The sequence below is a fragment of the Chenopodium album genome, chromosome 18 (assembly GCF_948465745.1).
Source record: "Chenopodium album chromosome 18, dcCheAlbu1.1, whole genome shotgun sequence".
Taxonomy (NCBI): Eukaryota; Viridiplantae; Streptophyta; class Magnoliopsida; order Caryophyllales; family Amaranthaceae; genus Chenopodium; species Chenopodium album.
In genome coordinates, this window is record NC_137851.1 from 5,196,938 (window position 1) to 5,319,214 (window position 122,277).

Here is a 122,277-nt window from a genome sequence, read left to right on the forward strand (position 1 = left end):
ACACATGCAACTGAAAGAATTTCATATCAAAGGATCATAAGAATTAGATAAAGAAAAAAAATGTTTGAAAGATGGTAGGTTAAGTAAGCTGAGGAATGATGTATAAATGATTGATCATTAATTACTTATGAAGGAGGGAAATTATTTCAAAGGAAAAAATGGTTTTGGTGATTGTTTTTTGACCAACAAGCGCCAGAACAGTATTTTTTGTTGTCTTGCGTGTGTAACACTAGCCAGCAGTATAAATGGGCAGAAATATCAAATGTAACAAGAAAATATACATATTAGGTGAAGTGGAATCTTTATTAGTTCCAGCTACCAAACAAACATCATAGAAATATACGTAGTATATAATTTACAATTGACAATTTAAAAAAGTAGGCTTAATCTATATAGTTAAAAGATCTTGCAGATTCAAAATGTGGAAGATTGGACCAATGCAGGTTAGGATAGTAATCCTATTCCGGGTGATACAAACACATCGATGGCTTTTACACGCTTTTTCATTGCATTATTATAATATTGAAGAAAACAAAATCTTTCTTTAAAGATTAGAAAAAGTAGATAAAGAACCTCATGGAAACTAGCGCCTCCACCAGACAAGATACAACCGTGGGTAATTGGTATACATGCATGGCGTACGACTAGCGTAAGAGTGTGTGTTGTGCACGTGCTGCTTAGAAGCTTGTTGAAACTATTTAGATTCTAAATTTTCACATACACCTTATACACACAATGATATACTCGTATACGATTCTTATACACACATGATATAACCAATTACATTCGCTAAAAGGTGGGGATAAATTCACAATTACAATTGTAAACATTAGATAACTTCAACAAAACATTCAAATTGGTAAATTGTATCACTTGAGTAATTAAGAATAATGGTGGCACGTAATATTTTGTGCCTCTTAACAAGGTTAAAAAATTTACTTATAAGTATAATATAATTCTTTGCAATTTGAAGATTTCTTTCACCAAGTATAAGATGGTGTTTGCATTGAAATTTTACAAGCTTTTGTATTAATCATCAAGGATTTGAGCAACTAGCGACTAGCGTACTCCAAGTAGGTTATTACTCCACAGAACATAAGAGCAGGCTTCAGCAACACGGTACTAATACAGTGGCTAGAGTAAGTCAAAGACATAGCAGCCACACATCACAAAAAACTAATTTGTGGACAGTATCCTCCATTACTAAATGTCAAATCTTTTCTTATTAGACAAATTCCCTTCACAAGAATTTCTTTTTTGCTTTTCAAATTGAAAGAGCCCACCAGAGTATAACTATCATTTAGGACGGAGGTAGCGATATGCTACCAATTAAACATGTTAATAAACGAGTATTAGAACTATTTAAAATGTAAACACCAAGAGGTTTTCCATTCATGAGACAAATTAAGACGATATAAGGGAGAGCTAAAGAGTGTAAGCTTACCAAGTGTGCAAGCAAAACAAGCAATAAAATTGAACATTAGCTCTTGGAAGTTGAAGCTAGGGAAGAGGAGATCAACCATATCCTGCATGATATATTGTAAGACTGATTAAAAACCCTCATGGAAAGCACCATACAAATCCTACACGAAAATTTTGAATAAATCAATTCAATATAACACACAATAGTATCAAATTTTGTAGAATATTGAAGTTCAAATAATTGGGAGAATCAGGTATAGAGTTGGTAACTGCTCGTACCCGGTCTGCACACCTGCAACCCAACGGGCGGGCTTTGATTCTCTTGGGTGGTTGGGCCGTAGGGGAAGGGCCTGAACCAGTGAACCTTATATATATCAGGCCCAGCACAGTCCATGTGTATAACTATCTAGAAAAATCTATGACTGGGAAATATTAAAGCTTCACTTTGGGCCTTCAGAGCTCTTGTTACAATTTGTGCTGAGAAAATATGGAAACTTAATAGGTGACAGACAAAAGTCGTCCATTAAGGTAAAAATAGAGCCTTGTCAAAAAAAAAAAAAAAAAAAAAAAACACTACAGAGTATTCCTGTAAGTGTTGGGCAAATTAGTAAGCCCCCAAGGCTAGATGGTACTGGGAATTTTTATGTTACTAGAAATCTGAAATATTTCTGTGTCAATGCACAGGTGTATGGTGTATCATTTGAGAAGAAATAAAATCTCAGTTAAAAGGAAAGTTAGTGGGGTAGATAATTTTTAAATATAAAATCACATTGGTTGCAATTACATCAAGGTGATGAGCTCCTCAATTTCGTCATCTTTATCACTTAGTCCACTTTTGATAATCAGCTACTGTAAAGAGATTAGAGAATAATGATAAGCCTGCACGAGGCCACTGTGGTGTGCACCTGTGGTCATATTTGCTAATTAATACTTTTATGTGGGGTGTGAAGATCACTTTCCCTGTCACCTGGACTTGCCTCCCTATGACTAACAACAACTAAACCTGCAAGCCCACAAGTGAACCTGGTTTCAAGAAGCATCAGTAGCATGAAAGGGTAACCCATGTTTACACCTCCACAAACAAACGGCTTTCTGCAATCTTCAAATCATTAGTTTCGATAAACTTATGGAGTAGGATCAAGAGGAAAATGATGGTCATGAAGAAGAAAGAAGAATTAGCACTTTAGCAGAAAGCTTCATATTTCAGAGGTTTGGAAAAGGTTTATGGGAAGAGGCCAAGAAGGGGAGAGTTTTGTACTGTTTCAAGGAAGAGGAAAAAAAAAAAAAAAAATTAAGAAGGGGGGGAGGGGGTTGTCGGTTGTATACTCCCTGCTGTCTTATCTTTAGGCGAGTCACTGAACTGCAAATCTTCCATCCCAATGTGAAGCTTCCTCCCTAATGAACTAAGGATTTTTCAAACTTTTTTCTTCTTTATTTTCTCCAGTCACTTCAGAAATTCCAATACGTCAAATTCAAGAATTTTTCACTATATTGGTACCCCAGCAGTAGTCAACTATATATAATATTCTACACAAACCTACCCAGAGTATTGTGGCTATCCTGGCTTTAAGCTCGACTGCAATGATGAATACGGTGGTTTTCCAGAGATTCAGTGACAGTCATTGAAAATATTCCTTCTTCAACGGATGGATTCGAGTTCACATACTATCTCAGTTGCTTGAAAGACTTCTGGAGTACTTACTGCCCGGATAATTTGTTCAATACCACATTAAACTAAACCTATTTAAGTACACAGATAAAGTGGCAAATTTTACCTTCTACTATGGTTGTCCTGTTGCAAATCCTGCAGTACCATCCACAAGTTCAGCAATATCTTATACTAATGATGTAAACATAGTGACACTCTTAGGGTTTTGTTTAGATGATCAGAAAAGTGCTCCTGTTTATGAGTTCATGCCTAGTGGATCTCTAGAGAAATTTATATATGGGAGGAATAATTGTCAACCACTAATCTGGGAAATTCTATTCCAGATCGCAGTTGGGATAAGAAGTTTTAGAGTATTTGCACCAAGGTTGCAACACAAGAATAATGCATTTTGACATTAAGCCACATAACACTCTATTAGATGGAAATTCCGGCCCAAAATATCGGACTTTAGCCTTGCTAAGTTGTGTGAGCGGAAAGAAAGTACTGAATCAATGTCAGTAGCAAGAGGAACAATAGGGTTAATTGCTCCTGACGTATTTCTCAAGAGTTTTGGGAGTGTATCACACAAATCAGATATTTATAGCTATGGAATGTTAGTTCTAGAAATGGTTGATTGTAGAAACAACACATTTACTGAAGCTGAACATAACTAACAGTATTTTCAACTTTGATATACTAGCAACCAATACAAATGCAAGAGCATGATCACAAAGGGAGATTGGTAGGAGAAGAAAAAGATATACAAAGGAAGATGCTAGTGGTGATGGTGCATTCAAGCTAATCCTTTAAGCCGTCCGGCTATGAATAAGAATATAAGATGGTGGAAATGCTAGAAGGGGCTATTGAGTTTTTACAAATTCCTCCAATGCCAAACTGGCCCAACTCTGTCTTCTCCTTCATTGCCACCTTGCCGGGTCCATATTCTTCAACAATGCCTGTAATTTCATCACTTGGGAATGGTATACTAGCTGTCTCCAAAATGATGATAACCATCAGCTGCACTGATAGACTTCGGACATTAAATACAAGCAGCTAATCCGATTGTTGCTCTACATCTCTCTGTATACAGCAATTTTCCTCTATTTTGGCCAAACTCACTATGCTAGTTCATTTCTATCCCATAAACCCAGGGAAAATCGAGGAATGTCCAATCTAAAGCTATCACGTAGCTGATCTTCCGAAATGCAGTCATGCAATGAGCACTAGAAACAAACGTGTTCATACATTGACATGGTCACTTAGAGGATTCTCAAAAGGTAAAGCATTCTACGGTTTTTTACGATTCTAAAACATAGTAATAGATTATCGCGACCACAGCAAGGGAAATGAGCTAGCATATGCCTACAAAACAACTGCTACTTTGATTTCAATAGTAGTACGCCATCAATTAAACACTTAGATAAACAGACTACTTGAATTCCATACAATCAAAGATCAAAAGGTTTCAATACTTGAGATAGAATAAAAAGATGGAAGAGAGGGCAAAAGAACGTAAACTAACCGAGTGTGCGGCGAAACAAGCAGGGAAACCGAACGCCAACTCATCAACATCGAAGCAACGGAAGAAGGAACAAACAAATCCTGCAATAGGAAAATAAATAAGACATTGAAACCTCCATTAACAACTCTGAAAGTACACCGATGATCCAAAGACAAAGAACAAAATCAATGACAAACTAAACAAAATATGAACAAAGTAAAGGATTTATGATCAAATTGACAGCTTCAAAATGTTAAAACCCAGAATTCAAATATATACAACTATACAACTATTTTCATTGAGGCAAATCATCAAACATTTGGTGTGCGTTACTCAGAAATGGAAATTATTCCAGAAACTTACATTTGACAACATTGCAGCATTAGAATGAAACATCAAGAGCATATTTGGAGTTTTGATTTTTGAAGGGGAGGAGTAACTACACTGGAATTGGTATGAGAGATATGGCGGGAAAAGTTTTACGAGTTGGGTAATTCAGATGACAACGACTGGGTAGCACCGTATTTTTTTTTAAGGAGTACTACACTACTACGTAGGCTTTTTTTTTTTTTTTTTTTTTTTTTTAATGGTGAGGAGAAAGATCTTATTAGGTCAGAATCTCTCACATGTCTAACCCAATCCGGGTTAGCGAGCAAGACAATTTAAAAGTGGGGATAAGGGAATTTCCATTCCCAAAGCCCCAAATTACCTCTAGAGGGGTGGCAATTCGGGTGAGCATATCGAGTTCGGGTCAGATTTCAGGTCGATTTCAAATTATGCTTGAAAACTATAAAAAAAATAGTGTAAAACTTAATATTATTACGAAATATGAAACTTGGGTCGAATTCGGGTTGTTCAGGTTCGGATTGGGTTGGGTTTGGGTTTCCCTCATTAACTTCAGGCCGTGTTATCAAATCAAGTTAGAGATTGACAGCCCTCTTTAGTAGAGTTTGAATCCACAACCTTCTGGTTGTAAGGTGACAAACTTAACTGCTAGTTTCCTTAGTATGTTTTTTTTTTTTTGAGGGTGGGGGGGATTTAGGGCTTGTTTCGATTTACTGAAAACAACTAAATTGAATTGAACTGAATTGAAATGAATTGTTTATGAAATAAGAAAATTAGGAACTAAACTGAAATGATTGGAGCTAAACTAGACTGAACCTGAACTAAAATTAAGCTAAACAAAACATGCCCTTAGATTGGAAATGTTAGGGAAGGCAACGATAGGATATTATACGAGTAGATTATCTAAGTGTTCAATAAAAAGCCAACGCTAATCAAGTGAATCCCTACCTTATAAAATGTAGGAGATTGCGCTTATGAATAGTGCACGGACCTACATACCCTTCAAAATGTTTGTTTACGTTCTTACCCTCATATGTAATTTCTTACATTTATGTCATTCCACGTGTATAGATGTAATGAGTATTGAGCTTTCTCCCTCTTTACATTTATGTACTTTTATATTATTATTATTATTATAGGTAAATTTAAAGTTCGCCTCTCATGATCAAAATTAATAAGGCGACTCCATTAGATGGATGAATTTGAAAGATCTTTCTACTCAATTAATTAAATTAAATGGAAAATGAAATAATAAAATTTAAAATGTTTGATATTTAATGGGGGATATAGTTTAATGGCTTGACAAGTTTATCAACTGGACAAGCAAAAAGTTGTTTCTTTGTGAAGGTCAAAATTAACGACAGGTCAAAATTAACGACTTACACATAATTGTGTTTAAATGACATTAAGACCAATGAAATGAATTTGATGATTGTGCCGAAGTAAATGTACTAGGAAGAAAGGAAACCAAAACTCACTACATTGAAAAGGGAAAAAAAAAAGCAAGAAGGAAGCCAAGGGAATTATCAAGGGTTTAAAGGCTACAATTAAGGCTGCATAAAGCTTTTTATATTGCATAACCAAATCCACGTTTTTAGAAGAAAGTTGTCAATGCAAGCTGATATTTTCTCTAATTGCCTAAATGTTAATGTGTTATGCGAGTCAACTGTAACTGTTTCTCTTTTTTAGTTTCATACATAGTTATTCCCATATAATATATTTAGAGTAATTACTTGGTTGGGTGAGAGTATACACTTGCAAATATTAAATGTTTCGGAAAACTTGTAACACCCCAAAATCTCCCTCTACGAAAATACCAGTATAATACGTATAATTATACCGTAAAGATAGACTTGAGCGTGTTACTGCCGCGTGATTACGCAAGGCTACCAAACTTACTAAATAAACCAATACTTTGCAGCGGAAACTTCAATACTCTTTTATAAAACATAATAATAACCATTGTCATGAGTACCCAAAATAAAACATAAAGACCAACATTTCCTAATCTAGGAGAAAAACCATTCCCGGGACTTCATATGCTCAATTATTGACTCCACCTGAAAATAGTCAACACTGCTTACCATTACGGTAAACAGGGCGAACTAAAACAAATAAGAAATACGGATTAACAAATTATGCTAAGTACGATAAGTGCAAGATAATGTAAACTCAATTTATTTGCAAACATGCTTTAAAAATCAATTCCAATAATTAATCCAATAAATTCCAAACTCATTATTCCAAAACCGATTCCAATGATTCAATATTCAAAATAATAGTTAATAAAACCAATTCCTTTATTAAGAACCAATTTCTTTTAATCCAATTCCTCACCCAAGTGAGCACACCCCCCAAGCTCGTCTCCTTATATTACAAGGCTATTCTTGAGGAAAGACCCGGTCATACAAAGTCCAAGGTCTTATCAATAAACCAAATCCGCATAGTGGGATTATCAACATGCTTATAAAGCATTAATAATAATAATTCAATGGTTCAATAAATCCTTTTAATATCCAATAAATTCCAATATAATTCAAACTCCTTTTGAATAATTCCACATACTTTCAAAATCAAAACCTTTTAAATGGATACTTGAGAATAAAATCTCATATTAAAAACTTTTCAAAATTAATAACTCTTTCTTGAAAAACCTTTTATTTAATTCAACAAACCTTTTAAAATCAATTCCTTTATTTAAACATGATAAGTAATTCAAACCATTCAAAACATGATTTAAAAATCAATCTTCAAAATACTTTTATTAAAAACAATACCTTCAAACATAATTTATTTCAAAATCATAATTCAAATCAATTTAATTCAATTACCAATCAAATCATGTAAAACATGTTATTCAAATTAAACCAATCACTTTCAAAGGTATCTAGCCACTTAAACGTACCTTGATCCTTGCTAGAAAAACCACACAAAAAGAACCTCAAGAACCTTGATTCCGAATATCAATCAACACTTCGCACTTTCAAAGTTCAATCATGAATACACCTTGCAAATAACATAACCATAAGGTTATCACAACATAAACTCAAATCTAATGTGCATGGACTATAAAACTCTTTTAAAATAATACTTTAATATTATAACTTTGAAATAGGTATTTGTATTTTAGAAAACTAACCATGAAAAAGATAAAGGAATAAGATTAAAGAGAATTGAATTTTCGTAGGAAAGAATAGGCAGAACTTGCAGAGGTCATAACTCCTTCAATATAACTCCGAATTGGGTGATTTTTGAGCCTAACCTCAAGGATTTTTTGAGAGGAACAATCTTTTGTGAAACATCAATACCCCAAAAACTGACCAGAAGTGCCCGAAAACTGACTTCAAAGGTATACGGGATAATATTTTTATGAAAAGAGGAGAAGAAAAGTATGAAAAGGTTTAGAGAAAAGAAGAATAAGAGAGGAGAAGAAAATTGGATTTTGGTGTGAAGAATATGAGAGGTATGAAGGGGTATTTATAGGTTCATGAATGAGGGAATTATGGTAGGAGAATGTAGGAAGAATTATGGTAAAAAGAATTTAGGAATTACTTGGAGAAGTGAATAAAGAAATATGGAAACTTTTGATATTAAGGTGATTGTGTATAACAAAAATATGGAAGGTATGTTGTCATGAAAAATAATATGGCAAGGAAGATTACTTGGGGAATAATCAAGAGAAATAAAAGGTAGGAAAATAAGATGATCAAATGTTTGTGAGATGGAAAATAGGAATTAAGGAAATAAAGTTTTGAGGAAGATAATTAAAATACAAAACTAACAAAATAATTAACCTAAAATTAGCATATGGTGGCCGAAAATATTGAGCATATCTATGCTCATATTTTTGGACCTCCACTTATAGTTTTAGGGAAATATTTGCTAGATTTTAAGGATTAAAAAATGATTGCGTAAATAATATATTTTGTATAAAATAATTAATTAGGAAAATACCAATTACTCACTAAATAAAATAACTAAGAAAATCAGATTTTCTATACATAGATAATCCAAAAATCATAGTCATTAAATTAGGAATTTTTGGCCATCTAAAATAAATAATAAAATATAATTTTGTTTAATTAAAATATCCGAAATATATATATAAATAATCCGGTTTTTAAAATAAAATGAATGGATAATAAATCTTATCTAAAATCCAAAAATAATAATTAAGTTTTAAAATACTTTAGGCGCTGAAATTCAAATATCATTTTGGCTCCAAAATTCAAATAGTAAAATAAATTACTAAAATACCCTTTTAAGAAAATACTAATTAGAAAATACGTTTAAAAAATACGGGGTATTATAAAACTTTTCCATTATTATATGCATATGTAATGTGAAATTACTTCTATTAGTATATAATATGTGCTCTATGATTTTTGATTTATATTTAATCTATTCCTAATTAAGTTTGTAGATGTTTTTGCAATATTGCACTATTGAATGATGTTTCCTGAGGAAAAGTTGTAAACAATTAGAAAAGTTGTGCAGGAAAAAACGAAAAGTTTAAAAGCAACCCAATATACACATTCCATTAATTTATCAAACTAAAAACCCAATGTCGTGAAGAGTTTAAACATAACCCAGGCCAATAGAAAAATCAAGAAAGGGTAAGCCATTCCGCGCGTATCGCGCGCGTTGACTGCCCTAGTAATGTAAAAATTAACATGGTGTAATATTTAAATAATGGAGAAAGTATTATTACATACATAGATACTAATCGAGCAACAGATAAGTTAGCTAATAAATTTTGTCAAAAAATAATCACTAATAAAATAATGGTAAAGTGAAGATATAATTTTTTATTTTTATTTTTATTAAATTTTAAAGGCATGTGTTAGTTCATCTTATTTTTGCTTATCTGATTTGATTGTTTAATCTGACCACACTTTAACCTTATGTGTACAATAATTTATAACGAAAAAATAAACTCCCTTCGTTTTTAAATACTTGCTCCACTTTTAATTTTCGGCTGTTTTCAAATACTTGTTCCATTTTTTTATTTAGAAAACTTTTACAATATTTAATTCATTTATCTCAACTAATAGACCCAACATAAATTACACTCCATATGTCCCATGAATCCATGATACATGACACAGTCAAACATTGCACATATGCTAATGCACTAGTTTGACTTTATTTTTATATAATATAATTAAATATTAATAAAAATTATTTTAAAAATTATATTATGAAACTTGTATTAAAACCTATCTAATAACATATAAAATATATTATTATTATGTTAATAAATTTTTTTGGCAAACCTAATGCATAAATAGTGAAAAAAAAGTACAACGTCTCATGTATTATAGAATGGAGGGAGTATTTAATTACTTTTATATTTTCTCTCCTCCAATTCTCTTAACTATTTTTGTTTTTTTACAACTTCTAATTCTTCCACCTACCTTACTACCCTTATATTTTATTACTTTCTCTAATTTCTCCTAAACCTCCATGCATGGGGAAATTGAGCAAGTATTTAAAAATAGAGGAGTATCAAATACTCTGTATGATTAAGGCAATTTCGCACATCATTGTATAATTAAAGGTATTTAGTGATTAAAACCGCACATAAAACAATTACATGATTTAAACTTGTTTTCAAATAAGGGTTTGTTCACATTTACTTAATTTCATTTCAGTTCAGTTCAATTTCAGTTCCAATCAGTTCAATTCAGTTCAGTTCAGCTCCTAATTTCCCTCTCTCATAAAATATTCATTTCAGCTCACTTCAGTTCAATTCATCTCCAATCAGTTCAGTTCAGTTCAACTCAGTTTAGTAAATGTGAACAGATTCTAAGTAAAAATAAGTTGAATAAACGAGGACTAAACTATGTCTCGCATTCGTAATCTCTCTAAACTGTATAAAGCGTCTAAGGGCCTCTTCTTTTCAGCTTATTTTCAATTCAGTTCAGTTTTTATTTTAATGTCTTAAGTCTTTAAATACTCGTAGTAATCGTATAGCCTCTTTATAGCGAACAAATCCTCGCTCCTTCCGTCCGTTAAAACATTTTACTGTTCGTCAATCATCATGCCTTCCGACTCTTCCCTTTCCTCACTCAAACCAAACCCTAACAATAACCCAAAATTCTTTGAACAAGACAAATTCAATCCCAACAAGAGAATTTTTCAGAACAAAGATATGAACATCCCTAATTGGTTGGATCTTCCAGAAGAAATTTGGTTCATAATTCTCTCAAAAGTTAACACAATTGACATAATCAAAAGTGTTGAGATTGTCTGCAAATTATTTCGCAAAATCTGCAAACAATCTTCATTGTTTAATGTCATTGACATGACTATTCCAAATGGATACATTGATGATTATTATACTGATTATGTTAATTCCATGACTCTATTTGCTGTTGATCGAAGTTCTGGGAATTTGGTTGATATTTATTTGGAAATTTTATGCGACGATGAAACTTTAATAGATATCGTTGAAAGGTAATTCCATTTTTATTTTATTTTATTTTATTTATTTATGATGAAGCATTAGGAATCTAATTAAGGGACGGAGGGAGTACTGTCTAAGATTTGTGTGAAATTATTAGATTTGATTTGACTAATTTTCATATTTTTTGGATTTATTTGCTAGTTGGAACTTGGAAGGTACCGAAGTAGTCGAATATTCAAATTTAATGCATTATTTGGACTAATTCCCTGTTTTTATCTATTTGTTATGAGTGTATTTACTTAATAAATCTTATGTTTACTAATCAAAATTGATTTTAGTAGTTTTAGGTGGTTGTTATTAGTACTATTTGTTAGTATTGATAGTAATATTGGACTAATGCAGTAATGCCCTGTTTTCGAGTATTAGTTCATCACTTATAATAGTATTGTATTTTTGGTATGTAATGTAATTGATTTGTGTTTCAATATAATGATGACGGAAATTTCTTTACCTTTTAATGGCTAGTGAAAATGACAATCTGAAACGCATAACGTTTTATTTGTCATAATGTATATCTTTTGTGGTTCCAATGTTAGTGACATATAGTGTTTTCTAGACGACTAGACCCTCTTTGTTGATAATTTGCAACCTGTTATTAATTGTTAATGAACATTTTTGTTACAGATCAAGGAATCTTAAGCATCTCCGACTTGGCCACCATGTTCACAGGGAACTGGTTGAAGCTGTCAAAAGGCTTCCAATGCTTGAGGAAGTGGAGCTTAATTTCTCTTGTTTCTATGACAAAACTATTGAAATTGTTGGTCGTGCCTGCCCTTCATTGAAATCGTTTAGCGTAAATAATGTTTGGCCTAAAAATAATAAATGCAATTATCAGGGGCGGGGCAAACAAATCCGAGGCCCGGTACGAGGTCTTAAAATTGGGCCCTTACCCTATTATTGAAAGAAATACGGAGTAGTTTTTTAAATACTAAACTAGTTAGTGACCCGGGCGATGCCCCGGGTTTCTTTCTTTTTTTTTTTTTTTTTTTATTTTTTTTTTTGGTATGGAAGATTGTGGATATTACTTAATTATTCTTTTTATGTTGGTATAATACATTTTTGCAACTGAAAAATATTTAAACTTTGATAGGAAAACTTTCAATAAATAAATCACATTAATACATACCGTTACAAATTAAGTGGGTCAAAGCAATTTAAATACATTGTAATTATTGTAATTATTCATCGTTTTAATTGAGCTCAAAATAAATACACCGGTTACAAAACTTATTTTGGGTGATGAAAATCAATTTAATTGTTTTTTTGTAACAACTGATTAATTGATTATTATACAATCAATACTATAATACAATTAATTAATTTATCATACAATTTATTGACACATATTTAACATGTACATGTAATTGATTATGTGGCAATTTGATTGATGACGTGGCTAAATAAGAAGGAAAAAAGTGACACATGGCGATATGACACTCCTTGCCTTTGAGTTTTAATAATAATATTGATTTTTTTTTTTTTGATAAAAGAATACTAAAATTTTGTTTTAAGGTAGCTAATTACTTATTTACTCTGTAAAATTTTGTTTTAAGGTATATAATTAGTTATTTGGAAGAAAATGGATTCAGCTCAAATAAAGAGAGAAAGTTAAGATGAGGAGAGAGAGTGAATGTATTATCTTGAAAACTGAAAACCAATTTTTTTTTAAAAAAAAAAGAAAGTTACAGGCTTACAGCTGGCAACTGTACCAAGCAGTTACAAAAATTGACGAAATAGAGATTCGAATCCGAAAATTGCAACTATGATAGTTAATTCATTACCGTTGAGCCGCACAACGTTTTCATGACAATTAGTATCAAGTTAAAAATATATAATTAATTTTGGGGTCCCATTTAATCCCGGGCCCGGTGCCGTCGCTCAACTTGCACCCCCTCTCCGCCGCCTAATTATGAAGTCAAGGCTATTGCTAGAAGCATGCCTAACTTACGCAATCTTCAACTAATTGGGAATTCCATGACAAATGAAGGCTTAGAAGCGATTCTTGACGGGTGTCCTCTTCTTGAATCCCTTGATATACGCGCATGTTTTCACATTGATTTATCAGGGGATCTGAGTAAAAGGTGTGAACAGATGAAGCACTTTCGACCACCTAGTGCCTCTCTTGAACATTACAGGCACCAAGCTTGCAAGTGTAATTCTGATAAAACTCATACTCCCTCTGTCGCGGCAGGGCATTTGATATGTAACAGGGGGAGTTCAAGGATTAGTGACTATCCAGATTGGGATGATGACCTTGAATACATTGACCATGACGAGGAACTCGAATATGATTATTACTATGAAAATGATTATGATTTTGCTTATGCCCAACCCATACCTCCGGATCTGATCAACGGTAACTGGAATGATGTCCAAGATTTCATTGACAACAGTGTTTACAGTTTGTCTTAACCTTTTACTAAGATTTTCAGCTCCTTTGTGGCCTTGTTGGTTCAACAACAGTGTTTACAGTTTGTCTTGGAATGATTTTCCCTAGTTATAGTTATTAGCCTTGATGGATGTAAGATCACGTTCGCCTTTTTATCTGATTTTCTAATTTTGGCTTGGTTGCATTGAATGTTATCTTGGTCCTTCTAATGTTGGTAGGGTGCCGGCCTGCCGGGTGCAGTCTGTTGCATGTCCTAGCTTATGCTAGACATATTGTATGGCCTTTTCTTGCCTTTCTAGAAATTTCATAGTAGCCTGTTAATGCCTATCTTGTGCACATACTACTCGTATAATAAATATATTAAAGGATTTAAAGATTTTATGCAGTTCTTTTTTTTCATTTTGAGAATATGTCATATATCCAATTCTGAGTTCTGACATTTTCTAGTACTTTGTGATAAGCTCTCCAATTACTATCGTTTGTACTTCAATCTTCACTTACCCCTTGTAGAGTACAGCCTCCTTTTTTTGTAAGAATTTGGGACGGGCTCAAGTACTGTCATTAAAGTTTTAACTTGTAAGTTGTAATGCTAGATTTTTCACTTTTATAAAAAGCCACACGGACCGAGAATAAGAAACAAATTAACAAAGTACTATCATCATTATAAATTATTTATAACGATTAGATACAGAGTAATTTCTACTCATACTTTATATTAAATCATTACAAATAATTTGAATGTGAGATTTGCATGCTGTTAAGCTAAAGGCATTGACCAAAGTTGGTCTAATTACATGAGTATGACCAGAGGACCCTTTTCTTTTTTATTAGTGCTTTAACTGTAGTGCAGGTTCTCTTATTAATCTGATGAGGTTTGTGACTGTAACCTTAAAGATCCAGTGAGCGTGGAGGAAGAGGGAGCAAGTGAAGAGATGCGAGGAACTTGCAGTGAATCAACGGTCCCTTCTAACATTTCCACCACTTTACTCATCTCTGGCCGACTCGATGGGTTGGTTTTCACACACCATAAACTCACTAAAATCAACTTCTTCTGGATCTCCATCTCATCAGAACTCAACATCTGTTGCTCATCAACTGCTTCCCCTGCTTCGAGTTGTTCGTATATCCATTGAGGAAAATATTGTTCGCTACTATGTTCATCACTTTCAGTCTCGGCTTTTCTTCTACACCCAACCATTTCAAGAACCAACATCCCATAGCTATAAACATCTGACTTGTAGGAAACACCGCCAAAACTTCTGAGGTATACCTCAGGAGCAATGTATCCCACAGTTCCTCTAGCAGCAGATATTGACATAATGCTCTCCTTTTGTGGGCATAACTTAGCAAGGCTGAAGTCAGAAATCTTTGGACAAAAATTTTCGTCTAGGAGAATATTATGGGGCTTAATGTCAAAGTGAAGGATTCTTGTGTTACAACCGCGGTGCAAGTACTCAAGCCCTCTTGCAATCCCAACTGCGATTTGAAATAATTTATCCCATGGTAACGAATACTGGTTATTTCTTCCATACATGTACTTCTCAAGTGACCCATTAGGCATGAAGTCATAGACAAGAGCTCTTCTTCGACCCTCATAGCAAAAACCCAATAGTGTGACAACGTTAACATGGTTTGTCTTTCCGATACTTGCAACCTCATTGATGAAATCCTCTGCACTTAGTGAATTTTTCAATATCTTTACTGCAACGAGGCACTCGGTGTTTGGAACCTTTCCTTTGTAGACAACGCCATAACCTCCTTCGCCTAGTTTATCTCTGAAGGTATTGGTTATTTTCTTCAGATCAGAGTACGAGTGTCTTTGTAAGCCGACAGTCCCATGATTCCTCAAGAAAGCCTCAACATCTGGCTTCCTTCTCTGCTGAGAATCTTCCTCCTTTAATGCACATCTTCTTAGATAGATGACTAAAACAATTAAAAATCCAATTCCAATAGCTGAAAAAGAACCTGCAAGGCATTCAACCAGAACATTTTATTATGCAGATGTGCCTGAATTGCTGCCAATTTAATAGGGTAGAAAATGGAAACAGTCAAGTAGTAAATGAAGACGTTATAAACTGCTAAACAAGAATTGTGTATAAGACCGTCCCATAATTAACACAACTAGAGTGTACCCATGCTAATGCGTAGGATATACGTAATAGGTATGTTTACCAAAAAAAACTAAATAATTATGGAAAAGTTTTTTTTTCCCCTAATTTGGAAAAATGGAAGTTATTTGAAAGTCATTCTCAAAACAGGGAAAAAAATTTAGTACAGGAAATTGAAGGATTGAAGTTTTGAAATGATGTGGTGAGAAGTTAAAAAAATAAAATAAAAATGAAACTCTAGTTATGATTAATATATAGATGTGAGATTGAGATAGATGAATAAGATGATGTTATATGGAATAAATTTCAGTGACTTGCTCAGATGATCAGATCACGGAACAAACACATAAGGATCGGAGTATGTAATTTAATTTGTAAGCTCAAAATCTGTCATGTAGATATGTCAAAATAAATGTTGTAATATGGAACAAGGGGAATTAATCATAGAGGTAAATCACCTAGTAGCACAATCTTTGCCTTTGTTAGAGTGACCTTGTGTAGAGGGTCTCCTGTTTTATTACATTAAGTCAAAGAAGTCGAATTATTAAGTGTATTTAAGAATATGTGTATATATATATATATTAGCAACATACGAAGTATATATTACCTGGGAAAGGGCACTTGGATTCATCAGTGCAGAAGCAGAAGAACTTATTTGAATGTGGCTCATGCCCACACTGCCCTCCTGATCTAAGACATGCTTCACACAAACCATTATTCGCGCTCCATTTGAGCTCCGTACCATTCCAAGCAGCTTGAGGTATGTAATCTCCCACCCTATCCATGATCAAATTGTCCGACAAGTGAGTTGGTAGGAAAAGATGGTTTGGACATGAAGCTACTGAGATATTACTTTTCAACATGGCCTTTTTAGTCAAGAGACAAATTGGTAAAGTCTCTGAAGGACTCATAGGACAAGAAGGGAATACTTTGAACGTCGTAAGATTACACAGTGTGGAACAATTACCGTAAAACAAGGTGAGGTTTGTATCAAGAGGTGTATATTGAAATATGGAGAAATCAATTGTGATGTTTACTAGGGAGGCAGGGCACCCGGACCGGGTTCGAAAATCTTCCCTAGCAACATTCATGGTGGAAGACGTCGAGTTTATGCCCAAAACCATAAAAGTTTGTGACAACATTGTCATGGTAATTGGCTGGGAGTTTTGATTGCAACCAAAAAGCTCAAACTTAGGGTGTCCACAATGTTGTGGTCTATCTAAACCATAAAAAGGATAGCTTAAATTCGTTATGTTTCCACAGTTAAATGGCTTACTGCAAGTCTTGAACTCTTTGCTTAGCCGGCTAAAAGATGTTGGGAAGCTGGTCATTAATACAAGGGTAATTATATATGAAGATGACACTAAGACATCCATTTATGAAGGTAGAAGGAAAAGGGAAGAAATCAAGAAATGATACAAGTGATATTTAATGGGAGATTTGATGTATGCAAGCAATGGCAACGTTTTGGGAAGTAATATAACGGGAGTTTATGGTCAATGTCAAGAGGTGGGGCTCGGGTTCATATATATTATTGACTTCCGTAGCCTCCTGTAGCTACCTGGCTGGTAGGTGGTAGCCATACTTCTTCATTTGTAACGATCAGGATAACATAATGACATAACCAATATCAAAAGATGATAAAATAAGTGTGAGTGAATACACTAAGGGCCGGTTCTGATTGACTGAATTGAGCTGAATTTATTGGAGATGAACTGAATATTTTATGGGAGAAGGAAATTAAGAACTGAACTGAAATAAACTAAACTTATTAGAGCTGAATTGAACTAAACTGAAATGAACTGAAAATAATCTGAAGAGAACAGACCCTAAGTAACTAATTTAAATTTTCAAATGTTATTAAATTAAACATAAGAAGTATATGTCGTAAATATGTCGTAACTCTAGTTACAAAAATGTGGATTAAATTGTCTACATTATTGTCTTTTATGGTAGAATTATACATCATCTTAAAATGTTCTTTTAAATAATAATTATATTTACAAAGAATTACAAAAAGACTTAAAACTCAATACCAACAAAAATTACATTACACGCCTTATCAACTTATTTATCCATTTATTTTGTTTTTTACCCGTACTACTATACACAATAGTTAATTACTTCTTACATCTCTTTTAATTAGTTAAGTTCCTTATACATTGGATCATGTGCAATTAGACAAAATTCTTTATGGTGTTCTTCTTGGGCTAGTCGTCGGAGCCCGCACTTGTTTATAAATTTAGATTTATTAGTTATTAAACCAAAATTACTCTAATTTTACTTATAAAATATTGTGTCCCATAGATTAGTTTTGAGCATGAATTGCTAAATGGGCTTTAGCTTAGTATCATATCTATACTTATTACTCCGTATTTAAAAACTATAATCAAGAAACTAAGAAAGACACATGTGACATATCTCCATCCATTTTATTACACTTCTCTTTCTTCTTCTTTAACCAAAGTGTCACACGTCTTCTTACAGTATTAATTTTGTATTACACCATTTTTTTAATTCTTTCATTAAACTTATACTTTATCTTCCATACACACTTTATCTCTCCTCTTCAATTCAACCTTTTCTTATTCTCTCTTTAATTTTAGCCCCCCCTTCCCCCCCCCCCCCCCCCCTCTCCTCACCTTCTATTTAAGCCTCTTTTTTGATAAAAGTTACAAAATATTAATTTTTATTCATGTTTCCGATTACATATTATACCCCATAATGACTTATTGATATTTCCTCACTTATCTCACAATACAATTTTATATGAATAACTCGTGCATTACACGGGCTAGAAGGCTAGATGAAAAATACTCCCAAATATGTGAAACTGTCAAACTGGTAACTTGGTAAGCACTAATTAAGAAGGAAAGAAGTAGGATTTAAGGATTAGCATTATGTGAACTTAGCAAAGAGTCAACGCAATAATGGGGTTTGAATGTTATTTTTTTTTTTTTTTTGACAGAAATGAGGTTTGAACGTTTGATTAAATGTTTTTACTATTCCTATTATCGCTGTATCGCACAGTGCCGAAGACTATAATTACAGTACACGTTACGGAGTAATAATCTTAATACTTCGTATGTTGGAATGATAAAGTCCTTCAAAGAAAAATAAATAAAGTTGCAGTGATGAAGTTATAAATCAGCTTACTCTTAATACGTAGTGCTTGGTACGTTATTTGTCTAATTGCCTGTATTTTCTCTACCAGCTTTTAAATTGGGTGTGACCTTTGAAAGGAAAAAAATACAAGAATTATGTGTGGACAAGATATGTTTGCACCGACAAAATAATAATAATAATAATAATAATTGAGATAATAATAATAGTACTAGAGGAGTGAGGCTCAGATTGTATCTCGACTTCTCACTAATTTATTGTAGGTTGTATGACTTTTATTTTTGAGATATAATAATAATAATAATAATAATAAATAAATAAATAAATAATAATCAAAGATTTTGGTGAAAAAATAATAATAATAATAGTAAAATGACAAGATGTTAATTTTTCCCTTGAATTTTTTCTACGTTAATTACAAAACGAAGAATTTAATCACTAATGAAAAATACACATCTCTTAATTTAATTTTGTAGACTTTTAGGATTAGGATTTAGGAAGGTAACCAAAGTGGATGTGGACAGTGATCCTTCAAAGTTCCAACTTGCCGGTTGATGAATATTATTGGGTTTAATATTCAAAAAATCAAAAGGCTTTCTATTTCATCTCACATTAGATTTATCGAAGAGTGATGCTTGAAGCTGATTCAGAAGTAATCCTTCGTCTTTTGACCAACCCTACACCAACCAACTCACAAGTGCAAAGCTCGAACTAGGACATGTTCATATTTACTAAACTGAACTGAAGTGAAATGAATATTTTATGAAAGAAGGAAATTAGGAGCAGAATTGATCGGAGCTTAACTGAATTGAAATGAAATGAAATAAAGCTGAAGTGAACAGGTCCTTGGTCGTCAAGGTTGGGACTTGGGAGATTAGGTTGGGTCATTGCTATAGAAAAGCCAATGTGGCAGCAGATTGGCTTGCTAACTATGGTGTCTGTTTGGAGCAGCGGATGATTATGATTGAGGCGATCTTGAAGGATCTTCTTGTTGTTTTATTGGAGGATTTAAGCGGTGTCTCTCAGGCTCGGATGATTACAACGATGAGAGTTTAGCTAGCTAGTTTTATTTAAGTTTTGTTTTCGCTTTTGTTTTAGCTAGTTTTATTTAAGTTTTTTCTTTCGTTGTTGTTGTGTGTTTGTTCTTTTTAGGGGCTTGACCCTCTCTAGCACAAAAAAAAAAAAAAAACAATTATTTTGGCTAAATTTTATTCTCAAAATGTTAATTCCTTTTGCAATAAAATACCCTCCAATTTGCAATTATATTTTTATAAAATTAGTTTTTTCATGTAAATTTTGGTTTTATCATGTACTTTTATTACTTTATTTTTCTATGTTTTTTTTCAAATTTTATGTAAATTTACCTTTTCAATCAATAACTTAATACTAAAACAGATACCAGGAGTAACACATATCACATCTTGATGCTGTTTTTTCCCTCTAAAACTTCCTTCTTTTTTTAAACATTTTTTTTGTGTGTGTGTGAATATTTGTTACAATTATAATTATATCATTCCAAATCTTCTGTATTAACTTTTTGACATAAATATTACTTTAATTTTCCCATACACATTCACCTAAAATGTCATTCCAACTTCTTAATTATTTGATAAACGGAGTAATATTAGATTTTGTCAAAAAAGTAATTCCATAATAAATTGATTCATATTATTGATTTTAAAGAAATTATTTTAAAGCATTACTTTTATTTGTTACATATAAATAATTTTTTTTAAAAAAATAAATTTACCGTGCATGGCATGGGGCCTAAGTTAATTTACTTTTATTAGCTTCTCCATACCCTTGTACTTTCTAAAGATGTCAATTCGTATGATCGGATCAGGTTTGACATGGTCGGGTTGGGTCGGATCAATTTTTAAAGTTAAGCCATGTTAAATTGTTATGTTCACGTGAGTCCAAATCTAAATCGGATATTTTTCGAATCGATTTCGGATCGGATCGGGTTAGATCGAACGTGTTTTTGAAACCTCTAGTACTACTACTTCCCATTTAAGTTTCAAGATTGCCACTGTATTAACTGGGCATTGCTCCCGTCCGTCAGTTAAACCATTTCATTGTTCATCATGTCTTCCAACTCTTCACTTCCCTCACCCAAACCAAACCCTAACCCCCAAATCTCTGATCCAGACAAATTCAATCCCATCAAGAAAATTACTCACAACAAAGAGATGAATATCCCTAATTGGTCCGAGCTTCTAGAAGAAATTTGGTCTATTATTCTCTCAAAAGTTAGCACAGTTGACATAATCGAAAGTGTTGAGGTTGTTTGCAAATTATTTCGCAAAATCTGCAAACAACCTTCAATGTATAATGTCATTGACATGACTCTTCCAGATGAATACATTGATGACGATGATTCTGATTATGTTAATTCCATGACTCTATTTGCTGTTGATCGAAGTTCTGGGAATTTGGTCGATATTTATTTGGAAACTTTTTGCGATGATGATACTTTAATGGCCATTGTTGAAAGGTATTCCAATTTTAAATTTTGTTTTTTTTTTTTTTTTTTTTTTTATTATACTGTTTCTGTTATTATCTCTATAATAATATCCATGTTATATCTAGTTATTACTATGAGAACTAGTCGATTTAATGTTATTATTATTCAGAAATTTTGTGAAATTATTGTACTTATCTTGAATAATTTTCATAATTTTTTGGATTTATTTGCTGGTTGGAAGTAGTCTAATCTCCAAATTGAATGTAATACTTGGACTAGTGCCTTGTTTTAATATATTTTTTATTTGAGTTTTCTTTATAAAACTAATTGTTACTAATTAAACCGTTTGTAGTAGTTTTGGATTGTTGCTATAAAATTGATTTGTAATGTCTGATTAATTGCAAACTTGCAATAAAGGTGATATTTGGACTAATGTCTTGTTTCATCTATGTAATGACGTATGTTGGTGTGTAACTGATTAGTGTGTTAATTTTAATATCTGACCCTGATGAAAAATTTGGCCTTTTCCTAGTTTATCCTAATTATATTGTTTGATTAATTGCAAACTTTTCATGACATGTTTTATTTTGGGTTTAGAGTTCTCTTGTCGAATCATCTGAAATGTTATCAAGTGTGGCAATGTGTATCTTGCTTGTTTTGTTGGGAGTTTCTTTACTTGAATTCTACTGTTTTTTCTGCCTGATTTTTGTATATTGTTTGTAAGATCCATTGTAGGGCGTGTTAAATTCATCGTAAAAATTCAAAGGAAAAATTGGCCAGGTGAAAATCTATATCCAATTAATTATTCAATGATGACGGAAATATCTTCACCTTCTAATGATTCGTGAAAATGACAATCTGAACTGCATAACGTTTAATTATTTGTCATAATGTATGTCTTTCGTGGTTCCAATGTCGCTGACATATGGCCCGGAGTGTTTTCCAGACCCTCTTTGTTGATAGTAATATAGTATGCAACCTGAATTATTGTTAATGAACCTTTTTTATTTACAGATCAAGGAATCTTAAGCATCTCCGACTTGGCCACCATGTTGACATATCTGACAGGGAACTGGTTGAAGCTGTCAAAAGGCTTCCAATGCTTGAGGAAGTGGAGCTTAATTTCTCTTGTTTCCATGAAAAAGCTATTGAAACTGTTGGTCATGCCTGCCCTTCATTGAAATCGTTTAGCATGAATAATGTTTGGCCTGAAAATCATAAATGCAATAGAGAAGTCATGGCTATTGCTAAAAGCATGCCTAACTTACACAATCTTCAACTAATTGGGAGCTACATGACAAATGAAGGCTTGAAAGCGATTCTCGACGGATGTCCTCTTCTTGAATCCCTTGATATACGTGAATGTTTTCACATTGATTTATTGGGAGATCTAGGTAAAAGATGTGAACAGATCAAACACTTTCGACCACCTAGTGCCTCTCTAGAACATTTTAGCCACCAAGCTTGCAAGTGTGATGCTGGTAATACTCATACTCCTTCTTTGATAGCGGGGTATTTGTTATGTAACAGGGGTTGTTCAAGGTTTAGTACTGACAATCCAGATTGGGATGATGACCTTGAATTCATTGACCATGACAATCCTGATTATTATTATGGCTATGATAATGTTTGTGATTATGCCCATGCTGATGATTTGCAGCCCCAAAATATGCCTCCGCATGTGATCAACGAGTTCCCCGGTCAGATGGATCTCCAAGAATTCATTGACAATGATGATGTTGACGAGGAGTACCCTGACTGGTACTGTGATTGCTGTTCTGGTATTTCGTCGCCCAGTTACTCTCCTCCTCCTCCAGATATGGACTATGATGAATGGATTGATTCAATGATGCCTTGACCTTTTACTGAGATTTTCAGCTCCTTGTGGCCTTGGTATAAAAACCATGTTTACTCTGTCTTGGAATGATTTTGCCTTGTTACAGTTGGGAAGTTACGGAAGAAAGACCGTGTTTGCCCTAATTTGCAATCGGTTTTTCTAATTTCGGCTTGGTTGCATACAATGTTATATATCCTTCTTTTGTTGGTGGGGTGCAGTCTGTTGCACGTCCTTGTTTATGCTAGGCCTAGTTCTTGTAAGATATCATATGTGCGATATGGCCACTCCTTGCCCTTTTTAGAAACTTTGTAGTTGCTGTTACTGCCTCTCTTTTGCTGTTGTGCACATATGGATGGGATTTAAGGTTACAAGCTCTATTTAAATATGTCCAGTTCTGAATTCTAACATTTTCTTCTGTTGTAGTTTTTGACAATTTCTCCAATTACTCTTGTATTATGATATACTCCGCACTTCAACCTTCACTACCCAGTACCTGAGCAGAATTGCAACTTTTTCTGGAAATTGTACGGATCTGAGTACTGTCATCAAGTCGTAACGGTGGATTTGTCACTTTTATATTAAGCCATACAATATTCACCTATATTACACTTCTGCTTTAATAAGGGTGCTAATCTAAGAGGCCCGAGACCAAGCTTGGCTCATGACGCTTGCAATCGAACTCATACCGAATTATAAACTTTTTGCTCTTAAATTTTTCAAGTTCAAATTGTCATCAAACTCAACTTGAGTTGAATATTATTCCTTCTATTTAGGTACATTATAGTTTATAGATACTACTATGATTATGCCTTGTTTTTAACCTTCTTGTCAATACTCCATATAATTTAAATCTTCGTTAAAAAATATTATTGTCAAGTTGATAAAAAAGTGAGACTTTTATTTGAGGATAGATGAGTAGAATAAAATATTTGAAAAAAAAAAATTAAACTTGTTCACGTTTTTCGATGTACAATTCATGAAAATTTTAAGTTAGGATCGACTGATTCATAGTAAACCATTATACTCATTAGCATCCATAGGATCACACCCATACTTCGTTATTTCGACTTTGTTACACTATGCTCACAAACGACAAAAGGACATCAAACTAATATCTCAAGTTTTATAAGTGTCAATTAGTTTTAGAATGATTGAATGACACCTAAAATTTGAGATCGAATTCCGCTTAAGATATCCATCATCATTTATCCATATACGGAAGTACATATAGTTAATATAGGGCCCAAAATGGCCCGAACATAGTACTCGGTAAACAAAACTTCTCCTTTGTTAATTTCCCCCGCTTTCTCACTCTAATGAACAACTAACCCTCTCTTCCTCAACTCAGCTCCTCCACTGTTCACCATGTCTTCAATCTCCTCTCCTCATCCAAACCCTAACCCTAACCCTAACCCTAACCCTAATCCCCAATTCCCCCAACTTTCAAATTCAATCAAATCAGCCAACTTCAAATGCAAGAAGTTTCAATCCCAGAACACCCCTAATTGGTTAGAGCTTCCTGAAGAAGTTTGGTTCTTAATCCTCTCCAAATTAAGCACCATTGATATAATCGAAAATGTTCAGAAAGTTTGCTTGTTATTCCGTAATCTCTGCAAAAAACCTTCCATGTTCAAATTCATTGACATGACTTTGGAAGATGCTTATATGGACTTGCCTTATGACCCGAATGTCATGACCCGATTCGCTGTTGATCGTAGTGGTGGTTGTTTGGTTGATATTTACTTGGAGTATGTTTGTGATGATGATACGCTCATGTATATCGTTGAAAGGTACAACATTTTGAAATTTTTTTGAATTTTTGTCCTGCAAATTTTGTTGTTTGATTTTGTTAATTTTTGCAGTTTTCTTGGGATTTTTATATTGTGGATGATCTAAATGATGTTGGTGAAAGAAATGTGAGAAAAATTGGATATATTTACCTGATTATCTTTAGGTTTTGGGAATAGTCTTTCTCTGTCAAATATGCTCTTTACTTGTTGTTTCATGTTATGCTGCAGGATTTATAAGGGTGCGTTCTATTCAATTGATTTCGACTTTAAATTATTGCAACTTATTGGAACTTATGGAGTATTAGAATTTGATTCTTTGGAAACAAATTATTATATGTTGTGCTAAACACACCCTGAAAGTATTGTGGCGGCTGTTCTGTTTCAGTTAATTGTAGCTTCTATGTTGAATTATTGAATTACTCTATCTTGGATGTAGGGATATTGCTCAAAATTGAATCGACAAATAACAATTCCTCTAGAAATGACAACTTTAGTGTTAAAATCTCAACTTTATACTTCCTACAACTAGTTTAGAACAGGCTTCTATGTATAAATTGGTTTTTTGGGGTTTGGCTTTTGACAATTGAGCATAAGAGAGCTCTTCTAGATTCCACTTGTTGATGGTTTTGCATTTTATATCTTTTAACTGATATAATTTTTGAATAGGTCGAAGAATCTTAAGCATCTACGACTTGGGCACTATTTAGATGTTTCAGATGCTGGACTGATTGAAGCTGTTAAAAAGCTCCCGGTGCTTGAGGAATTGGAGCTTATTATCTGTAATTATTCTGTGGATACTATTGAAGCTATTGGCTGCGCCTGCCCTTCACTGAAATCATTCAGCCTAAATGCAGTTGGGTCTAATAATTGTACGTTAGCTCGCAATGAGGAAGCACTAGCTATTGCTAAAACCATGCCTAATTTGCACAATCTTCAACTGATTGGGAACTATATGACAAATGAAGGCTTGAAAGCAATTCTTGATGGATGTCCTCTTCTGGAATCCCTTGATCTACGTGCATGTTTCCTCATTGATTTATCGGGAGATTTAGGTAAAAGATGTGCTCGGATCAAGTGCTTGCGATTACCATTTGACTCTACTGCAGACTATAGCCATGAAGCTTGTGAAGAATTCCTTGCTGACAAATGGAACAGCCTACAGAATGATGATGACTTTGGTGGTAGCGGCTTCTTTGGTTTCTAGCCAAGTAGCCAACATATATTTTTTGGGGGGTGTTGAGGATAAAATAAAAAAAATATCTTACTATTTGATGGTCTCGTGGACTCCTCACTCTTTTGCTTTGCTGGTGAAGAGACCGAAGACCCCTTATTTTTCAGTCTTGCTGGATCTGCAATCATGTATGTACTTCTGTATCAGGTTGATTTTGCCTTGGTTGCTTCCAATGTTTACTTAGCTCTTTTTTCGGCCTTAACTTGCTGGATTTACAATCATGTTTCCAGCGAATTAATTTTTCCTTGGTTGCATCCAATGTAATAGATCTTTTTGTTTCTTTTTTTGGTGAGTGGCAGTTGATTCCATATGGCAACATTTTTACTAGCCTAGTTCATGTACTATGTAATTTATCATATGTACTGTCAGCCCTGACATTTAGAAACTTATTACTTGTAGTCCCTGATAAGAATCTATCTTGTACACACATTGATTATAGTACGAAGAATCAATACTTTCAGAAGCATTTCCTCTTGCTACTCAAACAATACAAAAACAAAAAGAAGATTAACAGAGTTCAGAACTTGCAGTCAGCTCTTTCAAAATGGAACAAAACATATGCAGCTTATCTTTATACAGTATGATTTAGATAAGTGACTTGATTGAGCTCTTTGGCTGCAATCTCCTTGGCGAACTGAATGGGATAATGATGCTGTCTCACGAGTTTTACGTTTTAGGCTTCAACTTCACAGCTTCTACAAATTAAGCTTCCCAGGGAAGATTATTACTACTGGATACCACTTGGGATTGTAAAAAACAATACCACAAAAAGGAGATTCAGATTTCAGACTTGAGAATCAACAATTAATGAATTAAGGAAGTACATTAAATTTAAGATTCAATACTTTTTTTTTTTTTTTTAATGTTTTGAGACAAAGATCAAGTACAATTAATTGATTAAAGTAACTTTTTGTCAAAGTTTACCTTACAAGAGAGTACAGGAATGTGGATGCTACTTACAAAATACTTCTTACCCATAAGTTTTGACTTTTTTTTAGAGTTTACCCTCGTTCAGCATATGGGCTTGTATATGGTTGTGACAATGTATTTTTTCAATTATTTGATGAAGTATTTTTTTCTAGCTTCTCATGAGTTTACTAGTTATGTTTAGATTTATTCAGTTCGCCAACATCTCAATTATCAATTATTTTCTACTCGAGCCAAAGTTTGACCGACAAACAGTATTAACCCCATTGAATCTAGATAACTCGTGACTTCGTGAGTGACATCTCATATTCACTCTTTCTCATCACAAAAATTAACAAGATAATGTACTCCAAACACTTACCAAGTACAGTAGTCCAAACACTTTGACAAGCAACTAAAATCCACAAAAATACGGATTATAATAGTGTGACAATGTGGGACCATCTTTAAAAATAAGGCCCAATCCACTACGAAAGTATAAAACCTTCAGTCCTCTTATTTCCCTCCATTTCCCAAGTCCCGTCAACAAAAATTCCGTCATTCATTTCAATTTCACTTCAACAATGTCTTTAATTTCCCCTTCTCATCCAAACCCTAACCCTAACCCTAACCCTAAATTATCTGAACCTTCATCTTCGACCAAATCCAATCGCAAAAAAAGAAACAATCGAAACAGGAAGAAGAAGAACAAGAACAAGAAAATTCCGAATTGGCTAGAGCTTCCAGAAGATGTTTGGTCCTTAATTTTCTCGAAATTGTACACAATTCGTCTAATCGAAAATGTCCAGAAAGTTTGCATGTTATTCCGCAAGCTCTGCAAACAACCTTCACTGTTCAAGGTCGTTGATATGACACTTCTAGATAATTTTGATGTTAATGTTTTGACTCGATTAATTGTTGATCGAAGTTGTGGCTGTTTGCTTGATATCTACTTGGAGTTTGTTTGTGATGATGATACTTTGATGTACATTGTTGACAGATATATCATTCTTAGGCTCTCTAATTTTGATTTTGTGTTGTTTAATTTTTGCAATTTTTGGAGTTTTATAGTGTTGAATTATCTGAATTTTGTTCATTTTTCTGGAAAAAAAAATTGAATATTTTGTTTGAGTAGCTTAGAAATTAAAAAAAAAAAAAAAAAAAAAAAAAAAAATGAGATTATGTGAAGTTTAATTTTGCAATTTTATTTTAGTATTATGGTATTAATTTGTCCGAATCTGAGTCAATATGCACATGCTGGTAAATTAAAGAAGTCAGAACATATGGAAATATTTTGGCCGAATTTATGTCGTGACCTCATTTCTGATATTAGGTGAACATTGGTCTCAATATTGGTATAGTGTAAATGTGTAATGGTACAAAACTAAACATAAAAATTGAGTTTGATGGAGTTACCCTGTTCTGGAATCATTGCATTAATGTTTCCATTCAAAATTTGGACACATTTGACTAATTGGCAATGGTGTTTGATGAATTTGCTTCGAAGTTGTTTAAATTAGTAAAAGAAATTGAACTTTTATCATCTATCCATCTTAGAGATTTAGAGAATATTGGCATTGAAAGTCATTTGGGTGTATATTTCTGTGGTCGCAAGATGTCTATATGCTTTCCAATATTGATATAGTAATTTGCAAATTAATGCTTCCAGCTTTTAGTGCATTGACTGCTATCAATTATTCAATATGTCAAATAAATCGTGTTTTATCACTTTCATGTAGCAGCTATGAGTTGTGCATCAGGGAACTATCCAAGAAATTACCTTTGTGATTTTACTCTTGTAGACTAATTGTTGTACTTTTCCTGACAATTGAAGTGATAAAATTGTAGTTTTTGCCAAGTGTACTCCTATTTTCTTTTAAGGTTGTAGATTGAAAAATGAATTGGGTAGTGACCTAAAGAAGAGCATCGGTATCTAGTTTTTTCATTGTATTTTCCGACCATTGTTGCAGCTATAGCTGGACGGGGTAACTCTGCCAGAATAGGATTGACCTGATATGATGTACATAGTAGTAGCACTTTGCTTTAATAATGACTGATCTGTCATGTACTTTGGGCTATTAGGGGGATTGTGCTTGAAAGTTCTCAAGGAGAGTTTTGTTTTGGTTTGGTTTGAGCTCAATGAAAATGTTTGAAACAGGTCAAGGAATCTTAAGCATCTGCGAATAGGGAACTACATTTGTATTTCTGGTGAAGGACTGATTGAAGCTGTAAAAAAGCTCCCAGCACTCGAGGAATTGGAGATTATTATATGTAATGATTACTCTGCAGATGATATTGAAGCTATTGGCCATGCCTGCCCTTCACTGAAAGCATTCAGCTTCAATGAAGTTGGATCTAAGACTGGAATTTTACAATGAGAAAGCACTTGCCATTGCTAAAAGCATGCATAATTTGCGCAATCTTCAACTGATTGGAAGTGGTATGACAAATGAAGGCTTAAAAGCAATTCTTGATGGATGTCCTCTTCTTGAATCCCTTGATTTACGTGCATGTTTCCACATTGATTTATCGGGAGATCTGGGGAAAAGATGTGAGCAGATCAAGCGCTTGCGGCGATTGTATGACTCTACTGCAGATTATAGCCACCAAGCATGTGCTGATGATCCAGAACATTACGGAGCCTACAAGTTGGGCAGTCCATACAGTGAGTATGATTCTGATGATAGTGGCTTCTATGGATATCCAGGGTACCTTGATTTCGAGGATGAATACCTTGACTACTTTGATGATTATGATGATCTCCCACTCCACTTCTTTGCTCAGTTTGCTGGTGCTGGCCTCGTAGACTATGAATCCTCTGACTGATTTTTCAGCTCTTTTCCTCAATGCTGAATTGTCATTCATGTTTTCCCGTCTGTCTTCTGCTAAATATTCCGTGGTTGCATGACTTGCATCTAAGTGACTTCAGCTCCTATTTGACCCTTAGATTAACAGCTTGTTGCATCTGCAAAGGCTACAATGGTGTTTTCCGTAATGTCTCAGGGGCAATTTGTTGCATAGCCACGTTTTTGCTAGATCCAGTTTTGTTTGATATCTTATTTTCAGTCTTAACCTATTCGAAAATTTTGTTTAATATTAGTATCTGGTACATGTATAAATATTTAAATTAGTTTTAGAGTGATCTGTAATTCTGTGCCCTAGTCAATTCATGTTTGCCCCACTTTTGGGCTAGATTAAGATCGTGTTTTTGAATTGGATACAAGTCATCGGATCTCCAAGTTCGGCCATTTAAGTTGGGATTTATTGGGTCAAATCATTTTTTAAAAGTCTACCCATCACACCCTTGCGAGGCTTTAATCCTCTCTTCCCTATAACAACTGGTTTGTTTGGCAACCGACCATAAACAATAATAATGAGAATGGATTTGTAGGTAAATTTAAAATGAAGAATGATGTTCATCCCTATGATTGTTCAAGAAGAATTTTAAAATGTCTATTTTTCTTCCTAAATTTTCACTAGACCTACTTTGTAATATCACATTCTAAGCGGTAATAGATGGTAACATACTAACAGCTATATATAGAGAGGCAAACCGGGTGCCTAACTGGCTTGCTAACTATGGGGTAAACTTAGATCGTAAGTGGGTCTTATTGGATGCGGTCCCGAAGGACCTTCGTGCTTTTTTTATTGGAGGACTTGGGGGGGGAGTGGCTTGGCCTCGTAGTGTGCCGGAGAGGGCAAGAAGCGTAGTTTGATGCTGTTGGGATGCCTACTTCTTTGCTTAGAGGTTCTGTTTAATTTGCTTTTAGGGCCTGTTCTGATTGACTGAACTGAATGAACTTAACTTAATTTATTGGAGCTGAACTGAAGTGAACTGAACTGGATATTTTATGAGAGAAGGAAATTAAGAACTGAACTGAACTTATTGGAGCTAAACTGAACTTATTGAAGCTAAACTGAACTGAAAATAAGCTGAAGAGAACAGGCCTTAGTTTGTGTTCTGCTTTTCTTTTGTTTTGGTGTTGCTTTATTTTTTCGTTTGTAGTGTGTGATTGTATCTTGGGACTTGCCCCTCTCTTTCACCAAAAAAAAAAAAAAATACTAATAGCTTTCAAAAAAAAAAAAAAAAAAAAAAAGATGGTAACATACTAACAAAGATGAGATTATAGATGTGTTTGACATTAGCTTTTGAGTAAAAAGTACAGCAGCTTTTAGAGGTAAGTAAAACCAAACAAATAATTTATTTATTTATTTATAATTATTTTTTTTTACGACAGTGGTAGATTGGTAAGAGTAATATTTGGTGAGTGTTTGGTAAGGCAGTGGTGGACTAGAAAAGGTGCAATATTAGTGTTTAGTAAGTTTTTGATAAAGTAGTAGTAGACTCTGAATTAGTAGTAGTAGTTTTTAATGGTGGAGGTAATTTTTATTTTATCAAAAAAAATAAAATCTTTACTCCAAAAGTAAATCTTTACTCCAAAAGGTTACTCACAAAAGTAAATGTTGATAATTTTTTTAGTTAATATCATTAGTTTACTCACAAAAGCTTTTTTTTTATTATTTTTTTTATTTTTAGGGAATTACTAATGTAAGTCTAAATACACCCACCCGAATATAGGTTGATGGATTCAAACTTTTTAAAACGGGTTACTCTCAAATTACACTAGAATACTCACAAAACGGGATAGACAACCAAAACTCAAGAACACACTCAAAGTTTTGGGATCTTAGGCAAGAACTCAAGACACACTCAAAGTTCACCTTAATCTTGTAACTCAAGAACAAACTCACAGCTATAAGGAAACACTTTAACTCGAGACAAACTCAAAGCAAAATGCTAAAACACTCGGTTTTTATCAATAATCAAAAGCTGTAATTCTCTTTTTATTAGCTCCCAATTTATTAGAGGTGATCAATGGGCAGGCCGGGCGGGGTCGAGGTTAAAAAAAATTTGCCCATTTCTCAGGCCGCGGCAAAGTTTCGAGCCGGAAAACGTGTGCCCAAACCCGCCCAAACTAGTCGGGCTGTGTGGGCTTTTTGGGCCGGGCAAAAAAAATCAACTAAAAATGCATAAAATCCATTTCCCAAACCCGTCCAATTTTCAAAATTGGGCCGGAAAATTTTGCCCAATACCCGCCCAAAATCGGGCCGGGCTCAATGTGATCAGCTCTACTATTTATAGGAAATATGGACAACAAGGTAACTGAATAAGTTGCCACTTAACATCTTCTAGCATCGTGATATTAATTCAACGATTACAAAAACTAAATGAACCTCTAACTCTTAATTCACTTCTTTGTAACACCTATTTGAATGGGTAGTTACAAAACAGCAATTAAAAATTACAACAACTCCTAATCACACATTAACTTACGGCTTAATAAGAGAGGAAATTAGTAACTCCTCTAAGCCTTATTACAACTTATATAAAAGATTTTGTCAAAAAAAAACTTATATAAAAGATAAATCAAACTTAATTATATAGCCCAAAATAGTAAATGGGCCATGTACACTTTATTGTGGGCTTCAAGTGATCTCCCAAGTGAACAAAGTGACAGATTCAGGCTTGAGAGCAAATGGACTAAATCCAAGAGTTTCTAATATAAGGGCAACCGGTTCTTGATCCATGGAGCTTCTAAGTGGATTACTTGATCTTGGATCAATAACTCACAAAAGCTTAATTTTACCAATATAGCTAAGTAAGCTAACAATTATCTATATTGTTACATTTTTCTGAAACATCTATTATATAATTTAAGAGTCAGTTTAACGAGAAACCTCCAAAACTCAAATGCTAAACCCTCATGTATTTAGTTTTCTCAATTTTTTTTTTTTTTTTAAAAAAATCTACCCATCCCACTACTATATTCATTTATTTTTTAGCTCATCTTCTATTTTTTTTTCTTTTTTTTCCCTCTATATATCCCGTGCATTTTACAATACACTCTAGTGACCTATAATCCCACAGAAACTATAGACTATTTATATGGTACTAAATTGCATTTACAAATTCACTCTCATTATCGCAATTTATTTCCGACCACCAGACGATTTTCAAAATGTAGGTTATGGACCTTAATACCTTATGGACTTATGGGCTATGGCCCATTTATTGATATATGAGTGTGTTACAGAATACAGGGGCACTTTATTTGCCCAATAGGGAAAAAAAAAAAAAGTACTCGTAGAATTATTCATTCTCTCATTGAGTCATTTCCCTCCAGTTCACATTCCTTCAATTCACTTCAACAATGTCTTCGATTTCCCCTTCCCATCCAAACCCTAACCCTAATTTATTTGAACCTTCAACTTCAACCAAATTCAATCGCAAAAAAAGAAACAATCGAAACAGGAAGAGGAACAAGAAGAAGAAATTTCCGAATTGAGTAGAGCTTCCAGAAGATATTTGTTCCTTAATTTTGTCGAAATTAAACACAATTCACCTAACTGAAAATGTTCAGAAAGTTTGCATGTTATTCCGTAAACTCTGCAAACAACCCTCATTGTTCAAGGTCGTTGATATGTTCATTCCTAATGCTTATATGGACTTGGAATTTAGTGCTAATGTTTTAACTCGATTCATTGTTGATCGAAGTTGTGGGCCTTGTGGCTGTATCATTGACATCTTTTTGGAGCATCTTTGCGATGATGATACTTTGATGTACATCGTTGATAGGTATTACACAATTACATCATTTCTTTCGTGCGTTATTATTATTTTTAATTATGTCTTGTTTATTTTTTGAGTTTATAGTGTTTAATTTGAGTGTTTTCCCCTGTTTTCTGGGTTAATTTTCTCAGATATACCCTAATTTAGTTCAAGAAATTTGATGTACTCTTTTTTTTCATGGAGAATGGATATACATCGAATTTTGATTCTGCAATGTCTGTTTTTTTTTTTTTTTTTTTTAATCTATGTTTTAGGTTGAGTTTTTTTTGGATATGGGGTGAATGGTGGTATTACTCTGTTCTGAAATTGTTGCAATCAGCATTCCATATGCTTTAATCGACGTCGATAAAGATGGTAAAAGAATGTGCAAAGGTCTGGACTAGTTTCCTTGAGGATCCCCCCCCCCCCCCCTATTTTTTATTTATTTATTTATTTTTATGATGAATTTTCTTTGAAATAGTTTAAATAGGATGAATTACCAGTATATTGATTATTTGATATTACCTCATTTCTTGGTTAACATGATTTATGGAGTATGTGGCAAATTACTGTGTTTAGTTTGGTGTATTGACTTCTATCAAGCATTCAGTGCTGCAAAATAATCATGTTTCAATGTTTCATGTAGTAGCAATTAGATGCATGTACATCAGGGAATGATTCAAGATTAGAACTTTGGTGATTTTTCTCAACAGACTATTGGCCATGTTTTCCCTTGACAATTGTAGATTTGTAGCGGCAAGTTATTGTTATTCCCTCTGATATATATTGTTCTTCTTATTTGGAATCTTTTTTTGAGATATAATTGGTCAAAGTAAGAAGATCAATATAAAATGGAGTATAATTTTGGCTAGGTGCTCTTTAATCTTACAAAAGGTTTACATTGAAAGCTGAAATTGGGTTGTGACTGAAAGGAGTACATTGATTCCTACTTCCTAGTTTTCTTCTCGTAGTGTTGTCTGACCTTAGTTGCCAGCCTGCCTTTAGAGTAGGACATGTAAATGTTTAGAATGATATAAATTGGTTTTAGATCTGATATAAATCATATGATGTAGCATGTAGCACTTCAACATTTATAATGATTGAATTGGACATTCTTGATCACATTATGTCATGTAATTATGGGTTTTTTGATGATTTGATCAATTGAGCATTAGGGAGCTTTCTCAGGCCCCTCATGCCCATAACCAGTTATTCTAACTCTATGTTTTGAACAGGTCAAAGAATCTTAAGCATTTGCGATTATGGCACTATATTCGTATCTCTGATGAGGTACTGGTTGAAGCTGTAAAAAAGCTCCCAGCACTCGAGGAAGTGGAGATTATTATGTGTAAATTTTGTGAGGATACTATTGAAGCTATTGGCCATGCCTGCCCTTCACTGAAAGCATTCAGCTTAAATAGTGTTGGGTCTAAAACTTTAAACTTTACTTGCAATGAAGAAGCACTAGCCATTGCTAAAACCATGCCTAATTTGCGTAATCTTCAACTGATTGGAAACTGTATGACAAATGAAGGCTTAAAAGCAATCCTTGATGGATGTCCTCTTCTTGAATCCCTTGATTTACGTACATGTTTCTACATTGATTTATCTGGAGACTTGGGTAAAAGATGTTTCTACAAGATGTACAAGGCTTAAAAGCGATTGTGGTTACCATATGACTCCACTGCAGATTATAGCTACCAAGCTTGTACTGATTCAGAAAAGTATTCTGGCTACTAGTTGCGCAGTCCATACAGTGAGTATGATTCTGATGATAGTGGCCTCTTTGGTTTTGATGCAGAGTACCTTAAGAATAATTACCCTTACTATATTGATTGTGATGGTAAATATCCCTAGTTTGCTGATACTGGTCTCATAGACTGAATCCTCTGACTGATTTTCCGGTTCTTTTTCCGCCTTGATGAATCAACAATCATGTTTTTACATTAATCTCAGGGTAATAATGTAGCTTGTTGCATCTACAATTTTGTTTGTCCTTTTTGCTTTGGTTTATTTTCCCTCGGTTGCATCTTAAGGATTATATCCTTACTGTAATTTATGGCAGTTTGTTGCACAGCCGTGTCGTTAATGCAGGTTTGTATTTTGCTAGATATAATTGGTTCAGTCCTCACCGTTACATTAATAAATTTCTTATATTCACTTAAATAAAAATTACTTGTAAATTCTATTGCTTCGTATACAATTTTCTTCGTAGGAACGAAGTGCGGTTATTGGAGCACTTTTTATCAGCAGCGTACATGAACAGTTGCGTAGAGTCTTCTAAAGATGGCCATTAGAGCGTTTTTATTCTCTTCACTCACATATATTATATTATATGTTTGAACTAATAATGTGACAATTATTTTCGAATTTAAAATAGTATTTGAATTGTAAAACAATAAAGCTATAGGAGGAGGTCTGAGAAATGGGAGTACTACCCTCTGGCCTCTACTCTGTGACTGTGACTTCACTTAGTGGATAGAGGAGGAAGCATTAGTAACAAAGTTAGATTACCCTAACGAAAGGAGCGAGTTCGCAGTGATATTTTAACAAAAGTAATCCGTATGAAGTTCACTTTTTCTAAGTAAGAAATACATTTTTAGTGGAATCTCGACCTAAAGCATTTTTTTGGATGATAAGAGAAAACAATACATTAAACAAGTTGAACCAATATGTCATACACGGGATGATAGTTTCTATTTAATCTGTTATTTTAATCCAATCACTTGTAATTTACTTTTTAAGTAATCGTCATCTATCACAAAATGTACATGTGATCTGCTAGAAGCTTAGAAAGACATTGAAAATTCACTCATATCTTATTTCTGACTTCCTGTTGATCATTTTTGTCAAATATTCGTAGGTAGAAGTACATCTTATATAATTAATGTTTAGATTTGGAGCTATCTGAAATGGTCATAGATATTTCACATAACAGACCAAAACATGATTACTCAATATAAATTATAAAAGCAGTCAACTTTGACCAGCTAATTAAATACATGATGCAAGAGCAAAAATTATTGATGCAAAAAGATGATGTCTAATGCACCAGAATTACGGTCTAAACACTCAAAAGTCTACATTTCGCGGAAAATCTTCATCAGAATCTGCTAACGATTGTTACAGCAACGTTTGATTATAGAAATGACATACGAAATACAAGTACAATGGTTAAAGTATTTTGACAACCCTATGACGCCGTTACACATTATTTCACCAACCATGCTTTGATGAAGAACATTTCAATAATCTATGCTTAATAATGTTGATTAGTCAACTTAACAACACTTACAACAGTGAGTATGATTCTAATGACAGCAGCTTAATTCTGACTATTCTGGAGGTTGCCTTTTGGACTATGAATATTCTAACTTTTCAGCTCTTTTTGGCCTCTTTGGATCTTAGTTTGCTTGCCTTGATTGCATGCAGACATATCAAATCATACATTGTTCAAATGTCACATTCTTGCAGGGCCAAGTACATGTAAGATTCTTCCTCGATATTCATATTATCTGTCTATGACCATTTAACTAACTATTACGTACTCTCCATATGAGCATTTATCTGTCTGAGAACATGAATACTCGCCTGGGAAGATGAAGTATCTAATTTAAACCCGTACTGTTTGATATATTTAGTTTTTTCGGAATCAAAACTAATATTTTTATAATTACTAGAATTATGTAGTCAAATTATTGAATGGCTATGATTTAATATTGCATATCAATGGTTCATACTTAAAGATTATAATGGCTACAAGATTATTGTAGCCATTGGAAAACTGTCCTGTAATTAGTTTCAGAAATTTTCTTCTACCTGCATCATGTTATTACACTGAAGGCACATACATTAGATGGTCTGAGAACATGAATATGGCAGCATATCTCCATACAATTTTGCATATTTTGGAGAGCATATTATATTTATCTACTGACTACTACAAACTATTAAAGTGTAGGTGTCATGTCATACTGAAACTGTAGGACGAGGTTTGTGACTGTGACCTCGGCGAGCCAGCATAAGATGAGGTGGGAGCGAGTGAAGAGATGCGAGGAATTTGTAGTGATTCAACCGTTCCCTCTAGCATGTCGACCACTTGGCTCATCTCTGGCCGGCTTGATGGGTTAGTCTTAACACAACATAAGCTCACCAAAATCATCTTCTTCTGAATATCCTTCTCATCAGAACTCAACATCTCTTGGTCATCCAATGCTTCCCCTAATTCGAGTTTCTGATATATCCATTGAGGGAAATATTGTTCGCTGTTGCATTCAATGCCTTCAATATCAGTTTTTCTTCGACATCCAACCATTTCTAGAACCAACATTCCGTAGCTATAAACATCTGATTTGTAGGAAACACCACCAAAACTCCTTAAAAATACCTCAGGAGCAATATATCCCACAGTTCCTCTGGCTTCAGATATCGATATTAGGCTCTCCTTCTGAGGGCACAGTTTAGCAAGGCCGAAATCAGAAATCTTTGGACACAAATTTTCATCTAGGAGAATATTGTGTGGCTTAATGTCAAAATGAAGTATTCTTGTGTTACAACCTCTATGCAAGTACTCTAGCCCTCTTGCAGTTCCAACCGCGATTTGAAATAATTCTTCCCATGTCAGAGTATGGTGGCTGTTTTTTCCATAAAGGTACTTCTCAAGTGATCCATTAGGCATGAAGTCATACACAAGAGCTCGATGTCGACCTTCATAGCAAAAACCCAAGAGACTGACAATGTTTATATGGTTGGTCTTTCCTATACTTGCAACCTCATTTATAAAATCCTCTGCATTTCCTTCTGATTTTTTCAATATCTTTACTGCAACAAGACTCTCAGTATTCGGAATCTTTCCTTTGTAGACAATACCAAAGCCTCCTTCACCTAACTTATCTCTGAAAGAATTGGTTATTTTCTTCAGATCAGAATATGTGTGTCTTTGTAGACCAACAGTTCCATGAATCTTGAGAAAAGCCTCAACATCTGGCTTCTTTTTTCGCTGAGGATCCTCTTCCTTTGATGAACATCTTTTTCTTAGACAGAAGACTAATAAAATGATAATTCCTATCCCAACAGCTGAGAAAGAAGCTGCAAGGCCATCAAGTAAAACATGTAATTAAATTATGAGATCGTCTTACCCAAGACTTGTTCAATCAGCAATCTTCATATGTAAGAAAAAATTGAAATATGAGGAACAAAAAAACATTCAGGTACATCAGTAACATTACCTATTAGCGCAATCTTGGACTTGGTTAGAATGACCTTGTATGGAGTGGATCCTGTTTTCAAGATTCAGTTATAGAGATATAAATTAGATTTCAGATAAATAAGTCTAATTATTAGGTGCATTTACGAGTATTATTTCACGAATATACCTGGGAAAGGGCACTTGGATTCATCTCTGCAGAAGCAAAAGAACTTGTTTGAAAGCGGCTCATGTCCACACTGCCCTCCGGATTTGAGACATGCTTCACACGAACCATTATTCGCGTTCCATTTAAGCTCAAAACCATTCCAAGCAGCATTAGGTATGTAAGTATGTAACCACCTATCTGATCCATAGCCAAATTGTCATCCATATGAATTGGAAGAAAAAGACTGTTAGGACATGAAGATACCGAGATACTATTATTCATCATGGCATTCTTAGTCAACCAACAAACCGGTACATTCGTGGGATTCATAGGACACGAAAACTCTTTCCAAGTCTTAGTAGAATTACACAACGTCGAACAATTACCATAAAACAAGGTAAGGTTGGCATCGCGAGGAGTATATTGAAAAATCGAGAAGTCTATTGTAATGTTTTGTAAGGAGTCAGGGCACCCTGACTTTGCTTTAAAATCTTGCCTAGCAACTGTTACGGTTGATGTTGTGTAATTAACGTTCATAACATCAAAAGTTTGGGACATCATGCTCATGGTAACCGGTGTAGCGATTTGGTTGCACCCTAAGAGCTCAAACCCGGGGTGGCCACAATATGAAGGTCGGTCCAAACCATAGAAAGGGTAGCTTAAATTTGTTATGTTACCACAATTGAATGACTGACTACATGCTTTGAACTCTTTGCTAACGCGACAAAGAGATGTTGGAAGGTTTGTTAATAATAATGCTAAAATGAAGAAGATACATGAAGATAGGATTAAGTAATTCATACTGTATGTATGGTATGAAGATAGAAAGAAAGGGAAAAGATAGAATTTGAGGGAAGATTTTATTCAAATGTGATATTTGTAAGCAATGACATCAAATGTAGAGGAATATAGTGATTATATGGTCAACGTCAAGAAGTGGGAATATATTAACTTTATTATTAGGGGCCTTGAGGCTGGCAGTAGGGTCGAGGCACTAGGAAAAAGTTTGGCAACTAGCCAACTACCCAAAAATCCAAAATAACCTTAGTTCTAAATGGTGGCGGATCCATGATAGGGGTAGCACTTAATCTAATAATAATAAAAAATAAATAAATTAATTAAACAGAACAGGCATTTGTACAAATTGAGTTAATTCTTTATATAATGGGTTTTGATGTCGCAACTCGCAAGTATATTCCTTTCGTTTCGTTAAGTGTCCCATTTAAAAAAAAAAAAAAAAAAAAAAAAAAAAAAAAGTGTCCCATTTTAACATTTTTACTATTCACATATATCATTTTGACTAATATTGGTGTTTTTCACGTACGATTAGAATTGGATATCGTGCCGTGCCGGGCCACCAAATGGCACACCCCATCCCACGGCACGACACAGCCCACGTGCCTGGCAGGTCGGGTTGTGCCAGGCTGTGGGCCAGCTTTGTATTTTTATTATTAATTACGGAGTAGATAAATTTATTATTAATTACTCCTTTCGTTTCGCGTTAGTTGCAACAGTAGTCTTGACTCATAGTTTAAGAAAATTATACACTAGGCTTATAGGCTTATAATATAAAGTATTATTTGTAAGAGATAGAAATAGTAATAAATAAATAAAATAAAAAAGTAGTGTGGGTGGAGTTAATAGGAAAGAGAAATAATACTACGTAAAATATTTGTGAAAGTGTGAGAGAGAAATTATAAAATAATAGTGGCTCATTTCCAAATATAATATTGTTGCAATTAATATGAAACGGTCGAATATGGAAAGTGTTGCAACTAATGCATAACAGGAGGGAGTAGTTAATTTTAATTATTTTTATTTTTATCATTTAGAGAAAATACAAGTTTATCTCCTTTAATAGTTCTTTATATTATTATGGTTCTTTTTAATATTTTTTATAATGTTCCTTTTTATTGTTTTTATTTTTATTACTTATAGTTTTCTAAATTATTTTTATTATTATGGGCCGTGCTGGCGGGCAAAAAGTTCGTGCCGCCTGCGGGCCAGCACGACCCATTCCCAGCTCTACGTACGATTCACACATATATATGGATATTTAGCTTGTTATAATTGTCTCAACGTACTTCCTACATTACCTTTGAATTTTATACATACCTTGTACTTTTTTCTACTTTATCTCTCTAATTTTTTACTATAATGATACTTTTCACTTTTATTAATGTACTTTTTTTTTTCGAAATATTTTTTAATCAATGTATCTCATGCACCTACTCCTCATATTTTTAAATATCATTAAAAAAAACATAAATAGAAACTATATATACAGGGACGAAGGAAGTATTACTATATGTGTGTTTTGTACTTTTTTGCCCTTTGTAGTTTTGTACAAATTAAAATAAAAAATAAAAGTACTGTGTTTTCCTTAACTCAAACAAAAAAAAAAAAGTAGAATATGTGGTAAATTTTGTTTGGTGGTAGGTAGTGACGTAGTGTGGGTGAATTGATTTTTTTTTTTAGTAATAACGGTAAAAAACGGCAGTGTCCAATCCGGCAATCCCCATTAGATAATGTGTACAGTAGATGTGAAGTGAAAAAAATTGTCATGTCAAATAAGAAAAAAATTGTCAAGTTAAAAACTAGAGTTCTGTCTCTTGCTTTTCCACCCCTAAAAAAAAAAGTAGAATATGTGGTAAATTTTGTTTGGTGGTAGGTAGTGACGTAGTGTGGGTGAATTGATTTTTTTTTTTTAGTAATAATGGTAAAAAACGGCAGTGCCTAATCCGGCAATCCCCATTAGATTATGTGTACAGTAGATGTGAAGTGAAAAAAATTGTCATGTCAAAAAAAAAAAAATTGTCAGGTTAAAACTAGAGTTCTGTCTCTTGCTTTTCCGCCCCTAAAAAAAAAAAAAAAAAGTAGAATATGTGGTAAATTTTGTTTGGTGGTAGGTAGTGACGTAGTGTGGGTGAATTGATTTTTTTTTTTTTTAGTAATAACGGTAAAAAACGGCAGTGCCCAATCCGACAATCCCCACTAGATAATGTGTACAGTAGATGTGAAGTGAAAAAAATTGTCATGTCAACAAAGAAAAAAATTATAGGTTAAAACTAGAGTTCTGTCTCTTGCTTTTCCGTTCCTAAAAAAAATAAAAAAATGGAGATGAATTAAAGAAAATTTTCGCAGATCCATCTGCTGCTCAAATGGAAAACATCATTTTTAATTTTATGGCTACACATGATTACCAGGTTCGTATTATTTTTTTGACAATTATTTTATGGTTTTATCTCTGTTTAATTTGATAGATGCAGAATACAAGATATGTTTTGTAATGTTTTCAATTTATGTTATATATTTAGATTTGTTTGATGTTATGATTGTTATACCTGAATAAAAGAAGGGTGTTTGCGTTTGGATTTCATCATATAATATCAATTCCCTGATGTGGATTAATGATTTGATACACTTTTTATTTCGATTTCCCTGCTATAAAACATATAAATGAGCTTAATTCATTTTGCATCCCAGCTCAATGAAGGGGAAGATGCTGAAATGATTACAACGAAGATGGTGAAGTTGAAGGAAAAATAATGAGGTGGGATTTATTGACTTGGACTGAATATCATGTGAAAGAGAGAAGAATTTTGTTTTTTTGTTCTTTCTGTTGCTCCTAAATCTGAAAGTGCTTGTTCATGTTTCTCTTTCTAATCAATCTCAGTTGGAATAAACCCTCTTTTTTGTATAACTGTGATTGTGCTGCAAATTAATTGGCAAAATTTTAATCTTTCAAGGGTTCTTGTCACTTATGACATGGAATAGTGGTTGTTTGACCTGTTCAATCTAGGGCTAACATTTTGGATTCAAGTGCTGAGGCGATAAGTTTTATGCTTTGTCAATTTTGTCAGGGAGGCAATTTCATGTTTATGCTTTTACTGAAAATTGGTGTTTGTCTGCTACTCTTTTTATCACCGTATTATTTATGTGGTTTTGGTGTTTTCTGACCTCCGTAACTGCACTTCTTGATAGGAGGTGAGTTATCAAGAGAATTGCTGAAAGATGGCAAAAGAATCTGAGCTTGTTCACAAAATAGCAGAGGTTTAATTTCAGTTGCTGAACTGAGTATCGTAAAGGTTTATTTCCTATTCATTGTTTGTGTGGCTTCATAGCAAATTGCTGGTTTCATGTTCATCTTCTTTTCTTACTTTTGGGCGGTGAATTTTTTTTCTCCAACTTCTCATTGAAAAGGAAGTGTACTTGTACTTACCATGAAAATGTGCTAAGTGTATTTTAAATAAAAATTGAATGGGACAAGTAATTAACTTTTTTTTTTCCTAGAGAAGGATATTAATTCTGTATTTTCTCTGTAGAAGTCAAAGATGAACTACCACCGTGCTTGGAGACACAGATGCTGGTTAATTTCGTATATGACAGGTGAACAGTTGAGGTCTGAACTGGAATGGCATGTTATGTGTAATTCCATCCTTTGTCTATTAGATTTTTCCATTACTATTCGTGGTGGAAATTATGCAAGATTTTGGAAATGACTTCCTAGTGGATATACTGAATATTACTTTGCTGGTCTCATTATTCAATAAACTGGTTTATGACATAAAATTCAAGGGAACATAATAATAGTTATGATTTCATGAATCATCCTGCGTAATTTAGATAGAATTGAGTTGTTTCAAAAGGATTTGATGTCTCACAGACCTAACAAAAATTGGAAGATCCTTAAACAATGTTTATACAAACATCTCTCAGTGGAAAATAATTACGAAAAGGCTTACTACAGAGGCTAACTTATTTTGGGATTAGTTCACTCTCAAGTAACATCTATGTCTGGGCTCAGAAAGCAATAATTTAGTATGCTCAAAGATTTTTCCTGGGATCAGTTCACTCTCAAGTAAAAGGCACAAATGTTTGTGTTTGGATGTGTAAAAGGCCTGGTTAGGAAAATTCTTTGAGCATACTATCTCTAGGAGAAAGGTTTCTATATGCTTATATAGTGTTAAAATATGTGTGACCCAATATTTTCAATTAATTGCTAATACGTTTTTTTGCTACTTGCACATTTTGGACCTCCTGAAAAAATGGAAAAAAGAATAGTTTTTACGGGTTTTTCTCCTTACTATGTGTTTCGCTGATTGAATATTACCCTGCCATGGTACAGGCCCTTAGTGAATTGAACATCAACAGAAAATGGGCTGCGCTGAATGTTGCTGATAATAGCTGCTTTCTTCATCGACGGTTATATTCGTTAGAGGATGTTAGAGGATGTTCAATTACAGATCATGCATTCTGCTTTCTTCATGTTGTGGCTAAACCAGGTGATATGCACAACTTTTCCCCCTCTTTTCATTCTTCTCAGCAAATATGTTGTTCTTCTGTTTTACTAATCTATCCTTGTTACTATGGGGTAACGATTAGCGTTTAGAGCAACTCCAATGGTTTAAAAAAGGGATTAGCTTGTAAATATTAAAAATCTTAAGCTAATAGTTATACCATTGTTGCACATCTTGTTGATTAGCTTTGGTAAGCTAATTAGCTCCTTTGTTACATGAACCCTTCATTTCACCTCAAGTACCCATGTCAGGCACTCGGACATGGATATCATGGGTATGACACTTGCACACTTCACTTTTGGTTCAAAATCATGGATTTTTTTCACAAGATAGCCGAGTCGGATGCTTAGACACATATCCATGTCGGACATGGGTACCCGAGTCTATATAACATAGATTAGCTCTAATTAGCTTGGTGAATATTTGTTAGATAAAAGTTATTATTAATTTTAAATAAATTAATTTACAATTAGCTTAACTATTGGAGCTATTAAATGAATTAGCCAACTTACTTGCCTCTAAACACAAAAGAAACGAGTTAACACAATGAATGAGCCCTCAATTGTTGATTTTTTCACCGTTTGAGTACTCAAATTTTTTTATTTTTTTTCACTGTTTGGGTACTCTTTTCCTATTTCCAGCCATAAAAATTAATTCACTCAAAAGAATTGAGTACCCATAGTTAAAAATTGAGTACCTTGGGTTAACTTTTGGGATCCACAAAAAAAAAGGAAAAATTCACATGAATAATCTAAACTATGAGAGGTATTCTCATATTAATCCCAACTATGAGATCATTGTATAATCTAAATTTTAGTATGGGTCTTCTATTATTACTCCATTTACTTGTTAAACCTTGTTTCAAAAAAAAAAAAAAAAAAAAAAAAATTTACTTGTTAAACCTATTATAACAGGTTAGTTATTTTTTTAATTATTGCTAGTTAATTTTATTTTTTTTAATTTTATTTTATTTTTTGAAAAAATTTGCTAGTTACTCTTAGTGCTTTTGCTCTTCCTGTATATCAATATCTTCATTTTCTATTTGTTGTGATGTACTACTTTTAGACAACTTTTTTTGTTTTTTTACCCAACCTTTTTTTTTTTTTTTTTTTTTTTTTTTTTTTTTTTTGTTATATAAAAACATATTGGTTGTATTATGTAGCATATAATGAAATTAAGTTGATTCCCTAAAAAAAAAAAATGAAATTAAGTTGATTACGAAAAAATCAAACATGGTTTCAAAAAAAGAAAAGAAAAAATCAATCATGATTGCAATTGACAATCAAAATATTGCGGCACAAAGTTGTTCAGAGTCAAGTTTTAGCAAACTCTTATAGCCAAAACCATTTTTTTCATTTCTTCCTTCCCCGTTCATTTTTTTCATTTCAAAACATACCCAAATATACCCTCTCTCTCAAACTCCCTCTGATTTTCAATCTAAAACCCCAAAATTTTCAATCAAAAAATTCATTCAATACTCAAATCAATTTGAGCTTGTGCTATCATTATTCAAACGAAATTTGTCGCTTGATCTTCCCTACAAATTGTTCGTTGTTGTTGCCAAGGTAATCTTCACAATCTCTCATAATTTTGTTGCTCCATTTTACAATTTAATTTAGGGTTTAATTTCGTTTTTTTTTTAACGCTTGAGTATGATGAATTTTGGGGTTTTTGTATACTCTTTATTCTATTTGTGGTTGTTTAATCTTTGTTTGGATCAAATTTTCATTCAATTGACAAAAATCGAATTGGGATTGGGTAGTAATACCGTATTAGAGAAATTGGCTAATGCAATGTATCCTATTTTGTGTAACTGGTATGAAATGGATTTGACTGTTTTGTATGGTTGGCCTAAAACAATGGAATTTGTTTCGTATAATTGGGATGTAATAGTAGTAGCTGCTTCGTATAATTATAACAGTTCTGGCTGCTTTGTATAACTGGGTTGTAATAGACTATTTCTGTTCAAGTATTGTTAGTTCATATGGGTCATTCGAAATTGTTATACTATTACAATGAGTTCCCAATTTTAGTTGTTTTGAATTGGAAAAAAAAAAATTCGATTAAAAAATTGGAAAAAAAAATAGCAAAGTAAGCTTGAAAAATCAGAAAATTATAAAAATTAGGCAAAAAAGAATTAAATAAAAAATACTTCTAAACCCGTTGGGTTGACCTGAACCCGAAACTTTGCGTTAGGGTTGAGCATTTCTCGACCCGTGACCGGAAATGATCCGACCCGAACCCGACCCGAACCCGACCCGATTGACAGGTCTAGATGTATTTATGTATACAAATGTTTTTTTTGGGCTATTGGACATCGAGTTTGCGCAAATTATAAGATGCACCATGGTGTACCTGAAATTGTGTGCACCACCAATGAATTGACGCCACGTAGTTATTAGTTGCCGGCCGTAACTTTCTTCTTTTAAATTATTCTCTCAGTAGTCTCTCCTTAGTATTTTTTTCTCTCCTCTCTTCTCCTCCCCCACACTTTCTAAATTTCTGGTTTCCCTCTCCTCTATCTTCTCTCTCTTCTATTTTTCTCTCTCTTAAATTAATTCACTATTTTGTTTTTTATTTAATTTCTTCATCACCATTGACCATTGTTGATCACCATAGATTGAGATCCTTCATCTCCACCTCTTACAATTCATAATTTCTGATTTCTCTCTCCTCTATTTTTCTTTTTCTTAAATTCATTCATTATTCTATTTTTGATTTAATTCCTTCATTACCATTGTTGATCACTATATATTAATTTCAAAGTTTGTTTTCTTCAACCTTAAATTTAAAGCTTTGTTAATGGAGTTTTTGCAATGAAGTGAAGTTAAAAATGACGGATTTGACGAGGAGAAGGTGGTTGAGACGACAGAGATGATTATTTTTCGATAAGACTCCATTATCTAAATCACTAGGTTTGAGTTTCGAAATATGTAGCTTTCATATTATTTTGATTTTTTTTTAGTGATATTTGTGTATTCTATTATAAACGGTTTTGTTTTTGGTAATAATTTAGTATTTTGAACATTTTAAGTTTAAAATATGAAAGTAGGATACATTTCCTATAAATATATATTTTTACTGACATATATTTTTGGATTTGTGAACATCTTAATTATAATTCTGAACAAATGATACATTACTTATGAACTTTATTTAATTCTATGTATTTTGTAATCATTAAAAAATAAAAAATAAATAAATAAATAAAAATTGGCATTCTGTACTTTTAAGGAAAGTTTGAAGGCTGGCAGCATTCTGACCAGTGTCTTTTGGTGCAGAAATTTTTGAAGGGCGTTTAGAAGTTTTTGTAGGGAGTTCAGAGGTTTTTTGTAGAGTGTTCAGTGATTTGTGGTTGGGGTTTAAAAGTTTTTGTAGGGGGTTTAGAGGTATTTGTAGGGTGTTCAGTGGTTTATAGTTGGGGTTTAGAAGTTTTTGTAGGATGTTCAGTGGCTTGTGATTGGGGTTTGAAAGTTTTTGTAAGGGGTTCAAAGGTTTTTGTAGGGTGTTTAGTGATTTGTGGTTGGGATATAGAGGTTTTTGAAGGTGGTTCAATTGTTTTTGAAGGGTGTTCAGTGATCTGGATTCAGAAGTTTTTGTAGGGGGTTCAGAGGTTTTTGTGTTATTAGAAGTGTTGGGGGCTTTTTGTGTTGCTTCTTGTGTCTCATCAGAAGTTTTAGGTAGCTAATTTGAACAATAAATTACTTACACATAGGGGCGGAGCCGGGGGGGGGGGGGCTGGTGGAGGCCCGGCCCCCCGTGGCCCAAGTGGTGATGTATATAATATGTATTCTGGCCCCCCTAAATTAACTAATAAATAGCAAATATTTACCCTATATATTATGTTGTTAGTGATAGCCTAGTTGGTTGTTGGAGCTTTGTATGTAGAGGGAGGTCTCAAGTTCGACTACCCTTTATGAGCTTTTTTTTTTTTTTTTTTTTTTGGGTTAACTTTATTGTTTTTTGGCCCCCTTAGGTTTTTATTCCTGGCTTCGCCCCTGCTTACACATCTTCTTTTCTTTTTTTGACGAGAAGAAATAGGAGTTCATTAATGAAAGATAGTCAAACAGCACTTAGAAACAATTCCTAGGAAATATAAAATTCCAACACAAGTACAAATCACCTTAGAACTAGTTACATCGCAGATTCGATCAACGATCGCCTTAATAAAAAACTTCATCTGAAGCAATACAATATGCGAGTTAGCACTAATTCGGCTTGAGATCCACAAATAATAAGTTTTTTGGGTGAAAAAACTCATATGGCCTTCACCCTCTTCAGTAGGAGTATATAATTTCGATTTTCTACCCAAAAAAAAGAAAAAATCAAAAAGACAATTATATAGTAGAATATAGTTTCAATTTTACAATTTGTTTATCTTTTTGAGTGATTTTTTCAGTGTGTTCTTCGTTTTTCGCCATGGCAGATTGTAGTTGTTAGAGAGAAAAAAATGGTGAGAGAAGAAAGAAAATACAAAAGAATTAATCGAGGAAGGTTCATAATTTATGAGAGGAGAGAGAATTTTTTTTAAATGTAATAAAAAATAGATATGGCGATTATAGAGAGTAGGAACGGTTATTTTTTAATAAAAACTGAACTCCATGTGGGCTTTTTTTGTGTGGACTTCCTGGGCCTTGTAAATATTTGCATCATGATGCACGTAATACTAATTGATTGAGTTTGATCAATTTTTAGGCTTGGACTCCTTGAGGGTGTTCTGGTCCAAAAGCGTCTTTATTTTGTTTAAGTCGGCTCTTGCCAGCATAAATAGCAGAGATATTTCTTTATCCCTCAAAACTAGCAGAATTCACAAATCGAAAAACGAAAAAATGTCGGAAACCCTAAATACTGTGATGGAAGAATCAATGGCCTCATTGACAATCTCTTCTCCTCCTCGAGATCCGTTTGATGGGTATGAGCCCTACAGCGCGGAACGCTTTGATTTTGATGCACAGTGTAAGATTTTTGCTGCAATGAGTGAAAAGTAAGTGAATTGTAATTTCAATCTCAGCAGAATTAATTTCATATCAAATCTAGGTTTTGGGATAATTGATTTTTCATGCCTTAATTTTTCAAACTCGTGAATTGGGGTTGAAATTACGAGTATAATTGTAATTGTAGTCTCAGGTAGCAGTGTGTTTATGGTTTGGGATAATTAGTTTTCCATGTCATAATCTATCAGATTTCAGATTCGTGAATTGGGGATGATTGAACTTAATTATGGGTATTTAGTATTGTAATTGTGAAATTTGTGATTTCAACTGTGTGTGTGTGTGTTTGGAATTCAGTTTCAGTATGTAGTTAGGGTTTGATATAATTGTTTTCTCAATTTCATGAAATTGCGAGTATTTAATGATCAAATTAAATCTGGCTAATTAAACATACTATTACCAGGTTGAAGTCCATGGCCTATTTTCCAACTACCATTCCCGAGAGGGGTACTCAAATCCCAGGCACCGACTGTTTTAGGCACAATACTGATCAGGGTCGTCGTGATAAGATGGTTGATTTTTATCCCATGGCTTTGGCTTACTTCAACAAAAAATATGTATGTGTATATTAACTTAAATATCCTGAATGAAGTGATTATTTCTATAAGTTGGGTGCACCATTATATTTATATGTCCGTTGTGATTAATACTGCGAGTTTGCAATTACCAAAGTATCGTATCTATGTTAAACTTTGTGTGAAGGGACTTTTAATATAATATTGGTGAAGTTTTATTTGTCCGTTGTGATTATCACTTGTGAATACCAATTGACCATTCCTATGTAAAAACTTGTGCATAACCTTATATGACACAACTGAAAGGAGCAAGGACTACTATATAAGTTGGATGCGCTATAATTGTCAATTCATTCATTGTGATTATAACTCGCAGTTACCTAAGGACTGTTCCTGTGTGAAAATGTGTGCATAATATCATAAGGCAGATAATGTGACTCAAAGGCTACTACATAAGTTGGATGCACTATTATATGTCCGTTGTGATTATCAATTGTAAATATTGAAAGACCGTTCCTCTTTAAAAACTTGTTTATAACCTTATAGCACACTTAATATGGAAGAGTACTCTATAAGTAGCCAAGTAGGGGTGCACTATGTTATGTCATGGAATTTAATTTTTTTTCTTATTATTAATTTTTTAAAATGCCCTGCAGAACACAGATTATGAGTATGAGGATTGTGTTGATCTGATCGTTTCTGGAATGGATAACAATTACGCTTGTCATTGCAACTTCACTGCCAAACCTGAATCAGCACCTTTCAAGCCTGGTGATTTTTCCACCAAACTTTTCTTTGCGGAATTCATGGATACACCTGCTGCGATATCGTCCCTCACTTTTTGCAGTATGCTAGACGGTAAGGCCTCTCATCATCATTTTACCTATGTTTTTAATACTCAACATTTAAGTGTATATTCTTTTATATTTTACCCATCTCATGTAAACTAATTACTTTTCCAGTCTTACCTGGCCAACCTTCTAAGGACAGAGCCGAGAGACTAGATTTGTCTTGGGTTGTTAGGTTGCATTACTGTTAATGTGAATCTGTATAACATAACTGAGTATAAATCGATGAATAATATTTTGGATGGCATGGTATAAATCGATGAATAATATTTTGGATGGCATGGTATAAATCGATGAATAATATTTTGGATGGCATGGTTTCTTGTTGGTGTATCATTTGAACCTTTGAGATTTGGCATCCTTGATATTTTGTAGTTTTTTTTGTCTGTCGTAGGATTCAAAGTGAATGGCCTCATTATCCCGCAAAATGTATGCCTTTGTATTGTGTAATGCCTTTAATCTTACCTAATGTTTGGTGCTAGTGCTCCGTACGATCAGTATTTTGCTGCTTGATTTTAGTTCTTTGTGATTATGCTCACTATGCCATACATACTATCATAGTTAACTCAACCTTTGTGTTTTTTTTTTTTTTTTTTTTTGGTTCATGCTGCCATCTACTTTTTTTTGTATGTAGTCAGAAATTACTAATCAGTGTATTATTTTTGTTTTGGCGGTATTTTTTTTAATTTTATTTTGTCTCATTAAATTACTGATGCTAGTTTGTTCCTCCTCCTAAACCCAAGGCTCTCAAATGACTTTATGCTGAGGGCAGAGGGGAGTGATGAAGGGCTTAATGGTTACATGATTACATCATATTCTTCCAAAATCTAGCATAGGTCTCAAGGAAGTGTGAGAAATTATTTTTATGAAAGTTATATGAATTTTGTAATATAATAAAACCTTGTTGATGCCCTAAATATTGGAATGTGTGAGGCTGCTGTGTGATCTGAGGGGTACGTGTTGGCTGTGGCAGGCCTTGATGCTTGCCAAATTCGCAAGTAGGCCTGATTGTGGAGCAGTGTTATTCTTGCAGTGGGTTTGTATGTATGCTTAGTTGGTCCCCTGTTTTTTTAATAGAAAAACTAACACTATCTCATACAGTAAGTTATAATGAAAATGACCAACCCTCCTTGTGTCTTGTTGGCATAAATCAATTGCTTGGCTGCACTTGAACAAGGGTTCAAGGGTTGGTAAGGAAGAAAGGAATGTCAAAAAAAAAAAAAAAAAAAAAGTTATAATGAAAATGAACACATCTCTCTCACACACAATCATGGCTCCTTAATTTCTGATGGTCTAATTTACTTGATGTCCTATAGGTGCTGAAGCTGCATGCGAAGGCGACTGCTCGATATGTCCTGAAGGGTGGATTTCTCATCCGGCATCTTTCAAAAGTGGCTTAAAAAAGTCCTTGATGTGAGCATGATGTACAAGAATGTTGTTTGCTGGCATCTACTATCATTAGCAACTAGTGTGGAATTTGAAGTTAATATTGACTAGTATAAATATTTGTGTTGGAGATGCTAGGCACAACTTTTTCATGGAATTTGAAGTTAATATGTAGTATAAATATTTGTATAACCTAGATTCTATATATGAGAAGTATGCAGACTTAGTTCATAAGAGTTGCAAAAGTGTCTTCATGTCATTTTTTCTATTTCATACCTAAGTTTCCACGATCTTTGCACCATTGCCATTGTGCCCCAATTGCTTGGAAAGATTAATATTATTGGGTCAAGTTGATTTCCCGAGTCAGCAAATTAGCGTCTTTTTTAATTTTTGTTACTCCCTTGGTCCTTTAATTTTCATAATATTAGTCTTATTTTTTATTTTGGACTTTTCAAAGAGATAGTCCTAATTTACTTTCATTTTAATGGTCTTGTGCAAAAATGATCAAATTGCTTTACTCTTTTATGAAGTGAGCAACATTAATTTACTTTTTATTGCAAATTCTTTATTGATTATAACCTTAATGCACATTAATTTACTTTTAATTGCCTGATTAGTCATTGAACCATGAGCTCCAGCCTAATGGTTCACTTGACAAGGAGTTGCACCGGGAGTGTGCGGTGATTTAATTCTTGACCGTTCTCAAAGGGAAATTCCATAGTCTTTTCTCTTCATCAATTGATAAGTTGATATAAGCAAATTTGTAATAGACTTTTATTTAGTTGATCTCCGTCTTTGTTTTTTGTGTATCTTGATATTTATGGAGATGACTTGAAGTACAGACATCAAAATCTTTTTTTTTTTTTTTTTTTAATCAAACCAGCATTCATTTGTCCATCATTCCCTTCAGTTTTGTTATCTTTTGATCTCCTTTTCTTCATTAAACCTTCTCTAAATTTCAGAAAGATGAAGCTCTGTTTTCAATCATCTTTCTTCCTCATGATCATCATATTCCTCTTGATCCTACTCCATGTGTCTGTCGAGGCTAACAAATACGAAGAATGCAAAAGGCGGATTCGGTGCGGAGATTTAAGCGACATAGGCTACCCTTTCTATGACGAAAAAACCCGCCCAGAATATTGTGGCTATCCTGGCTTTAAGCTCGACTGCGACGATGAATATGGTGGTATTCCTGAGATTTCAGTGACTCAGTCATCAGAGAAACATCGTCTTCTATGGATGGATCCAAGTTCACATACAATCTCTGTTACTCCAAAAGAATTCTGAAATACTTCCTGCCCGGATACGGAAAGTTTGTTCAATACCACCTTAAACACCATCCTTTACGAGTACGCGAATGAAGTTGCAAATTTTACCTTCTACTATGATTGTCCTACTCCTCCTTCAATTCCTGTTATGTCACGCCCAGGTTCAGCAAGTCTGTATTGTCCGAACATAAATTATAGTCTTCCTGGAGTTTACTTTAAGATTGGTGATGATTATAGACCACAATTTCAATGCCAAAGCAATATCATTGTCCCATTATTAAATCAATCTGGAGACATTTTGAAAGATTCAGATAGCGTAAAGAGTGCCTTTGAAAAAGGCTTCGAATTAGAATGGATAGCTGACAACAATAAATGTGATGATTGCCGAAAATCAGGTGGGGAGTGTGGGTATGATTTTAGCCAGAGACATTTCACTTGCTACGGTATGAATCCTTTCATGTTCAATTGGTTATACTAAATCTTCTGAATGACTTAGATTAAATCTTGATTAGATGGTCTGCTAATCTTATGTGACTCCATACCCAAAAGCTTTACTATGTTGATTTGATCCTCTGATGCCATCAAACTAGCTGTCTGTAAACTTATCTAGTCGTATGAAATTGCATCTTTTCCTTTCTTATCAACTGTTTTCATTGAGTTTCTGGTGTAGGTAACCACAGGCTTTAGGATAGGGAGGACCATTCCATGGGTTAGCCTGTACCGGAAGCTATGTAACTCGTACTCTTCGTTTCATCTCAAGTACATGTCGTACATGTGTACTCGAGTCTGAGTAACATAGCCCTAAAGTACCGAACCCACCCATTTCCTACCGACCTGTGTGTTGGGGTAGGCTTGAATCCTGTAGTTATTTTAAGTGGGTAGACTTTAGATTTTTGACTCTAGAAATAATAATGTTGGATGTTATTGAGATTTGTAAAGGTAGTAATTTGTGAACACTTAAAGCCTATCTTTTATCTTGTTGGATTGGTATTGGTTTTTTAAAGGCACAAAAATCGTTCTGATTTCTAATAATTCATTCAAGGGTTCGAAAGCCATTTTACAGGCTAACCTTAGCGGAGTAAAACACTACTATTGCCAAACATAACCAATTGAGGCTTAAACCAACTTCGTCTGTTCCAATTCCAGGTTGACTGGCGCTGGTCTTGAATTGGCCAACTGTGGTTATTGGTCAGTTGAAACAGGTTTCATTGCTTAAGCTTGAAAAGCTTAAAAAAATCCTCTGGCTTTTTTTTTTTTTTTTTTTTCTTATTTACTTCCAACGTTTTGACTTTTAGGAACATTAATTAGGCTAAGGATGTTTGGTGACGAGTGAAGACAAAGGAGGCCATAATAGAAAATTATTATGAAGATTTTTCAAAAGGGGAGGTTAATGAGTCTAGTAGACTGACTGACTTTAGTGAAATAAGGCCAACAAAATTAAAACTCTTCTCCTTCTTTATTAAACATTCTCTAAGACTAAGAAAGATGAAGCTCTCTTTTCAATCATCTTTCATACTCATGATGATCATCTTCCTCTTGATCCTACTCCACGTGTCTGTCGAGGCTAGCAAATACGATGATTGCAAAATGGTGATTCAGTGTGGAGGTTTAAACATAAGTTACCCTTTCTATGACGATGATACCCGCCCAGATTACTGTGGCTATCCTGGCTATAAGCTCAACTGCAGCCATGAATATGGTGAAATCCCAGAGATTTCAGTGACAGAGTCATCGGAGAAATACCATCTTCTATGGATGGATCCAAGCTCACATACTATCGGTGTTGCTCCAAAAGACTTCCGGAATACTCCCTGCCCGAATATTTTGTTCAATACCACCTTAAAATACAACCTTTACAAGTACGCAGATGAAGTTGCAAATTTTACCTTTTACTATAATTGCCCTCGACTTTCAAGTCCTGTATCCACAAGTTCAGAAATTTCGTATAATTGTCCCAACATAAATAGTAGTCTTCCTGGAGTTTTATTTAATATTGATGATGATTATATCACACAAACTCCATGCCAAAGCAATATCATTGTCCCATTATTCAATCAATCTGTAGACATTTTGAAAGATTCAGACAGCGTAAGGAGTGCCTTTGAAAAAGGCTTCGAATTAGAGTGGATAGCTGACAACGAAAATTGTGATAAATGCCGTGAAAGAGGTGGGGAGTGTGGGTATGATTTTAGCCAGAGAATTTCCGCTTGCTATGAATCCTTTCATTTTCATGGTATGAATCCTTTCATTTTCATTTGGTTATGCTGAAACTTTTGAATAACTTAGATTAAATCCTGATAAGATGGTCTGCTTAATTAACGTGACTCCATACGCAAAAGCTTAACTATATCTTGTTGATTTGGTCCTCCGATGTCATCAAACTAGCTCTCTGCAAGCTTATTTATGTGTATCAAATTGCATCCTTTCTTTTGCATTTATTTGGTTATACAATATCTTCTGATTAACCAGGATTAAACCTTTGATTATTGTCTGTTATTTGATGATATGCTGTTTTAAGCCTTAAATAATTTTTATGTGACTCCATACCAAAAGCTTTATTATGTCTTGATCATGATTTTACTATCACTGCAATATGCATAGAAGATGTAAACCATTTGATACTCAGACAATATGATTCTACTACGTAATAATTAGGGTTTTTTTTAGTCAAAGTCACAATTCCACACTGGAAACATATCCTGTAGAATTTTCAAACAGATACTTCGCTTGTTCTGTTCTTCAAGGCCACTAATAGTGACTAATGGGGAAAACAAAGAGTCTGGCAGACCGACTTTTCAGTATGTGTTAGTCACAAAATTAAGCAGACTTTCTGTAAAGAATTGAATGTCTGGTACATACCAAGCTGTTATTCAGCAGTTGTGCCCCCTTAATTTGATTGTTAATATTGATTTCAAAATTATTGATGCAATATGCCTTCGGTTGTTAATCTTATTTCATGATAATTTGGTTTTTGTTAACATTAAGTTATCAACCAGTCATAAGAAAAAGACTGTTGTCAAAACTGGTGGCTAAGGAAATGTTTTCTTGTGATTCCTTATCCTTCAACTGGTAAATCTTAGTTCCTTACACTAATTTTCGTACCTAAATCTAAGTTGAATCTTGATTAGTAAGGCTATTGATCATCTGCCTGAATAAGCATTATGTGATTTCATACCTAAAAGCTTTACTATCTCTTAATTATCGTATTTATAGGTTATTTTCATTGTTTAATCATGAGATCGGTAATAGCTTGAGGAAGCAGTGCTAGATAGCTCAGATTGGTGTAGACTTGCATCTTTCCTTTTTTTTTTTTTTTTTTTTTTTTTTTTTCAAAACTGTTCTTTGTCCTTCTAGGCAAATGTACGTAGAAGCATGTTTCATTGCATAACCTTGAAATGCTAGAATTTACGTACACAATAATCTCTGTATAAATTATACTTAGAAGTTAGAACTCTTATGGAAATTGAAATTACAACTAGACTGTCAGGATTTGAAAGTTTGAAACAACTCCTTTAAGCAAAACAAGGGTAAATGGGTAATGGCTCTGATTTACCAACCTCGCTTAATATGCTGAATCTTCAAGAATATTCTTGCAGGAAAGTCCCATAAGGAATTGTTGGAGATTACACTAATAATTACAGGTGATATGTCATACTTTGTTTACTTTAAGTACGGAGTAAGTAACCAACTATATCAACCTTGTGAAATCTAATACGAAGTATTTTTCTGCATGTAGCTTCTTTAGTAGTTGGGTCAGCCATGGTTGCAATTATGTTGTTTTACTTCACAAGAACTAAGGCATCCCAAAAACTCATCTTAACAAAGGAAGAAAGAAAAGACAGCCACGATGTGGAAGTTATGCTTAAGCGCTACGGAGAATATGCTCCGAAAAGATACACCTACGGTGATATAAAGAAAATGACTAATTGCTTTCAAGACAAACTTGGTGAAGGCGGCTATGGTGGTGTTTACAAAGGCAAACTACAAGATGGTTCTCCTGTTGCTGTTAAGTTACTGAAAAATCCTAATTGCAAGGGAACAGATTTCATTAATGAAGTTGCCAGCATTAGTGATACTAATCATGTTAACATCGTCACTCTTTTAGGTTATTGCTATCAAGGACGGAAAAGAGCTTTAGTTTATGAGTTCTTGCCTAATGGTTCACTTGACAAGCATATATACTGTGGTCAAAATCAGAATTTACTAGCATGGGAAACGTTACTCCAGATTGCGATTGGCACTGGACGAGGCTTAGATTACCTGCACCAAGGTTGTAGGACACGTATTTTGCACTTCGACATTAAGCCTCACAACATACTGTTGGATGCAAAATTCTGTCCGAAAATCTCAGATTTTGGCTTAGCTAAGTCATATGAACAAACAAAGAGTTTGATGACAATGTCTGGCACAAGAGGCACACCAGGATACATTGCTCCTGAAGTATTTTGTAGAGGCTTCGGCGGTGCTTCCCACAAATCAGATGTCTACAGTTTCGGGATGCTGGTTTTAGATTTAGTTGGGTGTAGAAAAAACAGTATTGCTGGAAGTGAGAAGACGGGCAGTGAGCTATATTTTCCTCACTATATATACAAGCAGTTTGAGCTTAAAGAGGACCATGAGCTTCTTGGAATCTCAAATGATGAAGAGAAAGCAATACAAAAGAAATTAGTAATAGTTAGCTTGTGGTGCATCCAAACGAATCCTTCAAGTCGGCCATCAATCAGCAGAGCACTGGAAATGCTCGAAGGAGACACCGAGTTACTGCAGATTCCTCCCATCCCATCTCTATCCTCTCCTCCCAAGTCACATCATCAACATGATTCATCTACTAACACTGCGACATTAGAATTACAACTGACAAATGGGTCATCTGATCGAATAGGAGATTGACTCAAAGCAACTTTGGAAATGGAGGCAGTATACATTTGATTATTGGTGTCACTATGGTTAATTACTACCGAGGAGACCCCAGTTACTCTTCATGAGAAACGGGTTTTGTTTCTCTAGTGGCATATTTGCAATTTTTTCCAACTTTTTGGTGTTGTTGTGCTGATGAGTAGACATATGTGGGACATGCTTAGTTGGCATGAGCAGCTGAGTATATGGGATGCCGTTAATGTAATCAAACATTATCAATGTTCCTCATTCTACTGTCCTCCAACACCTTCGTCCTCCATTAAAGCTGTCAACCACATCTCCTTCGTGTCCTTCAGCTCGCACCTCCACCATATTCTTTGTGTTCCTCCATCTTTATTGTCCTCCTTTGTCTTTCAGGCGGCTTCGCCGCCGTATTAACGAAAAACCCTAACAGAAATGGGGAAATAAGGGCATGGTTAACCCCAAATGGTAAGGTTTTACTTCCTACTCCATTGAACATGTTCGCGAGCTTTAAAATCTCCATTGAAAGTCTTTGAATTCCATGGATGGAGGTGAGTAAAGGGAAGAAGAAGAGCAAAGAGTGGATGCCAAAAGAAGACCAATTTACAAATATATCAAAATTTTGTCATGAGTCCAGATTTAATTTCAAAATTAAGGGAAATAGACTTAATCCCTCGATCTTCACTTTGGGTACACTTGAATTTGCGAACAAGATGCAGATCTTCACTTGTAAGTTAACGGTGAAAGTTAACTCCGTCATCTTTTCTTTTGCACTACTTGTACAGCTGGACATAGTCAGAAACACCTCACAATATATAAAACCACTCATATCCCCGGAAATTACTGTATTGCCCCCATGAGAAACGAATGTTGTTAATCAATAGGAGAAACAGGGAATTACTCATTACTACCACAAAATCAACTGATACACTTTCAAAGATATATTGCATCTAACAGTTTTGTAATAATATTTGCTTTGGAAGGGTTTGTTTGTATCTATATATAGTTATTCTGCAAGAAATAAACAACAGATAATCAATTTATGTTACTAGCTTCCCCATCTATTTACGTTTAAAATAAATTCTTCTCAGCTAAATCATTTCATCAAGAAATACGTAGAATAAAGTAGTAACCCCTTACAAAATGTATCAATTTGTGTTATTCTAAACTGAATTATGCTTAAATCAATAATAATTTCAATCTCATTATCTCATAACTGCTCTGAAATTTTATTTTATTTTATTTTTTAATTTAGAATATCAAAACGTTTGAAAGATTTTGCCGACAACGTATTCAATGTAGTGGAATAATCAAGATTATGTCAAACTTGTAAGTCAACAGTCTACATCTATTTTATTTTTATTTTTTTTTTTATTTAATCAATTAGTGCCTTCATATACTTTAAACACTGCACTTTTCTATTCACTTAACCAACATCTACCAAATATGGCTCCTTTTCATCTGCCAATAGTACTGTCCATGACAATATTCTTGGTTATTTTCTGTTTTCCAACCAGTTTTGGCAGTGACCTACAATTGTATGATAGCTGTGGGAATTACTTTAGGTGTGGCAATGTCAAAGCTGGGTTTCCCTTCTGGGGAGGCGACACTAGGCCGAAGGAATGTGGTTACCCGGACTTAGAGCTCAGTTGCGAGAACAATGCTACCACTACTATACAAAGCAAGGGTATGAAATATCATGTCCTTGACATCAATCAAAATACACAAGTTCTGAAGATGGCCAGGGAGGATTTTCTTCAAGGAATTTGCCTGCAGAAATTTATAAACACCACTATTGATCCCGAGCTATTTGATTATGCGCCTGGATCCCGTAATCTTACGGTTCTATACGGGTGCCCCCCTCCTTATACGCCTAATCCTAGTCAATTTACTTGCAAAATCTATGGTACTAATGACACTGATGGTTATCCGGTAGAAGGAGCAATCGGCCCAAGTGGGTGTTTTGCTAGCATTGTGGTCCCGGTTGTTGATTCTTCAGCTGCACAAATAGGGAAGTGGAGTCCTAGTCAAATCATTGGGAAAGGGTTTGAAGCAATCTATAAGGTTCAGGGTGAAGATTTATGTGTTGAATGTGAAGCATCAAAGGGTAGATGTGGTTTTGATCTTAGTAAAAATAAGATATCATGTCTTTGCCTAGATGGAAGTATTGGAGATACACCATGCAACAACTCAATATCTTCTGCTAAATCAGGTATGCTCATTGTTCTTATTTGATTGCATCTTAGGCCACAATTGTCTGTCACATGTGACATGTGATAAATATTGGCAATTGCATCGTTCAGTAGTTGTGTTGTAATAACGTGTCTTGATCATACCTTAGGAGTGTTTGGTTCAATTTTTACGTGTTGGCCATAATTAATTTATTACTCTTAAGAATTTTCAACATCAATAGCCCTCTTTTTTGAAATTGAACTAATTAACCCCTTTTTCCAGCCCCATCAAAAGGGACAGTCCTAGGAAAAGTAGTCAAAGATGACAAATGATTATCAAACTTAATCTATTCATTACTTACTTGGATCTTTCTTCTCTGCTTCCTTCTCCCTCAAATCATTCCCTTCACCATTTTTCACTTATTGCTTACACTTAATAGAATCTTTCATATGAAGTATTATAGTACGTAGTATTATAAAGTTCTAACACAATTTCACTTGTTGGGTTTTTAAAGTTTTTTGGTTTTTATGTGGTGCAGTTTGCTCTGACACAATTTCAAATCGGACCGCAAACACCCCTAACTATAAAATAATACTCTGTATGAAGACAGGTCTATATTTTTTCCTCCACTTCTATATCTTTCAAATTTCCACATGAGTTGACAGGAAAGTTCCATATACGTTCAATAGCCTTTTATCTCTTCACTTTGATAATCAATCTTTCTTCATTTTTCACTTCAACATGGAGTTCTCTTCCTTCTTCCTCGTCCTCTTCATCATCTTTCGTTTATTCCACCTCCAACATTATGCTTATGCTGATGATGAGAGGTACGAAGAATGCAACAAGCCCTTTGACTGTGGAACTCTCTCTAACTTAAGTTACCCTTTCTATGGCGGTAACACTCGTCCTGATTACTGTGGTTATCCCGGGTTTCAGCTTAACTGCAGCAGCAGCCCTCCAGATATCTCAGTTACGTCGTCAGAGAGGTATTACGTTGTTGGGGTGAAACCAGATCAACCTATTATTACTGTTGCGAGAAAAGACTACTGGGATGGTTATTGCCCTGGGAATCTGCATAATATATACCAGCATAAACTGCGACCTCTTCAGTTATGTAGACCTGGATGATAATGTCACCTTTTACTATGGTTGTCCTAATGTTTCTATGCCAATGACTAATTCATTTACGTGTGCTTATTCTAGTAGTGATCCTCGTACTCCAAGGATTTAGAGTCGTCCCCCTTAGGCAGGACTATCCCACGGGATAAATGCAACAGAAGCATTACTGTGCCTGTTACCAATTCTGAATCGTCTGCTCTGAGGATAGTAGATACGTTAAGCTTAATGGCAGCATTGCGCTATGGTTTTGAGTTAGAGTGGAAAGCAGAGAATGATTTGTGTGATAAGTGTCGCAAATCAGGTGGGGAATGTGGGTATAATACTACTATGAGTAGATTTACTTGCTTTTGTCCTGATCAACCTTATGCTTCTAAATGCCCTGGTAAAACCCCTGTACTTTTTCTAGCAAATTTTTCGTTAGCTACTTAACCTACTGTATAACTTTAGTTTAATGCAATCAAACTTCTGTTGTTGATCATTTAACTGCAGTCTTGAATTGATAAATTGTTATGAAATCAGATCATTCACGTAGTCTATTGGCCTATATAGAATACTTGGCATGAATGATCGATCTACTCACCACTAGGCAATTATATTGTAGGAGAAAGAACTAACCATTCAGGAGTTAACCTTTCCATTTCTATGATACTCGTATAACTTACTCTGCCGATCTAGCTCATCATTTCAGAAGTTCTAATATGAGTATTAGTTTAATTTTTTGCCCCATAGTGTAATGTTACTTTATTAATTTTTGGTTGGAAAAAAGTGAGAGAAAAAAGTGGTGGGGTTAATGGGATGATTGTCAAAGTAAAGGCGTGAGTCCATATGTCCAAAAATATAATGGGGTAAAATTAGAGGGACGGACCAAATAGGAAATTGAGGCAAAATACAAGGGATGGACGGAGTATATCACTGACACTATAGTATGCATAAAAGATGTAAACCATTTGATACTTAGACAACATGATTCTACTACGTTATTGTTGGGTTTTTAAGTCTTTAGTCAATTCCCACTCTGGAAACATATCTTGTAGATTTTTCAAATGGGGAAGTTAACGAGTCTAGCAGATAGACTTTTCAGTAGTGTTTACTGAGTCGAGGAGTTGCACCGGGAGTGGGGTGATTTAATTCTTGACCGTTCTCAAGAGGGAAATTCCATGCCAAAGCAATATCATTGTCCCATTATTCAATCAATCTGTAGACATTTTGAATGGTTCAGACAGCGTAAGGAGTGCCTTTGCAAAAGGGTTCCAATTAAAATGGATAGCTGACAACGAAAACTGTGATGAATGCCGTGAAAGAGGTGGGGAGTGTGGGTATGATTTTAGCCAGAGAAATTCCACTTGCTATTACCATTACGGTATGAATCCTTTCAATTTCATTTGGTTATGCTGAATCTTCTGAATAACTTAGATTAAACAATAATATTAGATGGTCTGCTTAATTTATGACTCCATACCCAAAAGTTTATTATACCTTTGATTATTTTCTGTTATTTGATCTGCTGCTTAAATAATTTATGCGACTCCATACCAAAAGCTTTATTATGTCTTGATCATAATTTTACTATCACTGCAATATGCATAGAAGAGTAAACCATTTGATACTCAGACAATACAATTCTACTACGTAATAGTTGGGTTTTTTTTAGTCAAAGTCAATTCCACACTGGAAACATATGCTGTAGATTTTTCAGACAGATACTTCGTTTGTTCTGTTCTTCAAGGCCACTAATAGTGACTAATGGGGGAATTAACGAGTCAAGCAAACCAACTTTTCAATAAGAGTTAATCACAAAATTAAGCAGACTTTCTGTATAGAATTGAATGTCTAGTACCAAGCTGTTATTCAGCAGTTGTGCCCCTTATGATTGTTAACATTAATTTCAGTTAATCCTTTTTTATTGTATTCATTTGATTGTTTCTTGATCACCTATTGTCCTAGTTGGATTATGACAGTCGATTACTTTGGAGAGACTGCAACTAATAATAGAATGATGCATGCTATTTTGGTTCTTGTTAACATTGAGTAATCAGGCAATCAGCTACTCATGAGAAAAAGACTGTTGTCAAAGCTGGTGGCTAAGGGAATATGTTCTTGTGATTCCTTGTCCTTCAATTGGTAAATCTTAGTTCCTTACACTAATTTTCCTACCTAAATCTAAGTTCAATCTTGATTAGTCAGCCTAGTGATCATCTGCCTGAATAAACATTATGTAATTCCCTACCCAAAAAGCCACTATCTCTTAATTATCATAGTTTATTTCATTGTTTATGAGATCGGTAATAGCGTGAGGAAGGAGCACACAGCGGTACTAGATTAGTATAGACTTGCATCTTTCCTTCCCCCCCCCCCCCCCCCCTCCCCCCGAAACTGTTCTTTGTCCTTCTAGACAAATGTACCATCCAGTAGTAGCATGTTTCATTACCTAACCTTGAAATGCTAGAATTTAGGCACACACTCTGTATAAATTATACTTTGAGCTCTTATGGAAATTGAAATTACAACTAGATTGTCAGGATTTGAAATAACTCCTTTAACCAAAACAAGGGTAATGACTAATGGCTTTGATGATTTACCAACCTCACTTAATATGCTGAATCTTCAAGAATATTCTTGCAGGATCATCCCATAAGAAATGGTTGAAGATTACACTATCAGGTGATATATGTCAAACTTTGTTTACAATAAGTACAGGAACTAATTATTATTTCAACCTTGTAAAATCTAATACGAAGTATTTTTCTGCATATAGCTTCTTTGGTAGTTGGGTCGGCCATGGTTGCAATTGTTCTATTTTATTTCAAAAGAAAAAAGGCACCTCAGAAACTTATCTTAACAAAGGATGAAAGAAAAGACAGCCAAGATGTGGAAGTTATGCTCAAGCGCTATGGAGAACATGCTCCGAAAAGATATACCTATGGGGAAATAAAGAAAATGACTAGTTTCTTTCAAGAAAAACTGGGTGAAGGCGGCTATGGTGGTGTATACAAAGGCATACTACAAGATAGCTCTCCTGTTGCGGTTAAGTTACTGAAAAATCATAATAGCGAGGGAGCAGATTTCATTAATGAAATTGCCAGCATTAGTGAGACTAATCATGTTAACATTGTCACTCTTTTAGGTTATTGCTATCAAGGACACATTAGGGCTCTAGTTTATGAGTTCTTGCCTAAAGGTTCACTAGACAAGTACATATACTGTGGTCAAAATCAGAATTCAATAGCATGGGAAACGTTACTCCAGATTGCAATTGGCATTGGACGAGGCTTAGAGTACCTGCACCAAGGTTGTAGGACACGTATTTTGCACTTTGACATTAAGCCTCACAACATACTGTTGGATGCAAAATTCTGTCCAAAAATCTCAGATTTTGGCTTAGCTAAGTCATATGTACAAACAAAGAGTTTGATGACAATGTCTGGCACAAGAGGCACACCAGGATACATTGCTCCTGAAGTATTTTGTAGAGGCTTTGGCGGTGCTTCCCACAAATCAGATGTCTACAGTTTTGGGATGCTGGTTTTAGATTTAGTTGGTTGTAGAAAAAACAGTATTGCTGGAAGTGAGAAGACAGGCAGTGAGCTATATTTTCCTCACTACATATATAAGCAGTTTGAGCTTAAAGAGGACCATGAGCTTCTGGGAATCTCAAATGATGAAGAGAAAGCAATACAAAAGAAATTAGTAATAGTTAGCTTGTGGTGCATCCAAACGAATCCTTCAAGTCGGCCATCAATCAGCAAAGCACTGGAAATGCTCGAAGGAGACATTGAGTTACTGCAGATTCCTCCCATCCCATCTCTGTCCTCTCCTCCTAAGTCACATCATCAACATGATTCATCTACTAACACTGCGACATTAGAAATACAACTGATAAACGGGTCATCTGAATAGGAGATTGGTTCCAAGCAACTTTGGAGATGGGAGCACTGTGAACAACATTTGATTATTTGGTGTCACTATGGCTAAAGCCTATAGTCATATACTTCTTTGATCAACTATTACGGAGTAACCGAGTAACAGTTTACCACAATATCACCGATACACTTTCGAAGACAATGTTTCTAAGAATTTTGTAATTGGTTTTCTAAAATCATTTCTTTGGAAGGGTATAATTAGTCTCTAGATTTAGCTCCTCTGCAGAAGCAAGAAATAGACATCAGATAACCATTTCATGTAATGAAACTCTCGGAGCATTCTAAAAATCTACATTGCATTTGCCTAATTAATGGCAAGCAGTATAAAATGGGGGAATATTGAGCAATAACTTGATCATTTGTTGTCACTATGGCTAAAGCCTATAGTCACCAGACTTATATGGTTGTTAGCTTCGTTCAAGGTTCTGAATTAGGTTCTTGTTCAAGACTCCAAATTTCCTAGCAAATTCAAGTCGAGTTTTCAAGTCGGGTCAGTTTTGACAATTCTAGCACTCAAAAAGGCCATGTAGTCCAATCAATGTAAGCCTAAAACCAACCAGTTATCAGATGCATAAACTTCACAACAATAACAATCAACCAAAATTGTGATTAAAGCACTCATAAATTGGTAAAACATAGTATCAACAGTATATAATCAATTTATTTCTTAGTAGAATCAGTACCTCTAAGAGATTGCCAGAAAACAGGCCAATTCTTTTGAGCTTCTTGCCAACCCCAGAAAGAACCTTCCCTTAAAGGATCCCAACTAGAGGACACAATCCCATAACTAACCCCTAAAAGGGCAGTCCCAAAGAAGATAAAGGACACTATAAAGGGCACCCAAGTTGGTACATCAATTTTTAACCCAACTTTTAAATAATAAAAAAATGGGAAAAATGCTAACCCTATAAACAGAGGTACCCCAACTGAAAATCCCATCCTACTGATCATCCTGTTTGTAACAATTTCTGGGATTATCCCTTGTTCTGCTTCTTCAACTTCATCATCATCTTCATCATCTTCTTCTTCATCTTCTTCATTGTTGATTTTCTTGCTTTTTTTGATCTTTTTATTTGGGGCACCAAATCCTTTAGGGTTTCTGAGAGTGGCTTTAAGGTAGGTGGGTTTTGAGGAGAGAGAAAGTATGTTTTTGTGGATTTTTGAGGTGGGAAATAAGAATTTTGAAGTGGGTTTAACGGTAGGAGTTGAATTATTTGGGCAGATTAAAGTGGGAGCTCTTTGGTAAGAGCAAGACTCCATTTTTCTGAAGCTTCTCTGAACACTGAATTACTGTGAATTTCTCATTTAGTTGGGTGGTGATGAGGAAAAAAGATAGTCTTATCCGGATTTACATAAAAACTACATGAATACCCCTTAGCTGTCTATTGAATTTCTTGATTGATTGAACGGACAGTCGGACATGAGACTATGGGTAAAGTCGTAAAATCATATATTCTCTATCTCTAAAAGTTCGACTTATTTTTGAAGTGCATGTAGTCTCCAATATGCATATTTGATCATTGAATCATTGATATATTTTCACCTGTGTAAGAGAAAATTACTAGTACTTGTACTTCATATAAAAAAAATTCATATGTATTTGAAAAACTTAAAACAACTAATATAATAATGAACTAAAATTTACTGGTTAAAACTTACTCCTTTTGTGTTTTAATAAGTGTCATAACGAGTTAAGCATAGATACGGTCCCTCAACTATAGTATTTGACTATTTGTAGTATTTTGGTCCCTCATCTTTCAAGTGAAGCAAATTGGTTCCTCTGCCACCCTTACTTGACTTTTTTGGTGAAAAAATGATGAGTCAGCATAGTTTAGGGATTGTAGTGCCCATGTGGTAAAAAAAATAATAATAATAATTAAAGTTTAAGGACCTTCTGAGTATGAGTTGACATTTAATTAATGAAGGGATAAAGACGTAAAGTTTAGGGACTAAGTACGCTTATGTGACGGAGCTCATAATTGCAAAGGAAAATTTAGGGACTTGTCCATATTTTAATGAATTCCATGATGTTTAGACTATGTTGATATTAAGGATTAATAATTAGACAAAAACATTTTATTTTCAAAAAAAAATATTATATTAAACTATAAGAAGTTAATTAAGATATTTTTAAAAATCATATCAAATTCTTTAATAATTAGCTAAGCTTATATGAACGGTGTACTTTTTTTTTTTATTGCACCTTTTTTTTTTAATAATTAGTTAACTCATTCTTCTCCTGTCAAGATGTTCTTGTAATGCATGACTTCCCAAAGATTTATTGGGACACCCAACTGAGCATCGAGCGCACTTATAAGAAGTGTGTCAATTTACTAGATGCATGCTTTTATTAAGAAGAAATTTTATGTGTCAATATATCAATTTGTTTATGTAAATCATACAAGATATTTTTATATCATTTATTAACTTATACTTCGTATATGATATATTTATTCATCTATTTATTTGCAAATAATATAATTATTTATATTCTAATATTGCTCATTTTTTTTATTGTATATATTAATATTGTCATTATTTAAATGGATAATGCTAATCAATTATCCATTCAAAGAGCACAAAGAGTAGCAGTTTAATTTTACTTTGGTTGTACTAAAATCCTTCAACATTAATTGTAAAGGCCCTAAACTTTTGCTTAGTCATCACTCTTAGTCCCAAAACTTCACTCAGTCATCATTCTCACTCTCTAAACTTTGCTAGTCCATGAACTTTGGCTTAGTTAGCACAAATATCCCTAAACTTTGCTGACTCATAAGTTCCTCCACCAAAAATGGTAAGGTAAAGGTGGTAGAGTAACCAATTTGTCTCATTTGAAAGATGAGGGACTATATGTGCAACTAATGGCAAAGTTAAGGGACCGTATTTTAGTTTATCTCGTGTTATAATTACCAAATGCGACAATGTTTTAATAAATGTATACTTCCTTTTTTTGGCAAAAAGTTACATTTTAATATCATATTCTTCTCCTTTTATGGATATCACCTAAACTCACTATTACTTTTTTTATTATTTTTTTCCTCTCACATTCATTACTTTTCAATAAATTATTAAATCCAGTATCTTTCTTTACTTTTTTAATAGTTTAAATACCCCACTTACCTCTTATTTTATTTAAGTCAATTAATTTGATTAAAACTATGTGGTGGTTAAAGTGTAACATATGCTCCCTTCATCGCCAAATGATAGTCTCTTATGGGCAAATTTTACTTCCAAAATGTTCACCCAATTTGGCTTTCTAACAACCATTAATATTAATTTTTTACCAAAATTCCCTCCAATTTACAACAATATTTGTGCAAATTTAAATTTCTCATGTAAATTTTGTTTTCCCAAGTACTTTTATTACTCTCTCTCTAGTTTTTTGCATACACAATGTCAATTTACTTTTTCAATGTACTTTCACTATTCTTATTTGTGTTTATTAATTCCCGTGAAAAATGCCCATAAGGGACTATCAATAGGGGACGGAGGGAGTAACATAGAAAGAGTAATTGAACTTATTTTTACGAAATTGGATTATTTTTACGGAATTTAACTTATTTTTGCATAAATTGGGAAGTACAATACTAATTCGTTGATTGAATATAAGATGCCATTACTTAAGCCGATAATTATTTGAACATAAAACTTGGGCCATTTAAGCTTTGGAAAAAAAAAAATCCTCATAACTGTACAAGTTCTTTCAGCGTATTTTAGAAGGATATTTACATAGCGTCACCAAGAAAATAAACATCTAAGGTCATTTACATTTTACATATTCAAACAATAAAATGATCGCACATATACCTTCTGAGAGTCTTATCACATAAAATTAAGATGTAACGATCTATAAAAACTATGAACAAACTATGTACATGGAAAATGCATGTAGGACTAAAGTAATTTACTTCCAACAACTTCTAGAGTTGGATTATCGTGTAAAGGTCTTCAAGAGCAGCATACAAAGGCTCCGCAGCCTTTGGTTTATCCACCGTCCCAATCAAGATATCAGCTGCTGTAAGGTAAGGGTCACCATAAAAGCGTAGATTTGCATCTATCCTTGTTGAGACAATATTCCCTTCCAGTGATACTCCGACAAACGCCCCTGTAACATCCAATAATAACCCAAAAGCTATCAAATTCCATGTTCATGGTAAAAAAAGAACAAAATTTTGTTTACTCTTCTAGTCTAGGGGAAAAAAATCGGCTAAATAAATACAAAGTATAATTAACCATCCAAAGGCCAAAAGATGAAAGGTTCTGAAATAGAACGTTAAAGAGTCGCATGTGTGAACCATGCATTAATGAAAATCCAAAAATCAGCTCAGGCCCTAGCCGCCTGACTATACTCTAAAAATCAGTTTCAATTGATAATAATATTAGTAAGAATCAGTAAAAACGAATAATAATAACCACATGTGGCAATAACAGAAAATCAGAAATCAATCAGCATAACTCAGTTTCGATTGGTAAAAATCAATCTTAGTCGATTTCATCAATAAAATTAAATCTAATCCAGCAAAAAATCGGTTCAGTAGAACATTAAGGTGAAGGAAACAACGGCTTAGTTATTTGGTCAGCAGAAGAGAAAAGGATCTAGTGGAAGCATAAATAAAAAATGGTGATTACTTAGTATCAAAGTCTTCAATAATGTTTCCTAGATGCATCATGAACTAGTGCTCTAGGATTTCCAGTTCGAACCAATACTTTAAGGTTTATATCATGAATTGATAAAATCATACCTTTGCTACAACTATAAGAGTAGCACATGCCAGATCCTCTATCCCCAGCTCGAAGATCTGCTTCAAGCACTCTTCCCACTGGACCGGCTGCAGCACTACAGCCAGCCCCGAGAGAAAAGTGCATGCGACTACAGAATGTCTTCACAGCTTTGTAATCATGAAGCACAATTATGAAATCTGTTAGCTCACCTCCAATCTGTTGACCAAATTAATAGTATTACAATCATTACCAATACAGAACTGGAATGACAATAAAAATCACATATACTAGTATAAATTTTTTTTTAAAAAAAAACCTATATTATCATGATATCATCAGCCAAAAGTATAACATCTTTCTCATAAAAAACTATGCCCAGCCTCAGCAGCATTACCTATTTTTCGCAAATCACGGTAAACATTATTCAACCCTGAAGTCAAAACAATTTGGCATACAAGTTTGTCATGGAAATCAAACATAGGCATCAACTTTTGCAATTGATTTCTTACAAAGCAGCAAATGCTGAGATATGAACCTCATAATTGGAAGCAAAGTGGATAAACCTAATAAGTCAGATTCCTAGCAAAAGTGCAGGCATTTCAAGGTATTCTCAAAGTAGCTAATCACGATTTTCCATTTACACAATCAGTTGCATATTTAATATCATAACTTTAAAACAAGACATTAAACAGAATTCACAGGCTTGCAAATCAATCAGCTATGGGATTCAAGGATAATAGGATATATGATCCTCAAATACAGTCCTAAGATTTCCACACCTTCACTGAGATGTCTAGAGCCCTGAGAGTGGTATAGTTACATGAAAATAAAACAAACACCAAGTGGTTCCTATTTTCTAATCACACATCATTCTGATCAAATTTACATCAGAATAAGCATTAAATTTATCCAAAATATGACATTATGACAGTTACTCAAACCAAACAACAGCAATTATCCCTACCTGAACACCCCATCCCAGGCCAACTGAAGCAATTGCAGATGGAGCAGACCATGTTCCATCCATTCTTCGAGCAACTACTAGACCAGTGCCCATCTTATAAGCAACTACAGCACCCATTTTGGCAACAGTTAAAATTGCCAGGCCTTTAGCTCCTTTAAGAATTGCTGAAGGTATAGATCTCTCAGGATTCAATCTTGCAACCTGCACCACTCGGTATAATTACAACAAAGTTAGATTATAACAGCATTTAATTAGTGCCATTAAATAAGAAAAAAATATAAAGTGGCTAGAGGAATGAACTTATAAATTAAATAATAGACAAATATTTAGGACATTAGATAAGGACAGGGCAGTTGCCCAGTGAAACTATTAGGATATAGAACGCAATTAACAGATTTGTGGATTGACATTAATAATGATCCGCAAAGAGCAAAATGACCAAAATGTCCACAAATATAAAAGTCTGATGTTAACCACAAAATACATCAATAAAACTTAATTCATGTCACAAGACACTAGAAACTAGACAAGTGGAGAGACTGTCCATCATTATAATTTCCCAAATCTCCACACTGTTGAAACATATAATAATGATGACATCTCAGTAAGATGCTGACGCTGATAGCCTTATGCTAACTGGATTCACATAGGTTTAATAGCCTGAATGTAAACAGCCTCACTCCTAGCCGATCAAAACTAAAGTAATACGGGGGTAGCTGACATCCATTCACGCAATGCAAGGAATCAAACTAGGCAACCTGTACTGCTCACTTATTTTAGGAGGCGATCTAAAAAGAGAAATGACACCATACAGTGATTGCATGAAACGGTTACATGGGTGGTAGTAGAGTAAGGTTTTTAAAAGTTTGTAAGAGGATAGAGAAGCTCTTAGAGGAATGAAAAAAGGAATCTGTGAGCAGTATTATAAATAAAGAATAGAAGAAGGTGGAAAAAACATTCAGAAAAACTGGAATTTTTTATTCTTACTGAAGAGGTTACTCAGCCCTCAAAATATGGTAATTAGTAATTGTTTGGTTACACTGAACATTCAATATAAGCTTTATCTTCTTCTCTAATACTGTTATTATTTTCAACCTCGCATTATTCTGTGTTTGACCATCAAATTGTGAGGAAAATTCAACCCGATTCTAGCACACTAGTTCCAGATCAGCATACCAATAAACAATACGCCAGACCTAATCCCTTAGTAGACACTTTTCACAGTTTCCACTTACCAGAAACAAGAAGCCAGTAAGCATCCAGCCATTACCAAGGTCTTGCAAGGGGAAAGTTGAAAATAAAATAATACTCAACATCCCCAAACTAATTTTTTACAGGATAAATTTGTTACAACATCTAATGTGTCAGCCACATATTTTTTTACAGGATAACATATACAAGTACCTAGTTAGACAAATCTACCATACGGAAAACTAATACTCAAAGTCAACAGGTAAACGCAATACACATCCCCAAACTATGAAAGCATGCAGTGGGGATGTGGTAACTGAAAAAAATGTAACTTTCATCAGGGTAAAAGCAATATACTTCCCCTAACATATGAAAGCATGCAGTAGGAATCTAGTCGCTGAAAAAAAATGTGTATTATAAGACCATTTTTGTACCTGACTGTAACTCCTCAGTGTGACAGATGCTTTGTAAATCTCGTGCTCCATCGATAGACCAAGAGGAAGATTCAACCAACCTCTAGCACACGTCCAATCTGACACATCATGCTTTGCGACCTGTACAGCATTGCTGATGGTGTTCACTAGTACCCCTTGCAAAGGATCTAGCCTGTCATAGCAGGCATCACAAACTCTCTGCGGGTTCCGTTCCCTAAATTTAACAGGAAGCAAGCACCTCCCTGTTGAGCATACCCGACAAAATATACCCCCACAAAAACGGCAGTGATGTCGGCCACGAGTAAGTGCAGTAAATGGAGCAGTACACTGCATGCAAACTGTAGTACAGCTATCTGGCAGCCACTCTGGAGGTTCAGCTTCTAAAACATTTTTATAAGCACTATAGTTGAACCCACTAGCCTCAAGAAGTGGTGGAGCACTGGGAATATAAACTGATGAATTCAAGACTGTATCACCATTCTTTCCAGATCCCAGGAAAGAAACATTAGAAGTGGGAAGCTGTTGGACGTTACCACCCTTGTTCCTTCCAGTTACAATAGCAATTATCCCAGCCAAAACATTTTTCAAGTTCACATCTGGATTTCTATTAAATTGTGAGAAATTTGGAGGCTCCTCACTTGAATCGTAGCCCCCATCATTATAATCTTCAGAGTCACCAATGTATGGATATAAAGCACCCTTCACAAACTGTGATCCTGAAGGACAGGTGTCATTTTCTGACATAGGCCACGCAGAATCAACATAGTCATCATCATCATAGTGACCTTTTTTCTCTTCTCTTCCCACATTATTCAGTGAAGCGTATGAAACACTTTTTCCAGACATCGCCATACACTATGCCCACATAAGGATTGATCAGACACAAATTATAGGTGTTATAAGCCTATAGCACAGAGAGAAACCACCAAAAACATTAAAAAAAAAATAAATAAAATAAAATAAAAAAATTAAAGTACATATCACGACAGGCTAGCTTAGATTGAACTCTAAAAACCAGAACAAAGTAAGATAAGGGAATAAGGGCTGAAGCAATATGCAATGATAAAAAGAACTGCATCAAGCTATGAAAAGTGTTGCATTCTATTTCTCATCTATACACTATACTAAAGTAGAGCCCACAAAATCAAGTTTTTCCTCCTAAATACATTAACTAATTTAGAATGAATGAATTATTGCATTTAATATTATTATCAAGGACCTTATTGTAAACTCAATTATAACTATTCATCAAAAATAGTATACCCAATGTAAGCATTTAATTTGTCGATAATGTCTGGGGAAATTTAAATATTTAAATGCATATTATGTATTTAGTGTATATTAATTTTAAAAACCAACCATGGCCATGGGATTACCTAGTTATAGGTATAAAGCAGAGGGAATGCAATGGACAATACCAGTTACTCGAAACTATATGGACTAGAGAATTGACCCGCTGAGGTTAAACAGTCCATAAAGAGCATGATCAATGCAAGGCTTTCCCAACTCTTCCCTCTCCTTTTCTCATTCCTCCAGCTAATTCTCTCTTTCCTCCATCTCACTTTCCACCAGCTTGCCCAACTATTTATTTGATTATTTCTCCTAATTTTATAAATACTCCACCATATAATCTCTCTACTACCCAGCTATTGAATAATTGAAGGAAATCAAAACCCCAATTCAAAGAAAAAAACAATTCAAAAACCCAATTGATTTAATGATTTTACTTAATTGCCCAACTCTCGCTGCTAATTTATCATCTTCCATTTGCAAACGATGCTAACAAATTCAACAACTGATGTTCATTCACATTTAAATAATGTTAACTGAATCGGCAAGAAAAGGATTGCTCCACATACTGCTCTCGAGTCTCAAACTACAATATATGTGATAAGCACAGTGTTTTTTTAAAGGTCACGCCAAGTCTCTAACAACTCTAAACTTAAAAATCCTTTTGTTTCCTACGTTCACGCAAACGAAACTGAATTTGATCACTTCATCAATAGTTTGGTTCACAGCTAGCTATTAATCCATTCTTACTACTCTAATTTTCTACCATATTCTACCCTAGAGAATCAAATTCCATAATCAAGGAACAATGCATCCCTTTTCCGTGTAAACATACCACAAAATCAATACAGAAATTCAGAAAAAACACGCCTTTATAGGATCTTTATGCCAAATTCTCAGAAGAAAAAAAAAATCCATCTTTATGATCAATAATAGAAGACCGATTACATAGTTATGTCCTAACATTAATGAATATAAACAACAACCCGCAATTAGCAAACAAATTTGATTTAATCATCAAATTATGCTCAAAAAATCACATAAATTCTTCTTGCTTTAGAATACCAACGTAACGTACAATTAGCAAATTTCTACCAACAAAATCGCACATTATAATCTTTGATAAATTCAGTAATTATAACCAATTGTTCAATAATCCACCTTAGAAGAACCCTAAATTGACAATAAATAACAATTAAATCAACGAAAAACCCTAAATAGTGAAATTGATATTCAATGATTCAAAAATAAAATAAAAATCTTACCTCAGAATCTGCATCAACGGAGGAAATAAAGCTCAGAGTACGTTTCAATGGAGGAGATGGAAAAAGCGGAGGTTTGCGTAAAATTGATAAGCTCCAAAAGGGCAAAATATTGTATTGACGAGAAGAAGATTATTTTTTGAAGGAAACAAAAGAGGAAGATTACAAGACCAATCAAACTAACACGCATACAATGTAAACCATTAGATTTAGAAAATATCAACCGTCATGGTTTTTTTTTTTTTTTTTTTTAAGTCACTTTTTAATTTTTTATCACTTTTTTTTTTTTATTTATTTAAAGAACACTTTTTTATTAAAAAAAAATCTTTTGAAGCATTTTATAACATTTATTAATTCAAATTTATTTTTTTTTTTTTAATAAGGCCTCTATTTATTTTTATGTGCAACAATTTTTTATTTTTTTTTTAAGAAAAATTACATCACTTTGTAAATTGCGGAATTCTAAACAGTTTTTAGAGATGAAAGGGGTGGAGAATTTAAAAAAAAAGACGCAAGAGAAATATAGATAGAGTTTATTAACGAAAAAAAGTGATGCAACTAATTTGAAATTTCCACTTTAAAAAAAGTGATGCAATTAAAAAGAACGAACGAAGTTAATTAAGTCATGATTTTTAGGGACTTGAGAGCAACTCCAATGGCAAGCTAAAAATTAGCTTATCATGCCACATAAGCTTAAGCTAATTATCATTTTAGCTATTTTTTGCTCCAATTGCTAGCTATTAGCTTAGTAGTAATCGTTGGATAAATACATGGAAAGAGCTAATTGGTGCAATGAGCATTTTATTTTGACAAGTTTAATTCCCAAGGCTAATTTGCTTAGCCAAGCTAATTGAGTTTTCTAGCTCCAATGGTCAAGCTAGTAGCTAGGATTTTATTGAAATTGCAAGCAAGTCCCTAGGTACAACCATTGGAGTAGCTCTAAGCATCTCCAATGGTAAGCTAATTCTCAAATAAGCTTGCCATGCCACATAGGATTTTAAGCTAATTTTTTATGTAGCTATTTTGTGCCCCAATGGTTAGCTAATGACTTACTATTTAAATGAGCTTAACTTTCTCAATTATCTTTAAAAGTTTAATTATATTAGTATATTAATCTCTAAAATTTTAGAAACTTTTTTCTCAAGCAATTAGCTTTGCCAAGCTAATTTGCTTGACCAAGCTAATTGTATTTTTTAGCTCCAATGGTCAAGCTAATAGCTAAAGACTTTTGAAAATTGCAAGCAAGTCCCTACCTATAACCATTGGAGTTGCTATAGCACATACAACTATCTTAATTTGATGTTGCTTCACGAATAAGTTTCAATTGTCGTCTGATATTTGAATAGAAATTGTTTGTCTTCGACACAATTAGTTTTGATCATCGAATTCATTTATTTGTGGGTGCTTCTCACAGCTATCTCAATTTAACGTTGCTTCAGCACAATTGGTTTTGATGATTAGGATTCGTTTGTTTGTAGGTGCTCCTTCAGTGGCCTTCCTTTATCGCTATGAGCAACAAACTTAGTTGCACATGTTCAAAGACAAGAATTTTAATGAGAGGTTAATTAATGTCATAGACAAGTAATCAAAGATAATTATGAGCGATAATCACCACCATCCAACAAAATGCAACATCATTTTTGCAATCGAAGGTAAAAGTTTTCTTAACTAACGATAATACGAGTAAGTTTTTTACTCCGAATATAATTAATTTGGGCGATTTATGATTGAGGAGAAAATACAAGTTTATGTTCATGATAAACAATTGATGTTTATCTAGGGTTATATTGGTCTTTGCACCTTATAGGTTAAGGGTATTAATGTAATATCCAGATTAACCCCAAATAGATTTCGTTAACACTGTTCTTCATCTCTTCATTAACATCACCATTCTCTCTCCTCCATCACACAAATTTGATGAACTTAAATGGAGAATTGGCTAGCTACAATGGAAAATTGGAAGTAGATGACATACCCTACCCTTTAGGGTTAACCATGCCCTATATTTACCATGTTTTCATAGGGTTTTCTTTTAGGTGGTGGTCGACCTACTCGTTATTGTTAGTGCTGGTGTTAGCGAATTTGAAGGTGGTGCGTGGTCGACCTGTTCGCGTAGTTGGTCGTGTAGTTGTTGGTGGTGTTGTTGGAGATAGGAGGAAGAAAAAGATGAAGCTGGTTAGAGGAGGAAAAAGGTGAACTAACACCGTTAATATTGCATCTTCCATCGCATGTGCCCACATTGTAAGTACATGCTGTGTCACATTTTGTTGTTGTCCAAATTCACCAAATTGCCACTAGATAAAGGCTGTGTTTGATAACTAGCTTATTTAAGCAAAATTAGCTTATTTGACCAATATTAGTTTATTTATTATTAAATAAGCTAAGCTAATTCAAGGTGTTTGGTGGGAAGCTTATTTCACTAAGGCCGTGTTTGGTGAATAGTTTAAAGCTGAAGCTGTTTGGTGAATAGTTTAAAGCTGAAGCTGATTATGTTAGCTGATTGTATTAACTGATTTGACTAACTTATTTTATTAGCTGATTGTATAAAAGTGTTTGGTAAATAGCTGACAGCTTAAAGGTGATTGAGTATGTGAAATGACCAATAAGCTAATTGTGAGGTAGGTAGTTTAGGTAGGATTTTAAATTAAATGAGGGTATAAGTGTCATTTCACAATAATTAATGAATAAGCTAATTGAAAAAGCTCCTAAGTTTTTTAAAAAAGATTTTATTTAGTGGAATAAGTTCTTTAAATAAGCTTCCCACCAAACATCTTGAATTAGCTTATTTAATAGTCAATAAGCTAATATTGGTCAAATAAGCTAATTTTGCTCAAATAAGCTGTTACCAAACACAGCCTAAATAAGCTCATTTTTTTTTAAAAAAGGAGCCTTTTCAATTCTTACGGTGAAATGACACTTATACCTCCATTTAATTGAAAATACTATATGAACTACCTACCCCACAATTTAGCTTATTGGTCATTTCACATTATCAATCACCTTTAAACAATCAGATATTTTACCAAACACTTTTTAACAATAAGCTAATAAAATAAGTTAGTCAAATTAGTCAATATAATCAGTTAGTTAAAATCAGCTAACACAATCAGATTTAACTTTCAACTTTTCCCAAAACACAACCAAGCAAAAATGATAAATGAGGGCTTCCCCGATCCCTCATCCCCGTGATTGAGTACCCAAAAACTTAGTCCCCAAGTGCGTGTTTAACTTTTTTTTTTTTTTTTTAAAAGGCGTGTTTTACTTGCTTCTCTCTATTACTCCCCCCGAAAAAGAAAACTCTGTATATCTCTGTTTCCCATTGAAGCGCACTCCGTGTTCACCATTGAGGCGCCTTCTGATATTGCAATCCTCCATTGAAGTAGCTTCCGAGGTAAGTAGTTGTTTCTTTTTGTAATCATCGAATATCAATTTCACAATCTAGGGTTAGTCGTTGTTCTAATTTAATTTATTCTTCAGTATATTAAATTAGGGTTTGAATATTTGAATTATTGGTTATGATTTCTTACCTGCGATAATGTTGCTAGACATGAAAATTATGAACCTAATTGATTCTTGATAATTGAATCAGATTCAAATATGCCTTTTCGTTCTAAAATTATGTGATGTAATAATTGAATTTAATTTTTAACCCTTTGATGTTGGATTGAACTATAAAATTGGACCTCTTCTACCTCCTGATTGAGTGCTTATCTTATTAATTAGGGTTAAATTGAAAATATTGTTGAGTTTTTGCTTCTCTTTTGGTTGTTAGGATACCCGGGAAGTCAATCCTGGGAACTCTGGTGAAGCATGAGTAATTCCTTGAGTTTCGAACCGTTTAACAGGTGATTTATCATATCTTTATGTAGAGAAGTTTTCTAATTAGATGTTTTTTAAATGGTATAGTTTGCTTACTTAATCTTTGTACAGGTTGGTGAAGCTTACGGCCCGAGCATTTTATGATGACATCTCAACAAAAGGCGATAATCAACCCAAGACGAGCCGTAGTGATAATCGGGGGACGGCAGTGGTAATTCTTGATGCACTCACTAGGTATATTACATGTGCTTTCGAATAATTGTTATTAACTTTCTTATATTTCTTATTTGGGCAAACTTTGTTGCATAATTGTTTGTGTGAGTTCATAGATTTGTTGAGAGAGCTGCATTTGTGATCAATTCTAAACCCTAGTTAAAATGTGTTTACGTTGGCCAACTATGGATGTACACATGCAACATCAATTCTTTAGAATATACAGTCATTATAGAGGAAGGAAACACACAGATGAATGCTTACTACATATTGGATGGATAATTTGTTTTTCTGTTCCTATTTTTCAATTGCCATTGTTACTGTCTCTCAAATGATTGATCTCTGGTTTTAATGTACATTGCGCAATTCTAGGCGTCAGTGGGTGAGAGAGGAAGATCTTGCAAAAGATTTAAAACTTCATTTGAAGCAACTTCGTCGAACATTGCGGTTCTTCGAGGAAGAAAAGCTGGTTATGCGTGATCATAGAAAAGAGGTTACATTTGCTTCTATTTAACATACAAAACTATGTTATTGGCCTTTTTGGACCATTTGTCTGCGGCCTTGTTCAAATATATATTTCATATAAATTGTTGATCTCATATTATTGTCAGAGGCCTGTGGCTTATTGACTGTTGCCATTTACGTGTGTAACTGTACCAATGTCTCCTATATGGAATTTTTGTGCCAATTAAGTAATTTCTTTAGTATCATAAATTCTTATTCTTGGGCAACTCTCCTACTCCCATTCCTTACCTCTTCTGCCTTCTCTATCTAAATTAGGTTGAAAACTGAAAAGACTCATGTTCTCATCGCTATATTAGAAATTATATCTTTAGTACATGGTGGGTTGTTTTATTTTAATTTTGCTTCATCATTTGGGTGGATTTGGAGGGGTGTGGGGGTGGGTGTTATGTACTAAATTTGAGTAATGTAATACGAACAGACAAAATGTACTTAAAGGTTGAATGCTTGAGTAATTGATTGATTGAAGATTGGAATACAAAGGATAAACATAACTTGAGGTTATGAGTCTCTTAGTAGCTTTAGGCCACAACTCTCTCTAGTGTTTACTCTCAAATTTCTGGATGATTTCTAGTGCTTCTTACTCTACCATACATATACTCAAGCCTAGATAATACATGTGACAATAATTAACTAAAATAGAAACCCATAAGGAACATGATTAAAGAAGTCCTGCTTCCCTTCCTAAATTACTCTTTAATTAGCCTTGTCATGTTGCTCCTTGTTCCTGGCTTCACTTGACCCTTGCTGCCCCTTCTTTGCGCGCCTCGTATACACCAAAAGAGGTGGTTGACTTGCGGTGTTGACTCCATTGACCCAATTCATAACATCACTCCCCCCTTTGAGTTTCACCTTGTCCTCAAGGTGGAAGTCAGGGAAGCGTAAATTGACTGCTTCAAAATCCTCCCATGTGGCTTCAAAATGCTGCAGGCCCTTCCACGTGAGTAGTACTTCGAGCACGAACCTCGACTCCTTCTGTACCCTGCCCACATCAAGGAGTTCCTCTGGCTCCACAAGCAACTCCAAGTCGGGAGACAGTTGCTTGGGAAGGGCGGGCTGACTTGGAGTGCTGCCAAGGGCTCTCTTAAGTTGAGATATGTGGAAAACCGGGTGTATCTTACAATCCGATGGTAGCTTCAACTTATACGCAACTCTGCCAATTTGCTCAATAACTTCAAATGGCCCATAAAATCTAGCAGACAACTTCTCAAAGGGCCTCCTTGCAAGGGACTTTTGCCGATAGGGCTGTAGTTTAAGAAAAACCTTCTCCCCAACCTCGAACTTATCTTCTCTCCTCTGTTTATCAGCATTTAACTTCATCACTTGTTGGGCACGATTCAAATTCATTCTCAAATCCTCTAAAATTCCGTCCCTTTCCTGCAAACTCTCTTCAAGGCTACGCACCATTGTCTGTCCTGCTCCCAATCGCCATAGCTTCGGCGGGTCTCGACCATAAACGACCTTGAATGGGGTCATCTTGGTCGAGGTGTGAGGTGAAGTGTTGTAGGAATATTCAGCCCACGGTAACCAGCGAGCCCAGGTGCGAGGTTGTTCGGCGATGAAGCATCTCAAGTAAGTTTCGAGGCTTTTGTTCACAATCTCTATTTGGCCGTCGGTTTGAGGGTGGTAGGCCGTGCTTCGGCGGAGATGTGTCCCTTGTAAACGAAAAAGCTCCCTCCAAAAGATACTCATGAAAACCCGATCACGATCAGAAATAATTGATGCCGGAAAACCATGAAGACGGACTATCTCCTTAACAAAAGCGTCTGCCACTTTTAGAGCGTTGAAGGGATGTTTTAACCCAATAAAATGGGCATATTTTGAAAGGCGGTCCACCACCACGAGCACGGAGTCTACCCCCTTAGAAAGAGGAAATCCCTCCACGAAATCCATGGAGATGTCCTCCCACACGGCGTCGGGAATTGGAATCGGTTGGAGCAACCCGAGAGGGCTCTTGGTGATGGTTTTGTTTCTTTGACACACATCACATTCTCGCACAAATTTCCTGACATCTTTTCGCATTCCGGACCAAAACCAGTCGGCAGCCAACCGGAGATAGGACTTAATTTCACCGTCATGACCACCCGTGGCGGTGCTGGGATACTCCTTCAAGAGTAAGGGAATGAACTTTGAAGACTTAGGCAGAACAATTCGATTCTTGTAACATAATCTGGACCCCTCAACATGGAACCCTTTTGGACCTTCTTTTCCCTCCTTAAGGCCCAAGACAATCTGGCCCAAGTCTTTATCCCCCTCCAATTCCTTCTCAAGTTCGGCCCAATCCACATAACATGAATGGACCAAGGCCCCAAGCTCTATCATCTCTTCTTCTTCCTTTCCTTCGATCAGTTTCTCTGATCGCACCAGCAGAGCTCCGTCCTTACGAGAAAGTGCATCCGCCACCTTGTTCGCGGCGCTGGGCTTATAATGAATGGTAAAATCAAACCCAACCAATTTCCTCAGCCATCGTTGATATTCACCTCCGACCTCCCTTTGCTCCGTGAGATATTTCAAACTCTGTTGGTCGGTATGAATTTCAAATTGGCGCCCCAATAAATAATGACGCCACTTGGTCACGGCCAAAGCGATTGCCATCAATTCTTTCTCGTAAATCGATCTCCCTCTTGCTCGAACCCCCAACATTTTGCTGTAGAAAGCAATGGGACAACCATTTTGCATAAGCACCGCCCTGAGTCCGAACCCGGAGGCATCGGTCTCCACCACAAAGGCTTATCTGAAATTAGGAACGGCCAAAACCGGAGCGGTGGTCATCGCCGATTTTAGCTTCTGAAACGCTGCTGTAGCTTCTTCCGACCACCCGAAAGAATCCTTCTTCAATTGTGAGGTAAGAGGGTTGGCAATGTGAGCGTAGTGGGAGATGAATTTTCGATAATATCCCGTCAACCCCAAAAAACCCCGGAGCTCTCTAAGGTTCTTCGGTATTTTCCACTCAAGTATGGCTCGAATTTTATCAGCATCCATGGCGACCCCTTGCTCGGAAATAATGTGACCCAAATAAGCAATTTCTCTTCTCCCAAACTCGCATTTTTTAAAATTGGCATATAACTGATTTTCCACCAACTTTTGCAACACCAATTTCAAGTGATATTTATGCTCCTCCACGGCCTTACTATAAACCAAAATATCGTCAAAGAAAACGAGCACAAATTTTCTCAAGTAAGGTCGAAAGACCTCGTTCATGAGAGATTGGAAGGTAGCCGGGGCATTTGTGAGCCCAAACGACATCACCAAAAACTCATAGTGTCCCTCATGAGTGCGGAAGGCCGTTTTATGAGTGTCTTCTGGTTTGACCCGAATTTGATGATAGCCCGATTTTAAATCGAGCTTGGAAAAAATTGTCGCCTCATGCAATTCATCAAGTAGCTCATCAATAATCGGGATCGGATATTTATCCGGAACCGTTTATTTGTTAAGAGCTCGATAATCTACACAAAATCGCCAAGACCCGTCCTTCTTTTTAACGAGCAAAACCGGGCTTGAGAAAGGGCTTGATGATGGTTTGATGATGCCGGACTCGAGCATTTCCCGTATTAGCCTCTCAATCTCATCCTTTTGAATTTGAGGATATCTATAAAGCCTAACACTAATTGGGTTGGCCCCTTCTCTCAACACAATAGAGTGCTCATGGCCTCTATTTGGGGGTAGCCCACTTGGCATTTGGAAAACCCCTTGAAACTAGCCCAGAACCTCAACCAAAAATGAAGGTGGGCTGATTGAGTTCGGGCCTAATTTCTCATCCTCCAAACTGTTGCACTCAACCCAAAAGCCTTTTTTCTCCTTTTTCAACACTCTAACCATAGCCTTGAGTGAAATTCGTGATTTTTCGAGGGTCGGATCTCCGGTGAGGGTGACCGGAACTCCCCCCACGGTGAACCTCATGACATGGGTTCGCCAATTAGTAACCACGGCCCCCAATTTCTCAAGCCATTGCACCCCCAAAATTACTTCGGCACTACCTAAGGTGAGTGGAAAGAAATCTTCGGTTATAGTAAGTCCACCTTGAAGCTCCACCTTGACTCCCTTACACACTCCGCTACCCCGGATGGTATCCCCATTCCCTAAAGAGACGGCAAATTCCCCACCTTGAGTAATGGAAACACCCGTTTGCTCCACTACCGAAATTGCTAAGAAATTATGAGTGGCCCCCGGATCTATCATTACTACCACCTCTTGTCCCTTGACTATCCCTCTCAACTTCATTGTTTTTGGGTTGTGTATTCCGATCACCGAACATAGTGACATTGACCCGTTTTCCTCCGAAGGGGTGTCACTCTCCAACTTCGGTCCTTCATCCTCCAACTCTACTTCCCCTTCCGCCACTAGTAACACACTAAGCTCCTTCCTTTTGCAACGGTGACCCACACCCCACCTCTCATCACACCTAAAGCACAACCCCTTCGCTCTCCTCTCCGCCAATTCGAACTCGGTTAACCGCCTAGTGCCTCCGATGGAATTCTGACTTGGGCCACGGTTGGACCGGCCCATGTTCACTGAGCTTTGGGATTCCGGAGCCTTGGGCCATGATTTGGGTGGCCCACTACTGCTGGGCAGCCCATAAGAAGCTATTAAGCCACCCTTACTCCCACTTGGGCTGCTGTGACTTGGGCCAGGATTGGATGGCCCAACCACGAAGCCCCCTTTCCAATTACTAACGGGTTTCTTACCCTGCTGCACACGGTTCTTTTCTTCAATCCTACCAGCCATTTCCATGGTTTTTTCAAGGTTGGGAGGATTGAGGAGTCTCAACTCAGTTTTAATTTCCTTGTTCAACCCGTTTATGAATTGCCCGAGCATTAGACTTTCCGGCACGTCCTCTAACGGCGCCGCCATCTCTATGAATTTCCGACGGTATTCCGCCACTGATCCGGAGCCATCTTGCGTCACCGCTAACCATTGTTCATGGAGCGTCCCCGAATGTGAAGGTCTGAACTCGTTCAGGGCTCGATGTTTGAGGTCCGGCCACCCAAAGAACGACCGCCTTTTCTGCTCCCACTGAAACCATTTCAAGGCGGCCCCATCCATCGCGACCACCGCCGCTTCCATTTTCTCCCTCTCCGTCAGCTTGCAAAATTCGTAGTACATTTCAGCCCTTGCTGTCCAATTATCGGGATCTGCTCCGTCGAAAAGAGGCATTTCTAACTTACGGTGCTTCCAATGACCACCGCCGTTGCCTCCCCCACCACCGACCCAGCCTCGATTCTCAGGCGGGTGCCACCCCGGATCGTCGAAAGGTCTGTCTTCGTGCAGGCTGTTTTCACCGCTCAATCCCCCTTCCCCCGGTTGTATGACGGGTTGTATGACTGGTTGTTGTTGCGGTTGTTGCGGTTGTGGTTGAGAGAACTTCAATTTCTCCAATTCTTCTTGAATCTTCGTGAACTTGCTGCGGTCTAAGGTGGCCTGAGTATTCACGGTGGCACGGAATTGATCTAGGCGTTCTTCCAAGTGGTTGACCATGTTAGCCATCACCTCCTCCATCTTCCTTCTCTCTTTCTCGATTTCCTTGCGCTCTTCTTCCATGGCTGCCTTAATGGCCGCCGCCACCGTGCGTGTGAGGTTGTCGTCTTGTGGTTGTAACCTCTCCTGGATGGCCGCTAGCACTTCTTCTATGGCGGTGAGCCGTTGAGGTATGTCTGCTTCCATGTCTACTGGGATTTGATTTTTTTTTTTTTTTTTTTTTTTTTGAATTACTGGCTGGAGGTTTCTGGCACCGGCGGTCGCAGGACCACCGCTCTGATACCAAGTTGTTATGTACTAAATTTGAGTAATGTAATACGAACAGACAAAATGTACTTAAAGGTTGAATGCTTGAGTAATTGATTGATTGAAGATTGGAATACAAAGGATAAACATAACTTGAGGTTATGAGTCTCTTAGTAGCTTTAGGCCACAACTCTCTCTAGTGTTTACTCTCAAATTTCTGGATGATTTCTACTGCTTCTTACTCTACCATACATATACTCAAGCCTAGATAATACATGTGACAATAATTAACTAAAATAGAAACCCATAAGGAACATGATTAAAGAAGTCCTGCTTCCCTTCCTAAATTACTCTTTAATTAGCCTTGTCATGTTGCTCCTTGTTCCTGGCTTCACTTGACCCTTGCTGCCCCTTCTTTGCGCGCCTCGTATACACCAAAAGAGGTGGTTGACTTGCGGTGTTGACTCCATTGACCCAATTCATAACAGTGGGGTGAGGTGAATTATTGTGTAAGGATGTAGAATGCCATTCCCTTGCTGTCAACAAATCTTTAGAAAAGTAAATTTCTTTAAAGAAATTGGTGACTTTTGCTGTTGCTCCTTCACTCTTTTATCCGGGAAATTCCGTGTTCAGTGTTAACTATCCTGCCCCATTTGCTGGTAAGTAAATACACCGTCAAGCATTATTAATTTAAATCATTCGTCATGAATCATGGGACATATCCAAATTCGATGATTTTGGAGATGGGATTTTATGACTGTAAATTCAATTAGGAAGGAACTACTTGAGGGAGAACACTTTACACAGAAGCAGAATGCATTTGGAGGATGATGGTGATGGTGGTTTTAGGGGGGCAGTGTTTTTCACATGCTTGTGTATTGTGAATACGGGCTTACAATTAACTAATATATATATATATATATATATATATATATGAGACTTTTCCCTCATCTTAGGATTCTCTCATGATTGTAATACATATTTCTTTTTAGTTATACTGATGCACCTAAAGGGCTGATAAATTTAGGTTGTAATTCTGTAAAACAAGCTTCCCGTTGCCTGTTACAATATTTTGTATTTTTAGGTTGCAATTCCCATTTAGAACAATACTTGATGGTGTGTAGAAGGAAGTTGTTCTCAGATACCATGACATAGTTCTTGTTTAGCAGATTGAAAATAAACTTCATTCTCTTAGTAGATTCTGTGGTTGTGAAAGTGCTGTTATGTTGGTTTTCTTTCTTTTTTTTCCTCTTGTTGCTTCCAGATTTCCAATATATACAGCGAATCTTGCATTTAGAAGCTTTGGCTTTCTGGAAAACATGTCTGTTTTTCTCATGTGCACTTAATAACCTGCAGACAGCAAAAGCGGTAAAATTGCATAATGCAGCACTTTCAGCCACAGTTAATCACCATCATGGAAGAGAGGGTGAAGACAAGATTAAGCTGCACACTCACTCATACTGTTGTTTAGATTATGCACAGGTTGGTTATCATTGATGTCCATGATTCTCTTGTTATGTATATTAATGGATTTTTTATTTGTTCTTTCCTTAGCAATGAAGTTCTGTTGCTATCATAGTAAGCTACATTTTGTATGCTGGTGGTGTTGTCTCATTATCTGCCTCAAATTCATTGTTGTTACCACCTTGCCATGTTAATTTTTAGTTTCAAACTTAAGTTGCTTGTGAGTTGCCTATTACGTGTGGAGTGAAATTATTGATTTATATGAAAATATTAGAGTATTTTACAAAGGCTGAAAATTTGTAATTTCTTGCAGATTTATGATGTTGTGAGGTACAGAATGCATCGTATGAAGAAAAAATTGAAGGATGAATTGGATAGCAAGAACACAATCCAGGAATATATATGTCCCAGCTGTAATAAAAGGTTGGAGTCACTGTTTTCTTTAGCTTAAAAGCTTTAATGTATTCCAGCATTCATGGAAACTAAAGATTTCTGATGTTGTATGGCTAGATATACGGCTCTTGATGCAGCAAGGCTTATTTCTGAAGATGGTGAAAGTTTTCTTTGTGAAAGTTGTCAAGGGGAACTTGTTGCAGAAAGTGACAAGTTAGCTGCTCAGGAAGTAGGAGATGCTGATGAAAATGTGAGGCGGCGCCGCCGTGAAAAGCTGAAAGAGATGCTTCAGAAAATGGAGGTTTGTGAGTTATTAAGCAGCTTTTAAGCGGCTTTTAGTGCCACATTTTAGTTTATTTTGCTGGTCACTGTGTGTGAATATTATCTTTCATGTTCAATTTAACTGAAGAGAGTATTTTTTAGAGTGATATCTTGAAATATTAAATGTATCAATTACATGTAATGAAATGGTCACTTTTATGTTGTCAGGTTTTCTTCCTAGATTTTTGCTGTACAGCATCTTTATTTAGTGCCTTCCTTTTCGTAATCTTTTATGTTGATGTTTGAGAAGTCTGACTACCTATTCTGATATTGTTGCGCTTTTTATTACAGTAATTTCTCTTGTTATTGGTGGTAACGATTAGTATCTTTCCTGAGTTGCCCTAGGGATCTCTAGGATCATTGCTGTTGCTATTTACTTCTGCTTTGCTATTTACACTTTTTTTTTCCTTCTCTTTGTACATTTATATGCTTTATATAAGTAGTCCTGCAGTTACGATATTTCTATGTTTTCTTGGGGATAACATAAGGTAATCAAATTTCAGGAGCAACTCAAGCCGTTAGTTGAGCAACTCAATAGAGTCAAAGATCTAGCAGTTCCCGATTTTGGAACTCTACAGGCCTGGGAAGTAAGGGCTAGTGCTGCTGCTCGTGCAGCTGGTGGGGATAATCCCAATGATCCCTCTAGGTCATATCAAGGTGGAACACCCATGCCTTTTCTTGGTGACCCTAAGGTGAGGTACTTCTATCTTTAACAGTAATTGTGTTTGTTTGCGTGCATGTACAGCTCCTGTTTTTGGTGCTGCTACTTGCCTACTTTTCTGTGGCAAGTGTTATCAACAGTTACCAGTAACCAATCTTTTTTGGCCCTCCCTCAAACCTTTTTTTTGTTAGGGGTTGGGGTACGGGGATGTGAGAGACTTGATTTATGAGGATGTCATTAACATCTCACATGTCAGCTGTTAAAGAGGGACTGACATCATGCATCTCATTATGGTGGGTTGATGTTAAAGTTGACGTTGTGTTTCCAGATTCATGTTGCAATCAGTGGTGTGGAAGATAAGGAAGACTCTAAATCTGGTACTGGAAATGCGCCCATGAAAGTTCTGCCTCCTTGGATGATCAGACAAGGTATGAAATTAACAAAGGAACAACGTGGTGAGGGGGAAGAGGAACCTAAGCCTGATGTCACTTCAGAGCCCTCTGATTTATCAGATGACAAAAAGTCAACTGTTGTCAAAGACGAAAAAACTATCCAGGTTTGTCTTTTATAGTTTATAATTTGATTTAAAAATTGTTAAGTGATACGAGCCTTATGATAATTGCTTTACTTATTGGCTTGGCCGGAAACTTTTGTAGGACGAGTATTTTAAAGCATATTATGCCGCTATCTTGGAACGACAACGGGAACAAGATGCCAAGGGGCAGCAGGATGTATCTAATGGAGATGTTACAGGTCAAAGTACATCTTCAGATCGTCAAGTTGGCATGAAATCAAAACGTGAGGACGAAAGCGAAGATGAGGATGTGTGGGAAGAAGCTACTCCTTCAGGTAAATGTCTCTTTTTTATAGTCTCTAAATAGTTGCATTGAGCTCTGCTCACCTTGGTAGCTATGGTGTAGTATTGCATTCGTCGGTCGATTAATGTTAATTGATTAGCAGGGAACACTGGAGAAAGCTTTACGGTCGACTTGAACGTTCAAGCTGAACCTCTACCAGAGGAAGAGGATAACGATGATGATGATGTTGAATGGGAAGATGGTTGATTCTTGGATTCGTGAAACCCAATTGTTGAAGAATGATATGTACGATGACGATGATGTTGAATGTGAAGATAGTTGATTCTTGAATTCGTCAAATCCAATTTAATATTGCAGTTTTGTTGGAGAATGGTGATTGTTACTGTAGTGAAAACTAGCTGCAAACACTCCTTGCACTGTTATAAGTCCCAAGTTCTTAACATCAAACAGTGCTTATATTACAGAGTATTATTATTATTACTCCCTCTATATCCAAATGTTTGTGCCATGTATCATTACATTTTCTGCAGTATTGTAATTAAATTATGTCAGGCTACGTATTATAAAATTTCTACAAAAATTCATATTTGAAAATTAAAATTCATGAATATAATAAGCTTTCACATGACTGTTTTGAAGTATAGAAAGATCATCAAAATGTAGTATTAGATTTCATTCTAATACAATTACTTAAGATTTCAAATAGGAAAAACCAAAAAAAAAAAAATAGAGGGATTATTTTTATAACTCCATCTTTTTAAATACATTTCTTTCTACTATGTATTACTTTCCTTTCTACTTAATAAACTCACTATATTTCTATTGCATCAAATGAGTTTTCTACTTCCTTTTTTTTTTGCCTCTTTAAAAATTGTGTAAGAGTTTAGAATTTTAAAAGCGATGTATGTATAAAAAACAAATAGAGGAATTAGTATAGTTGTTGTATTTATGTTATTGATCTAGTGGCGTAATTATAGTCAAATCTAATTCGACAAAATTAAATAAAGAAATGATTAAATAAAATATCCTACTCCGTACAAAACAATGAAGGAAAATAATACGGAGTACTAATATTTATTTACAAATTTGATACAAATTTCACGTCAAAAAAATAAAAAATTGCTACAAATTCCATAATCTATTTATCTTATTTAAACTTTATTGTTTAAACCAAGCATAAGAGAGCCTACAAATTCAGAGTTGGCCTAATTTGGGCCCAAATCTAAAAATTATATGGGGCCCAATTCAACATTTACAATATCATAAAGTCATAATTCATGTAGTTTTCTGTCCAAAACAAAAGAGCAAGTCTGGCCCATTGTTTGGTAGAAAGTCATGAGATCAGTGAGCTGTTCTACTGACATTTTTTCCATTATTTTCTTTGCCAAATTTTCTCTCTCCTCGTTCACCTTAATCTTCTCGAAATATGTAAACGCATTTCTTACTGTTGCTCCTACTTCTATCAACCTTGCTTCTTGCTGCTTACTCATCACTGTGTTAGACTGCATCACAAAAACAATGCACATAAGTTTTAAGCTTTCAAATGACAGTGTACTAATTCTTGTATTGAACAAATTATTCATAAGATTAGTTTATGTTCCTTGACAAAACTTACAAAAGCCTTCGAATAATAGTACGTGTACTAATTACATGAACACACTATTTAGAAGGTAAGTTTATGTTACAACCTGGACTCCGTTTCCTATTATTGTGTACAACAAATGAGTATTATTTGTGAGATATATAATAAGTATTATTTGTGAGATATACAATATATTCTTATTATACATTATAGGTTATTATTATATTTTTCACTACGGATTATATGTAGCACATGCACATCGGTATTAAGTATGTCGATAACTATATACTAAAAGACACACCAGCAATGACACGTGTCATTTCCTAGTGTGTTCTTAGATTTTTTTTTTTTTTAAAAAAAACTATTTAAGAAAAAAATCTTTTTAAATATATAAAGTATTATATTAATTTCCTACAAAGTATAATAGAAGATTTTGATGAATCTTTCCAAAATAAAACAGATTGACAATCATAAACTTAAGCAAAAAAAATTAAGTATAATATTCTTAAGTCTTAACATAATTTGTTACGGACTATTTTTGGTAGGAAAGACATATTAGGTACTATGTACGTTTATTACAACAAGATTATAAAATTTTTCTTGGTTTTGTTTTTAATTATGTAATAGAAGTTACAGGCTTAAATCGAAATGCGAATATCAAATCATCAAATGATGCTTTATTTATTTATTTTTATTTCCTTGAATAATTTATGATTAGAATTTCAATCAATTAGTACTGTATGGCTACTTCAATAATACATGTCAAGAAAAACACATGTTTATTATTCTTAGAGTAATTTTTCCCGTCATTTTGGTAGATTTACAATATTCAATTGATATGAATATAGTATATGGAAGTCAAAAAATATAATACAGTGTTAATTTTAAAAATAGTTATTAAAAATTACCGTACACGGCACGGGATCTAACCTAGTGAACATAAAGTATGTGCATAATGAAGTAATACCTCGAGAAAATTAGCCCCAACATCAAGCTCGGATTCTTTAGATGGTTTGATACCATTTCCGCTTGAATAAATATCTTTGGCGAGCGAGAAACTCCTAACAATAACTCTCCTCTTTTTCTCCAATGTGTGATCCAATTTTAATAACTTAGGCACGTTTATTGAATTGTTACTAATCCTTTTTTGGTATGCAATTGCTGCCTTCACAAACTCCTGTCAAATTTTTTAAAAACAACTCAATTATTTTCAATACATGATCAAAATAATCATAAATGCTAAAATTGATCATAGAAAAACATGTTATAATTTTGTAACATAGTCTTACCTGATAAGCACAAGGACAACCAGGATAATCAAACTCATTAGAGTCAGATCGCCTCATTCGTTCAGGATGAAATTGGAGTCCCATGATAAACTTTCCGTCCTCCGGCTCGTACGTGTCGGGGTCATAAAATCCCTCGATCAACCCATCCGGCGAGTAAGCCATGGGGATGAATCGTTGGGCCAATCGCTTAACCCCTTGATGGTGGTAGCTATTGACAAGAATCTCCAAATTCTCTTGTGACACCAAAGTTTCCTTAAACCACTTTTGTAATGGGGTACCTTCTAACACCTTAACTACGTGCCTATGATCATCGTAGTTATTATAGTTAATATGGGCCACTCTTTGCTCTTCGGGTACCTTTCTCGCTAACTCTTTCTCCACGTCTTGATAGAGCGTTCCACCACAAGCTACATTTAGTACCTATTAATATAACGTAAATTTTTAGTTAACAGAGAATAACAGATGTATAGACGTACTTATACTAGCAATTCTTTTTATTATTTTACAGCCTTAATAGTTTGACTTTTATATCCCTCAATGTACATATTCTACTTTAAGTTTTTAATATTAGTCTATTACTTTTTTTTTTACACCATTTAATCTAGAATTAATTTTAAAATTTACATTGGGATGCGTGTATATACCTGAGATCCACGACAAATGCCTAGGTAAGGGATGTTGCGCTCAAGGCAGAGCTTGGCGAGCCTGAGCTCAATTGAGTCCTTTTCCTTGTCAATGGCGGTGTCACTAGCATGTAGTCGTCGGATTTCCTCAATTTCCTCGGGTGAAAGTTCGCCGGAGTTAAAATCAGATTCATAGAGAGAAGGATCAATGTCCTCACCTTCACACAAGAGTACACCGTGAATAGGCTCAAAGCTCTCTAGTAGCATGTGAATGCCCGAGACCCGGGGCACTATTACTGGCACGGCCCCATACTTCACTATTAGGTCCAAATGGTATTCACCTAATCACACACAAGCCCAAAATAAGACATTATTATTACAAGTTAAGAGACATACGCGAAAAAGTAAGATAGTGTAAAAATTATTTCATTAATATTATTATTATTATTTTTATTATTAGCTATGGTCATTTTGATTTTAAGTGATAACACGAGAATTATACCAATAAAACTGTTAAGCTTAATTTTGTGGAAATGAGCTAATCCGTACATACATCGAATTAAATATCCATCATCAAATTAAATAAAAGATTATCTACGGAGTATATATTATTATTAATATTTTGACTGTACAAATTTTTAGTGATATCTAATTAATCAAATTGACACTTAATATTTAGTGGATGAGAAGTATTAATTATTTTTCAAGGATCACTTGTTACTCGTGTAAGATGGTGCTTTTCTTGCACCAAAGCAAAGTTTGTTGGAAAATTAAAATTTGAAAAGGCCAGGGCAAAGAAGGTCCCCCAATAATATTGATTGAGTTGTTACTTGCTAATCAGTGTTATATACGTATATTCGGATCTCTCTACAGTATATACCACTCTAAATTACTAGCTAGTGCGAAATATCATTATTGTTTGAGTAACAAATTTCTTATTAGTTTACTAAGGTTATAACAATAGTTACATTAGTACTAGGGTAATTTTTGACATTGTTGGTGAGCTGACGTACAACTTTATCAACAAGTAATTTTCAAATTCATACATGTACAACGATTTTTAAACTTATATACTATAGTTAGATGAGAGTTCACAAAACTACTCTGTATTTAAAATGAGAAATAATTTTCTTGAAAGTACGAATTGCTTGTAGCTCTTATTATACTTAATTTCTCTTCTGTTTGCACCAATTAAATTAGTTATACTAGTGAGTTTTCTAAAGATTAGTATTTACCTCGTTTCCATAGATTCAATTCGAGTTACTTCGTATACTACGTACTTATATTATTTATTAACAAAAACATATGGAGCAATAACATGCTAATTAATGCTATATTCATATTTAAGTGAGGTTTATGTAAAAAAAAAAAAAAATAAATTGTAATTGCTGATGTGTACTAGTAGTGCCTAATTGGCAAGGTTTTTTAGTGTAAGTTTCTCTTTTCTTTTATTATTTGATTGGACATACTTATAAATTTCTGTTCTCAAGGAAGTCAGTTGCTGTTTTGACTTTATATTTCTGTTTTTTCTGTTTTCCCCTATAACTTTCTCTGCATTTTCTATTTTCTACTAATAACTTGATAAAGATTACTTGTAAAAAAAAATAAAAAAAAAAAAGAAAAGGGATTATATATATGCCTAAATATACGAATATACGATGGTATGATAATGTGTTTAATTGTATTCCGTTATACATATCTTAACAAAACATGCATAATGTGTTTAATGAGCCTAACTTGTAGCCTTAATTCTAGCTTGTACACTTGTGTATTATGCTGGAGGCAGATAAATTAATGAGACAGCCGCTGACAAATTCCGAACAAAAGAAGTAATAAATGATTTACTCATTGAAAATGCATTTTAAACTAGCTAGGATTATTTTTTTTAAGACAAACACGGAGAACATTTATTAAATCAAATAAAGTTCCGCCAAAGTAACACATCTAATATAATCCGAATGATATTACTCCATATTAATTCATCAAATATAATCCGAAAGAAAAATTAAACAGAATAATATATTTTCCGAAAATGATTATATCTCATATCGTAGCAAATCAACAATAATAAAACACGACTGCATGTATTTTTTTGTAACACATAATATTTGAAGATAGACAAAAAACGATGAAAAAGAGAGAGATATACCGACGAAATCGACAAATTTGTTCTTACGAACGGTGCGTCGAGAAACAATGAGAACTCGTGGGAGGATCGCCGACAGATTTGCAGCAGCAGCAGCAGCCATTTATATATTATAGATTAAACGACGACGACAACAACAACGACGACTAGGAGATTAAATTGGCAGCCTAGTTATTAAACTTTATGAAATTTCAGTAATTAAATATTTTGAGTTTAGATATAGTAGTATTGGTGTATAATGCAAATGAATGGGAAAATTGGTCTCTATTTATAATAAGAGAATGAGGAAAATCTGGAACCTGAAAGAAAAAGGAAATAGGGAGAAAGGTGGTAGTTGCATTTCACTATTGCTGAAAGTGAGAGGCGGAGAAATGTAAGAAAACATACATCCACTTTCCACGGGCTGACGGGCTCATGCGCCGCGTAAGCAAATTCTCTTTCCAATTAAGCTCACCGTTCTAACTAGATACTCGTCGTTTGGTTACACCTAAAAAGTTTGTTGCAATTTTTATGGAAAATCGCTTATTTCAATTTAAATATGTAAAAAATTTGTACTATATATTAATTATATTATAGGAAAGTATACATCTGATATATAATTATTTGTTACTCTAATGAAGCGTTTCAACCTTTTACATTATTTAATCTACTTTGACTGATAATGATAGTGATTTATACATATATAAGAAAAAAAATTAATTAATAGTATATTTTAACTTAGTGATACATATACTTATTATTAAAAACATTTATTAATGTTTTTAATAATAAGTGTCGATGAATGTTGTTACTCTTTGATTATTCATAATCTTTCTCTTGTAATTAATCTTCTTATGTGTAACCTAAAAGGCTAAAAGTTGTACGTATTTATCCTTTTTTTTCGTACAGAAGACTCAGGGTATATTTAGAAGTCATATAATAATAGTAATTAAGAGAATGAAAGTTACCTCAATTTGTTTGAGCTTCTCTCCTGATTACAGTCACTCTCACCCTTGTGGCTCTCTAACTAAACAAAAAATAAATAAATTTAACACTTCATAGTAATTAAAATTATGAAAAATAATATAAAAACATAGAACGTGGGATAGAAAGTGATTATCCAAGGGAGGGAATGTCTAGGACGGGTCAAAGCTGAGTATGAGCTGATCTGGACCAGGCGATTGAGTTAACTCTATTTAGCATTTACATCTCACTTTAGTCAGACCAAAGTCCACGTATTTGTTTCTTGATTTCATGATCTCATCGCATATTATATGACGTATTATTAACGGTATGCTCTAGTTTCTAATTTCTATTCTTTCGGTGGAGTTATATTATTAGTATATTAACGTGGAACTAAACCTAATCACTAAAGTTTAAACATTGTTAAGTTGATGTTTTGAAAAAAAATTATATTAAAACAAATTTAATAAGAATACCTTTTGAGTATAAAATACGGATTGAAGTACTCGTATAAATTTAATTAATTATCTGTTCTAATATACTATTATCTAAAATGTAATGCCAACTAAGCTATGTCTACCTGCCATGTTTATCTTGAGTCTTTACATTATGATAATTAATTTACAAGTAAGCGATTATCTGGCTAGTTTATCTTTGGAAGATAAGGCATTTTAAAGCCCCTATAAGGTTGGAAGAGCATGCAAACTTGGCAAAATTGTAGATATATCAGCAAATTAAAAATATGATTTAGTATGACATTTTTTTTTATATTTATATCAATAATTGTGGACCCATATTTAATAATAATAAAAAAAAAGTCAGAAACTTATATTTTCTCGGATATTTCATTTCCAATTATACATACATATATTCAATACAAAGTATATATCTTTTTTGTTATATTTTAAATTTTTAATCCATTCATTTTGTTGTTGGTCGGAGTTGTAATCTTTTTATAATACAAAAAGTCAAAGCATGAATAAATAAAACAAATTGAAAACGTATTAATATGTCTAAAATTTGTATTTTTTTACTTTACTTCTCTATATATCATGTTTTTGTAAATAAATTAAACTATAGGATTAGTCAAAGAACCCGGCTTTTGAAACTACTGTCTCAATTTAGACATTATAATCAATGTCTTTAGCATAAATATTTGACGTCATTTTCTTTTTCGTTTTTGATCCAAATTTGATCCATTAGCTTAGTAAAATTATTGAAAGTAAAGTATCGCTTTCAAGTAGTTGATGACTCCTTGTGAAAGTGCTTCTTATCCTCAACAATTTTTTTAATAATTAAAATAATATCATGCTTTCCATGTTTATATACTATTTTTTATGTTTATAAATTTACTATACTCAAATGAATACTAAAAATAAATAAGGATTCACACCATATCATTTTGTTTACACGTGATTCACGATCTCGAAAATACTACATCGTACTACGTTTGTTCTTCCTGAATTTCATATCCTAAGGGACTGATCGGTATATTTGTTACTCCATATTTCTTATGCTATAAGGTTAACTAATCCCTTTCTTTATTTTTAATGCCGAAGTTTTATGTTAACAAAACAACTTGATTAAATATTAAATGCTCAAAACTACCTATTATATGGCCCTACGTCTTATACTTAATTAAGGATACGTTACAAAAAGTATGAGGTACTCCTACATAATTGAGGAAAAAAAAACGTTTAGTGTCAATATATATATTAAAACTCAATGACAAGGATTGTAATCTTGCCACGTGTCGTCAATCTCGCCACGTATTGTCATGTCACCTATTATTAATAATTATACATCAATGTTTTCTCATAAAAATTTATAATTTATTAGCATTAATATTTGAACCCATAACCTCATATTCATTAAAATTAAACTTTAACTAATCACCGCTCCAATAACATCTTATGATGATAAAATTGTATTAAAAACAATGACTCGGGGCATCGCCCGGGCCAAAAACTAGTTTGTATATTATTCATAGTTGTTGATAATAAATATTGCGTAATCCTTTTATAATTGTTGTTTTATCTAATCATAAATCATAATCATAGTTAGATTGTTGTTAAAAACAACAATGACAATAAATGTTATCGAGATGCATCATAAAACAATAAACGTGCGTGATTATTAATTTGAGATGAAAAAACAGGTCCTTAAACTTGATAAATTGCATTTTCTTTAATATCGACCTGCACTCCAACACTCGTGTGTGTGTATATATATATATAAACTCAATGAGAAGACATGAGCCCGCCACGTGTCATCGTGACTAAGCAGATGATATTACACCATGTCATTTCTTGAGTAATTCTTATAACTCCCAAGTTAAGAGGATGCTTAAGTTGATTAATCACCATCATTATTCTCTTGATAAGTAACTCTCATAACCCCCCATTTAAGATGATGTTTAAGGTGATTATTTACTTTTTTGATGCTTGGGATTCTTCTTCTATGTTCTTTCATGTTTCTCTATAAATAAAAGAAGTTTTATTTCTGATTTTTACACTTGATAAATACATCAAGCATAAGTCTAAACACATTCTCTATTGGGCATAAGTTGCTTGACTCAAACTTTCTACTCAAAAGTGTCTTTGTGTGAAAGTGGTGTGTTAATCTTAGGGTTCGTGCCGGCGAATACAATTGAGCACCTTGGTTGCGCCGGAATTTCGTTTTCAAATTAGTGATTCGCATCACGATGCACCGATATTGTTCCATTGTTTGTGAGATTGTCTTATTATTTTGTACTAGATAACCCCTTTATTTACAACAAATATAACTAATTAAATCTATATTATTTTATCATATAATTTTTATTATAAAACCTTATTTATAATACATTATACATATAATGATGCGGGGCATTGCCCTGGCCAAAAACTATTTCATATTCATATTTATAATCGTAACAGTAACCTAACCGTCGTAACCAATTAACCTAATTAACATTCATACGTACCCATACAGCATAACTTGCAGCTAGAGAGCTCGAGAAGAGTGTTCTCTTTTTTTGCTAAGAAATGGAAGGAATTAGGCAAGTCATGAATCTCACAGTCTTCTATCTCCATGCGGCCATGCATGTGGATTGTGGACCTTAATCAAATTCACAACCTCGATGACTCCTACGATTTTATTTTGCATTCTCACTTGCGACGTGTTTGGTTTGATGAGAAAAATTTGGTTGTTTTTGTATCGTTTTCCTCTCATTAGTAGAAAATTTATTTAATTTGATTAAATTTTTACGTGTTGTACCTCATTTACACATCAATTAGAAGTATAATTAAGCTAACGCTTGCTAGAGTCCAATCAAGTGTATTACGGAGTACTAAATTGCTTGGCTGTCAATGATTACAGAGTACAACGTTTTGTTCTTTTTAGTAAGCTAGAGTTACTACCTCTATTTTAAATTAAGTATTACTCCGTACATCTTGGTTAGTGAAACAAACCTTTTATCATAAAAACATTCATCATGAATTAATAACAAAGTTTAGTTCATTTTACCAAGTTTTCATTTATTTGATGGTGTTTGTATTAATTAATTGACTACTTAGCTTGTTAGAATTACGATCAAGTCTTATAAGCTAAGTTTTGACTTTAAAAAGTTAAATGTTACAATTATTTAAGACATAAACAAGAGGTAGAACTTTTATTCTACTACCTCCGTTTCATAAAATCTGCAACAAACTTGGTTGTACATTTACCAAGACAAAATTTCTTAAGTAAAGATTAATAAAAAAAAAAGGCATGTGATTAATTGGATGAGAGAGAAAGTAATCACCACCAACACCTACCTAGAAACCCACCCTCTCACCATCACCACCCAATCAAACCCACCTAACCAACTCACACCACCACCAATCAGCTCGCACCACCACCCAAAACCCACCCAACCAACTCGCACTGTACCACCACCAATCATCTCGCACCACCACCCAAAACACACCTAACCAACTTGACCAGCCACCAATTATCAACTCGCACCACCACCCAACCAACCTGACCAGCCGGCAACGAACCCACCAAACCAACCAACCCGACCAGCGACCACCCAACGAACCCACCTAATCAACTCGCACCACTACCCAACGAACTCGACCAGTCGACCACCAACAAACCCACCCAATGAATCGAAACAACCACCTTACCACCTCCAACAAACCGAAACCCCAACAAACCACCAATAATGTAGATCTAAAACCCCAACAATCCACCACTAATTTAGATCTAAAACCACAACTTATCACCATCCAATTTCGATTTTGAAAAGGGGTGAACTTTAAAAAGCAGAAAAGAGGCGGCGACGACTTTGAAAAGGGGAAAAGAGGGGCGGTAGCGGCGAACTTGCGAGGGGAAATGATCGGCGAATTGATCTGAGTGGTGGTGGTGGTGCGGTGATTGTGAGAGAGGGGGGAATAGGGCTGGTGCTGGTGGTGGTGGTGGTCGTGGTTGATTGAGAGGGAGGAGAGATAAAAATTGGTGATGTTGGTGGTGGATGTGGTTGTGAGGAGGAGAGAGAATGTGGGTAGAGGTTTAATTATAGATAAATTGATTTGGGTTAAAAAGTTAAGATGATGTTTATTGAAGTTAAGTAAAATTTTGTAAGGGTATAACTGTAAATTTACACCAAAAAATTTACTATATTAGGAAAGTTTTTTTTTTGTTGTACATAATGTGTATCTTCCGTTTTAGGTAATTCTTGCAGATTTTATGAAACGGAGGTAGTATAAAAAAGACCAGAGTTAATAATACTGTCGTTGTACCTGATTACACGACATGCACACGTGGCACATCAAGAAAAGTAGTATTCAACTATTCAAGGACTAACACAGAAACACTCGTCACTTGGTCTCACCTCTCACCACACCTTCTTGTATCAGTTTTGAGGCTTATATCATTCCATTAAATTACAACCCTTTAATTTGGGACCCATTCTCTTATATTATTTGATTTGAAACTCTAATAATAATTAACCAACACGAAATACACAAACTTTAACTCTATTAGTACTGAAAGTGACGATTGTAACAAATTTAATTTGAAGTTAATAGAGTCTATAAACCGATTTATTTAATAGAGTCTATAAACCGATTCTGGGCTTCAACATGATCGATTTATATACTCTATCAAATATTTCATACATTTATAAAAACGACCATCATATCAAGTCTTTAAATTATACAAAATATTGAATATTGAATGTACATACATGCTCTAATCCATATGTACACGCGGATAGATATTGATGAATTAATTGAAAATATTATCTATCAATTCTCCTAATAGTCTGATAACTACATAAGCAAATAAAATTCTTCAAAGTGTCATGCTTTAAATCAGTTTATTGTTAATTAAGTGAGGGATGAGCCGGATAAGCATTTTGAATGTGATTGGTCAAGGTTTTGAAATAATATACGTATTATTCATAACGTGATTAGCAAATGAGAGTATTATATTACGAGTTTTTTTTTAAACACATTTAAGTTTATATCATAATATCAACTATCAAGTGCAACTGTGCAAGATATAATACCGAATATCCGAAGTGATTGACGACAGTTATTGGTCTATTTGTTTGAACTTACTTTTTTTTTTTTTTTTTAAGGATAAGATAAAATATCATTAATTGATAGCCATACGGCATCTACAATAAATAATATAGAAAAGTAAAATAAAATCTAAATTAATCAAGTAAAAATCCTCTTTAAAGAAACTATGATGATGAGAAACTAGATCTAACGATGAAGCACAGTCCCTGATTGTTCGCTGAATTATGCAGCCTTCTGTGAGGGAGTCCATCTTCTTGACATAGTTTCGGGAAAATTCATCACTTGACCATGTCGATCGCATCCTTAATTCCAACGCCAATTGCAAAATTGTACGAATAACAACCCATGAATCCAATCTTTCATATTTAACCCTAAAAATAAATTTCAATCTTCCACAAGGGAAGATAAGAAAGACAAACACCAAACTCTCACAGAAGGAGAGAACAAACCCAAAAATTGGAAGAAAACTCTCATAAAGAGAGAGCAAGGAGGATTATTAATGACTAGAAAACAAAAAACAAAGGAAATAAAGAAAGAATTGGGGCTTACCATCGTCAAAGAGATGATGATGGTAGCCCCTTGCAGCTGCCGGAGATTTTAGGGTTTTTAGAGAGGAAGAGAGGAAAGAGGCGAGAAATTTCAAAGTACTTACTTAATTTAATATTGGACATTTTGTGAAAAACTACTTTATAAAACACTTTTTTTTTTTGTGAGAAACTACCTAATAAAAAAAAATGTTGTAAGAAACTACCTTATAAAAGAGTAAATGTTGTAAGACACTACCTTTGGTTGAAAAGTCATCGTTGACTTTTATTTTCCGGCGTTGACCACGTCACTTGCCAATTAAGAAAAAAGGAGGGTAAGGGTGAATTAAAAATCACACGATTGGCACGTGATGTGGTCAACGCCGGAAAATGAAAGTCAACGGTGACTTTTTGACCAATGGTAGTCTCTTATAACATTTACCCTTTTATAAGGTAGTTTTTTACAACATTTTTTTTATTAGGTAGTTTCTTGCAAAAAAAGTGTTTTATAAGGTAGTTTTTCACAAAATGTCCTTTAATATTGTACAATTTCAAACATAATAATCATACAGCAAGGTCCTGTTCTCTTCAGCTTATTTTCAGCTCAGTTCAGTTCTTAATTTCCTTCTCTCATAAAATATTTAGTTCAGTTCAGTTCTTAATTTCCTTCTCTTGTAAAATATTTAGTTCAGTTCAGTTCAGCTCCGTTCAATCAATCAGAATAGGCCCTAAGATAAGTTATGTCTAAAAAAATGTTAAAGATAAGTTCAGATAAACTTAATTTTGACATGCTCATATGTAAGTTATGATGATACGATGAATTTAAGTTCAGGTTGAATAATATAAGTGCTATGTATAAGTTGTAAGAAAAAAATACCTTAGATCTTAGAGGTCTAAGGTTCGAAACCTAATAAGTTAAGATTATTTGGAGATAAAGAATCATTTACCTTACCCTCTAATTTCAAATATTTGACCCGTAAATATTAAATAAAAAAAAAACTGTGAGTGTTAAAATTCGGTTAGGGTACTTTTAAAGTGCTACGTACATAAACCCCCCAAAAATAAAAAAGGCCAAGTGTTTTTGTTTGGTAGATAAAATATTTTGGGGTTCTTATATGATTTGCGGATAATTTGGATCCCTAGGAATCGGGCAAAACCACAAAAGGCAACATGGTCACTTTCTGTATGGCACGTTGGATTTAAAATCTGCTAATCTATTTTAATGTCTTTCCATTAGATGTAGCCCAATAATGTTTTGGTTATTAGCCCATTCCAGTTTGGGCTAATAGTCCAATTCCCTAACACGTCAAATGTTGTGAATTGGGCTTAGTCCGGTTAAGGATTTACTGATCGCTCTTTTCACTATTGATGATGTTTGGTTCTCACAAAGAGCTACATTTGAACTTTTTTCTTTTTTTTATTTATTTATTTTATTTTATATTTTATTTTTTATTTTTATTTTTTTAAGGTTTTGAAAGGAAGCTATATGAGTGGTCAATAAGGCCATAGAATAAAGTAAAGCTTTAGAATTAAAGTTGTAGCAATCAATTACTACGTACTACGGAGAAAACATTCGTGAGATCATGAGTTGAGAGCAAAACGGCAAAGATCAATGACATTAATAAGCAAACCAAAACACACTATTATTACGTACATAACAATGATCCTTGTGCACACCAATTAGCTTTTTGGTCAAGCTTTGACGTGATACTAATACTAGCTTGTTTGTAATTAAACATCGTTATGCGCATCATTTACCCTTTATGTCTCTTTAAAATTCTAAATTGGACCCCATAAAAAAACATAATACAAATCTTACAACCTTGATATAAAAACACACACGACGTTACCATAAAAGATCCATTAAAAAAGACTACCTTATTATTATTCAAATTCTTACAAATTTTCAGCATGAAATCTTGACACGACAAGCAGAAATAACGCGCTTAGCACTAGGTGAATTAGCATAACTTTGGTACTTCTTTTTGTACCCGCAAAGGCATGATCGTTGCATATTGAGCTTATTGCAACAATCTCCCGATGGTGCCACATTTTGGGACAAAAATGCCCCTGCACAAGACATCAGCTGACTGATATCACATGTAGCGGCCGATGCCGGGATCGGTCCCTTTGCCAGCATTGCAGCCGCTACGATCACCGTGATCAGAGCAAAAGTGCACACCTTGTTGGCCATTGATGAGTAGTGAAATAATGTGTGTTGTGTAGTGAAAGTGGGATAGTAGAGTGAAGTAAATGTATTGATGGTTCATTGTTCTATTTATAGAGGAAAATGAAAGATTAAAAATTAGCAAAAGAGATTAAGGTTATGATTAGGGCGGCTTGGATTGTGGATTTTGGCTATTATTAAACGTACTCGTACATGTGATATGATAGTGCGTGCTATTGTAGTTTTGCTAAATCGTTTTCTTTCGGTGCAATTTGCAGTTTGCACGTAGTATTTCTGTCCCCTTTTGTTTTAAAATGGAATTTATAATGTTAGGAACATTTTGGGAGATGTGAATATGATCACGAGATGCTACTTTCATAAGATTAGTAATATAATGATAGGCTAGGGATTGAAGATGAACAAAATATAATAACTACGTACACTACTAATAGAGCGTCGTCTTTGCTTTGTATAATTGTACTTGGTACCTTTAATACACCATATGGTATGTATACCTTGATGTATATACCTATGAAACAATTTTGCATGATAATGTACGTGATCATCATAAATTTATTTTGGACAGAAAGAGTATGATGATTTTAATTAGCTCTGATCATTAAAAACAACATAGAATAAGCTATAGATCGAATTCATATTGCATGGATATCTCAAGACAAATCCAAGACACAAATAAAAGATTCGTATATTTATTCCGGTAGTACACAATAATTAGTCAAGCAAGAATGCCAACAAATTAAAGAGAACTACTTGGTTACAAATTCTTAAAGTACAAAATAAAAGACATGCAAATAAGATATAGTAGCATATATAGCTACGTCGTCGTACGATAGTACAACTTTGAAGCTAAGGAAGATAGAATGTAATTGCTTGATCTGCATTCCATACGATAGCTGAATATATACAACTGTACACAGAATATTGAGCCTATAATTGAGGCTTAGATTAGGGAGCTAACTATGCTATTCTACTGCTATACTTCCTAAATATATGCACTAGATAAATACATGGCATAATTAGATATATACAATAAATCAGAATATAATTAACATTATATTCTAACACACCCCCGCAGTCGAAACGGGTGCATCACGAACGCTGAGACTGGCTCGAAAGTCTTCAAATAAAATACGAGGTAATCCCTTGGTGAAAATATCGGCAATCTGATATCGAGAGGGAATATGGAGAACACGTACCTCGCCCTTAGCAACTTTCTCCCTGACAAAATGAATGTCCATCTCTATATGCTTGGTACGTTGATGTTGTACCGGATTTCCTGATAAATAGATGGCACTCACATTATCACAATAAACCAGAGTAGCTTTGTGAATAGGACAATGTAGCTCAAGTAATAAATTTCTGATCCAACAAGAATCAGAAACAACATTAGCAACTCCTCTGTATTCGGCCTCAGCACTAGATTTTGATAGAGTTGGTTGTCTTTTGGATGACCAACTAATCAAATTATCACCAAAATAAACACAGTAGCCGGATGTAGAGCGTCTAGTATCCGGACATCCTCCCCAATCAGCATCAGTATAAGAAATTATTTTACTAAGGGAGGTTTTATATAGATGTAGACCGAAAGATAGAGTACCCTGTAAGTAGTGTAAAACACGCTTGAGAGCATTCATATGCTCGTGCCGTGGATCATGCATATGAAGACAAATTTGCTGCACTGCATAAGAAATGTCGGGTCTGGTGAAAGTAAGGTACTGCAAAGCACCGGCCAAATTGCGGTACTTAGATGGGTCGGCACATGGTGAACCTGCTGAGGCACTGAGTTTCGGTTTGGTGTCAACCGGAGTAGCGCAGGGACTACAATTAGCCATGCCAGCTCGTTCTATGATCTCTGTGGCGTACTGTGTTTAAGACAAGAACATACCATCGTCATTGCGAGAAACCGCAATCCCCAAGAAAAAACTAAGAGGACCTAAGTCCTTCATAGCAAACTCGCCACTCAAAAGAGCCATGAAATGCTTCCTTAACCTGTCAGAAGAGGCGGTAAGGATAATATCATCAACATATAATAAGAGGTAAGCCATATCCGAGCCCTGCCTGTAAATGAACAATGAGTTATCAGATGTACTGTGAATAAAACCAATAGTAGCAACAAAATCCGCAAAACGCTGATACCAGGCTCGAGGTGCTTGTTTAAGGCCATAAAGAGATTTATCCAGTAAACACACATGATCAGGTCGACTCTTATCACGGAACCCCAAAGGTTGATGCATGTAGACAGTCTCATTAAGATGACCATGTAAGAAAGCATTCTTGACATCCAACTGATGAATAGGCCAAGATTTGGAGATAGCAATGGTAAGAACAGTACGAATAGTAGCCGGTTTCACAACCGGACTAAAAGTCTCATCACAATCAACACCCTGCTGTTGAGTTTTTCCATCACCTACAAGACGGGCTTTATGCCTCTCAAAAGAACCGTCAGAATTCTTTTTGTGACGAAAAATCCACATTGATCTAATGACATTCACATTCGGTGGCCTAGGTACCAATTTCCATGTTTTATTTTCAATTAGAGCATTAAATTCATCTAACATTGCCGCTTTCCAATTAGGGTCACGAATAGCACTAATCGGGTCTTTTGGTATTGGAGAAATGGTAGTAGTAGTCGTGGAAGCTAGGTTGGCAGCATAATTGGTGTTTGGTTTGTAGATTCCATTTTTAGCTCTAGTTGTCATAGAATGGGAAGGTAATAAAGGTACGGATGTGAGATGTGGGGTGGGCTGATCTATGTGGAGTTGTTGGGCTGGCCCAGGTGAGGAAGGAGAAGAGTGAGGTGGCGAATGGGGCTGATTTGTGACAGTGCCATGCGGAGGTGGGCCTGCTGTGTTCGGCCCAGGTGAGGAAGGAGGAGAGGGAGGTGGGCCTGCTGTGTTCGGCCCAGGTGATGAAGGAGGAGAGTGCGGTGGGCTTGGATTCGGCCCAGCCGAGTGAGCAGGTGAGAGGATTGGGCTTGCTTGCGGCCCAGGAGAGTTAGGAGTAGAAGTGGGCTGTCCAGAATCATTAGTGGAGTGTTGGTACATATAGCTAACTAGGGGATTGACATCCAGAAAGTTGTAATCATCAATATGAGGAGTGTGAAGTTTAGCAAAAGGGAATTCATGCTCAATAAATTTCACATGACGACATATGAGTATCTTTCCGGTTGACATATCATAGTACTTAGACCCTCTATGATTTGGAGCAGGACCAAGATAGACACAAGGGGTGGACCTTTGTTGTAACTTGTTAATGGAAGTGGAAGGGAAAAGGGGAAAACATAGACAACCAAAAACACGTAAATTCGAGTAAATAGGATCACATTGGTATAGAATTTGAGTTGGAGACTGAAATCCTAAAATTTTGGTTGGAAGAATGTTGAGTAGGTAGGTGGCCAATGGCTAGAGCATGGTGCCAAAAAGAGAGAGGTAGAGAAGCATGGGCAAGTAAGGTCCGGATGATATTGTTGATTGATTTTATGTGTCGCTCAGCTTTTCCATTTTGAGGTGAGGTATGGGGGCAAGAGAGGCGGAATAGCATACCATTTTGATCAAAGAACTCATTAAAAGTGCCATTGATATATTCAGTGCCATTGTCACATTGGAAAGTCTTAATGTTACGATTAAATTGTGTGCTTATAAGGCTATGAAAGGATTTATACAAATGTTTAACTTGGGATTTTTTAGCAATAAGAAAAGTCCACAAAAATTTACTGTAATCATCAAGAAAGAGCACATAATAACAATGGCCAGAAGAACTCACAATAGGCGAAGTCCAAAGATCACTATGAATAATATCAAATGGAAAAACAGTGTTTGACATAGAATCATGAAAAGGTAACTTAGTAAGTTTCCCTAGAGGACAAGAAGAACAAAAACTCTTACAAGCCTTATTACAATCAATAAATTTGCTATTACTAAGAGAACGAAGCACAGCATCACTGGGATGTCCTAAGCGGTGTCATCTTTGAGAAGAATGGCATGAAGGAGATCGGGGGATATGTTTCCATAAATCCAGTTCAAAACCGCAGCATCAAGTCGCTTCCATAGAGCCGGATCAGCAGCTTTGGTGGCTTGATAGGCGGTAATCTCCGTTGCCTCCGTAGGAGGTATGATATGATGATATAAATCATGGACCCTAAAAAGTACCTTGAACAAGGTAGCCCAAGAATGATACATGCCTTGATCATCCAATGTGATGGGGATGAGAGATTTGACATTGGTGATGGTGAGAGCGGGATGGAATTTTGAGGATTCGGGAGACATGGTGAGCAGCGGAAGAGAAGGTGGGCGATTGTTAGGGAGGTTGAAGCCAAGGTCGAAACCTTAATCTGATACCATGAAGGAAGATAGAATGTAATTGCTTGATCTGCATTCCATACGATAGCTGAATATATACAACTGTACACAGAATATTGAGCCTATAATTGAGGCTTAGATTAGGGAGCTAACTATGCTATTCTACTGCTATACTTCCTAAATATATGCACTAGATAAATACATGGCATAATTAGATATATACAATAAATCAGAATATAATTAACATTATATTCTAACAAACTTATCTCCTTCATTTTCTCCCAATTATGAAAAATAATTAATGCATTAAAAAAAATGCATGTATATATTTTTCTGAGAGAAATCTACATAATTAGAGCTTAATAATTAGCAATCGGAAGGGAATGCAATACCGCAAACCTGAGGAATACCTGGAGCAGTAGGAGAGCTTAAATATTTAGAAGTTTCAGGGTTAGTGAAGAAAGAACAAAGGCATTCTTTGGTCAATTTTTTCAATGCAACGCAACAAGGTGATGTTGGCGATGGTAAGCTTCCAATTTGCTGAATTGCTGACAAACATGGAGTAAGCTCTAAAGGGTTACACGCTTTCGCTATTTCGACGACCACCCCTAAGAGGAGCACCACCACCATAAGAGTTGTCATGACTTGACTCGCCTTCTTCGACATCTTGATTAGTGAGGGATGGGAGGATTGATTAGAGAGGGGAATTGAAGAAGGTTAGAGTAATAAGTAGGTGATTAGTGGGATGAGGTGGTGAGATTATTAGGGCTTAGCTTTTCTCTATTTATAGGGTGAAAAATACTAGGGTTATGTTTCTGTATTAGTGTTAGGGTGCAATTAATGTAAGAGAATCATAATCTGTTGGCATATCGTTCTTGGGAGCATGCAAATAAGATAATTAGATTAACTTATAAGTTGCATTAATTATACTAATGAATCGATTTCTTGATGATTTTCAAGGACTAAGATAATGTGAAAAAACAAATGTTGAATCCGAATCATTGAACGTAGTCTTTTTAATTCGTACTCTATCAGACCCTAAATGTTATTTCCGATCCATTTTGACAGTGAATGCCAATGTATTGCCTTGATTATGGATGTCTATAATTACAAACTTATAAATACACGTATAAAATTAAATATTACTCCGTAATAAGTTTTTCATTAATATGACTCAAATAATTTAAAGATCTAACGTGACAATAGTATGCTTTATACACTTAGAGTAATTTAGAATATTAAAACTTTTGATTCTAATTAAATAGGAAGAATAAAAAAAGGTTGGAGAGGAAATATATCAGAAAAACCCTACTTGTCCTTTATTCTCCCATTTTTTTTTTTTTTGGTTGAAGGTGTGCATAATTGTCTCCCAAGTTATCATTTTTGCAATAATATTTCTTGTTTTTTTACAAATACTTGGTATGTTAATAGATGGAATTTTTTTATATGAAGTAAGAAATAAAATTTATCTCAGAAAAATAATTCATAATGTATAAAAGCCAATACAAGTAGTATATATTCGTATACGGAGTATTGACTAAAATATATAGTCCCCTATGCTTATGGTAGTTAAATTGTTGGCAAATCATCCTTGGGATTTTGCGACAAGAGAAACACATTGATTAAGAAGTTGCATTTACGAGTTGATGACAATAAAATTGACACATGGTAAATGTTGAGGATTTCCTAGCTTTAAGGCAACGTGCAATTGTTTCAGATGGAAGAAACACTGGTCGCTTTTTTTTTTTTTCCTCCTCCACTCAAATTTAAATCTTGGTTATATAATATGGATAGAAGATCTAAATTAATTGACAAATGAATCAAAATGAGTGATAATCCGATACATTAAAAATTGTATTTAAATCTAATTACAAGATTATTATGATGATCTCGTGCATAACAAGAGGTGCCTTACTATAAGGGCAGGACTTATAAATTTATAATCACATGGTTGTTAAATGCAATTGATAAAATTGTTTCATTTTAGATCTATATCAACATCGAAAATACAATGTTTCAAAATTGAAACTACGGCCATCTATCTTATGAGTAAAGTAAGATCTAAAATTATATGTCAATATGAATTTAAGACTTATAAAATGGAAAGAGAAAAGAAAACTTGGAAAAATGGAATATTTTAAAGGATAGAAATATCTCAAACTCTCAAATAGTGAATGTTTTGTTTTTTTTTATTTTTTATTTATTTTTTTTTTTTTTTGGGACGGGCAAATGGTGAATGTTCAAATGAGCTTGAGAAAGACTTGATTAGTGATTCCATTATATGATTTTAAACGCAGGCCTTCGGAACAGTAATTACTTGAAAAAATGTGGCCCAAACTAAGAGCCCAATATTTTACGTTACTGTTGGGTCGTCATTGGGCCAAAGTGTAGACTATACCTATTTACTCCGTAATATTGAGATAATATTACTTGATCTTTGAATATAATTTTTTTGTGAGGAAAATTTTGTAGATGAGTTTTATATCTAAAGAGTTCAAGATTATTCGTTCGTCTCCTTAGGATGGAGTGTCTCCCTATGGTGCAGTTATTAGTTTTTGTTAATTGTTCATGTTTAGGGTCTGTTTGTGTGTTAGAGTTTATCAAAAAAGTAATCATTTTTTGCTCTATTGTCAATTCGTTGGTAAAAATTTGTTCAGGATTGCAACGGTTGTCAAATTTTCAAATGTGTTAAAGCGAATACGATGAAAATCATCCTTACAAGTATAACAGATTAAACTAAGAAAACAAAGAAAGAATCTCTATTTACAAATTTAACTTTATTTTTTATGGAGTATAAAAAAAAACCTAAAAATTTCGAAACAACTTTAAAAATAAATAAAACAGCACCAAAACATCGTTTGTTACTACTATCTCTAACGAATAGTACTACTCGTAAAATTTAATAAATCAATCCACAAGTAATTGCAATTGTAATTATTAAAACTAATGAAAAACCCTAAAACATCAAGTGATGAATGAGATCAACAGCATTAGTAGCAAGCTGATTAAGTGGTGTAACAATGTCCGTAACCCGTTTAATCAAGACGTCTCTAACATGTGAACTTTGCAAATAATTCATGTATTGATTATTAACATTAAGCACGGTCCTAACGTCTCGCACCATGTTTAGCCTCTTTGATTCCTTGACTTCCTTAGTGCCACCACTCAAGTGATTGGTTGCATCCAATGCTTGTTTCAATCCCAAGATCGAGAAATCGATCATGCTACTACATTGAGGGAGTTGATTTCGTGGGATCGGAGTTTAGGTTGTTTTGCTTGGTGGATGAGTTTACTAGACACGGTTTGAGCCTCGGTTAGGGTTGATACGATAGCGAGACGGGTGGCTTTTATGGGATGGCTGTTGATGCGGCCGGCGTTAGGGAGGAGGGTGTTTAGGCATAGGTTGACGTTTGTGGTGTCGTTACATGTCTTTTTGATGAAGGCTGTGTTAGGGGAGTCGCTTGTTGCATTGGCTAAAGAAATTGAAACGAAGAAAACGAAAGCTAAGAGGACGAAGAATTGAGGAAATCGAGCCATTGTATTGTATGTGTATGCGGCGTACGTCGTAGTGTTTTTCTTTATCGATCTTTTGTGTTGGGGAATAATTGGGTTGAATGAGCGGTTATTTATAGATTATTTGAGATGGTAATAGTGTAAGACATAACTTATTTGGGTAGGATTAGGATTCTAAGTTGTCATAAAATTCTATTGCAATTTCTAAAGCTTTAATCTTATGTAAGTAAACTCTTACTACCTTTGTTTTGTCACATAATTTATTTGGGTAGGATTAGGATTCTAAGTTGTCAATATGATAGAATTCTATTGCAATAGTATTTCTAAAGCTCTAATCCTATCTATTGAAACTTTTACTACCTTTGTTTCAATCACGTAACTTATTCGGGTAGGATTAGGATTCTAAGTTGTCAATATGATAGAATTCTATTATTGCAAGTTGTATTTCTAGAGTTCTAATCTTATCCTATGTAAATTAAGTTGTAGTACGTTTATTTCATCGTTGATACATTCATATATATAGTAATTAAGGGTATAAGTAGATCAACAAGTTGGAACTAATATAATAGTAAGAGAACTTTAATTAATAAGTAACCACTTTATATATATTTTAACACATATAATTAAACTAGTAGTATAATAAAACAACACATACAAGTATATAATCTTTGAACACAAAGAATACAACATACAAGTGTGCAACATGCACGTATGCATACCCCATTTTCCGTGCCATAAGACATACCATAATAGTCACCTAATAAACCAAACACATATATTATGGTTTTATTTTAACACTCACGCGATCATCCTTGATCACACTCATATAGTAATCAAGGGCACAAGTAGAGTACTATTAGGACTATATAGTACAATAGTAAGACTCTATCCCGAGCCATCTAATAATTTTTTTCCCGATGAATTGTGCATTTAGCATCTAACACTGACTCTACAGGTGGAGGCCACGCGCTTAGCACCAGGGGAGTTAACATAACGCTTAAGATTGGGGTTCCTTAGGTACCCACAAAGGCAAGGCTTTTGTTGCCTTAGTCTTGCACAACATGCGCCAGATGGTGGTTTGTTGGACATAATTGCGGGAGCACAAGGGCTTAGCTGCACTGGACTACAAGCCGCCTCAGTCGTTGGTGCCTCAGCTAGTAGCACTGCCACGACAATCACCGCCACTAAGGCAAGGGCAGCCACATTCTTGGCCATGATGATCACTAGAATAACAAATTAAGATGGTCTTATGAGGGAGATAAATAATGTATTAGCTTAGTAATGAGTGTAATGCCGAATGCGTGTGTGTAGGGGTAGAATGTGGTGAGGAGTTTGTGTAGAATTAAGGTGTGAATTTATAGTGGAATTTTGGAGTGTAAAAAGAAAAAAGATGAAACAAAAAAAAAGTTGATAATTAGGGACACCAGGATATAGAATGTGGGAATTATCGGTGGACAATTGTGAGTGGTAATTTGAGCGTGCGTAAGTATGAACGTTGAGAAGTGTGCACTGCCACAAATAATGACCCCTTTCATATAGGGGGACCCTTTTGGTTTAAGTGGGTGGTTGGACTATTGGAGGTATTATGTTCTTTGTTGGAAATATTGGTAATCCTTCTCCAATTTTTATAATATCCCTACTTTTTTTTAAAAAAATTATTTTATAAATCGTACTTGTATGAATATGAGATAAGTTGAAATATGAGATACGTTAAGCAAAATTTATGAAAATAAAAGTAAGATCTATGAGTTTGATTAATATGCACTACTACAAAAAACCCCTATCGAGTCGCCTGTAAATGACCTAACGAGTCTCTTTAAAGGCGACTCCACAGCCACCGACACAATAGTTTCCAACTTTAGGAGTCGCCTCTGAGGCGACTTGATAGCTTTTATATAAGTCGCCTATTAGTTGTTAGGCGACTCTATTAGTTAAGCTATTGTGTCGCTTGTGTTGAAAGAGGCGACTCCATAGGTTAATCTATTGTGTCGCTTGTGTTGAAAGAGGCGACACATAAAAATCAACATTTTTTCCAACTATTTTTATTAGCTCATATAATGTCAGTGTTTATGACACTTTGCATGCTTGATCTCTGGTTCTTTGCATGGAAGGTTGAAGTTCTTGCCTTTATGCCAAAGTTACTTTTCATATATATATGATATTGTAACTATTTTATATACGTTTTTAGAATTAACCTATCGAGTCGCGTCTTACGTATTAGGCGACTTATTAGGTAGTGGTCATATAATAAAGTACCTAACAAGTCGGACTTTTAGAGTCTCCTATATATAAGGTGCGACTTGTAAACATATCGAGTTGCCTCATACTTATTAGGCGACTTGTTATGTTGGGGTTAAAATCAATAAAGCACCTAATGAGTCGCCTAATATACATGAGGTGACTTGATAGGTTTACAAGTCACACCATATATGCATGTGACTCTATAACCCGACTTACTAGGTGGCTTAAATTAGATTTTTAAAGTCACCTGTGTATAAGGTGCGACTTTTTAACCTATCGAGTCGCCTTATAAATATCAGGCGACTCAGTAGGTGAGAGTCGTAGATAAGAAAACTCACCTATTGAGTCGCCGTTAAATATTAATTACAACAAAGGAATATTTTATGACTCACAAATATTAGCCCTTTGTTGCAATTAATACTTAATGGAGAAAGTGTATAAATTGAAAATTCTAGTGTATGTATGCTTTACGAAGTGATTGTCAAATAACACATTAGTAAAGTCGTCAATTGTTACGTTTACATGTCCGGCCAACGTAACCCTAGTTATGTAATGTTGTTTTTAGTGTCGAAAGTTATAAAGTCTTAAATGTTAAAAGCCGTGTAGTGGTAAGTTTTACAATTGTTTTTTTTTTTTTTTTTTTTTTTTTTTTTTTTTTTTTTTTGTAGTTTGTAAACTCTGATTCTATGAATATAATTTGCTATTGTAAAAATAAAAAAAAATAAAAATTTGTTACGGTTGATTTGGACTGTTACGTGTTTGTTATTCTCGGGCTATATTTATCATTTTCCCAATAATATTACTACCAAAGAAAAAATGTGTTTAAGATCACAATGGTGCTCAAAAATCAAACAATAAATCAAGCAAATAACTTCATTAGAATATCCTGCATACCGCTCCATATTTCACAAATAACCATTTTATTAAATAGCAGGATATATAATCCAGGCTAAAATAGTTGTACAGAGCACCACGACAGAGTTTACATACAATAACATGCACTTATACATACATCTACTAAATATAAGACCATTGTGCAATAGAAAAACATAAACATAACAATAATAAGTACGTGATCAAGGGCATAATTCGTACTCTATATTCGGAATTAATTGTCAAGTCTATAAATATTACCGATATTTTATTTTAATGAGCAGTGTGACAATCAATTCCGAATAGAGGTACTATTTTTTTTTTTTGATGTGTTAGTTTAGCAACTAACGTTGACTTTGCAAGTGGAAGCCATACGCTTAGCTCCAGGGGAGTCAATGTAGGACTTAAGGCTAGGGTTCTTAGCGTATCCACAAAGGCAAGGTTTCTGCTCTTGCAATTTAGCACAACACGCGCTTGATGGTGCTTGGTTGTACATAATAACCGGTGCACAAGGGGTAAGCTCTACGGGACTACAAGTGACTGCCTCCGTTGCTGGTGTTACAGCTAGCAACACTGCCACGGCAACCACCACTAGTAGGGCAACGTTCTTGGCCATGATGCTTAGAAGAGATAATTTAATTGCTCTAATAAAAGATTTGTTAGTACGTGTATGAGAGAGTGTAGTGTAGTGTAATTGGTGAGGGATTAGTTTATGCAAAGTGTGAATTTATAGGGGGATTTAAGAGTAAGGGTCAAATAGAGAAAGAGGAAACAAAATTATAAAATTGGGCAAGCTTTTGGATGTGGGATTTCAGAGGTGGAAATTGTGAGTGGTAGTTTGAGTGTCAAGAAGTGCGCATAAATTAATATTTGACATATAAATAGAATATATGTTGTTGATCATCAAATTAATGCACCGACTATACCAATTTGGTTCTAGTGGGGTGGTTGGATTATTTGGCTTTGTTATACTATTTGCTAACAACATTAGTGCTACACTGCTACTTCTAATTTACAATATTGTAGTATCTAGTATAAATAGTTAATTTTTTATTATTATTATTTATTTTATTTTATTTTATTTTTTATTTTAATTTTTTTTAAATTGAAGTTGGTTAAGAATGTCAAAGACTATTGTGATGGACGAAAAATCTCTGAAATAGAAGATCCATACTTGAAGTCTTGAGCGTAAAAAAAAAAAAAAAAAAAAAAAAAAAAACCTTAAAATTAGGTTTGTGACTTGAGTTTGGTGAGGAAGTAGGAAGGTGAGACACTTAGAAGTTAAATTTGATTACAAATAATTTGTGTTTTAAGCAGGGACGGCGGAGGCTCGGTACAAGTTGAGCGACCGCACAGGATCCCCATAAAAAAGGGGCCCCAAAATTATTTATAATGTTATTGCTTGACTAATTTTGGTTGGAATGCTCCGTGGCTCAACGGTTAAACTTGAAGCGCTCAACATGAAGGTCTGGAGTTCGAAACTCCCTAGTCTAATTTTGGAACTAAATACTAGTAGTATTTAGTATTTGGCCACTAGCTGTACCTCACTACATTAAATTTTTGGTTACATGATTTGACAAAAAGTAGTCTAAAATAATCAAAAAGTCAAGTAAGAATTTTTTTCTTTTTTTTTAATTTTTACACTCATTCTTTCTCAATGTTACAAATCCACTTTTTGCTTTCTCTCTCCAAATTTTATCTGAAAATCCTAATTTCTATGGACTCTTGGTCATAATATTTGTGTTTGTTACTTTATCATGTACGTTTGTATTTAAAAAAAGACTTATCTATAAATGATCTTGATTTGATATTATTAGAAAGTAAATTTTATATTTTAAGAAAATTAAGAGCAAACTCTTTTTTTTTTTTAGATCCAATTATGAGTAAACTTTTGGAATAAGTAGAAGTTACGAGTAAACTTTTAGAATAACTCAAGTTTAATTTTTTTTAGAACTTTGGGTTAGGGGCCCAATTTTAAGAGGTCGCACAGGGTCCGTTTAGTTTGCCCCGCCCCTGGTTTTAAGAGGGTGACTCAGCCACTTTCTCAAATTGCACTCAGTCTCTCTCCATTGTTTAAAAAAGCACTAAATTTTTTAAAAGGTACATTAAATTGTGTTTTCGTTAGCTAATTAAATTTGTTATGTTTTGTTTGTTATTTACGTATTTTACTAAATTTATAGATGCACAATTTAACTTATTGTTATTGAAAAGAATTTAGTTTTTCTTATTTGAAAATAATTTCTTAAAAAGTATTCGTTTAACTCATTTTTATGAAACTAAATCATTTTTATTCAACTTTAATTTTTAACTGAACTGAATTTAATTTAACTTATTTTTGTTTAAATGACGGAGTATTTAAATAAGTTGAGAAGAATGGAGTCTTCACAAAAAATTGCTAGAGAATAAAATTCATATATTACACATATAACGTATTATTACATGCATTTTTTTTTTTTTTTTTTTGAAAAGGGGAAACAATTTTGGATCTCATAGCTGATGATACCATAATTTAGCGGATCAATTTATTATGAATTGGACCTAACAGGATGGGATAGGGTCCATTACAGATCGGGCCTTTTATCAATCACTATCATAGTGGGGGGTCCAATATTTAAGCCCAACGTCGGTGTTAGTCTCCATCGATACGACTGATAGTCAACAAGTCAAGTTATATTTGTGGTCCAGATTTAACTTGAATTAGTTGAATATTATTCCACTCCTGATTTAAGGAAACAGACCATTGCAAATTTGTAATAAACAAAATAATTGTTACGTGTACGTTTGTTAACACTACGTCATTCAATCCAGTATACAAAATTTACAAATACGGTATGTTGCAAATATTGGGGGAAAAAATGCTATTCGATTAGATGAGTCCAGAACAATATGTGTCTATAACAATCCAACGAGATCATTACAACATATTAAATCGCTCCTTATTTTATAACATAACATTTTATTGAAAGGAGCATTTATAAACCCCGAAACACATACAATTGCAATCGCACACACAAAGTGTGTGTAACCGTTTAAATGTAACAATTTGACACCACAAGATCGATCACATAATTACTTAATTTATAATTACCTTAGAAACACCCTCACCCATTTTTTTTTTTTTTTTAATCGCACTAATACAGTAATCAAGCTAATAAAGTGCATACTTCATAAAGCATACTTCTTCGGTTTAAGTATATTATAAGATCAATGTAATAATATAGTTTTTGTAATCCAAATGTTTAGCTTAGCAACTAACACTGACTTTACAAGTGGAAGCCACGCGCTTAGCACCAGGAGAGTCAACGTAAGGCTTAAGAGTTGGGTTCTTTTTGTATCCACAAAGGCAAGGTTTTTGCTCCTTTAGTTTATCACAACATGCCTTTGATGGTGTTTGGTTGGACATGATTGCCGGCGCGCAAGGGCTTAGCTGCACCGGACTGCAGGTCACCGCCTCAGTTGATGGTGTCACGGCTAGTAGTGTTGCCACGACAACTACCGCGAGTAGGGTTAGGGTAGCCATGTACTTGGCCATGTTGCTTAAATAGAAGAGGGGATATTTGTGTGAGTTTAGTGTGTAGGAGAGAGTAAGAATGAGCTAGAGTGGTGAGAATTTGGGTAAGAAAAAGTGAATTTATAGAAGGAATTTAAGAGGGAAAAGTGTGGGGTACCAAATAATGAAAATTTATGGACCAACATATCATTATGACTAAGGTTGGGCAATTTTGGAGCTAATAATGGTATAGTTAGTTTGAGTAGTATGTGAACGTAAGTAGTAGTGTTTTGAAATGTGCGCAAATAATGACATTTGACATAGGGATCATTTTGATCCAAGTGGTCTACTTCCTCCGTTATTTTATTATTGCACCACTTGTCTTTTAAGGAAATTTCATAAATATTGCACTATTTCCATTTAAAGAAACAAAATATGTATGTTCACACTCTAAATACCCAATATACCCTTACTTGTTACACTTGATTCTTTACTTTATGTTTACATCACATGGCCTTATTTGTACTTTTACCCTTCTCTCTCCTCATTTTTCTCACTAATAAAAAATGTGTGCCCAACATGTATGGTGCAATAATAAAAAAACGGAGGAAGTATATTGTTGAACATTTGGGGAATTGAAGTCTTGAATTATTGGATGATAAATTAGTGGAAAAATTATAATAATTTTAGATCTTGGATACTCATGTTATCTTGAAATTTGATTGCTTGTTTTAGTTGTAATTATATGTAAGAATATCACCTAATGAAAGTTACACTACTTAAAATTCATCTGTTTTACAAAATTGTTCATAGTTATTGTACCAATAAAAACCAATTAGAAGTAGCGAAAATGTTTTAAAATAGATAAGGAAGGTTCAATTAAACTATTTACCAATTCAATGAAGGAGCAAGTGAATAATTAACGAAATTAAAGTAAGCTAGAAAGAGGTTTATAGCTAGAACAAAGAGTCTATAATGTAATATAATACTAGTTAAGGCATATAAGGTCTCTATCGAACACTTGGGTGTAAAATTACACATTGTAGAACCAGCAATGAAAAAGTGTAAAATTACACCATACATGCCACAGTACGGCCTATAGCTAGGATAAAAATTGCAAAAAAGTAGTACGGAGTAACAAAATTAGGAAAAAGTTAGTTCTAGTTCTAGTTCTTGTTCGTTTCTAAACAGATTCAATTCCTCTCCAACTGCAAGAAAAGAAAGTTAACAGTATTTCTTTAAATTGTCACTTAAATTATCCTACATACATTAATAGGTACCATGTGATCACATTGTTACATGTCAAAAGTTATATTCATATAATTTTAAGCAATCCATCTTCTAATTATATAAGCATGCATGTATGGGCTAGCTTTTTACCAAAAAAAAAAGTTGAGGTCTTTTCTTTCTACTATTAGATGGTTAAAGAATACATGCATGCATAGTCGAAGGGCGAAGGCTGCCAAAAGAAGCATCATCATCTACTCGATCTATTATAATAGCAAATCTTATAAAGTATAACCATTAAAAATATGATATTTGATTTTCGGCTACCTTTTTTTATACAATGCGTTCACATCATCTAAGGGATATTACAGAATTCTCTTCGCTCATTTTTAAAGTGTTTAACTTGCTAATATAATTCAAACCGGTTTAGTCCAAATGAGATTTCAGTTTAATAAGACATATTTCTTAGCCTTTAAAAAAAAATAAAGACTCTAAGAGGGCATTAAAGTCCTCCAAATTAATTGAATAATGCATTTTATAAGGAGAAAATAATCAATCAAGTGGAAAAACACAAAAGCCTTAGATTAAGGCCTTGAATTAGTGTTTGTAATCATGCCTAATTGAGCATGCCAATTATCATTACTTAGTCCATGCCTCATCAATAATGGGGATCATAATTCATAATGTACATAATCATATTCATTATATTCACCGGATCTCAAGTGATACTTCATAATCTCGAATGGCCGAATTCATTCTCCCGGTCTCTTCTTTAACATACATATATCATTTACCTTTTGCTCGTGCATTATAATTCGATATGCTCGTGTCCTATGCTTACATGATCTACTCTAATCCATCGAAAACTTGGTGATTAATTGTTAAATACAAAAATATTGTCATGTTAGAGAAACTTTAATACTATTTTAACTTTTAAGTTAATTAACGACAATGAGCTAATTAAGAGATTAAAGATTATACGGAGCATATATGTACCGTACGTATTAGCAAGCCTTAGCTTTAATTGGTGAACGAGTTTATTAGGAAGTGAAAAATTGGATTTAATTTGTGTTTCTTCTCACCACCTATTAACCTTACCTGTAGGCCATGTTGACAAGAACTTTTAACTAAAAATATGGTATCAGATATTGATGGCCATATTAGTTACAACAACAATAATCATATTCTTATGCAAGTACCATAAATAGACTGATTTTACCGTTTTGATGGAATTTATAACAACATAATTTCTCCATTTCTTTATAGTTGTAACACACACATAATCACGGTATTTAAAAAAAGTGGTTTCACATGATATTTCACATTTAAAATGAAGTTAAAAGGTTGTTATGAGTAAAATTAAGTGGACCATGAGCTTTAAATAAAGATAATAGTACAATTTTCACCATAAAAACCTTCCTTATATAATTGTTGCATTTATTGTGACATTTTCATTTTAGAAAAGTGTTGCGATTATAAAGAAAAGGAGGAAGTATATTATATTTATACTAGTACATATGTTATATGTTTCTAACTTATAGTGTTCAACAAATTAAACTTACTAATCATTTTTAATTTTAGTCAAGGGTACACAATACTTCCTAATACGGGTAATGATACTCCGCATTATATAATACTTTTGAGTTTTGAAGTCACAAATTCAAATCCAGTCCAATCTGTCTATCTCTATATGGTTGTCGTGAATAAAGATTTTGCTTGTACTTTTTACATGCTCTATGGCCTAACTTAATGGAGTTCAAGTCATGGGGGATTTTAGTCCAGTAAAACCCATCTTATCTTAGAAAAAGTTCTAAAATGCGCACAAATCAACTTCTTTAAAAGATATTGAACTTTCACGCATCTTGACGAGAAATTATAGTAGATTTGTCAAGTCAACATCTACATATTTTCTCATGGCAAACGAGACTAGTACTAGTATTCTTTCGTAAGAATTATCAACTTAAATAAGACAACAATTTATGTAGTTGGTGGCTAGTTTTGTACTTGACAATCATGTAAGAAATTTCCAAAATCCTCAAACCTATGTTTAAAATCTTAAGTACGGCATGTGGATGATAGCTAATGTAGTTAAAGTCTTAGAAATTTGTATCCGTCCATTACTTAGAATCAAGTCTCATTTACATCATTTGTCCATAGAAAATGCGAATTAATTTGTAAATCGGCAAGCTAAGATGTTGTAGACAAAATACATATGTACCTCCTCCAAGACACAAACAAGTCAATTTCTACAAGATATTCCTTCTCAAATCATAAAGTATCAATACTTGTTTCATCGAAATTGTTGCAATTGCTTGTTCTTATTTTATAGTCCGCATTAGTTAATAGTTACCATTCGACAAGGTAAGTTGCTAGTATAGACGAAACAAATATGTACGTTCA

The 122,277-nt window shown here is 34.5% G+C and overlaps 13 protein-coding genes and 3 pseudogenes across 20 annotated transcripts in view; 10 read left to right on the forward strand and 6 right to left on the reverse strand.

The window, feature by feature from the left end:
• Nucleotides 1-1,816, reverse strand: part of LOC145591631 (LEAF RUST 10 DISEASE-RESISTANCE LOCUS RECEPTOR-LIKE PROTEIN KINASE-like 2.7) — a 4,928-nt gene extending 3,112 nt beyond the window's left edge. Inside the window, exons 1-2 of the mRNA XM_081648147.1 lie at nucleotides 1,715-1,816; nucleotides 1,378-1,526 (exon numbers count right to left, since the gene is read on the reverse strand). Coding sequence (XP_081504273.1) covers nucleotides 1,378-1,526; nucleotides 1,715-1,816 — 251 coding nt within the window. The remainder of the gene's footprint in view (nucleotides 1-1,377; nucleotides 1,527-1,714) is intronic.
• A 476-nt stretch (nucleotides 1,817-2,292) lies between these two features.
• Nucleotides 2,293-3,744, forward strand: LOC145591632 (LEAF RUST 10 DISEASE-RESISTANCE LOCUS RECEPTOR-LIKE PROTEIN KINASE-like 2.4). Its single transcript, XM_081648148.1, has 5 exons — nucleotides 2,293-2,319; nucleotides 2,558-2,676; nucleotides 3,028-3,116; nucleotides 3,233-3,455; nucleotides 3,510-3,744. The coding sequence occupies exons 1-5, from the start codon at nucleotides 2,293-2,295 to the stop codon at nucleotides 3,742-3,744; spliced, it is 693 nt and encodes a 230-aa protein (XP_081504274.1).
• A 7,215-nt stretch (nucleotides 3,745-10,959) lies between these two features.
• On the forward strand, nucleotides 10,960-13,797 carry LOC145591633 (putative F-box/LRR-repeat protein 9). Its single transcript, XM_081648149.1, has 3 exons — nucleotides 10,960-11,375; nucleotides 12,010-12,254; nucleotides 13,373-13,797. Exons 1-3 carry the CDS (start codon nucleotides 10,960-10,962, stop codon nucleotides 13,795-13,797), a joined length of 1,086 nt encoding a protein of 361 aa, XP_081504275.1.
• An 802-nt stretch (nucleotides 13,798-14,599) lies between these two features.
• On the reverse strand, nucleotides 14,600-17,258 carry LOC145591286 (LEAF RUST 10 DISEASE-RESISTANCE LOCUS RECEPTOR-LIKE PROTEIN KINASE-like 2.4). Its single transcript, XM_081647696.1, has 3 exons — nucleotides 16,490-17,258; nucleotides 16,341-16,391; nucleotides 14,600-15,739 (listed from the first exon to the last, which is right to left on the reverse strand). Exons 1-3 carry the CDS (start codon nucleotides 17,256-17,258, stop codon nucleotides 14,634-14,636), a joined length of 1,926 nt encoding a protein of 641 aa, XP_081503822.1. The 3' UTR covers nucleotides 14,600-14,633.
• A 3,820-nt stretch (nucleotides 17,259-21,078) lies between these two features.
• Nucleotides 21,079-23,673, forward strand: LOC145591287 (putative F-box/LRR-repeat protein 9). Its single transcript, XM_081647698.1, has 2 exons — nucleotides 21,079-21,499; nucleotides 22,484-23,673. Exons 1-2 carry the CDS (start codon nucleotides 21,090-21,092, stop codon nucleotides 23,325-23,327), a joined length of 1,254 nt encoding a protein of 417 aa, XP_081503824.1. The 5' UTR covers nucleotides 21,079-21,089; the 3' UTR covers nucleotides 23,328-23,673.
• Nucleotides 23,674-24,586: 913 nt separating this feature from the next.
• On the forward strand, nucleotides 24,587-26,726 carry LOC145591288 (F-box protein SKIP19-like). Its single transcript, XM_081647699.1, has 2 exons — nucleotides 24,587-25,096; nucleotides 25,763-26,726. Exons 1-2 carry the CDS (start codon nucleotides 24,672-24,674, stop codon nucleotides 26,298-26,300), a joined length of 963 nt encoding a protein of 320 aa, XP_081503825.1. The 5' UTR covers nucleotides 24,587-24,671; the 3' UTR covers nucleotides 26,301-26,726.
• Nucleotides 26,727-27,817: 1,091 nt separating this feature from the next.
• On the forward strand, nucleotides 27,818-29,611 carry LOC145591634 (putative F-box protein At4g05475). The gene is made up of 2 exons (XM_081648150.1): nucleotides 27,818-28,218; nucleotides 29,392-29,611. Exons 1-2 carry the CDS (start codon nucleotides 27,818-27,820, stop codon nucleotides 29,609-29,611), a joined length of 621 nt encoding a protein of 206 aa, XP_081504276.1.
• Nucleotides 29,612-33,545: 3,934 nt separating this feature from the next.
• Nucleotides 33,546-35,807, forward strand: LOC145591289 (putative F-box/LRR-repeat protein 23). Its single transcript, XM_081647700.1, has 2 exons — nucleotides 33,546-33,870; nucleotides 35,079-35,807. The coding sequence occupies exons 1-2, from the start codon at nucleotides 33,665-33,667 to the stop codon at nucleotides 35,497-35,499; spliced, it is 627 nt and encodes a 208-aa protein (XP_081503826.1). The 5' UTR covers nucleotides 33,546-33,664; the 3' UTR covers nucleotides 35,500-35,807.
• Nucleotides 35,808-37,638: 1,831 nt separating this feature from the next.
• LOC145591285 (LEAF RUST 10 DISEASE-RESISTANCE LOCUS RECEPTOR-LIKE PROTEIN KINASE-like 2.4) lies at nucleotides 37,639-40,083 on the reverse strand (annotated as a pseudogene). The gene is made up of 3 exons (XR_014102287.1): nucleotides 39,219-40,083; nucleotides 39,072-39,122; nucleotides 37,639-38,931 (listed from the first exon to the last, which is right to left on the reverse strand). The product of XR_014102287.1 is annotated as an LEAF RUST 10 DISEASE-RESISTANCE LOCUS RECEPTOR-LIKE PROTEIN KINASE-like 2.4 (transcript).
• Nucleotides 40,084-42,241: 2,158 nt separating this feature from the next.
• On the forward strand, nucleotides 42,242-52,473 carry LOC145591290 (uncharacterized). Of its 5 annotated transcripts, none has more exons than XM_081647702.1 (9): nucleotides 42,242-42,403; nucleotides 42,684-42,750; nucleotides 43,182-43,285; nucleotides 43,523-43,599; nucleotides 44,326-44,482; nucleotides 49,193-49,481; nucleotides 49,892-50,045; nucleotides 50,660-50,861; nucleotides 52,168-52,473. In XM_081647702.1, the coding sequence occupies exons 6-9, from the start codon at nucleotides 49,327-49,329 to the stop codon at nucleotides 52,266-52,268; spliced, it is 612 nt and encodes a 203-aa protein (XP_081503828.1). In that variant the 5' UTR covers nucleotides 42,242-42,403; nucleotides 42,684-42,750; nucleotides 43,182-43,285; nucleotides 43,523-43,599; nucleotides 44,326-44,482; nucleotides 49,193-49,326; the 3' UTR covers nucleotides 52,269-52,473. The 5 variants fall into 5 exon arrangements, with proteins under 5 accessions (XP_081503828.1, XP_081503827.1, XP_081503830.1 ...); XM_081647701.1 differs by having other exon boundaries at nucleotides 43,523-43,586; XM_081647704.1 differs by having other exon boundaries at nucleotides 43,526-43,586.
• A 2,517-nt stretch (nucleotides 52,474-54,990) lies between these two features.
• Nucleotides 54,991-59,325, forward strand: LOC145591635 (LEAF RUST 10 DISEASE-RESISTANCE LOCUS RECEPTOR-LIKE PROTEIN KINASE-like 2.4). The gene is made up of 3 exons (XM_081648151.1): nucleotides 54,991-55,738; nucleotides 57,102-57,146; nucleotides 57,242-59,325. Exons 1-3 carry the CDS (start codon nucleotides 54,991-54,993, stop codon nucleotides 58,393-58,395), a joined length of 1,947 nt encoding a protein of 648 aa, XP_081504277.1. The 3' UTR covers nucleotides 58,396-59,325.
• A 504-nt stretch (nucleotides 59,326-59,829) lies between these two features.
• On the forward strand, nucleotides 59,830-65,918 carry LOC145591636 (LEAF RUST 10 DISEASE-RESISTANCE LOCUS RECEPTOR-LIKE PROTEIN KINASE-like 2.4 pseudogene; annotated as a pseudogene). The gene is made up of 3 exons (XR_014102343.1): nucleotides 59,830-60,595; nucleotides 64,297-64,335; nucleotides 64,430-65,918. The product of XR_014102343.1 is annotated as an LEAF RUST 10 DISEASE-RESISTANCE LOCUS RECEPTOR-LIKE PROTEIN KINASE-like 2.4 pseudogene (transcript).
• Nucleotides 65,919-66,187: 269 nt separating this feature from the next.
• LOC145592818 (protein PAM68, chloroplastic pseudogene) lies at nucleotides 66,188-66,922 on the reverse strand (annotated as a pseudogene).
• A 2,336-nt stretch (nucleotides 66,923-69,258) lies between these two features.
• On the reverse strand, nucleotides 69,259-75,617 carry LOC145592819 (uncharacterized). Of its 2 annotated transcripts, none has more exons than XM_081649323.1 (5): nucleotides 75,461-75,617; nucleotides 72,906-73,809; nucleotides 71,281-71,481; nucleotides 70,337-70,532; nucleotides 69,259-69,699 (listed from the first exon to the last, which is right to left on the reverse strand). In XM_081649323.1, exons 2-5 carry the CDS (start codon nucleotides 73,755-73,757, stop codon nucleotides 69,515-69,517), a joined length of 1,434 nt encoding a protein of 477 aa, XP_081505449.1. In that variant the 5' UTR covers nucleotides 73,758-73,809; nucleotides 75,461-75,617; the 3' UTR covers nucleotides 69,259-69,514. The 2 variants fall into 2 exon arrangements, with proteins under 2 accessions (XP_081505449.1, XP_081505450.1); XM_081649324.1 differs by having other exon boundaries at nucleotides 72,906-73,760; nucleotides 75,461-75,602.
• A 3,076-nt stretch (nucleotides 75,618-78,693) lies between these two features.
• On the forward strand, nucleotides 78,694-89,869 carry LOC145592821 (uncharacterized). Its single transcript, XM_081649325.1, has 11 exons — nucleotides 78,694-78,848; nucleotides 79,230-79,302; nucleotides 79,388-79,510; nucleotides 79,862-79,982; nucleotides 87,089-87,214; nucleotides 87,510-87,619; nucleotides 87,707-87,890; nucleotides 88,414-88,602; nucleotides 88,900-89,127; nucleotides 89,228-89,420; nucleotides 89,532-89,869. Exons 2-11 carry the CDS (start codon nucleotides 79,268-79,270, stop codon nucleotides 89,633-89,635), a joined length of 1,413 nt encoding a protein of 470 aa, XP_081505451.1. The 5' UTR covers nucleotides 78,694-78,848; nucleotides 79,230-79,267; the 3' UTR covers nucleotides 89,636-89,869.
• Nucleotides 89,870-90,448: 579 nt separating this feature from the next.
• LOC145592822 (putative glutamine amidotransferase GAT1_2.1) lies at nucleotides 90,449-95,246 on the reverse strand. Its single transcript, XM_081649326.1, has 5 exons — nucleotides 95,033-95,246; nucleotides 92,905-93,224; nucleotides 92,261-92,680; nucleotides 91,939-92,148; nucleotides 90,449-90,891 (listed from the first exon to the last, which is right to left on the reverse strand). Exons 1-5 carry the CDS (start codon nucleotides 95,130-95,132, stop codon nucleotides 90,658-90,660), a joined length of 1,284 nt encoding a protein of 427 aa, XP_081505452.1. The 5' UTR covers nucleotides 95,133-95,246; the 3' UTR covers nucleotides 90,449-90,657.
• Between the last annotated feature and the right edge of the window lie 27,031 nt (nucleotides 95,247-122,277).

What these genes read in the sequence shown, in the direction of transcription:
- LOC145591632 (XM_081648148.1), top strand. Translation starts at nt 2,293, where the DNA reads ATGATAAGCCTGCACGAGGCCACTGTG. An exon ending in TTGCTTGAAAGACTTCTGGA is followed by an intron (nt 3,117 to 3,232) that starts GTACTTACTGCC and finishes CAAATCCTGCAG; the next exon opens with TACCATCCACAAGTTCAGCA. An exon ending in TTTAGAGTATTTGCACCAAG is followed by an intron (nt 3,456 to 3,509) that starts GTTGCAACACAA and finishes ACACTCTATTAG; the next exon opens with ATGGAAATTCCGGCCCAAAA.
- LOC145591633 (XM_081648149.1), top strand. Translation starts at nt 10,960, where the DNA reads ATGCCTTCCGACTCTTCCCTTTCCTCACTCAAACCAAACCCTAACAAT. An exon ending in TTAATAGATATCGTTGAAAG is followed by an intron (nt 11,376 to 12,009) that starts GTAATTCCATTT and finishes TTTTTGTTACAG; the next exon opens with ATCAAGGAATCTTAAGCATC. An exon ending in AATCCGAGGCCCGGTACGAG is followed by an intron (nt 12,255 to 13,372) that starts GTCTTAAAATTG and finishes TGACAAATGAAG; the next exon opens with GCTTAGAAGCGATTCTTGAC.
- LOC145591286 (XM_081647696.1), bottom strand. Translation starts at nt 17,258, where the DNA reads ATGGATGTCTTAGTGTCATCTTCATATATAATTACCCTTGTATTAATG. An exon ending in ATCCAAGTGCCCTTTCCCAG is followed by an intron (nt 16,392 to 16,489) that starts GTAATATATACT and finishes GTAATAAAACAG; the next exon opens with GAGACCCTCTACACAAGGTC. An exon ending in GGCAAAGATTGTGCTACTAG is followed by an intron (nt 15,740 to 16,340) that starts GTGATTTACCTC and finishes AATGCCTTGCAG; the next exon opens with GTTCTTTTTCAGCTATTGGA.
- LOC145591287 (XM_081647698.1), top strand. Translation starts at nt 21,090, where the DNA reads ATGTCTTCCAACTCTTCACTTCCCTCACCCAAACCAAACCCTAACCCC. An exon ending in TTAATGGCCATTGTTGAAAG is followed by an intron (nt 21,500 to 22,483) that starts GTATTCCAATTT and finishes TTTTATTTACAG; the next exon opens with ATCAAGGAATCTTAAGCATC.
- LOC145591288 (XM_081647699.1), top strand. Translation starts at nt 24,672, where the DNA reads ATGTCTTCAATCTCCTCTCCTCATCCAAACCCTAACCCTAACCCTAAC. An exon ending in CTCATGTATATCGTTGAAAG is followed by an intron (nt 25,097 to 25,762) that starts GTACAACATTTT and finishes ATTTTTGAATAG; the next exon opens with GTCGAAGAATCTTAAGCATC.
- LOC145591634 (XM_081648150.1), top strand. Translation starts at nt 27,818, where the DNA reads ATGTCTTTAATTTCCCCTTCTCATCCAAACCCTAACCCTAACCCTAAC. An exon ending in TGTGATGATGATACTTTGAT is followed by an intron (nt 28,219 to 29,391) that starts GTACATTGTTGA and finishes TGTTTGAAACAG; the next exon opens with GTCAAGGAATCTTAAGCATC.
- LOC145591289 (XM_081647700.1), top strand. Translation starts at nt 33,665, where the DNA reads ATGTTATTCCGTAAACTCTGCAAACAACCCTCATTGTTCAAGGTCGTT. An exon ending in TTGATGTACATCGTTGATAG is followed by an intron (nt 33,871 to 35,078) that starts GTATTACACAAT and finishes TGTTTTGAACAG; the next exon opens with GTCAAAGAATCTTAAGCATT.
- LOC145591290 (XM_081647702.1), top strand. Translation starts at nt 49,327, where the DNA reads ATGTCGGAAACCCTAAATACTGTGATGGAAGAATCAATGGCCTCATTG. An exon ending in TTTGCTGCAATGAGTGAAAA is followed by an intron (nt 49,482 to 49,891) that starts GTAAGTGAATTG and finishes TACTATTACCAG; the next exon opens with GTTGAAGTCCATGGCCTATT. An exon ending in CTTACTTCAACAAAAAATAT is followed by an intron (nt 50,046 to 50,659) that starts GTATGTGTATAT and finishes AATGCCCTGCAG; the next exon opens with AACACAGATTATGAGTATGA.
- LOC145591635 (XM_081648151.1), top strand. Translation starts at nt 54,991, where the DNA reads ATGAAGCTCTCTTTTCAATCATCTTTCATACTCATGATGATCATCTTC. An exon ending in TGAATCCTTTCATTTTCATG is followed by an intron (nt 55,739 to 57,101) that starts GTATGAATCCTT and finishes ATATTCTTGCAG; the next exon opens with GAAAGTCCCATAAGGAATTG. An exon ending in GATTACACTAATAATTACAG is followed by an intron (nt 57,147 to 57,241) that starts GTGATATGTCAT and finishes TTCTGCATGTAG; the next exon opens with CTTCTTTAGTAGTTGGGTCA.
- LOC145592819 (XM_081649323.1), bottom strand. Translation starts at nt 73,757, where the DNA reads ATGGCGATGTCTGGAAAAAGTGTTTCATACGCTTCACTGAATAATGTG. An exon ending in GCCTGGGATGGGGTGTTCAG is followed by an intron (nt 70,533 to 71,280) that starts GTAGGGATAATT and finishes TTTGGTCAACAG; the next exon opens with ATTGGAGGTGAGCTAACAGA. An exon ending in CTCTTATAGTTGTAGCAAAG is followed by an intron (nt 69,700 to 70,336) that starts GTATGATTTTAT and finishes TGGATGTTACAG; the next exon opens with GGGCGTTTGTCGGAGTATCA.
- LOC145592821 (XM_081649325.1), top strand. Translation starts at nt 79,268, where the DNA reads ATGAGTAATTCCTTGAGTTTCGAACCGTTTAACAG. An exon ending in AGATGCTTCAGAAAATGGAG is followed by an intron (nt 87,891 to 88,413) that starts GTTTGTGAGTTA and finishes ATCAAATTTCAG; the next exon opens with GAGCAACTCAAGCCGTTAGT. An exon ending in AAGACGAAAAAACTATCCAG is followed by an intron (nt 89,128 to 89,227) that starts GTTTGTCTTTTA and finishes AAACTTTTGTAG; the next exon opens with GACGAGTATTTTAAAGCATA.
- LOC145592822 (XM_081649326.1), bottom strand. Translation starts at nt 95,132, where the DNA reads ATGGCTGCTGCTGCTGCTGCAAATCTGTCGGCGATCCTCCCACGAGTT. An exon ending in CAAATTTGTCGATTTCGTCG is followed by an intron (nt 93,225 to 95,032) that starts GTATATCTCTCT and finishes GTGTGTGATTAG; the next exon opens with GTGAATACCATTTGGACCTA. An exon ending in GCATTTGTCGTGGATCTCAG is followed by an intron (nt 92,681 to 92,904) that starts GTATATACACGC and finishes TTATATTAATAG; the next exon opens with GTACTAAATGTAGCTTGTGG.